Source organism: Pseudorca crassidens, chromosome 5 (assembly GCF_039906515.1).
Source record: "Pseudorca crassidens isolate mPseCra1 chromosome 5, mPseCra1.hap1, whole genome shotgun sequence".
NCBI lineage: Eukaryota > Metazoa > Chordata > Mammalia > Artiodactyla > Delphinidae > Pseudorca > Pseudorca crassidens.
In genome coordinates this window covers 30,025,019-30,169,197 of record NC_090300.1, presented here as the reverse complement: position 1 = coordinate 30,169,197, position 144,179 = coordinate 30,025,019, and the positions used below count along the sequence as shown (strand labels likewise).

At 44.8% G+C, this 144,179-nt stretch overlaps 1 protein-coding gene and 1 non-coding gene across 11 annotated transcripts; both read left to right on the top strand.

The window, feature by feature from the left end:
- The first annotated feature begins 40,408 nt into the window (after nt 1–40,408).
- ZBTB38 (zinc finger and BTB domain containing 38) lies at nt 40,409–116,592 on the top strand. Of its 10 annotated transcripts, none has more exons than XM_067737648.1 (6): nt 40,478–40,878; nt 42,080–42,151; nt 60,084–60,149; nt 60,768–61,098; nt 74,745–74,849; nt 110,013–116,592. In XM_067737648.1, exon 6 carries the CDS (start codon nt 110,013–110,015, stop codon nt 113,604–113,606), a length of 3,594 nt encoding a protein of 1,197 aa, XP_067593749.1. In that variant the 5' UTR covers nt 40,478–40,878; nt 42,080–42,151; nt 60,084–60,149; nt 60,768–61,098; nt 74,745–74,849; the 3' UTR covers nt 113,607–116,592. The 10 variants fall into 10 exon arrangements, 7 of the variants coding, with proteins under 7 accessions (XP_067593749.1, XP_067593748.1, XP_067593746.1 ...); XM_067737647.1 differs by having other exon boundaries at nt 60,738–61,098; XM_067737645.1 differs by lacking the exon at nt 60,768–61,098.
- On the top strand, nt 106,509–106,581 carry TRNAD-GUC (transfer RNA aspartic acid (anticodon GUC)). Its single transcript has one exon. It is a non-coding gene; the product is annotated as a tRNA-Asp (tRNA).
- Nucleotides 116,593–144,179: the final 27,587 nt, after the last annotated feature.

Below are 144,179 nucleotides of genomic sequence, written 5' to 3'. Positions count from 1 at the left end.
ATTTTAAGATAAATTCAAAACTCTGTAATGTAATAGCCATTTGTTCTGTCTATGCCCAATTCTCCAAAGCAAATTAAAACAATCAAGGACTTTATTTATGGATAAATGCAAGCCAATCATGGAGGTGAGAGAATTGACTGTAACTGGTCAGTATGGTATTTAGAAAAGGTCAACTAATCAGAAACTAATCAGAAAGGTCAACTAATTTAGAAAAGGTCAACTAATCAGAAACTAATGTGCACTAAATAAATTCACAAATATCTAGACTTCCTGCTGTTGAGAGGGATTAACCACTCAAAAGTATTTGCTTATGTGTCAAGGAAAAACATCTCAGTGCAGAAAAAGAAAAAGATTATGGAAATTAGCGGTTTTTTTAGTATCAGTCTTTCATTTATTTAAGATCATACAGGCTACAAAGTTCAGGTCCAGCAAAATAACTCTAAATGACACATACATGGCAAAAGAACACACCACCGTGATGGAGGTAGAAGGGGAATAATTAAGCTATATCGTTTTTATAAAATCAAGATCTCAAAAGGGATTGTTTCTTCAGCAATTCAGATAGTGACGTATATTAAAGTTCTCAATGTTAGGAAAAGTCACTATAATTTTATATCATTTTAATTTGGGGAAAATAAAATATAACATAGGAGAAAAATCTAAAAACATTTCCAAAACAAATTCAGAGAAACATCCATTCTGATACCAGTCTTGCAAAGATTGTATTAATGAGGCATGTAATTTGTTTTGAAGGATTTGCCAGAGTGATTTAGACTATTATGATCAGCGCAACTGTATTATAAAAGAAAACTGTTGGTAATGTAGGTAGATGATGACTGGTGACTGCCAAAGAAAAAGAAAAAAAAAAATGTACTATCTTAGCTGCTGTGGGGTGTTCCCAAAGTTATAATAAGATGATTCAGGCTTTTGTGTCAATAAATTTCACCTGTGAAACTGATTAGTGCAAGAGTTCAGTGGGTCCCAAACTTCAGTCAGTGATCATTTTTGTTCTGCTTTTTTGCCACTCATACCGCCATTTAACATGTTTTTTTCCTTTAAATTAAATTATTTTTTAACTTAAATATATTTAAAAAGAAACTTAGTGGATATTACCACCTAATGTCATCTGTGATAGGCATTCTTTGGAAAACTCTTCAATAACAAAATAATAATTATTATTAATAATAATTTAAGACTATTTCAAAACTAACTCTATGAAATAGAGACATACTGGGAGAGAAGAAATTAGAATCCTTAGAACTCATGGGAAAGAGTTTGGATAAATCATATGCTCAGATTACAGTTTGCTTTTTGTGGCTTTATTTAAGAAGCAAGTTAATGTTTATATGACACTGAACTTCAAAGTCCAGGCAATAAGGAGGAAAACAGAGAGAGAGAAAAAAACAGTTGGCTTGTCACTTCTTGTTTTTCCTTACCCTGTGGCAAGGCCCCGGGGGCAGCAGCACACAGACACTGGAGAGAAGCAAAGCAGGGGGATGGGGTCTTGTCTTACCAGAGTACAGTACTTTTCAATTAAGTTATAAAAATTTATTATGCTAAGATACAAGCGCTGTGTTTCCTGACTCACATGGCACTTATTCCTGTTGGAGTTTCACTATGTCTTTAAATAATAATCTTCTTTTCTACAGTCTTGTAAAATTCTTTACCTTACCTCCTTTGTACGATGCAATCTCTGACCATGTTGTGTATCTTTACTGTGATACTCTTGGTCTATAGATGTGAGTGCTGTTATTGTAACGAAGTAGGACTTTTTCTATAAATACAGTGAAACAGCATAATTCTTTTCAAGTACTTCCTTTCTGATTCTTCCCTCTTGTGGGGGATTTTCACTTATTCTAGCCTCGTACGTAGAAATGTCAAGTCCTAGAAAAGGTCCCTTTAAAGTTGGACTCCATAGTTGACAGGTCTGTGTGCTCCTAAAAGAGTATCTGAAAGACAGGAAAGGAAGCTGAAGAGATTTTCTTCAAATGAAATGCAGGATGAGATTTCAAGAGCTAACTGTCTCGTCCCTCAAAGACAGGGAACATAACTCTGCACTCCTTAAGTGTGGGCTGCACAGCATGACTTCCTTCCAAAGAGCACAGTATGGAAGCGGGCAGGGAGTGACTTTACAGTGGAGAGCCCTGACAGACACAACCTCAGCCAGGTGACCAAGGTCAGCAGTGATAACTCATGTCGATAGCGTGCACCTTGATGTGAGGTGATGAGAAGGGCACTTTGCCTCTGTGGTCGTCCTCTCCAAAACAAATGACCCCAGTCTAATAATGAGAAAAACATCAGACACACCCAAACTGAAGGAAATTCTATAAATATCTGACCAGTCCTCAAAACTGTCAAGGTCATTAAAAAAAAAAAAAAAAGTGTGAGAAACTATCACAGCCCAGACGAGCCCATGGAGACATGACAACTAAATGTAATATGGTATCCTGAATGCTTCCCTAGAACCAAAAAAGGAGATTACCTACAAACTAAGGAAATCTGAATGAAGTATGGACTTCCGTTAATAATAATGTATCAGTATTGGTTCATTTGTTATGACAAATGTACCTACCACACTAAGGTAAGGCGTTAACAGTAGGGGAAACTTGGGTGTTGGGTACATGGGAATTCTCTCTGCTATTGTATCGACTTTTCTCTAGACCTAAAACTATTCTAAAATAAAAAGTTTATTTAAAAAAATGCTAACTAACTGACAGAGAAACCACAGGTTGGAAAACTACTGAGACTCTTCCTGACTTCCAATATTTCCTGAAAATCCAAGAGAAACTTTGTAACCACATCAAGAATTAGGTGCTGCCTCTGGCGGCTGTTACCCCAAGATGAATGGGGACAGATTCTAGTTGTACAGTCTAGTGCTTGAAGTTACCTCAAGAGGGAGGAGCCAGGAAGAAAGGGATAAATCATTTAATATATACATTCATTCATTCACACACACACCCCTGTGATGAAACAGTGACACTCTCTTTCCTGGTCGACTCTCCCAGTCTCCATGGACTTCTCTGTGTCTATCCATCCTTACAGGTGGTGTTTCTCATACACTTTCATGTACCTACTGCCCTACATCTTTCTGTCCTCGGCTTCATCTACCACTTACTTGCCATAATTCTCTCACCTGCAAATAGATCCACCTGTCTAAAACGTCCCCACATGCACAGCACGCAGTGGTGCTCAGTGACCCTCAAAACTTGCTGAGCCTGTGCTCTTTTAATCCCTCTTTTTGTGAATGATGCCACCAACCCCTCAGGCACCCCGATCAGGAGCTCACCCTGTGCTGAGCTATCCCACAAAGCCCCTCAGCTACTGAATTGTGCAGATTCTACCTCCTAAATGTTTCTCAGAGCTGAGCCCTTCTCTCCAACCTCAGAGCCTTAGCTCGGCTTCTTACCATGTCTCATCCCAGAGACAGCCTCCGTCCCCTTGCCAGACTTCCACCTCCAGCCCATCTACCCCTCACCCTGCCCACACAGGGGTGTCTCTAACACACAGACCTGACCGCACCATTCCCCTGCAGACGCCCTCCAAGATTACCTGTCACCCCTGGAATAAAGGCCAGATTCGTCAGCCCGGCACACAAGTCCCTTTGTGAATGACAAGCCTCCTCTTGTCATTCTCCCCTCATCTCATGCCATGTTCCCAAACTCACCTTCTGCTTCTACCATATGACTGGGATTCTCTTGCCCAATTTCTTTCCATGCCCTCCTCCTACTTGGGCTTCAATATCCGACCCAAATTCTCTTTGGCAACGTTCTCTGAGACTTTAAGCCTGAGGCAGGCGCCTTAAGGTCTCCTCCTTAGTGTTCTAAGTGCCCCCCTACCAATCCAGTCCCTATTCCGCCCCCCACTCCACCCCCACTGTGCATAACTCAGGCATCGAGCTCAGTCATTAATTCAGTAATTGGCTAAAGACTAAAACTACAGCAGTGAACAGAACAGAAAACAAAACAAAAAACCCTGTCTTCCTGGAGTGTTCACTCTTTGCACACTGCCTCTGATTTTCCTTCTCCCTACGGAGATTTTGAAGGCGAGAACTGCTCTTATATGCATCTTAAATACTTAGCATAGTACGCAGCACATAATTGGTGCTCAAAAAACACAGATGAATAGTCCATGAATGGAGGCCCGTGATTTTGTTCCTCCCATCCTTCATGCCAACTCACGGATAGGAGTTAGAGGAATGCCTTCATCGTGCCACGGAAAAACAACTTGAATGCCTCACTCCATCCCTTCCCCAATCCTCCCAATTAGTTCATTTCATTTCCCTTAGAGCAGCAGCGGTTTAGTGGCGCGTCTGCTTGTTCTTCTCTGAGGGTGTCCACTTGCCTCTGGAAGGAACAATTCCTACACAATCAGAATATCATAAATGCAGGTTGTTTTTAATTTTAAGAATCAAGCTCTAGATGAAGCACAAACAATTCTATTTCTAGAAGAGAACAAAGACGTTTTAAACTTTGTTGCCATGGAGCCATGATAGTCAGGGGGCGGAGCTTAGGGATGGGGCGGAAGAGAGCAGAAGTGGAAGGACAGGCAAAGTGGGTTAGTTTCCTCGGCTACAAAAACGGAAGTGCGGAAGTGTCGTGAAGCTGCCTTGCACCGATGTGTCAAGAACTAGAAAATTATCCTTAAACCTCTGTTGCTTCTTTTTATTGGACAGCCTGTGGTACTGTTTGAGACTTTTTTTTTTAATTAGGTGCACGCTATTATATTTGTAAATTTAGAAAACTAGTTGGATTAGCAAACCAGTGAAGGAATGGCATGCATATTGTGGAAGGGGCATGTATACTGTGTGTGTGGCATGCACAGTCACCAGGAGGGTGGTTTGTGTTCCCTTCTCGCGGGGACGGGCGTTGGGAGGTGAACGAGCCCAGTGTTGACTGCAGCCGGTGACCTCAGGGAGCCTTGGCCTTCCCGTCAGTGCTGAGTCACTGGCTGAACTAAGACTGACATGCTGTCCTGACTTTAAGGCCACCATGGTGGCCTCCCCTCGGCCCCCAGAGCCTCAGGAACAGACTCCTAGGAATTCAGCAGAGGTGCTGGGAAGTCTAGCACAACCTTCCGGAAAGCCTTCCTCCACCCGATGGGGGATGTACGGTGCCGTCCTCCTTCCTCTTTGTCCTCTTTTCTGATGATGTCATTCTCGTCCATCCTGTGGAGCTGTTGGACAGAGCACAGCCTCTGCACCTGGAGGGCCAGGATGCGTGGGGGGACACGTACCGCCTTGTCCGGGAACCCTGTGCAGGATACTCAGCTCTATACCTCATTTCCCTCCCATCTTCCCCACATCTGTGGATTCTTGATTACGCAGAGGACACAGAGGCAGAGAGAGCTGGCCAGACCAAATGTTTTACCATCAAACTGTGCCTGGTGAGGGAGCATCTTAAACCGTCATCCGCAGGGACGTTTGTAGCATCAGGGCCCTTCCCTTAGGGCAGGCCGAGTGCAGCCTGCACCTTTCCAGGACCCGTTCATCACTGTTGCTCGTGTCTGCTCCAGGAATGCCTGTGTGTGCGTGTCACGTGTGGATGTTTCACTGTGATGACCTTGGAGAGGCTTCAACATAAGGCTGTTCTTCTCTGAATTCCTTTGGCTGTGTGTTGTAAGCTGAGGCTATACGCTGAGGCTGAGCTGGGAGAGAGTTTGGGGGTTCCCCATTCCTGGATTTGGGCAGAAGGAGGAAGGTCTGAGAAGCACAGATCTACTGGGAAACTGTTCTCACTGGCCGCTGCACAAGTGTCTGGAGATCATGTGTTCTTACTGGAGAGGATTCTTCTGGGAAGGTCTGTGAGTCAAGACCCCTGGAGTCCTCAGCTGGGTGACTTCACATGAGTCACCACGCTGCTTGATGTCTGGTGAATAAGTGGAGATAATGCATTTTGCCTTCACTGATCTCAAGGCGTGTGACTCTTTTGGGGGAGGGTCAGCAGTGGGAAATGTGTCATCGTTTCCCGTTGCTGACCGCTCTCTTTTCCTGCAGACCGTGTTAAACAGCACATCTGAGCAGCTCGACGTCTGATTCTTGCTCTTATCTTGTTTTTCTTTTTCCTAATGTTTTTTTTCTCCTAAGTTGAATCATTCACAGCTCTTCATGGCCTCTGAAGTGAGCTGAATTTTCCTGGCCTTTCATTCGAACTCTGCCTCCTTCCCATTTTCCCATTCCAAACGCCCTGTTCTCCAACCAAATTCATCAGCTAACCATTCCCTGGACACCTCACAGATATTTCCACCCTTGCCTGTGCCTCTTGTCTGGATGCACCCATCACTCCCACCCCTCAGATTTTACTTTCTCTTCTTATGTAAATACACAGAAACCCTGCCTAAGCCCCACCTGGTCTCTCCTCCCATCTCTGAGCCCGTAGCCCTAAGTGTACTTGTGACACCCTTGTACCGGGCCGGGCTGATGGCTGCTGACATCTTATCTGCCCTACCTCCCCTTTGTGCTGGGGACAGGTCTTTCACTTTGCTGTGTTTCCAGAGCATTTCCAGAGCTTGGGGCAGGCTATAGTATGTCTATAATACGTAACGGGTGCTCCTTGATGTTTGCCTGAGATAAGGATGAAACAAGCTGCCGCCCTGAGCACCGCACCTAATGTTTGTTCCCAGGGCCCTTGGGTTTTAGGGGAGCCTGCAGCTGAGAGTAGGGGAGGGGCTCAGACAGAAGGAACCCAGAGCTAACTAGGCTTATAGCTCTTCTGTACGGAAGTTTCAAGTAACATTAAAAAAAAAAAAATCTGTGCTGAAACTTTGAAAACCATTGCATCCCACTGTTATTATTTCCATGGCTTATGTGATAAACAGTGAGGAAAAAATTCATGCCCACCATTGAACAGTGCACCTGTAACACTGAGAAACCATCAGAAAAGGAATGGTTTGGCTCAAAGAGTGGGCATGTTACACAGAACCAGGAGAAAAAATCTGACTTGTAAGAAAGAGACAAATGAACTTGCTGAGACCATCTAAATTCTAGAAGTGTGCATTTTGGGTCACCAGAGGTCACAAGTGATGGAAGGTCTGACATGAATCATCCATGTGGCTATACCTGTCTCCTCCGTGCAGGCCTCTGAGGCCCCCAGGGGTTGGCGTGAAGCCAGGGCCGGCGAAGCCTTGGGTGGATGCGGGAGACAGAACGGAGAGCACCGGTCCAATGAGAGGGGCAGGCGGTGTGAGGCTCAGGGGAGGAAGGCTGGGACAGCCACCCACCCGCTCGGTTGCTCAGCTCAGCCTCCCTCAACCCCAACTTCTCTCTGCCGGCCTCTGCTTGTCAGCCCTTCCTTGTCCTCGAGGTGGCCACCAGCCCAGAGTCCTTGGGTCCTCCTGGCGCCAGAGCCTGCGGCCCTCTGACCCACTGCCCCGCAGGTCACGTTGTAAGAGGGAGACCCTGGGGCTGACTGGGTCCAGCCGGCGCTGAGTGGAGGCGAGGGGTCGCCAGGGGGTCAGGCTGGCCACAGGAGGCCCAACAGGGCAAGCGGCCAGCAGACCCTGCGCTGTAGTCTGCAGTGGTTCTGAGCCCACATGTCCATTGTGCGAGCACAGGGGTGTCGCAGGGGGGAATTGCACTGTCAGAATCCATCAACGACTGTGAGTCTCTTGCTTCCTCCGGAGGCTGCAGCCTCGTTTCCTCTCCCCCAGGGTGGACTTTGCAGCATGGGACAGGGTCTGGTTAACAAGCTTCTCAGCTTTGGCAGTAGAGGAAGTCAGAACACAGGAGGCCTTCCTACACAGTGCAGTATCTTACATACAGGGCAGGGTCTGAAGCCAGCCCGTGAGATGAAAATACATGTCATCAAAACGTCTCTGGAAAATCCTGTAAATCACCCATAAGGTATGGGACCCATACGTCTCTCAGCTCACCCGACACAGACGGTTTTTCCTTTAGCACCAGAGCAGACTGTGTTTTTTGGCTGACAACCAGGGGATGTGATTACTGTGCATTCAGAGAGCCATGTGTTATGAAAAAAAATCTCTAAATGTTAGATCCATTCTCAGCTAGAGAGCTCCATGGGCAAGTGCATGTTCTCTCTGAGGCATCTCCTCATAGGAATGTGGGGGGAATACCTCACAACCTAAGATCATCCCCTGTCCTTCCCTTCTCTTCCCCAACCTCCTCTCCCCGGCTGCCCCTCCCTCCCTCCCGTCTTTCTTTCTTCCTCCCTCCCTCCCTCCCCCACTCTCTTTCTCTCTTTCTTTCCTTCTTTCCCTCCCTTTCTCCCTCCCTCCCCTTGCCTCATTTCTTTCTTTCTTTCCTCCAAGGATATATTACGGTTACACTGACCTCAGTTATTTGTTCCTGGGATGGGATGTCGCTGTAAAAGTACAGTACCTCTATTTGTCCCCCATTTGGCGCTTGTTATCTTTTCTCCACACGGGGACAAGGTGCTTTCTGAGGCAGGAACAATATCTTGTAGTTTGCAGCATCTCCCCTGTACCTTCCCCAACCCAGGCACCAGCAACCCCGGCCATCTGCATGTACCTTGTCCTGCTTACACGTGCCTTGGTTAACTGGTTGATTCCACCCATGCTTAGTTCCTCTACCTGAGACGTGAACGTTAACTAGGAAAGGGAAAAGGTACCTTAACACAAAACACGTAGCAGATTTTGAACAATTAGCTAACAATGGAAGGCTCACCCTTCAGGTCATTTCCCTAAAAATGAACAGATGTGCTGGATCGGTGGTCTTCAACTTGGCCATCCGTAAGAATCACTGGAGAGAAAAGATTCTGATTCAGTAGCCTGGGCAGGTCAAGAATCTGCATTTCTGACACCACGGCCGCTGCTGCCATGTCCCCCAGCCCAGTGCTGATGCAGGACCACACCTCGCCGTCACGGAAGGGGCTGTGATGGGAGAAACAGCCCCACATCCTCACGCAGGAACTGAGGATAATACTCTTCCCCAGGGCCTGGTATATAGGTTTGTCATGAGGACAAAATGGCTTAACGTTCGTGAAGCACTCAGAGCAGTGCCTGACACAAAGTAAGCGCCATAGAAGTGTTTATCGGTAACAGTAACTTGGAAAATCCCACGCTAGTTGTCTGCCAGTACACTCTACCTCTACACCTCCTAAACAAATGAAATCAACTTCTCAGACGCGGGTGAAGTCCTGAGTGGAGACAGCTAGGAAACAGAATAAGAAGTGTGAATATTACTCATCATAATTTTCCTTGCCATGGAGCAGGTAAAGGTGTGGTCCACATCCGCTGTCCTAGGCGGCTGGGTTGGAAGAAAAGCCCCTACAGACACATGGCTGCCAAAGCCAGCACAGTTATTCTTCCCAGGGCCCAGCTCACCTCCTCAGACGGCCTCCCCACAGAGGTCTCTGCTGGCCTCTGTCATATGTTGACACCACCCCTAGTCTCTGTCAATCACATTACCCCTTGTTATTTCACCCTAACAGATATTTTAAATGATCTGATTTACGTATATCTGTTTAGTTATGATGTCTTCCCTGCTAGAACGTAAGGATAGCTGTCTCATTGTCTGCTATACCCTGCGCCTAGCGCAATGCTTGACACCTAGTAGATGCCCAACTAATATTTATGAATGCATGTACCACAACGGTGTCAGAGAGTAGGAATTGAAGGGGAAAATATAACACATTCGTTCTTTTTTACCTATCGTTATCTTTCTAGCTCTCATTACTGGGAGCTGGGAGCTGCTTCCCAAGGGCTGGGCATCTGAGGGCAGCCCGTCCTGTATGGGAACACTTAACCCCTGGAAAAGGACCCCTGCCAACTTTCCCTGGAAGGCTGTCAGCCCTGGCCTGACTGCAGACCGGTGGGACACTTGTCTTTAGGCCTCAGCTGAGTACAGCGGCGCTGGCTGGTGCCTTAGACAACCCTTATTCTCAGAAATATTCACGCGCTCTACATGGAGACGTAGAACCCGAGCCATGTGGGCTTCCCGGCCAGAGCCACTGGCGTACTTTTCAACTTCCTTCCCTAGCCTGTCAGGTATAACATTTACTGTTTTAGATATCCAGATGGATCATGGGCTGGGTATCTCGGTAGCTCAAATCAAAGACAGAAAATTCCTAATGGGGAGTCACAGATGAATTTATAAGCACAAGCAATCCAAGGTTTTGTAGTGTCTCTCACCAAGACCGCTGTCGGCATTTGGGCCGGGAGCCTACGCTGTGGTGTGGGACTTTCTCACCCACTAGGACATTTACTATCCCTCGTCCCTGGGGACCTAAATGACACTACCCTGGATGTCAAAAAAGTGCCACCAGCCATTGCCAGACACCCGCCGGGGGCAAGACTGACCCATCTGAGAACCGCGAGTTGGGGAAAGTAAATTGCTTCATTTGACCTTAAATGTGGTATTTTAGCATCAGCTTGTCTGGGAAGTTTTAAAAATTAATTTGTAATTACAGAAGTAATCGTCTCTTTGTAGAAATTTATTTTAGATAAAGCTGAAGTCTCCGTTGACACCTACTTCCAGTTTTAGTCGCCTGCCCACTTCTCTGTGAAAATGAGGGTAATGGTTTCTATCGGTTTCTATGTGCTTCCATACGTATATAGAAACCTGTATACAAGTCTAGTCGAGCGTTGCTGGTGTGTGTTTGTACACACGCATCTCACCTGCAACTTGAGATTTTCACTCGGCAACGTGTGTTGAAGGCCTTTGCACGTCAGCACGCTTAGAGATGCCTTCTCCATTGCAACGGCTCGCAGTATTTCACCGTGTCGGTGGGCCTCTCAGCAGACAGCAGCAAAGGAAACTGCTTGCTCTGGTCCTGTGACCGGACCACAGGACCAGATGAGACAAAGGCTGAGGTCGTTTTGAATCATTGTCCGCAGGACAAAGCAGTGCCTTGGCTTGAATTTGGAAGTAGTATCTCTAAGCCTGGCTACTCTGGCTAGTGGATAATCCCAGCTCTCTGAGTCTCCTGCACTGCAATGGATTCCTTTCCTTCCTCAGCCTCTAACGTACCATTTTCCATCCATAAGTTGTGGTTCTAAGAGAGCAGGTTTGATGATCAGCTTTGTCCCTGAATGAAGCAATGCATGAAGAAGGATGTTTATTTTTATGAGTAATTGTAGGTCTATGCAGTGAGTGCCTAATACCAGTTTCATCCCTTATCTCTAAGCACTTTCATCCCTTATCTCTAAGCTCCACAACATCCTTCACAATAGGTATCACTAGCCCATTTTTACAGATGAGAAAACTGAGACCTAGAGAAGTTAGACAACTGGCCCAAGCTGTTCAGTTGTCGAGTAGAGAGTTGGGGCACAAACCCAGGGCTTGCTCTCAGATGATAAACTGTGATACCAATGATTTACTTATTTAGTCAACAAATCTGTAATGTGCTGGAAATGGTACCCAGCACCAGGAATACAGCAGTGAACAAAGCAATAAACAAAGAGGAGATCTTTACTGTCATAGAGCTTACCTTCTAGTCGGGGAGACGATTAAGAAGTAAACACACAGATACTGTAACTTAGAGGACATTAAGTACTGTGAATGAATGCAAAGCAGAATAAGGGGACTGTGAGTTGCAAAATGGGCTTCTTTTCTTTTTAAGATTTTTTTTTTTGATGTGGACCATTTTTAAAGTCTTTATTGAATTTGTGACAATATTGCTTCTGTTTTGTTTTTTGGTTTTTTGGCCGCGAGGCATGTGGGATCTTAGCTCCCCAACCAGGGATGGAACCTGCACCCTCTGCACTGGAAGGCAAAGTCTGAACCACTGGACCGCCAGGGAAGTCCCAGAAGGGGCTTCTTTAGAAAGGGTGTTGGATAAGGCCTCCCTGAGGTGGTGACCTTCAAGCAGAGACCTGAACGAAGCGAGAGAGCGAGCCATGCTGCAATCTCAGGTGAACCAGGGAAACATCAGCAGGTGCAAAGGCCCTGAGGCGGAGCACGCTGAGTATGTCTAAGGAGCATAGGGAGGTCAGCAAGGCTGGACTGGAGGCAGCGAGGCAGGGACATGTGGAGGTCAGATCAGAGAGAAGACAGGCCCTGATCACTTGAGCTTTCTAGGCCATGGTCAGGACTTTGGACGGATTCCAAGTGTGATAGGAAGTCATTGGAGAGTTTGAACACGGGAGTGGTATGACGTGGCTTAAATTTTTAGAGAATCATCCAGGCAGGGTAGAGTAGATTCAAGGACATCAGTTAGAAGGCCACTGTAGGAATCCCGGGAAGACAAGATAGTGGCTTGGCCCAGAGTGGTAAGCTGGGGAGAGGGTAGGAGTGGGCTGATTAGGAGTATGTTTTGAAGGTAGAACCGATAAGGCTTTTTGATGAATTGGATAACTCTTAAGGGGGAAGAAGAGCACTTAAGAATGACTCCTGGGTTTTTGCCTGAGCACCTCATTGGAGATGGTACCATTTACTGAAATGAGAAAGCCTGGTATGGGGCAGGGAGTTAGGGAGCAAATCTGGGGAGGTGTGGAGAATCAAGAGTTCTATTTTTGACGCATCAGCATTGTGATGACTGTTAGACCTGAAGACAGAAGTGTTGAATCAGCAAATGGATACATCAGAAAGAATCCACGTTAGAGATACATTTGGGAGTCATTGATACATTTACAAGTGTGGCGCTTAATGAGTTTACTGGGAATTGAGTAGAACTATTCATCTAGCTGATTATCTACTATGTGTAGCTCACAGTGCTTTGTGCTTGGAATATAACAGCAAGCAAGACAGATGTGGTAATTACTCTAAGTGACTTGCTTTAAGCCCAGCATGCCACCAGGAATGGTCTTGACCTCTTTTATTGTTAAATTTGTTAAATGTTAGAGTAGAAGCCAGCTTAGGCATGACCAAGTTCAAGCTCCCAAACCGCTCTCCAATTTACAGAGGAGGAAACTGAGGCCTGGAGAGGTCAAGTGCTTTGTTAAAATCTATTGTTTAGAAACCACTTACATTTTAAGGGACTTCCCTGGAGGTCTAGTGGTTAGGACTCCGCGCTTCCACTGCAGGGGGCACGGGTTCGATCCCTGGTCGGGGAACTGAGATCCCACAAGCAGCACAGTGTGGCCAATAAAACAAAAACACAAAAACAAAACAACAACCCACCGCTTACATTTTAGATTTTTTCCAAAAATGCGTATGTCCAGTCCACATTGTTCATATTGTTCATTTTTATTTATATTTTCTTATACTCTAAGAAAGAAAATTGAAGTGGAGTGGAGAGTAAAAAAGATGGTGAAAGACTTTGCCTAAAAGACCTAAGAGGAATTCAATTGAATTCAATAAGGATTTATTAAATACCTACTGTGCTAGAGACTATGGGTGTAAAGATGATTAAGAAGCATCCAAAGACAGCCCACAGAATAGGGGAAAATATTTGCAAATTATATTTCTGAGAAGGGACTTGTATCTAGAATATGTAAGACAAATAACCCAATTAAAAAACTGGCAAAGGGGAAGAAACTGGCAAATCACAGCATCTAAGACCCCAGTAGTGGGGTGAGACTCCAGTGTAATCTTGTGACCTTCCTCAGAATTCCAGGGGGTCCCATCCAAGGAGCAGGGCAGCAGCATCATTGGGGAGCTTGGGGCTTGGTGTTAAGTCATAAAAGTCAGTGTGGCGGGAGCCTCAGGGAGCGGTCACAGGGCCCTTGGAGATTAGATGATGACATGAGGCCAAAACATAAGCTGACCAGGCCGCAAGGCTGGACAGCTCCCAGGAGTAGGGGAGGGAAGATGGTGGAGAAGGACTCTGAAAAGAGGGCCGAGCAGGTGGATGGCCTCTTCCTTGGTGGCCACATATGCTGGAAGATAGCACCTAAGACCACAGCATGCTTAGGCTTCTAGGCCACGCAGGATCTTCTGGTCCGTACCAGCAGAGGGTGGTATCCTAGGCCCCCTGCTGGTTGACGATTCCAGGGCAGAGCAGGTTGAAGATTCTGGGGCCACTGCAGAGAAAGAAATGGACTGACATCTTGAGCAAGCACAGTGGAGCCAGGGCCAGGCAGACTTCAAAGTATGATTCTCCTTCTGGGAAAAGCATATTCACAAACGGGCTGCCTCCAACGTGGTGTGACCTTGAGAAGGTTGCGTGGCTCAAATTCATGGCCGTTGTCTCCTTTGTCTGTATGCCCCGTGGCGTGCTCCATTGTGTGAATTCCATGAATGAGGCCAATGGATTCTCTTGTCAGTGATTCTCAAACATTTCCATCCAAGAACCTCTAACAGTAGAGGAGAGAAAATCTGGATCCTGGAAACTCTGGCAGATGTGGCTCTAAATAGTACGTCCAGAGCATAAAATCTGCTTCATGTGTTCCATTTACCTTAGGAACCTGGGTGTACCTTGTATTCTAGTAATAGCAGGACAGGAGACCTTAAACTGTGGTCATCTTTTGGCTACATTTCAGTCAGTTCTGTAATAGTTCTCCACGGTTGCTATAAAAATCACCACATACTTGGTGGCTTAAAATACATACTTATTGATAGAGGAGACAAGATGGCAGAGTAGAAGGACGTGAGCTCACCTCTTCTTACGGAAACACCCAAATCACAGCTAACTGCTGAACAATCATTGATAAAATACGTACTTATTATCTGACAGTTCTGCATGTCAGAAGTTTGACATGGGTCCCACTGGGCTAAAGTCAAGGTGTCAGCAGGGCTGTGTTTCTTTCTGGGGGCTCCAGGGGAGAACCCTTTTCCCCACCCTCCCCAGCTCTAGAAGCTGGCCCCCTTCCTTGGCTTGTGGCTCTCGTCCTCCATCTTCAAAACCAGGGATAGTGTGTCCGCATGGCCCTTCTTCCACAGTCACGCCCCCCTCTCACTGGCTCTCTGCTCTGAAGGACTCCTGTGATTACACTGTGCTCACCCAGATAATCTAGCATAATCTCCCCCTCTCAGGGTCCATGACCTTAATCACTTGTGCAAAGCCCCTTTTGCCATGTAAAGTGACATGTTCACAGGTTCTAGGGATTAGGACGTAGACATCTTCGGGGCGGGGAGCCACTGTTCTGCCTACCAGAGTTGGTAAGGCCAGAAGCCCTTCTGTCAATCCTAGGGCAGAAATAAAGTGATTTCCCATCTTCCCAAGAAGGTAGCTAGGCCTGGTATATATCTAGACACTTCTTGTCATCAAGGGTCTAGACTTCACTGAGTATTGCCAAGAGTTAGCAACTGCCTCCCCCTGCCCCAGATGGGCTTCTGACAACTTTTGCAAAAGAAAGTAGCTGGGTAAAACCGTATTTGGGTGCGTTGAAAGGACGAGGCACCCACTCTGGATAGATGTCTGGTCTGGGAAGAAGCTCTGGTGGTTTCTGTGGGAAAGGGAGATGCAGTGCTCCTAGGAAGGCAGAACATTAAAAATATATATATATATAGAGAGAGAGAGAAGGCTTTGAGAAGGCTGGTCAGAGTCAGTCCTGCGGACACAGGTGTGGTGTGACCACAGAGGTGCCCCCTGGGGATGGAAGGTCTGGGCCTGGACAGCTGGTATTGGACCACCTGTGCTGGGAAGAGGTAAACACTGGAGGTTGCAGGGATGTGAGCATTGAGGAAGGTGGAGTTCTGCTCCGGCTGCCGCTCTTCCGTCCCACAAGATCTAAAGCCAAGCAGACCTCACGGTGCGAGGATAGAGTTCTCTTTTCCCAGTCCCGTCTGCCTGCATGTGCGATCCACGGTGCTTCTGTTCATTCAACTTTGAGCTTCTTTCGTGTGAACTAATTCTCCTGCCTCATTGTGCAAGGAGAGTATTCTCCCATCTCCCCCTCGGGTTCCATCTCTGAGCTGGCATGCGTTGGCATATTACTTCTCCCTGAAGTCAGAAAATCTGTAGAAGGGTGTGGAGTGTGGGTGAGCATGCGTGCGTGCGTGCGTGTTGGGGGCCGGAGGCGTGGGATGCTGGGATCCCGCACCTCTCGCAAGTGCCCGTCCCCGTGCCCGACACGCAGTAGCTTTCCAACATTAGTTCCTTCCCCATCCCTCCCTTACTCACTCCAACCGCTTAGCTTCCTCCCCAAGCCCCAATCTTGGTGGCAACTGAAAACACCCCCGTGGAGTTCCCAAAGGCCTCTCAGGGGACGAGATCAGCCGCATGGAGAACTTGTGCTCAGAGCCCATGAGCAGAGGGCAGTGCCTGTCCTCCACAGGGGCTGGGGTGGCAGTTTCTGGCTTACTGAGGCCACTGTGTGGGAAGATATTTCCTGAAACAACCCCCGACCGGCAGCCAGTTCCCTAAATAGTGACTTGATTATTTTACCAGTGAGAGCAATCACCTCCCAAACTCCTGCCGTTCAGCCTTTGACCACGTTCTGCCCAAGGCAGGGGCTCACCTCGGAGGTTCTCAATCCTGTCTGCACGGCAGAATCACAGGGACCTTAAAGATACCGACACCTGGCTTCTCACCCCAGAGACTCTCACTTAACTGGCTTGGCTAAGGCTTCCTGGGATCAGCCGGCAGCACTAACCAGTTACCAGGAGACTTTCTTTGTGAATAACCTTGAGGCTGGGGTGCCGGCGAGGGTAGCAGCATTGAAATAAACGTTTCCCATTAGCTGGGAAGTTTCTTTGTTAGCTCCTCCCCTTTCATTTATTCTACGCTTTCTCCTTTTCTCCCTTCTACCCATTTTTATTATAATTACTTAGAATTCATTGTACAGTTGCCTTTTGTTCATCCAAGCTGTTGTTCCTTTGCAACAAAGGGGGAGGATGAAAAAAGGCAGCACAGTCTACAGCTTCTTAGCGTTTTTATTTCCTCTTGGCTTGAAAGTCTTGCTGAAGGAGCAGAGGGGAGTTGGGGTGAGACACTCAGACTCAGGGTAAATAGGAAATGAGTCAATGTCCAGTCTGGCCCAGCCTGGTCTGCTCCATGTAGCCAACCATCGACTTTCTAGAAAGCACAGGCCAAGGGCATGTCTCAAACTCTCGGGGTTTCCTTTATGGCGTAGTGCTCAGGTCTGAAGGAGACTAAGGCTCCAGGCTCCTACACATACCCGGTAGATTTCACAGTCTCTGAACGAAGGCACTGTCTACTGTGAATGTTTTATTTTGCTGTCTGCCAGGAGGAAATTAGTGTGGGAAAACATCCAGCTCAGCACTTCCACTACTAGCTTTTATAAAGGAAGAATCAAAGAATTATCCTTCATTTTTGTTGCAAAGCCTGGGTTTCAGAATATTATTCTTTCATAGTCTCATGACATTTACCGAAGAAGCTTTTTTAAAAAAATTTATTTATTTATTTATTTATTTTTGGCTGTGTTGGGTCTTTGTTGCTGAGCGTGGGATTTTTCTAGTTGCAGCGAGCAGGGGCCCCTCTTCATTGGGGTGCACGGGCTTCACAGTGCAGTGGCTTCTCTTGTTGCGGAGCATGGGCTGTAGGCACATGGGCTTCAGTAGTTGTGGCACGCAGGCTCAGTAGTTGTGGCTCACGGGTTCTAGAGTGCAGGCTCAGTAGTTGTGCACAGGCTTAGTTGCTCTGTGGCATGTGGGATCTTCCCGGACCAGGGATCGAGCCCGTGTCCCCTGCATTGACAGATGGATTCTTAACCATTGCGCCACCAGGGAAGCCCCAAGAATCTTAAACTTGGTGGTGCTGGTTTAGAAGTCATACGGTGTGTGCATTCTGTGTGGGTGGGCATTTATGCCATCATGGAAATTGTAGTTGTGCATCTTAGATTATATGCTCCTAGAATTAGGATTAGAGATAAAACGAGAGGAAAGAAATTGTTTCCATGTCCAAAGGCTGGTTGATATGTTTTCTGATTTAAAAAATAAAAGTGTCAATTAATTGGCAATAGTTATTATATTAGCAATAGTTTATGGCCCATTTGAACCTGATCTTAACCCATTAAGATAACTCTGGCTCGACTGGCCAAGACTATGGCTCCAATTTAATCTGAGTGCAAACAGAGCTGCAGAGATATACACATATATATTCATATTATACACAGACACATATATTTACCTAAAGAATGTCCATACTATGTATAATGCTATGTACATGTTGCTCGCGTCATGGGCCCATTGGTTTCAGATCCATTCCTTACCTTCCCTTGCTCTGCTCTGTGTCTCAGGGGGACTGGACACTGCGGCTTTTCCAGGCTGCCAGGTCACCTGTGTTCCAGCTGGGCTCAGCCAATGAGAAACACTGGGCCGGGGGAAGGGAAAGGCCAGGGTGTTTCTCTCCCAGGAAGCCTCTGGCCCTTCTATGACATTTCTGACAGTAGCTGTAGCAAGGCTCCAGCTCCGGCCAGGAGGGCTAGCTGTGCTTCCAGCCGACATCAGTGACCCCAGTCGCTGGGCTCTGGTAACAACACCTCCTCTGATTTTCCCTCTGGCCCAAGCTTGGCAGTGACTTCCACGGTCACTAATCTAAACTTCTCAGATTGTCCATCAACTGTGTAACCAATTACCTGCATTAAATTCCCTCTGTTATAAATATGTGTGGTAATTTCTGTTGTTCTGGGTAGACCCTGACTGATAACATATGTCATGGTTAAAAGGTATTTTTAACACAACATTGTAAATCAACTATACTTCAATTAAAAAAAAGTATTTTTCTTTAACATAAGTTAGCCACTAGCAAATTCTTTAATTAGGGTTGTGGTTACCAATGTATTATTATCTGTAATTATTTGTTTGAAGAGCAGTTCAGAATCTATTGAAGTTATTATTGCCAGTAATAAGCATTTGCCAGTAATAAGCATTTTAAAATGCTTAAGTAAATAAATGGTTGTGAATTCTACCATCTTGAGCTTCAAAGCAGTGGCCTAATTTTACTCAGTACATTCATAGGATAAATGTAATGGAAATAGTGCATCACGAGCCCACGAATGATTGTTTTTCAAAATAGAACTACCACTATTTTGTATTTTGCAAAAATAGCTCACATTCATTCTTGAGCTAATGTACATACTGACTTCCAGCAATAATATCACAGAGGAATGATCTGGTAGTAGTCACAGTAAAAGAAATACTCATAATAACTACATTGAAACTGGGAAGTAATTTATATCTCCCTCCCTAAGTGATTTACGTTTATCACTACTTGCAATATCTTTCCTGAACCTTTGCCTAAAACCCTCTCTGCTGCTGACTGCAAATTCAGATCGACTGTATCATTCCAGGAGGGGAACGCATTAGTAGACTACCTTCTAAGAGCCTTCAACTATAGCAAGTCACTTTGGCTACCACTTCCTGTCTTCCCTCCCTTCTGCCTCCTGCCCAAGTTTTTTTTGTTTGGTTGGTTTTTATAAATTTATTTATTTATTTATTTATATTCTATTTCTGGCTGTGTTGGGTCTTCATTGCTGTGCACAGGCTTTCTCTAGTTGCAGCAAGCAGGGGCTACTCTCCGTTGCAGTGCACGGGGCTTCTCGTTGCAGTGGCTTCTCTTGTTGCGGAGCACGGGCTCTAGGCGTGCGGGCTTCAGCAGTTATGGCATGCAGGCTCAGTAGCTGTGGCTCGCAGGCTCTAGAATGCAGGCCCAGTAGTTGTGGCGCACGGGCTTAGTTGCTCGGTGGCATGTGGGACCTTCCCGGACCAGAGCTTGAGCCCTTGTCCCCTGCATTGGCAGATGGATTCTTAACCACTGCGCCACCAGGGAAGTCCCTTGCCCAAGTTTAAAGGACCCTACAAGTGAAAGAAACGCATGTAAAAGAGCCAGGATTTCAAACACAGAAACTGGCACTGTATCTATCAAGAGCGAGTATGGATGTCTGATTAAAGATGGCAGATGAAGCATGCTTGATTTTATCCTCACCAAAACCCCCACTAAAATGATAATAATGACATTTAAAATAGTGATAAGTACTCAGTAATGGCAAAGGGACTCTCAGCAGGTAAGAGATTTCAAAGAATTTCTGGAGGGTAGATAGTTTATAGAGGAGTGATGGCAGAAGAAAGAGAATAGGGGAAGCTAAACTTATATTATGTGAGTGGGAATTTGAAGGCAGATAGAACAGAGAAGGAAATCTTTTGCAAGACAGAACCTGGGATACTAGGCAATTCTTAAACAGCAGCTGTAAGAGTGATGGGGCTGAAACTATGGTGACTGATAAAATGGCACAAAGGAGCAGTTGGCCTCTCACCCCACTTGGCAGCCAGATAGGCTGCCCCTGACATATCCCCCCTTCCAATAAAAAACAACAACCTTGTTCTTCTCTCTACAAAATGTAATGGCCCCAGAGATAAGACCCTGACATGCTGGGATTTAGGAGTTCCCTAGCTGGGTCTTTGCCAGGTAATTATAGTAAAAGTAATAGAAGCAGTAAATAATTATATAACAGTGTGATGAATACATTACATATTAATTCATTTAATGTTCACAACAACTCTAGGATAAACTGAAGAACAGAGTGGTTAGATAACTTGCCTAAGGTCGCACAGCAAGTAACTGGCAGAGCTAGATCACCACAATGCAAACGCGCAACTAATAAGCCCCATCCATGTGCAAAAAAAAAGTACCAATGAGCATCTTATTGCCTCATTCTGAAGTAAAGACAACTGAGGATGTTGTGAAGAGAGGTCACAACATGAAAGCTAGATGGAAATAAACACAGGAGTGATCCAGAGGAAAGAGTAAAGACACAAAACACAAAGGAAGAAAAAAACCTCTAATTAGTGTCCTCAGAGAAATCTGAAAAGATATTTCATCGTAAAAGAACAGAACACCATGAATGAAAAAGAAATAATCAGAGAAGTGTAAATAGCCCCTTCAAATTAAAAACCACATTTATATTAAAAAATTCAACAGAAGCATTAGAATATAAATTCAAAGAAATCTCCCAGAGAAAGGACAAAGGGATCGAAATCGTAAGAGAAAAAAGTCTTAGAGGCTAATCCAGGATGTCCTACATCTGACCTACAGAAATTACAGAAAGAAAAATTAGATGATGTGAAATATAAGATGTTTCCCAGAGGTGAAGGGCATGAGACTTCTAGACATATAATCATAAATTTTACACATCGAGGTTGTAGAAGAGGTCCTCTATGATGTTTATAATCTGTTCTGAGACCAAAACTAAGTCTTTCATGCTCTCTCAATAGTCTAGAAGTTGAAAATGAGTAACAGGGTCTACATTACTGTGACCGTGAAAATATTGTGTGCCATTGGGCTAGTAATCTCTCTGATTATATGTCTTTTCCTGTATAGCTTTTTGGTGTTTTCCCTCCCTGGAGTTTGTATTTGCCTTTGTGAGAATCTTTGCCATTATTTAATTCTCAAGTCTACCTAATCTCCTTACCTGATCAGGCATTCTTTCAAATCCCCTTCTTTGCTCCTGAGACACTCCTATTTGGACAGTTTGCTCTCCAGTCTCCTACACCAGAATCACTTGGTATCTTCCCTGGATTCAATTGCTTCCTGGACCCCACATCTTGTTCTTTATGGTCTTACTCCCTTGGTTTACTGAAGCAGGTCCTCAGGTAACTTCTTTAGAAAGGATGTGTAGGCAATCAATTTTCTTCCACCTTGTATTCAATTTTCACATTTAATTGATACCTTGGCTAGGAGGAGATTTTTACGTTGAAATATTTTTTCTGGGAATGTTGAAAAATTGCTCCAATGTCTTTTAGCATCCAGTGTTGCTAATGACAGGTCAGATATAATTCAAATTTTTGTTCTGTTGGTAAGCTCACTTCTCTCCTCTACTCTCACCCTCTTAAAATGGGTACATCATGCAATAGCAACACAAGCATATTGTTAAAAGATATGGAGATGTCTACCAGAAGAAATGTCTTGGAAGGTAAGAAGTGGTTGCCTCTGCAGAGTGGGACTGGGAAAGACAGAAAACCATGGCTTTTATTTTTTTCTTAACAATGTGCATGATTATTTGGACAAAGCTTTAAAAATTATAAGACATGGGTTGCAAAACTATAAAGAAAAGCAGGTGAAAGATGATCACACAAGTCAGAATTGTGTTACCTTTGGGTCAGGGAGAGAGCTGTGCCCAGGACTCAGGAAGGGGACGCTGGGGGTTCCTGCAGAGCTGACCTCACTGCCGTTTGACTTGGGGGGGGACGATTAACCAGTTGCTTGCCTTACACTTATCCTTTATAAGTATAAAGTCTTTGCTTTATATTTACACTTACATGTTTCATGAATTCTTCTGACAAATGAGTCACACTTTTTTAAAAAAAGGCATATGACATACTTTCATTCCAAAGGCCAATTTAAATACATAGTCCAAGTCCAATATACAAAACAAAACAATTAGAAAAAATTATAAATAACATCCATCTCCCCTTTTCGTTTCTCTCAGATTCAATATCATAAACTGAAAATATTAAGTATTAAGTGTAATCTTCATCTAACCATGTATTATCTTTATCTGAGTTAAGCTGATACTTTTTGAGGGTTTTCAAAATCTCCATGGAAAAGAAAGAGAAGATGCAGTTTGAGCCTCAGGTTGCTCAAGATTTCAACACAAAGTGAAAGCCTCGTTTTATGAGGTCATATTTCAAGAAGTAGACTTCTAATTCTTTAATTCAGTTCCACATTGACTGTGTACCTGAAACTACCAGGAATTCGTATACTCCTAGGCCTGAGGTACAGACGGGGTCCTTGCCCTCACAGAGCTTACATTCTAGGGGAGCAGGGAAGACAGATATTCAGCAATTTAATAAACCAATGTATAATATATCAGGTGATAAAGCGAAATAAAGCAGGAAAATGAGCTGGGGAGTGGGCAGGAGGGCTGCTTTTCGCCCATAAGACTGGAATGCAGTGAGGGAGGAGCCATGTGGTCGTCTTGGGGAAGGAGAATCATCCCAGCACCTTGCCTGCTTCTGGGGACACACAAACGTCTATATTTCTGTCCTCGAGGTGTGTATAGGCTATGAAAGAACCAGGTGATCTTTTGACCTCTCAGAATCCAAATTTCATGGAATCCTAGGATTCAAAGTATGTTGCAGAGTGAAGATATATAGATGAGGAGAAGGTCAGTGGAAGGGCTTCGAGTTGAAAGAAAGATGAGGAAGGAAACAAGTGGAAGAAACATTCATCAAGGGATGGCTGGCTAGACTGAGCAGAGGGAAGGGATAAAAAAAAATGGCAGAAACAACAGTATTGGTGTGTGAGGGGCCTGGGGAAGAACTTCAAGCCATGCTGTCGTCATAAAGGTCATATCTGTAATCATTACAGGCCCACAGGCCAATGGGCTCAGACATCAAACGTGCACAGAGAACGCTGAGGAAACTTGACCACATAATTGAAGCAGGAATACCCCCAAATAAGACTAAGCTGCCTTCAGTCTTAGTACTGATTTGCAGCCCCCCAAAAACCCCCCAAACAATGGAAAAACCTTCCTCCCCACCCAAGAGCCTTGAAAAGTAGCCCAGTGCAGGCCACGGTGGGAGCACAACACAGCATAACACAGCAAAGCTTCCTCCAGAGAGACAGCAGTCCCTTCCCCCACCCTTCTGCTCACTCACCAGGGCTACTCAGACGCTCTCTCTCTTCCTCTCCCCACCAAGCTCTCTGTCTCCATCACCCTCACTGTTTCTCTTCCTCCCTCCTTCCTCTCCCTCTTTTACCCAGCCCTAATCCTCTCTTCTTTCAGGGAGATCTGACCCTATTTCCCCAAGGGTGATTCCCCCTCTTCTCCAGCCTGTTCCATTTTGCATCCCTTACCTCAGCTCAGACAAACCAAAGACCCTTCCTCCAACCCACACCCCTTAGAAGGAACAGAGAAGGAAGGAATTCTAGAAACTTCTTATTGAATGTCTTCACTTATGTTACTAGACAGAAAGCAAGAGTTGACATTGGAACTCATGGAAGAAAACTGGGAACCAATCACCTACCAATACAAGAGCGATTTCAGTTTTCCAGTGGGTGGGGATGGTGAGGAAGGGAGAGGGGGAAGAAGGAAAGAGAGAACAGTGGCTCTGAGCTACCATCATTCCTGTGCATGTCTGTCTCATTCTTGGAGTCTGCACCTTCCATAGCGCCTTAGTGCATATGAATACCTGAATGAAGGAGTGCATTTGAGTGAATGAGTGAATGAGCAAGGTCACATGCAAAATCAGACAGTGCAGTGAGGTTGCTCCCAAGTGCCACTTACTCACCTTTAGCTGGCGTGGTTTCTCGGAAGCTGTGCTGGACTCCAGCAATTGTCTCCAGGGACACTCTCTTTATTCCTCCTTCAAGTGTGGTCTTGCAGAACAACATGGTCATCAGCCAACTTCCGCAGTTTCTCATGACCACCTTATGAAGTTAACACTGGGGCACTTGGTCTTAGGCTAGTCCTCAGGTTTCTCCAACCCAGACCCTCCTGATCGGACTTGTTGATTTCCTAAATCAACAATCCCTTTACTCTCCTTTACTAATAGTACGGATTAAGTCACATCAAGGAATAAACCTCTTTAGAAGTTCTATGCACAACACACACAATGCTTGCGTCTCAAAGTCAACTTTTTTTTTTTTTTGAATACCAGGGGCATCATTACAAAAAAATCGCTACTAACCCAGAGAACCTCTAACACTTGGCATCTCTCATGAGAGCTGCCTGCTAATCCACCTTAAACTCTGCTTTCATCATATAATTCTCGTGCTGGAAACTTAACCACCTCATGTCTGAACTCTGCTGCCCAGCATTGAAAGCCAACCACGATCTGGTCCCACCCTCCAGATCGAACTCCCGTGTTCCCCTGTTACTCCCAACATCACCGTCTATCCCACAACCAAGCAGTGAGCATTCTCACCTCTGTCCCTTTTTCAAGTCCCTGGAAGCTTCTCCTTCCCTTTCACCTCTCTCTTCCAGCCAACTGAAATCAGGAAACTGGATGGGACAAGGGTTTCCTCCCAGGACGCCTCCTCCAGGGAGACTTCCCTGACTCATCCAGTCTTTGTGGCTTCCCTGGGCTCCCTGTGTTTTACCTATCACCTCGGCCCCATTCTGCATTTCATGGCCCATAGTCTTATATCTCCAATGAGCTGGTGCTTTCTTCCTGGAAGGACCATATCTTTAACTTCTCTGTATCCGCAGAGTGCGTACCACTTTGCCTTTTTGTGCAGTGAGTGTTAATTTAAAACTCTGACTCAAAGGAACTAAATCCCTTTGTGTAGGGACTTGCAGTTCATCCAGTTGTCCCCAGCTGTACCTCCTGGGCAGTGGGAGAGTTACTAGTGTCATCAAGATCTAGGTCTAGGCTGGTGTCCCCAATTCCAGACCCCATTTTCATGATTCTTCTCACTCTCTTTTTATTTTTTTTGACCGCGCCGCGCAGCATGCGGGATTTTAGTTCCCGACCAGGGATAGAACCCAGGCCCCCTGCATTGGGAGCGTGGAGTCTTACCCAATGGACCACCAGGGAAGTCCCCTGCATGTTGTTTAGACAAGAGAGAATTTCTAAGAGGTGAAGATTATGATCAGAGGAAGGAGTTAAGGAAGCTCTGGTCAAAATGTAGGAGCCCCTCTCATTCCAAGGGGAAATTCCACAGATTACATTTTAGAGAGAAATGCAGGTGACAGGTAAGAATTGCTCCACCATATCCAGGTGCAAAGGATGCTACATTTTTCTATTTCTCTAAAATCAAATTCAACTTGGCTTCAAATTTCTTACTCACCAAGGTTGGGGAAGAGTCCAATATCATGGTTATTGGGTCTCCCTGTCCCTGGCTCCCAGACTCTCACAGGCCCGGGAAAGAGGGGATATCCTGATTCGTAGGCCATGGAGGGCGCCATGGTTACCACTGCTTCTTCTGCAACCCCATGTGCTGGCCTTTTCTGGCTTGGAGGACCATGGAGAGGCTTCTTGTTGCTATGTTCCTCTTGCCACTGGCTACAGGTATCCATGGAAACCCCCATCCAGGTTCTCAAAGCAGGAGTGTGTGGTGTCCAGCCCCCGCTGGCTTTCAGGTAGCCTCTCACCTGAGTTCCTACAGGGATGGTGGGACACAGACCCTCCTGCCACCCTGGAAACCTGCACCCACTACCTCTACACATGCACATGCGCGCGCGCGCACACACACACACACACACACACACACACACACTTCTCCATCTCAGGGAAGCCACCAATAAGCCTGGGCCAAATATCCCTCCTTTCAAAACAGCAACTGTTTCCGCCATCCTGAAAAATTCTTCTTAATATGACTGGTTTCCAACCGAAGATCTGAGTGAAGGACCTTCACCTGGGACCTAGAAATATCTCTATTTAAGACTCCGAAGCACAAAGGACTATTTCTTTTCCCCTGAGGAAGACAAGCCCAGAACTTAAAACCGAAGGCTGAGATGAAAATTACCTTATCATTCTTTTTCACTGATAAGGGCACAACAGTAAAAAGGATAAGACACCGATTGACTTCTCCGTCACTCTCTGTTTCATGGGTGAACACTGAGCCTGTGGGGGGGGGGTGTTTGTGTGTGTGCTGGGGGGAGCGGTGAAGTGGCTAAAAGCATTAACGCAGGACATTGGGACTCCTGATGAAATCTCAAAGGGCAGCTTAGCAGGAGCAGCCAGGAAAGAAACCCAAGCCAGTGTCTGCAGCATTAACTGTAGCAGGTGCCACTGTGTCCTGTGACCATTCGAAATGAGGAAACGGCAATTTGCAAAGATTTCCTGTGCAGCCGTTGGTCTAGGGCTGGTGTGAGGAAAAGGGCTGCTAGCATAGTGGCCCGGGGATCAGGAGGGCCTGAAGACCCCCTGTGCTCCACTCACAGAGCCCTGCAGCCTGGCAGGGGGCTGTGCCTGAGGGGACACCCTTTTCTAGCTCATCAAATGTGTTACAGGACTGATAGGGCCCTATTTAGGAAGGACAGTGGGATAAAGGAATATATCAGGCTCAGGAAAAGTCAGCGTACTGGGTGGACCGTAAAGATTATAAACCTCTTTACTGAGACCCAACCTTATATTAAAGCAGGGAAACCAACAGCAGGGAAATGAAAAGCATCCATACAACTGACCCTTGGTCAAGGGAAGCCAGGCAGAAGGAAATTGGGACACAGTAGCTACCCCATCCTCTCTTCCCTCTCTTCCCCGGTCCCTCCCCCACCCTTGCCCCTCCCCACAGAGTCAGTCAGTTGGTTATGCACCATATTAAGAAGAAGCCAGGTAATATGGCTAATATCAGTTCAGGCAAACAAAGGAGAATTTTAAAATTAAATTCTCACTTAAAGAAATAGAGTAGGGCTTTTCAAAACGATTAATCCTGCCAGGGTTCCTTATTCAGTATTGTAAGCAACCTGAAAATTATCTTTAAAAGTGTACTTAGGGGCTTCCCTGGTGGCGCAGCAGTTAAGAATCCGCCTGCCGATGCAGGAGACACGGGTTCGAGCCCTGGTCCAGGAAGATCCCACATGCCGCGGAGCAGCTAAACCCATGAGCCACAACTACTGAGCCTGCGCTCTAGAGCCTTCGAGCCACAGCTGCTGAAGCCCATGCTCCTAGAGCCCGTGCTCTGCAACAAGAGAAGCCACCGCAATGAGAAGCCCGTGCACCACAACGAAGAGTAGCCCCCCCTCGCCACAACTAGAGAAAGCCCGCACACAGCAACAGAGACCCAACGCAGAAAGAAAGAAAGAAAGGGAGAAAGGAAAAAGCGTACTCAGTATAAGCCTCTTAGAATGGGGAAATTGGGATAGGAAGGATTTGAGATTTCCTTCATTAACCATCAAGAATGGTTTTTTAAAAGTTGATTTGGGAATTATGAATGTAATACCTGTTCGTGGCGGAAAATAATTAGATCCTACGAAATTGCTCTTTAAAAATTATACATATTAGGGGCTTCCCTGGTGGCGCAGTGGTTGAGAGTCCGCCTGCCGATGCAGGGGACACGGGTTCGTGCCCCGGTCCGGGAAGATCCCACATGCCGTGGAGCGGCTGGGCCCGTGAGCCACGGCCGCTGAGCCTGCACATCCGGAGCCTGTGCTCCGCAACGGGAGAGGCCACAACGGTGAGAGGCCCGCGTACCACACACACACACACACAAAATATACATATTAAAATATATATGCAACACTACTATATGTTTGATCTTTTCCCCATATGCTTGACAGTTATGGATAGTCTCAGTCTTTTCCATGGTGGTCCATCTGACAAGCAAAAGACCTTCATTGCATTGTGTCCATTTCCCTGATGCTAACGATGTTGAGCATCTTTCACACACTGTCATTTCTGTTTTTTCTATGAATCACTTGTTCATATTCTTTGACCTTTTTAATGTGTTGTTTTTTAGTTAGTACTGATATTCATCTTTTAATTATTATAACTCTTGAAAATATCTTCTCAGAGTCTGTCATTTGTCCTTTAACTTTGTTTATGGTATATTTTGCCATCCTGAAGGCTTAGGTTTTTATGGAGAGAAATCCTTTCACTGACTTTTTTTTCCCCCATATTTATTTATTATTTATTTATTTTGACTGCGTCGGGTCTTAGATGCGGCATGCAGGATCTTCGTGGAGGCATGCCGGATCTTTCGTTGCGGCATGTGAGCTTCTCTCTAATTGTGGCCCGCAGGCTCCAGGGCACGTGGGCTCTGTAGTTGTGGCATGCGGGTTCCAGAGTGCGTGGGCTCTGTAGTTTGTGGCACGCCGGCTCTAGTTGAGGCACGCGAGCTCAGTAGTTGTGGCACACGGGCTTAGCTGCCCTGCAGCATGTGGGATCTTACTTCCCTGACCAGGGATCGAGCCCTTGTCCCCCACATTGTAAGGTGGATTCTTTACCGCTGGACCACCAGGGAAGCCCCCATCACTGACTTTCTTCATGGCACCTGGGATTTTGTGATTTATTTAGGAAGGTCTCCTCCACCATAGGATTATAAAAAATATTCTCTTTTATTTTTTTAAAGGCTTTTATAGTCTTTAAAAATGTGTGTATAATCAACCTAGCTTTTACTTATGTGGCATATAACACAGGGGTTCATTAACCACCAGACCATTCATTAACACAGACCATTCATTAAAAGCACCTAAGCCCATTTTTCCATGCATCCTGGAGAAAAAGGGAAACGAAGCTCTTTCATCCACCTGAGAGACAGTGGTGAACACTCTGCAAGGGAGGAAATGATACATAGCACTAGTCTATGTCTGACAGAGATGGTCCGCTCTCGTGGGAAGACTATTAAGGCAACCGCGTAACTTAAACTCTCTGAAATGGTCTTGATTTGCAATATTCTTTCTTCCTGACACATTGTTACCACCCAAATTTTGATTTGGAAACTGTGGAGCTAATACAGTCAATGAGGTTGTGTGTCCATAAGCCTGTAAGAGGGACAGATAAACATGAAGTATGTTGAATTCTGTGAATTCAGAGGAGCAAGGGACAATTCTGCCTGGGAAGATGAGGGAGAACATTTGAACTGGACCTTGAAGGCAAGTTAAATTTTGAGAGACCAAGGTGGTGGGAGAGGTTCTAGGCCTCTAGGCCAAGAGAACATAGCAGCAAAGGCAGAGAAGCAGAAAAGCATGGGTTGTATTTCTGGAACCACTCATGATCTGTTTGATTGTCTGCCTTATAGGGAAGTAGTGAAGGATTAAGTTAGATGGTAGTTTGAGGCTGGAGGATGGTAAGCCTTGAATACCAAGGTAATGAATTCATGCTTTATTCTCTAGGTAATGGATGACCACTGAAGGTTTTATTTTTTTAAATAGCTTTACTGAGATATAATTCATATACCATACACTTTACCCACTTAAAGTATACAGTTCAATGTTTTTTAGTGTATTCACAAATATGTACAACCATCATCATAGTCAATTTTAGAACATTTTCATCACCTCAGAAAGAAATCTTATACCCTTTGTCTGTCGCCCTCTAACCCTCCATTCCCATCCTAGACCTAAGAAACTACTAATCTATTTTCTGTCCCTATAGATTTCCCTGTTCTGGACATTTCATATGAAAGGAGTCATATAATATGGGGTCTTCTGTAACTAGCTTCTTTTGCTTGGTATAATATTACCAGTGATGGTGTAAGCAACAGAATTCTCCAATCAAAGTGGCTCTAGAGAGAATGTTCTAGATGCAGGATGGTAGAAGGGGGCTGGAAGGCCAAGGAGAGCCATTATGAGACCATAAAAGTAAGTAGCTGTTATGGGGTCATGTGAGTGCTCCGTAAGGAAGCTTTGGGCTGCAAGTAAGAAGACACTGAACTATAAATGGCTTAAGTAACAGGGACATATTATCTTACTCACAGGAAATCTGGAGATGGGAGTTTCTAGATTTGATCCATGGCTTACCAGTGTTGCCAAGGACCCACATTCTTCCATCTTTCTATCATCTTAGTGTAGTGGCTTTTGCGCTCTGACTTTTCTCCTCATTGTTGCAAGATGCCTTGTTGCTCTTTAAGGTGTCACCTCTTCATATAGTTGCTTATAAAATATGCATCTTTGTTTTATAAGAGAGCAAACTTTTTCCCTGTAGCCCACCCAAAAGACTTTCCCTCATGGACCACTGGTCAAGACCACAGCATATACCTGTGCCTTAGCTTAGGTAGGCCGAAGATGTGCCTATGTGACATTATCATCTTCTGTGATGGGTGGTGGTCTCTGCCAGCAAGAAGGAAGGGAGATGGAGGTGCTCTTGGGTAGGCAAACAATGATGTTTGCTATAAGGGCCAAAGAAGAGTCAGGATAGACCAGCATCTTTAGTCCAACAAAGGACAGTGGAGATGGGAGTGACCAGTAGGGTCAAATGCCACAGTGAGGACAAGAAGGATCAAACCAAGAAAAAGGTGATGGAATTGGTTAGTAGTTGGTTACTGGTAACCTTTAATTACTATCTTCCAGTAACAGGAAAGAGGAAGATAGTAAATTAGAGTTTTGAGAAGACAGGAGATAAATGGCAAAAAAGAATGGGACCTTTTAAAGAGAAAGCAGGAGAGAAATCGGGCAACACGATCAAATGAAAAGTGTTTTTAAAGATGGGAAGATTCCTGTGGATAACAAGATAACTTATTGAGACGCTAATTTGTGGTTTTTGTTCTCACTACCATAGGTCATGATCATGGAGATTTAAATAGTGGAGTAAAATAAATAATTAAAAATATATTTCCAAATTAGGAGTACATTTGTTTAACATCAAAAACAAAAGGGATCTTAGGCAAGAAATGAAACACAGAAGCCATAAAGGAAAGTGTTTGACTACATACAGATTTAAATGTGTTGTATATGTAAATATATACAACACACAAAGTCAAAAGACCAATGATAGGGCTTCCCTGGTGGCACAGTGGTTGAGAGTCCGCCTGCCGATGCAGGGGACACGGGTTCGTGCCCCAGTCCGGGAAGATCCCACATGCCGCGGAGCGGCTGGGCCCGTGAGCCATGGCCGCTGAGCCTGCGCGTCCAGAGCCTGTGCTCCGCAACGGGGAGGCCACAATAGTGAGAGGCCTGCGTACTGCAAAAAAAAAAAAAAAAAAAAGGACCAATGATAGAGAAAAGTGCATATTTGCAACACACAGCTAATATGTGCCTAAAGATACCTATATTAGGTATCAAAGAGCACCTACAAATTGATAAGAAAATGACAAACAAATCAACAGAAAAATAGGCAAAGCATATGGAAAGGCAATTCACAAAAGAGACATAAAAATGGTCAATAAACTTACTATAAGTTATTCAAACTCACCCATAATACTAACCCCTATACAGTGCTCATTATAAGCCAGACACTTTTCAGAGAGCTTTACATATATTTACTCACGTAATCCTCATAGCAACCCTGTAAGGGGGTACTTCGATTATCTCCATTTGACAGATGTGAAAAGTATCTTAAGACTCTTGATTAAGGGAATACAGCCATTAAGTGTCAATATTTGGGCTTCAGACTCTGCTTTTAACCACTATACTTAGAGTCAGGGAAATGCAAATTAAAACAAAAGCAAGATGCCAATTTTTACCCATCAGATTGGTAAAACTTAAAAAGAGTGATAATACACAGTGATGGCAAAGATGTGAGAGAATGTTCAGTCTCATATACTGCTGGTAGGAGTATGACTTGCTTCAGCTTTTTTGAAAACCATCTGGAAATATCTATAAAATTAAAAATACACACGAAAAAATTGAGTCAACAATCTCACTTTGGACAATCTATTCCGTAGGAATAAAATATGAAAGTATAAGTGCAAGGATATTTATTGCAGCGTTACTCTAATGGCAAAACAAACAAATGAACAAAAATATCTGGAAGAAAAACCTCTTTGTCTATCAGAATGAGTGAGCAACATATGATTGGCTATACCAAGAGTTAGATCACTGTTTCCCAAACTTGAAAGGAGTTATATTATCATATATATATATATATAGAGAGAGAGAGAGAGAGAGAGAGAGAGAGGCAGAGAGAGAGGCAGAGAGACACACAGAGAGAGAGAATTTATTATAAGGAATTGGTCACAGAATTATGGGGGCTGAGAAGTCCCATGTTCCACCATCTGCAAGGTGCAGCCCCAGGAAAGCCAGTGGTATAGTCCTGAGAACCAGGAAAGCCCACAGTATAGGTCTCAGTCCAAGGGCAGGAGAATATCGATGACCCAGCTCAAGCAGAAAGTCAGAGAGAGGCCAGATTCTCCCTGCCTCTGCCTTCGTGTACTATTCAGGCCCTCAACAGATTGTCTGATACTCACCCACACTGGGGAAGGCCATCTGCTTTACTCAGTCTACCAATTCAAATGCTAATGCTAATTTCATCCAGAAACGTTCTCACAGACACACCCAGAAATAATGTTTAGCCAGATATCTGGGCACCCTTCACCCTGTGATCCGGTGAAGCTGGCACATAAAATTGACCAGTACGTGGGAATTTGTTATGAAATGAAGTTTTTATAGCACCAGAGTCAATAGAAAACCAATATTACCTGCTGTAACTAGAAAGTATCTATAATAATTAATACGACAACAACAAAAGGATGTTATTCATTTCTAGTTAGATAGCATGGCCTACAGAAGATCTTAATGCTGAGCCCAGCTCTCTACAGAACAGTGAACTCTCAAGTGTCAGAGAGATAGTAAAGACACACACCACGTGACGCAGTGTCATTAAATGCCCTTTTATAGGCCATCTAATCTCCTTGGAGCCCACAGTAGCGAGCATCCCCACTTCTGGAAACATAGAGGAGATCCTTATCTGAAGGCTCTGAAGAGAGATTCACAATTTACTAAATTAAAAAAAAAAAGCAAGTTGTTGTCAATTCCAGCTTTTGTACAACGAGCAAAGTTAAAAGAACCCTCCGTATATGGATTGAAGTTTGTCGTGGTAAGCACATGGAGAAGTGGATGAATATCATTTTTTTAAATATGATTTTTTAAAAGAGCTTTTATTTATTTATTTATTTTGGCCTCTCAGCATGCGGGATCTTAGTTCCCTGACCAGGGATCGAACCTGTGCCCCCTGCAGTGCCCCCTGTGCCCCTGGAGGCATGGAGTCTTAACCACCGGACCGCCAGGGAAGTCCCATGAATATCTTAAGTATTACCACAGGACCTTGCCATTTTTGTAAGTCAAAAATGATCTAAAGCTGGCATTTTAATATAGTCCCACCTAATAAACCACTAAGGATGTTAACATTGATTATGTGCAGTGATGGAAAATCTTTTATTACATTTACTTTTAATGATAAGCGTGTATTGCTTTTGAATTTTTCTCAATTCTAATAAAAACGCTTTAAAAGGAATGAATGAGAACACTTAGCCTGAGCTGTCAAAAGCTGTGAATAAGCTGCAAGTCTTTGTTTATGTGTCAATTATATCTCAATACAGCTGGGGCGGGGCGGTGGGTGGGGGGAGGAAAAAATGCAAGTTCTTGGGAGGGTCACACCATTTCTCTAATCCACCTCAGCACTATTGACATTTGGGGCTGGATAATTCTTTATTGGGGGTATGGGGGAGCTGTCCTGCATATTGTAGGCGTTTAGCAGCATCCCTGGCTTCTACGTATCCCTGACAGTAACATCCCCCCAGCCCCAACCAAAAATCAGCCAAAAATGTCTACAGACGTTGCCAAATGTCCCTTGGGGGCAGAATGACCCTGGATGAGAATCACTGCTCTAGTCCTCAATTTCTCATCAGTGACGGGAGATCTTGAACCAAGTGCTCTCCACGCTCCCTTGAAGCACCAGCATTCCCTGATGGCATCAACATGGATGGAATCTAGAAATGTGCTTTCCAGAAGCTGTTTTCCTCCAGAGCCACTAGGGGGAGCACTCTGCAATACAAAGGCCAAAACAGAGCCTGGGGGAACTTGTTTGCCCCTCCTCCTTGGACTTCGCTGTCGGTTCCCAACGCCCCAGCCTTTAATAAATAGCCTTTGATGTTGAGAGTGATAACCCTTAACCACGAGGCATGAAGAGCTATTTGTCTTGTGATTTGAGCCATAAAAGTCGTTGTTTTAGATATGGTGGAAGAGTGCAAAATGTTCTTTACTTTTTCAACATTCTTTGTAAGGCAGTTAGATGAATCATACCACAAAAAAGAAGCTGTGCCTCTCCATGAGGAGAGTCTGTGGAACAACGAGGCTAAAAGGTGAAAGATCTAGTTCTCTTCCTGGTCCTGCCACTTCCAGGCTGTGTGATGTTGGCCAAGTCTCTTAACCTTTCTGGTTATATATAAGAGAGCTGAGGAGATAGGCTGAGAAGTTACTTACTTAAGGTTAAATACTGAGTTAAATGGTCAAGCATGGATTTGGATCTGACCTGTCGACTTCATGGAATAGTGGTGAGAATCAAATGAGATGGAGTAGGTGAAAGAGTTCTGAAAAATAGAAACCACCATGCACGTTCAGGGTGTGGATTTGCAGATACTGTGGGAGTGAGAAGAGGTGATAGCTAAGAGATAGCCTGGTGGGGGTGGAGGATGGGGGGAGGGAACTGGGTGAAGGTAGGTCCAAACAGGTTACAGAAGATATTCCTCCATCAAAGTGTTATAAATGACAGGAAAAGGCCTCAGTGTCCCCAAATCTTTTACTACTGACAGGACATAAGGTTTCAATCCCCATCAAAATGAACAGGCCACTTGGAGGGGTGTTACTTTACGCTCTTATGAGATATTTAAACACCTTAATGAAAGTGAAAAATCTATTCCAGGGGACTTCCCTGGTGGTGCAGTGGTTAAGAATCCGCCTGCCAATTCAGGGGACACGGGTTCGAGCCCTGGTCCGGGTAGATCCCACATGCCACGGAGCAACTAAGCCCACGTGCCACAACTACTGAAGCCCGCGCACCTAGAGCCCGTGCTCCACAGCAAGAGAAGCCACCACCATGAGAAGCCCACGCACCACAACAAAGAGTAGCCCTTGCTCCCTGCAACTAGGGAAAGCCCGCGCATAGCAACGAAGACCCAATGCAGCCAAAAATTACTTAATTAATTAATTAAAAAAGAAATCTACTCCAACACTGATTTTTAAACTTTGTAAAAACCCTGAACCACAGTAAGAAATAGGTTTCGCAGAGAGACCCAGCTCACACACGTTATAAAACTGAAACAGAAGTCTTACGTGTAATGCACTTGGAAATTTTCTATTCTGTTTTCTTTTATTCTGTCACTGGAAACCAATGCTCGTTTTGACACAATAGACAGTGGGTCTTGACTTCCAGTTTTAAAAGCATTGTACCAGAAGTTTTCATGGGAGAAGAGGAGGAAACATAGGGTCCTAGTGCTGGGTAAGGGAAGAAATAGAGATATGGCCCCCAAACATGACTCAGGGAGCCTCAAAGATGAACTTTTTACATTTTTCTAGGGCCTGATTCTTTGAGGAGGAAGAAAAAAGAGCAAAAATCCCAAATTCACCTAAATGAGTGAGGATGGGCCACTGAGCAGTAGCCTCCAGGCTTGATTCTCAGAGGTCCTGATCTAAACCCCATACCATTAACCTTTATTGAGCCCTTCTTATACATCAGACATTGCACTAAACACTTTATATAAGTGATGGGACAAAAATTAAGCTTGAGTTCTCCCTGATTTTCCTTTCTTCCTGCTCACTAAGAAGAGTTCTGGCTTTGCCTGTTCAGTTTGTTTTCCTGCCCCATCAGAAGAAGAACTGGACAGAAGTAGAGGGACTGGAAGAACACTGGTTAGGGCTGGAGAAAAAGCTTTGTAGGGAGCTTGGGAGAAAGAAGGGGAGGCTAATGCTGTGGGGTATAAAGGGCTTGGATATGAGGGGGAAAAGGCTGTTAAGAAGAATTGCAAGGGCCTCTGTATGATATTTGAGAAATGCAAGTATTGAATATAAGTTAACTTGAAATTACTTTTTGGTGACTGGGCTGGATTTCTCAGACTATAACATCATCCTGACACTGGCCCAGGTGGGTCATGGACTTAATAGGGTTACATAAGCACTATCTTATTTAATCTGCATTACAAACCCATGAGGTGGTGGTGTTTTTTGGTTTTGGGTTTTTTCTTTTTTTCAGACTAGAAAAGGAGGCTGGTATAGGCTAAGTAACATTAAACTCATATAGCTAATAAATTTGGGAATATACTCCCCAAGTTGATCTATAGGTAGAACACGATCTCCATCAAAATCCTAGCTGGATTTTTTTGCAGAAATTGAAAAGATAATCCTGAAAATCATATGGAAATGCAAGGGATCCAGAATAGCCAAAATAACTGTGAAAAAGAGTAAAGTTGGTAGACTCATACTTCTGAATTTCCAAACTTTTTATGAAGCTACAGTAATCAAAACAGTGTGGTGCTTGTGTAAGAACAGACATCTAGATCAGTGGAACAGAATTAAGTGTCCAGAAATAAACTAATATTTGTGGTCAGTTGAGATTTGACAAAGGGGTCAAGACAATTCGTTGGGGGAAAGAATAGACTATATTTAAATAACTTTTAAAATTCTAGATCTGTTTTAGATATACAGAATTCTTGTGAGAATAGTCTTTTCAACAAATGGTTCTGGAACAACTGGATATCCATGGGCAAAGAATGAATTTGGATCCCTACCTTACATAAAAATTAACTTCAAGTGAATCATAGACCTAAATGTAAGAACTAAAACTATAAAACTCTTAGAAAACTCAGGTGTAAATCTTTATGACCTTGGGTTAGACAACAGTTTCTCAGATGTGACACCAAAAGCACAAATGATAAAAGAGAGGATAGATAAGTTGGACTTCATCAAAGTTAAAATTTTTTTCTCCGTCAAAGACTACTATAAAGAAAATGAAATACCTAGAGACAGGGAGATGTATTTGTAAAACATATAACTGACAAAGGCTTTGTATCCAGAATATATAAAGAACCCCTACAAGTAAAAAATAAAAAGACAAATAATTTAATTAAAAAATTAATAAAGGATTTGAATTGTCTAATTCTCCAAGGAAGATATACAAATGGCCAATACGTTCATGGAAAGATACTCAACATCATTAGTCATTAGGGTAATGCAAATCGAAACCTAAATGAGATACTACATCACACCTAGTAGGATGGCTAGAATCTAAAACACAGACAATAAGATTGTTGGTGAGGATGTGAAGAAATCAGAGCTCTCACACATCACTGATGGGAATGTGAAATGGTACAGCTCTTTGGAAAACAGTTTGACAGTTTTTCAAAATGTTAAACATAGAGTTACCTTATGACCCAGCAATTCCACTCCTTGGTATCCACCCAAGAGACATGAAAGCATATGTCCACTTGTACTCAAATGGTCATGGAAACACTATTTGTAACAGCCAAAAATGAAAATAATGTGTTCATCAGCTGATGTATGGATAAACAAAATGTGGTTATAGCTACACAATGGAATATTATTTAGGCATAAAAAGGAATGAAGTACTGATATACTCTACAACATGGGCAAACCTTAAGAACATTATGCTGAATGAAAGAAGCCAGACACAAAAGGCCACATACTGCATGATTCCATTTATACGAAGTGTCCAGAAGAGGCAAATCTACAGAGACAGAGAGAAGATTAATGTTTGCCCAGGACTGCTGGGAGGTGTAGGCAAATGAGGAATGACTGCTGGTGAGCACAAGGGTTCTTTCTGGGGTGATAAAAATGTTCCAACATGAAGTTATGGATCACACACTTCTACAAATAGACTAAAATCCATTGACTTGTACACTGTAAGTAGGTTAACTTTAGGGCATATAAATTATACCATAATAATAAATTGTTTTTTAAAAAGTGATTGAGATGAGAAAAATTGGAGGCAGCAAGTACAGACAAGTCTTCTAAGTTTTTCTTGTTTTTTAACTTGCCAGTATATAACTGCATTTGTTGTACCAAAGAGGAGGGTTCTCCAGATGGCGTAGAGGTTAGGGGTGTCACTGTACTTACATCTCTGTGTCCTCAAATAGATGTTTTGCCCAGTTCTCTGATTTTATCCTCACTGTTAGAATCAACCCCAGAGCATACAGTGCAAGGAGCTGCATCTCACTTAAGCTTATTCGTCATTTCTCCTTTGCTTTATCTTTCTCCTCACATTATCCTGGTCCCACAAGGTAGACTGAAAAAGAATCAGACTCCGTTGGTCTAATGAGAGAAATAAATACCCGTGTATATGAAGCAAGCAAGGCCATGGAGCCTTTGGGGAAACAGCAGGGAGGTGCCCAGGGGCATTTTCTGCAGAGAGAAGAAAAGCATCAAAAAGCCTTTGCCAGAAATGCCTGGAACTTAAAGCGCTCTCCTCAGCCCAAGGTCAGGCTCTGTGCGGACATTGACAGTGACCCGGGTTGCTGCTGCCCTGATCCAAAGCACGTGGCTTTCTCTCTTCTGAAAGTCACCTCTGCTAATTCCTCCTGCCTGGGGAGTCAGACCCCACAGCACAAGTGTAAGTCCTCAGAGCGGCAACTGGCAGCAGTTCCAGGAACAAAGTAACGGCGTCCCCAACGATCAGAGGGATTGATTTCCTGAGCCCAGGAGAGGGATCCCGTGACCAGACACCCTGCCCCACAGCGGAAAGGAGAGCCGCGGAGTGGCATCATTGAGGAGGCCAGAACCTCTCTGCCCACTGCCACAAGGAGCTGGAAAGTCCTGGCTTTTATCTTCCTCTTGGAATCATGGAAAAGTACAAACCACAGAATCATGAACCACAGGGGGAGAAGGTACCTCCAAGGTCATTCTTATCCAGGGCCCAGATACCCCCATAAATGGATGTTCTCTTGCTGCCAGCCCTCCTCGCCTTGGCTTGAGTACAGCCACTGATGGGACTCTCACTCCGTCCCAGAAAGGCAGCTGATTCTTGGTAGGGCGGCGCTCAGGGCAGTGACTGCTGTTGTCAGGTCCAGCTCCGTTTCCTGTCACTTCCAGCCCCTCCTGGTGCTTTGAAACCACGTGGCAGTTCCAGCTCTTTCTCCAAGTCTCGGGGTCTTTGAGAACGCTCTCGTGTCTTTCTTCCCCGTTGTCTTCATGTCTGCCGCAGGCTTGTACCTTTAGCTGCACTCACCCTCCCACCCACACTCCTGAGGCCAGGGGGCAATAAAGACAAGTCTGGGCCTGGCTCCTCTGAGCTTCTCTGTCCACTGTGCTCTCAGACACTGCATCCACCACGCACCACCGGACCTCCCTAGCTTTGTCTTCTGGTTCTAGCTCCTGACCGCCGCTTGAACCCGACCAGACCTGCCCGCCCCCTGCCCCATCCCCCTGGCCACTCTGAGTTATCCAAGCTTCAGACATCGTATTGACCCATCAAAAGAGCTTGAGGCCTACTACCCTAAACAGATCATCCCTAATTGCTCCGCTATTTCCCCATAGGATTTGGTTTCAAGCCCCATCATTACCCTCATTTCCCCTCACCTGGACAGGCTACTTCTGGTCAATATTCATTCGTTCGCTCAGCCACTCAGCATCATGGTTGAGAACACAGGATTTGAGATCAGATGATGCAGACTCCGCCACTAACTAGCTATGAGACTTTAGAGAAGTGTCTTAATCTCTCTGAGCACCTCATCTGTAGAACTAGGAATAATAAAAGTACCTACTTCATAGCTTTGTCATGATAAAAATAAACGAAATAATCTCTAAAGCACTTAGCACAGAGGCTCTAACATTCACTGCAAGTATTCGATACATGTTCTTTACTATTTTATTTTAAAATGATCATTCACTTATACATCATGTGTTTACTGTGCCCCGTGGCAGGCACTGGGATATAAATACCCCTCTTAAAGAGAGGGCCCCCCCTTCAATCCAGGATGTACAAGCTCACACTGCTAGCCAGGGAGCAGAGCGCGGAGGCCCAGGGTCATTGTACGAAGGCAGAGAATAGACACTGAGCTCTGCTTGCTGCCCAGGGTGGGTGACAAGAGCACTTGCTACCTTTCCAGATCTCTCTGAGTACCACGGCAACTCCCTGCGTAAGGTGGTACCACAGGGAAGCGGGGTGGGGGGGGATGCTGGAGGGTGAGGTGAGAAATCCCCAGAGAAATACCCTCCCCTGCTTCTTCTTTGGCAGAGAGCGGCCATGCCTCTGCCATGCAGGAGGGCGATGTCCCCTGGGGAGGCCTTGCTGAATCTGCCTGGGATGGTTCCGGAAGTAGGAAGGGCGGCCGGGGGTGGGGAGGCGGCAGGAATGTTCTGGCCTGCTGCACGTCCAGGCGAGTGTCCCGAGAGGAGGGCCTCTGGACATCAAAGATTCCTTTTGTCCCCTTCCGAGTGGCAGGGCAAACCGGCCACTGGCGATGACTCAGGCCTGGCCCTGACGTCACCCACACCCGGCCACTGGCCTCCCTCTGCAGCCAGGAAACTGGCTGGGGAGTGGCACTCGCAGGCTGCAGCAAATCTCAAAATAAGGAGGCAACTGCCTCTCTCCTCCTCCTCTCCATCGCCCCACAGCACACCTTTCTTTTCTTTTCTGCTGCTGCTTTTTTTTTTTTTTTTTGAAGCCTCACGGAAGGTTTTACTTATAGATCAACTTTCAAAATGTAGGAAGTCAGAATGGGTGACATCATCAGAAAGATATGTGGAGCTGATCTCGACAAGAAGTGAAGAACCCAGAGCAAGAAGGCGGTTATAACTCCTGAGTCCAGGCAGTTGGCAGCGTCTGGGTTTCAGAGGAGCCAGCGCCTCCGAGTAAGTGAAGGCCACCCCCAGACCCCCTCACTCAGCACCCTTCACTGTGGGGCGCCATCTTGTTCCCTGACACCTGTGTCTGGCAGGCCCCAGCCCGGAGGGGGGGATGAGGGCTGCATCTGGGAGACCCTCCAAATACGGCACCAAAGGGATCTCTCTGATCTTTTTCTTCTCCACAGGACCAGACAAGAATGCGTTTCCTCTCAGAAGAAAAAAAAAAAATACATATATATATATATATACACACACACACACACATATATATATATCTGTGTGTGTGTGTATCTGTGTACACACACACACACACACACACACTAAGGCTGAATTCTGGGGAAAATGGCCCACGTCGTGCCTCCCACCCCGTCACTGCTCTTGTTTTGTTTCCTCTTCCTCCTTCTGCCCTAGTGCTCTGTTTTGGACAGCCAGAATGTTTGTTCAGTTCTGAACTATTTGCTTCCTGGATCTTATACCAAGTAATCCGACACAAAAATAAACCCTGTTCTAGGCAAATACGTGCCCTATGCCGTCAAATGGTATTTTCGCACCTAACCTGTTAAAAGATGGCAGCTCTGGTAAGAAAACGACCACAAGCAGCTGCCTTTACCCAGCGTGTTTCTGGTTGCCTGTGGTTGTTCTAGTGTGTACACCTCCACTGTCTCACTGCCCCGTTTACAGAGAGCTTATTTTCATTTCTACGTGTGCCATCGCATCTGGGATGATATTAAGCACAAAGACAGATTATATTGTATCTTTGGTGTCTGTTTTAATTTCACCTAAAGAAATCTTAAGTTTTTGCATAGCCTATAATTTTACAAGCTCTGGAAGTTTCTACCCAAGAGAGTTAAATTCCCGAGAGAAAAGTTTTAACGTGTACATAAGAACTGCAGAGCACACAGAGATAGAAATCATGCCCAGTTCTGGCTTCCAAAGTCATCTCCTGAGTCATTATCTAGTCTTTGTACAGCTTACTTAGCAGAGGAGAATTGTTCTTTATAAATTCAGTTTTATAATGATGGGGTGGGAGGGTATTTTAAAATGTATCTTATGTTATGAATGCAATAGGGAAGCTCGTTGCTTACTGAAAAAGAGTGGCAGATTCCTTTACAAACTGAAAACACTCTTTGGAAATGAACCACGGCACACCAATATATCTGTTTTGTAGGTCTTACATTTTACTTTTTGTTTTATTTTCGTATATCAGGTTGTCTTGAAGTGAGGCTCTGCTAAACCACTCTTCTGGCTGTAAGAGCTGAATGCTGTGACCATTAATTTGGTGAGTGTCATTTGTCCCTAATGGCTGCTTAGTTTACTAAATCTATTCTTTTGCTTTGCAGTAAGGTTTAAGGAAAGGGGAGAAGGCACAGGGACTTCTGCACACAGTGATAACAGCTGTATCAAAGAGGGTAATAGGAATAGTTAAGATAGGCTAATTGCTGTAATAGACCGAAAAATGTATAATGACTCAAACATAATAGTTTATTTCTTGGTCTTGTAACAGTAGAGGTTAGTGGGGCAACTCTCTTTCATGCATTCATTCAGAGACATGGGTTGAGAGAGGCTCCACCTTCTGCAGTATGTGGTTTCCAAGGTCACCTGGGACTGTTTCCACTTCCCAGTGGAGGAAGAAAAAAAGAGTGTGAAAAGGTGCACATGGAGACTTTCATGGCCCCTGCCTAGAAGTGGTGCACAACACTTCTACTCATACTCTATTGGCTAAAATGCCAGTCACATGACCACATCAGACTGCAAAGAGGTCTGGGAAATGTAGTCCCTGGGGTGGGGAGCAGCCCCTTGCCAGTGACAGCTCAGGAGAACTTCTGGAGAAAAGAGGTAGTCCTCTCTGGCAGAGCATAATAAGGAACTTAGAGATGCTCAAGGATAGGACAGCAGAATGAAGCAGTGGGAGAAATAAACAGTGATCAGGTATTTAGAATTCTCTAACAGACACTCTTAGGTAAAGAGTGGGCAAGGAGCAGTGGGTGAGATTTTTCAAGATGCCTCGGTCCATTCTGACCCTAAGCATTTACATGAGCACCATCAGGCCACCAGTGGCCAGTGAACCACGAAGGACATTCTTCCCCCCTTTTCCCCCCCACAAGGTCCTCTTAGTCTAGGACCATTCTGGCTCAGTTTCCTGGTCCTGGGTCTAGTCATGGTTGTTTGAATTGTCCAACAGAATTCTGTTCCACCAGTGGTCACTAGGAAAGCTCATGGTTTCTTTAACTCATGGTTCTGTCTGCTCTTGGGGGTGTTGGGAAGCTACCCTCCTCCAGATCTTGGCATGCTTTTTAATATTGGGAGGTAGTGGAGGGAATTCCTGACAAGATGGGATCTTCAACTCAAGTTATTAGAGAAACATGTAAAAGCAGAAATGGCTCTGGCTGGGGAGATTAATGCTCCCCAAAGGATTTGATATATAATTCTAGCTTTTTCTTTTCAGGAAAAGTTGCAAAACATTTACTGAAATAATGAGTGGTAAGGTTATAAGCCCTGTCTGAAGAGCCCTGAACTAATTTGATATTTTATGTAGCCTTTCACCACTGTTGGTCTTAGTGCAATATCCCCCTCACTGGTAAATATCAGAAACCATATGGTGGTGCCTTTATGATGTTCCCAAGGCATCATAAAGACCTCCAATAAAAATAGACTATATGAGCTCACTTCAACAGCACACACACTGTAAAAATGGACTCCAGTCCTTGCCTGAGCTGCCTGGTACCTACTTCTCTAGTTTTGTTGTCAATATCTGACTGGACAGTCCGGTTTCTGATTATATTTTACCCCTGGACTTGACATTTCTGGCACTCACACCCACACCCTGAAGAATATACATTGTCCATTGTGCGGGAAGACCAGCTACTGGCTGGTTTAACACAGCTCTCAGGCTCTCATGCAGCCTAACGTCTGGCCTCATCTCCTATTACTGCTGCCTCGCCTCCGCCCAGCCCCCTCACATCTGGAGCAGGCTAAGGAGGAGTGGAATAGAAAAACAAGTTACGTATTGCAAAAGTGCTTCAACCTTTGAAAGTCCATTTTCTTGGTTTGGTGGGTCCCAGAAGTGTCTACTGAGCAGAGAGAGCTGGCTGGGCTAGCGGAGTAAACTAAAGATAAGACCAGCTTGAACGGGAGAGTACAGTGCCTGTAACAAGGGAGCAGCCAGGAGGAGTAAGTTGAGAACAAGTACCAGGTTTCAAAAGCTGGAGCCAAGTGGGGACGATCTGTTGCTGCATGTACAAGCCTAAAGGAGTCTGCTAGGAAGGGCAGGGCCAAAGGCCATGGTCAAGGAGGAAAAGGAGTCGGGTCCATTCACTGGGGAGACTCTTTAGTCATCGCTTGTTAATTTCAACTGCCATGTGATAATGACTCCTCAAAGCACTAAGTATGCAGGAATTGACAAACAACCTGCTGATTTTTAATGTCTAGCTGCCTAGCATGGCAGAGAGAGGAGTGCGGCCGCCAAATCAAAATTTCACTGCCGCCAACACGAACCCTCCACAGGGAACTGGTACAGCACACTGGGTGACACCACGGACCCACCAGCAAGGCAGGGGTAACAAATACACACTTTGTAAATATTTTGATCTTTGACATTTTCAAAAAAGCGTCAAAGTAGACATTATGGGGAAAGTTAGACTTTCTTGAGCTTCCTTAACTTATAATTTTATATTTTATTTTATTAAAAAATATTTTTGTTGAAGTATAATTAATTTACAGTGTTGGGTTAGTTTCTGGTGTATAGAAAAGTGATTCAGTTTTATCTATATAAAAAATTTTTTTTTTCCGTTCTTAATTCCATAGGAGGGGTAGAATTCAAATCTGGGGTCATAGTCTTTTAGGAGCTTAGGTCATCCCTGTTGATTTGTCATACGCAGATGTGGTCTGGGCACAACTGGCTGACGTAGGCAGTGCCTGGACCAGTTGGTTATTTTTAACCCCAGAGGTTTTATACTTTTCATGGCACAGAAGTACAAGCTCCCCTCTTGCTCTGGGTCAGCATTATGAATGTCCTGTTACTCCCTTTGGAGGATTTTGCAATCAGGCCACGTCACAGACACCAAAGCGAAGAATTCACGGTAATGGGGCTTCGTAATTTCTCATGCTGAAATCCCCTGACTTCTTGTCAAGAACGCAGTTGGAAAACACCACACTGAAGACTTCAGGGTTTTGTTTTTAACTCAAGCCTCTGGTTTTCATCAGAACTTTACAGCTTCCTCCCGCTTCCGAAATGGTATTTTTAAAAAATGTAAAACTGAGATTCTGTCAGAATAAGTAAGGTAATATATGTGAAATGGTTTGGGCAACTTAGGAAAATGTGTGGCAAGTCAAGATGTTGATGAAAACAAGTACCATAGTATGGTCAGCATTGGCGTTTGGCTTTTGATATTGCTATTAATATTGTAAGTATCATCATTTTTATTTATTTCTTTTTTTGGTCTCTCTAAATTGACTTTCATCTGAAATCCTTAACACCACTTCCTTTATATATATATATATATATATATATATATATATATATATATATATATGTTATTTATTTATGTTTGGCTGTGTTGGGTCTTCGTTGCTGCACGCGGGCTTTCTCTAGTTGCGGTGAGCGGGGGCTACTCTTCGTTGCGGTGTGTGGGCTTCTCATTGCGGTGGCTTCTCTTGTTGCGGAGCACGGGCTCTAGGCGCGCGGGATTCAGTAGTTGTGGCACACGGGCTCAGCAACTGTGGCTCACAGGCTCTAGAGCGCAGTCTCAGTAATTGTGGCGCACGGGCTTAGTTGCTCCACGGCATGTGGGATCTTCCCAGACCAGGGACCAAACCCATGTCCCTGCACTGGCAGGCAGATTCGGATTCTTAACCACTGCACCACCAGGGAAGTCCCCGCACCACTTCCTAACTAGCCAAAGCATGTGGTGTAAAAATTTCAAGGACATTTGAAAAGCTTTGACTCTAGGCCAGAGGCCTAACCGTGAAGCTTCTAATCTTATTCAGAGACATTTGACCTGGGACTCACTAAGATCCATGAGGGAGGGTAGATTTGAGCCATCTCTCTGCCAAAAAAAAGATGCTTCCTGGCATTCGATGGGGCTCCCAGTGCATTGGCCAGAGGAGATTTTGAAAGCACTCCACAGAAGCACTGGCCCTGGGTGGCATCTCCCAAGCCGGAATAGAGCCCATCATCTGTCCAGAAGCCCCTAAGCAGAGTGCAGTCTCTCTGCTTGGTGTTCTGGGTAGGGGCCAGGGGGATTACACACAGAGGCAACAAGCATGAGGTCAACCCAAGAGCAGTAAAGATGTTGTGGAAACTGAATTCCCTTCCACATTCCAGTTCCTATAGTCTGTTATCTTCAAATGCAGCAGGAAAGTAGTATCTAGTGAAAAGGACTTTCTCATTGACCCAAATTCCTTGGCATCGACTATATCAAGGTACTTTGCAAAAGAGAATGTAGCTTAAAATTCACCCCAGCACCGGACTCAGTCTATCTGTCTTCCAAGTCCTCTTGCAGCAGCGAGGCCATGGCTGGGCTGGGCTCCCAAGAGGCCTCTCTTCCCTCTCTTTTCACTCTACATGAGGTAAATTCCTTTTCTTTACTTTTAAAAAATTTGTAAAAAGACCCATAACATAGTCACTATACAAAATCTAAATCTGGAAAATACAGAAAAATATCAAGAAGCAACCAACAATCTCTAGTAATCCAACAACCAAGCAACAATTCAATATTAACATGTCAATGTATTTCTTTTCAATTTTTCATATATATTCTTTTCTTCTTTTAAACATTTCTGAAATGGTATTTTATATGCTTTTTTTCACCCCACTTAATGTTATGTTGTAAACATTTTTTCAAGTCACTAAATGATTTTGAAAATTCGATTTTTTTTTTTTTTCGGTACACAGGCCTCTCACTGTTGTGGCCTCTCCTGTTGCGGAGCACAGGCTCCGGACGTGCAGGCTCAGAGGCCATGGCTCACGGGCCCAGCCGCTCCGCAGCATGTGGGATCTTCCCGGACTGGGGCACGAACCTGTGTCCCCTGCTTTGGCAGGCAGACTCTCAACCACTGCGCCACCAGGGAAGCCCGAAAATTTCATTTTTAATGGCTGTGTTTCCATTGCATGGATATATCTTAATTTATCCATTCTTTTTTTATGTACATTTTTATTGCCTCTAGTGTTCTGCTATTATAAACACAAAAACATTCTTGTAGATAAATCTTGGTGGACACCTTAGGCAAAATTCCGAGAATTGAATCAGCAGGTCAAATGACCTGTTTTTAAAGTTCCTAATGCATATTGATAAATTAGCCTCCAAAAAATTACCGAAGTCTATTTCAAAACCTAAGTCCCCTTCAGTTTCTCATATTAAAATGCATGCTCCTAGGCCCCAGTGGCATCAAAAGCTCCGAGGAGGCAGCCTAGGAATATGCATTTTAATATACCCTCCCAATCCTTATGCACATTAAGGCCTGAGAATTATTGTTAATGCTGCATTCAATTCAATAAACATTCATTTTCAGCAACACTTATTAGACAGAAAATAGATAACCCTACCTAAGCTAATATATCTAAACCAGAATTTAACTTAAAGGCTCTTTTTGGCTTCTGAATTTTAATTTCTCCTTAATCGTGGTTTGGTATAGTTGAAAGATTATCAGCTAGGGAGTTAGGAAACCTTACCGTAAATACGAGGTAACTGAGCCCCAGAATGGTTAATTTACTCACTTGTGGTTGTTACCCAAAGATTTAGTGGCAAAGGTAGAACTAGAACTTGAATAAACAAAGGGCCCGAATCCACCCAACCTCTGGGTAGTGTTACCAAGTCCAAGCTCAGTAGTAGTAGCAGTAGCTCGCCACACGACAGGCCAGTAAATCGAGAGACGAGGTGCTGGGGCAAAGGGATAGTGACTTTATTCAGAAAGCCAGCAGACTGAGAAGATGGTGGACTAGTGTCCCAAACAACCAGCCTACCAGAGTTAGAATTCAGGCATCTTTTGTACTAAAAGGGGAGGAGATGTGGCTAGTTGTTGCAAACTTCTTGGTGCCGCAATCCTTTGGTCCTGCAGCTGTCCACGTAGGTCTGGTCACAATGTTCCCATAAACCTCCAACAAGACAAATGTTATTCTCTGTTCTGCAACTTTTTATCTCTATGTGAATGGAGAAGTGTTATACCTTTAAAGGTCAGAGCCTTGAGAATGGGCTATCACATATATTTCAGGCTATCGGCAACATTGTTTTACAAAAGGTGCAGAGCCAGCATGACTAAGCACAGGCCACAGAGCACAAAGGTTAGAGCTAAAGGAATAGATCCACTATGGAGTCAGGTTTGTTATTCTCTGTTACAATAGTGGAGACAAGGCGCCGAGAGAAGACTGACTCCTGAAGTGAGCACCTGCTTCCACCAGGGAATTTTTATCTGCCTTCTGATAGGCAGGGCATACCTCCGGACATGTGTGGGCAGCCCAGACCCTGCAAGGGTCACCTCATGAGACCACTCTGGGCCCTGAACCCTGAGGTGGTAACACTTAGACCAAGGAGGACATAGGATAGCCACACGGATCCAGACCATGAGGGCTGAGTAGGAGGTCGGGTCCAGAATCAGAAGCCAAGAGAACAGAGCAGGGGCAGGCAAGGGCAAGACTCATACTGTGGCAAAAGTTAGGTCGCAGCAGCGTGAGTTGAAAAGACCAAGCCAGAGCTGGGGGGAGCTGCCGTGCGTTCAGCCTGGAGGATGGAGTCTCATTACCCAACTTCACAGTCAGGCAAGGTACTGCCCCAGTCTGCGCCTGCCTCATTATATCCGAAAGGTGCTGTGGGCTGGGCTGCCTTCTGACAGCATATAAGTAGGGGCACCTGGGTGAACGAGGACAATGGGCCACAGAAGAGGTACCCAAGAATGGAAACTTGGAAAATTCTCTGTTACACCAGAGAACATAGTGAACAAACAAAAACCAAATTTGAAAATTCTCACCACCTTCGGAGAGGAAGTGTGACTATCCACCCTGTCTGTATATCTCTGCTCAAAGCCATCAGACCATACCCACTGGTCACCTGATGGTATCTGGCTGCCCTTCCACTTGTTTTATCAATACTACGTCAAATTCTGGAGGGCCACTATCGTATCGTTTGACTTTTGGGTTCAGCCTCCACAGTCTGCTCAGCCCCCAACAGTCCCCAGTTCACGGGCAGGTTCTATATATCACCATTTAGGTTCTTCCATGCCCAAGTTCACGTCCACGTCCTGTGAATGCACCAGGTAAAGCACAGGAGACAAAAGCCAAAGGAGAACCTTCGTTCACTGCACCCACCCTGCACACAGAAGCATGAAGGAATTTGCCTAGGATCACAGAGCTTCCCTGCCTCTGTGCGTGATCTCCATGATCTCTTGGCTGTCCCCATGCAGGACCACTGCCCACCTGATTCTTGGCCTCCTGGTCCAAACCTGTGGAGCCTAGGTCATGACGGGTATGGATTCTGGGAAGGTCCACAGCCTCCCTTGAATCCGGGGTACAGCAGATGGAAGGTGACTTTCCAGACATGGCTGGGCCAACTCGAGTCATCACAATGACGTTGGCCCTTCACAAAGCCCATTTCCCTGGTGTCCTGAACAACTTCCCTGGCTGAGACACCTTCTGCTATGCACACAGAATTCTAATTGCTGGCAGGACCTGGATCCCTAGGCTAGGAAGATCCATGGGGTGGTGACAGCAGTGCCTGCAGATCTAACTCCCAGGAGGTGGAAGTCAGATTTCCATGACATCCAGACAAAGTGTCCACATGCTGCTGGAGAGTCTTGAGTGGTCAACAGAGTAGGAGGTCCAAGGGCAAGAAGTGTTCAGTGTGGCCTGTGACATCTGACAAGTGCCACTGGTGGTCCCATCCTTACCTGTCTGTGCTAACTCCATGTCCCCCCCGGCCAGCCGGAACAAACACACATGCTGCTAATAAGTTACCAACTTTAGGAATAAAAAGCACTTATACAGTCTCTGGCCAAAGCTGCAGGAGGACGCCAGCCCAGGCAAAGTCTGTCACTGCCCCTTGACTGTCATATCATGGCCTTATTACCCCATGGGAGCGAGTATCACTGATCTCAAGTCTGCCTGCTGGACCAAGAGGTACTGCCTCAAAGAAGCCCAGCATTCCCAGATGGCAATGTCCCACCACTGCCGTCAAGAGGAACCAGACAAACCTGAAACCTCACCCCATATCAAGAGCCCCATTTTCCATCATCGCAATGCCAGACAGTCCACATTGCTGGCATCGAAATGCCAGACAGCCCACCATCAAAAGGAGCCCCTGTGCCTCTGTCAGGATGGCTAACATAAAACATACTGATGTTACCAAATGCTGGCGAGGATGTAGAGAAACCGGATTGCACATACACTGCCGGTGGGAGTACAAATGGTTCAGCCACTCTGGAAAACAGTTTGATCGTTTTTAATAAAGTTACACATACACTTACCATACATTCCCACTCCTGGGTATTTACAGACGAGAAATGAAAGCTTAGGTTCACACAAAAACCCGTACATGAATATTCATAGCTGTTTTATCTGTTATAGCTTAAAACTGGACACCTATCAAGTGTCCTTCAGTGGACAACAAACTGTGGTACCTCCATACCATGGATTGCTATTCAGCAGTAAAAAGGCACATCCAACATGGATGGATCATAAGGGCATTCTGCTGGGTGAAAGCAAGCCAGTTCCAAAGGGTTACAGACTGCATGATTGCACTTACATAACATTCTTAAAGGGACCAAATTACAGTGTTGGAGAACAGATCAGTGCCAGGGGTTAGGGCTGGTGGAAGGTGTGACTATGGTGGGGTAGCACAGGGGTTTCTTTGTGGTGATGGAATATCTTGATTGTGTTGATGGCTTCCCTAATCTCCACATGTGATAAAATTTCATAGAGCTCTAGACACACAGACACACACACACACAGCATGCATGTAAAAACTGGTGAAATCTGAAGTAGTAATCTGTACCTGAGTTAACTGTGTCGTACCAATATTACTTTCTTGGTTTAGAGAATGTACTACAGCAGTATAAGATAATACCATTCTGGGAAGACAGATGACATCATACAGTTACTGTACTATTTTTGCAACTTCTTGTGAATCTTCAACTCTTTCCCCAAAAATTATTCAAAGCAACTTTTTAAAAGTTTTATTTTAGGTTTAAAAAAAGGGGGAGGTTGTTCCTCACCCCAAGGAAGGGGGATTCAGCCACTCCACTGGCTTCTCTTTCATGAGCAACTCCTATTGTTTACTTTGCCGCTTTCTAATTTATGGTTAGGCGTCTACGGTGGCATCCTGGTGGCTTTGGCCTCACCCTCTGCTTCTCAGAGTTAATCAGAGTCAGCCCATCTCAGACCCAATCACAGCTCGTCTTCCAGCACTGAGTGTGAATGTTCTCCCCTCCTCCACCCTGAGACTGTAACTTCAAAGACTCAGATCTAAGAAATGGTCTCACGGTGAAAAATCTAGGACAAATCATCATTCTCACCCTTGCACGGTAATTTCTTTTCTGGAATGGCTCTTTGTCTTCCCTGCTCTTCATACCGATTATTCTCTTCACCTTCACCAAATGGCCCCTCCTCTAATGGAAGGAGATTAACCCTTCTCTGCCCCCTCTCAATCTCATTCCGCTGAGGGCTTTCTCTCTCCGGGCCCCATGCCGCAGCTGAACGCTCCAATGTGAGACGGCTGCCTTCCCTTTGAAGCATTTAGGCCTCTGTCAAACACCTTTTTGCCAGACTTGGCCCTGGGAAGACAGTTTTGAAATTAAACTTATCGTGAGCCCCCTGGGTTTGCAGTATGGAATTGCACAAGGCCCTGGGCATTTAGGTCAAGGGGTACCCGCTGTGCTCGCTACCTTCAGGACCTCATCCTAGTGAAATTCTAGCATTATTTATTCCCTTGTTTTGTGGAGGGGTCCCTAGTACCACCTAAGATTGAGGCTGTGCATATGGGGCTGATGTCTATGCGGCATCCTGTCCGGATATGACAAGACACACACACACAAGCCACTGTCTCCCAGGACTGGCCTCAGTCCCTAATTTCCTGCCGTGCCTTATTCATTAGGGGCAGCCATCTCAAGAGACCATGGTGAGAGGGACATAGGTGTATGTGTCTTAGGCCTGGTTGTGAGCTGTCATCAGGTTGCTGCGCCAGAAAGGGGACTATTCGAATTGTTGATCTTCAGTGGGCGTTGGTGAATCTCCTAGTTTTGCGCCTTCTGGTTTCAAAACCATACTGAACAACAGAAAATGAAACCTGCAACTTATTTTTAGCTGCTTATGCTAACTCATGAGATTTTTCTTTGCAAACCAAATAGGATAAAAGCCTACTTCGGCCGGCTGAACTTAATCTGATTGACTTAATATAGCAATCAAGCCTATCACGTCTGATACTTCTCAAATAACACTTGGTCCCAGGTGATATGTTGCTTAATGTTTACTATTTTGCTAAAAATTATATTTTTAAAAAATTAAGTATTCTATAACATTTTCTTCTGAGAGGAACTGGGCAAGAAGTTATAAACCCTCTATACTGGAATCTATTCATTAGTTCACTTATTCTATAACCATTTGTCAGGCACCTATTTAGGTGAAAAGTGGATTTTTGTTTTTTAATTGAGCCAGTGTGTTGAATCCCAAAGAGCAGAATACTAGGAATTAAGGAATACGGATTTTATCCTGGTTGCTGAGGTCTTCAGATATCACACTCTCTTTGAATCTGATGTTCTCCTCCCTCAGAGAAAGGGTTCAGGGGCTTCCCTGGTGGCGCAGTGGTTAAGAATCCACCTGCCAACGCAGGGGACACGGGTTCGAGCACTGGTCCGGGAAGAAGATCCCACATGCCGTGGAGCAACTAAGCCCATGCGCCACAACTACTGAGCCTGTGCTCTAGAGCGTGCAAGCCACAACTACTGAAGCCCACGCGCCTAGAGCCCGTGCTCTGCAACAAGAGAAGCCACCGCAATGAGAAGCCCGCGCACCGCAACGAAGAGTAGCCCCCGCTCACCGCAACTAGAGGAAGCCTGCGCGCAGCAATGAAGACCCAACGCGGCCAAAAATAAATAAATAAATAAATGAAATTTATTTTTAAAAAGAAAAAGAAAGAAAGGGTTCAGATGGCATCATCTGAAGCGCCTTGCCTATCCTAAAATACTGTGAAATGGGCTATGCCATTGAGAGCCCGAGGAGACGTTGAGGCACATTTTGGAGGCAGTGGTGTGGTCGTCGAGCCACCCTTATTTCTGTGTCCCCTTTCCCTGTTCTAGGAGGGACAGATGTAAACAAAGCCTGTGGTCTGCTGGCCAGACAACTTGTCCCCCCACCCCACCCCCCGACTTGGTAAACAAGTGATTAAGAACTTGAAAGACTTCCACAGGTATTTTTAGTCTCCAGATCCGTTCCTTAACTCATGGAACAAGTTCTCTAATTTTAGGAAGTGGTTTCAAAGGACAAAGCTGAAGATTCCACTGGTAGTGGTGGGAGCAGAGAAAGGACCCCTAATCTGGCGTTGGTTAATCAAGATCCTACCCATATAAGCCCCTCCATTGCACCTGGCAATGCTCTAGGTGCTGTGGGAGATACAGAGATCTCACAGGATGCCAGCCAGAGACGTGAGTAAAGGCAGGTAATTCAACACGACAAAAACATATTGTGCTTTTGTCTTTAGTCCAAAGGAAGTGGAGATTCACTGAGGTTTGTTAGGCTGCTCTGGTGAGAAGAGGTTCATGGTTGTGACCTTTCCGAACTACAAATTCATTCATCCGAGAGAAGAGAAAGCAAATGAATTTGTTCCCAGGTTGTCTTGGAATATCTGCTGCCCAGGATGAAGAAAGATATGAGGAGAGGATTATGTTCTCACATGGGGTAGATTTTACCCATCTGTAAGAATTCTTCCTTCTCCACTTTCATTGACGTCACCACCTTCCCTCTTCAACCTAGTTGCCTGCTAATCTCTCTAGAAAGAAGAAACTCAGCCTTCTTGCTGAATGTCTTTTGCCAGTTCAGGATCTAGAAGACCCTGCTGTTTCATTTGCTCTCCATCTGGGGAGTGGCAAACAGTGATGGCTGCAAATGAACGTGTGACTAGAGATGCAGGAATGCTCTTGATCTCCGTGGGCACGCAAGGTCTTTATTAGTGCCATATTTCCAATGCACTGCAAAATGAAAGCAGGGGCTATTCTGCTGCTAAAGCTGAGGTAGTGACATCGAAAATGGTGGTGAGCCATGCTGAGGATGTTCCCATGGGAGAGTCTGAGCTGAATTAGCTTGGGGTGGGATGTTGTCTACCACAGTCTCCCGGGCAACCCTAAGTCACATACCACTTTTTCTCGGTTGAAAACCACATGGTTCACATTTCCCTTCTCCCTCCAACTCTTTCCTCGAGGGTAACCTCAGTTTGGTCCCCAAGGCTTGCTGCCTGGCCCTTGCCGTCAAGTGTGTACTGCTTGCCCTCATCTTACACAAGTGCTAATGGATGGAAGTGAGAAACCTCATGTCTAAGAATTGGAGCAGGCTTCCTGGAGCTCAAACTCCTCACCCATGATCATTCACCCAAGCCTTTGTTCTACTGCCTCAGGACCACCGAGAGAGATAATCCTCCTCTCATATTCTGAGCAGGGTGGAGCTGATGGAGTTGATTTGAAAGCCCCCTTTGCAAGCCATCTGGCTGGCATTTAAAATTACTGCCAATGAGCGAGACAGTCATCTGGTCACCTAGCCAGGAGGCAGGAGACTTGGAGTCCAGCTCTTGGCCTAACCAACCTAGAAAGCAAGCAAGTGGGGCTGGATTGTTTAGAATCACAAACCTTCAGAGCTGGAAGTGATCTTAAATGGGGGCAGAATGTACAGATGTTCACATAGAGAGGCAATCATTAAAATGATGCATTTGAAACACTAAGCTTGGAAAATCTCTTACTCAAAAGTTAGGCTTTTCAAAAGTCCATTTTTAAAATATGTTGGGGAAGGAACTCATCATATGGACTTAAGTTGTCTGTTCAGGACAGAAACACTATTTGTGAGTAGAAACCAGGTCAGTCTTTTTTTTTTTAATTTATTTTTTTAACATCTTTATTGGAGTATAATTGCTTTACAATGGTGTGTTAGTTTCTGCTTTATAACAAAGTGAATCAGCTATACATATACATATATCCCCATATCTCCTCCCTCATGCGTCTCCCTCCCACCCTCCCTATCCCACCCCTCTAGGTGGCCACAAAGCACCCAGCTGATCTCCCTGTGCCATGCGGCTGCTTCCCACTAGCTATCGATTTTACATTTGGTAGTGTATATATGTCCATGCCACTCTCTCACTTTGTCCCAGCTTACCCTTCCCCCTCCCCGTGTCCTCAAGTCCATTCTCTAGTAGGTCTGCGTCTTTATTCCCGTCCTGCCCCCAGTTTCTTCACAGCCATTTTTTTTTTTTAGATTCCATATATATGTTAGCATACAGTACTTGAAACCAGGTCAGTCTTGATTGTTATACTGAGTTTTCTTTGATTATTTATTTATTTATTTGTTTGTTTGTTTATTTATTTTTTGGCCGCACGGCATGTAGGATCTTAGTTCCCCGACCAGGTATCAAACCTGTGCCCCCTGAAATAGTAGCTCAGAGTCTTAACCACTGGACCACCAGGGAAATCCCTCTTTGATAATTTAGATTAGAATAATCTAACAACTGGATAACAAATTTATCCACAAATGCAGGCTTGTAGAAGAGTTTTAATACAGCAAATGGGTAAACTCACTAAGTGTGTGATCTTGGGCAAATATCTAGATCTCTCATGGTCTCAAGTTTCCTCATCTGTACCATGAAAAGACTGGACTTCATTAGGTGAAGTAGTTTGCTCAGATGGATGTGTAAGCTTTTCCACTTATTTCGCCTGATAAAACATTTCCAAATTATGACAAATCTCTGACCAAAACTGTTATCCTGTTTTCTATCCTTAACTTTCCAACATGGTCTAGTTAATTCCTCTTCTCTTATTCTTTTCCACCTGCTGGTCCAAACTGTCTCCAGTTGGTACCCACAATTCCCAGGGCTTGGAGAGTTGAGGCTGGTTCATCTAAATAGGGGTAGTCCTGGCTCCAGGGAGTAGGGGTCCCCTCTACCAGGAGTCTGCACAATCAGAAGATTCCTATCGATACATCAGGACAATGTGGATGGAGGAGGTTTTATCCTTTTAGGATTGGTGGAAATACCCAGACTTTGGAATCAATTGGACTGGGTTTGAATCCTAGCTCTGCTATGTGTGACTGGTAATCTCAGTTAGTTCCTCACTTAAAGTTGATGATAACTAATACCCACCTTGCAGGATTATTGGGTTAGAATTAAATAATATAGCTAAAATATTGAGTACATAGTAGGTTTTCAATAAATGGTAGCTACTATAGACTTAGCTCTGATCAAATTAGAAAGCAGAAGCCCCTGCCCTGATATCTAGGCAAAATGTAGATGTTCAAAGTAGCATTGGACTTTCCTAAAACTTTAGGCTAAAATATCATTCAGAGGCATTTTTAGTCATTGATAAATTAAGTCACCATATTGTTTCCATGAATATCCTGCAAACAAATGTAATAACCAACCTCATAAAAATGTTTAAACTTTTTAAATTCTAAGAACTTAAACAAAAATGTTACACCTGGTAAACATTTTATTTTTAAAAGTCGAGATAAGGAAAAAAAAAATCAAGATTATAGTAGCCGAACCTGATAACAAATTTTACCCACAAATGTTGAATATCTGTATTAGGTATAAACGGAAACCAGCTGTAGTTTTTAATGCAGTGAATGGAGCAAAGAAATGTGCAAACCAATCCAAATGTTTATAAACCAAGGACTCCTCGGGGACTCAGTGCCCTGACTTTATGTTTTTTTTAAACAGAGAGTCAAGCTTTGTTCATACTTGAATTATGTACTTTGCATAAGTCATGCAATTTAACTTTAACCCACGGACTGAAAAGAGAATGAGCTCAGACTGACTGCAGAAGGAGACTGTAAGCAAGTAAGGGCATTAATCAAAGTGAAAGAGGCAGCCCTTACTGCTAGCTCTGTCCTTCTCCAGGCTGCTCCTGCCGATTATTTTGGGTTCCTTGTGCTTGACTCATCAAAGAGGCAAAAACAGGTTAAAATTTTCATCACAGAAAAGGGATTTGTCTGTTAAATGCACGTTTGTGCCTATGCCCTGAGGAGGTTGATGAGCACACAATTTTTAAAAATCATAAGTGAGTGCATACCCTTGCCACTTGTAATCATGACAAAGCTTAAGTAATTCAGGCATGACCATGGTTTTTTTTTTTTTTTATGTGCAAAACAGGATTTACTAGTCGAGAATGTCTGTCTAAACAAGTTCATCCATGTAAATGCTTTCAGCTACAGCTCAAATTTGTTTAATACAAGCAGGTTCGGTAAACAAGCCACATTTGCTTGTTGAATGTTTTGGAACATCACAAAATAAACCGATAACGTGGCTTTTAGGCTCGATTTGACAGACGGTAGACAGAGAACCCCACTGGGAGGTTTGGAAACCACTTGCCCTGGCATCCGGCTTACAAGCACCAGTAAGGGACCTGACTGCATTCACCATCCTGCCCCTGCAAAGCGGACATAACACTCTTCACTCATTCTGTGGGAGCCTGATCTGGATTACTGTCCTTGTCACTGTCATTTATTATCTCAGGCAGAGGAGGCAGCGACTTCATTCTATGTGGTCAGAGTAGATTCCGTATCGTGTATATTTAGCTTGCATGATAATAATTTGTGAGTATTTTAATGTGAATGTCTAACTTTCAAGTGTTACTAATGAGGACTATCTGGACAGACACCAAGGGCATCAAATGTCTGTGTTCACCTCAACCTCCTCCAGCCCCGCTTTAAGGACCCTGCTTTATAGATGACCATATATTAAATTGGTACCTTGCAACTGAGCGTTATAGGCTCACTAATTCTCAACCTCCATGGTGAAGGAGGAATTAGCCTAGGGATACTCCATCCTAATTTTCCGTCGCTGTCAATGCTAACCAGAGCTCATAGAGCAATGATGGTGGGGGCGGGGAAGATGGGTCCACCATCGGGGTTAGACCAGGAGCTACTGTTTCCGTTAAAGCCACGTTTATTTCTGGAATAGTTGTGGGAGAGAGATGTGCTCCAAAGCGAAGAGGGCTCGGAGTGGTTCAGGTATGACCGACCATCTGGACAACCCAGCTCAGAGACTCTAAAGTGTATGGGATAGAGGTGGGCTGGATACTTTCCACACATTGAGCTAAAAAATCACTTGGGTTCGGTGGAAGGAGACAGAATGAGAGCTAGAAACAAAAGATCCGGCTGTGAAACCTAGTACTTAAGTTCAGATGTTCAAATACATTTTCTCCTTTAAAAATATTCTGGGCAACTTAAATGTTTTGCTAACCTGATTATTTGCAGCCAGTTCTTATAGAAGAGAGAGACAACCCCAGAAAAGATTAATTCATTTTTGCACGTGTTAAAATTAATTAACATTAGCATATTTAGTGATGCAATAGGCAATTAAAGACTTTTGGAGAAATAAGAAGAAGAAAAACGTACGTATTATATATTCAAAATCAGTCTCATAACATTTTCTAAAAATGTTGGCTTATGTCCAGGATCTAAGGCTGGGGGTGGGTATGGTTTCTTTGTAGCTGAAGAAAGAGTAGAAAAGAATCTGTTCCATTTCCTTAAAAATAAAAGACTTCATGTTTTATACAGCATGGTAAATGAAATGCTTTTCTGATTTTTACCTGCCAGCAGGATCTGGAGGAAATTTTGCTAGCAGGCTATTCTGTTTTCCTCTCTTTGGCAACATGGTGACACTGGTTTTGTAGCAAAACAGTCTTTGCTTATTAGGCATTTCTTCAAAATCCTGAATAAGCAGCTCTTTCCACATTTTTTTGTTCCACATGTTAAACATTTCATTGCAATTTGAGCTTCGTCTGTGTGTGTGTGTGCATGTGTGTGCGTATGTGTGTGTGTGTGTGTGTTGATAGGAAAGATTGAAAGGGGATGTATAAGAATTCTTGAAGGTTTTTTGTTTAAAAAATTAATTCCTACGATTATGTATTGGAGTCTCTACAGAAGGTGATTCCAATTTATTACATACAGCCAAAGTAAAGCCCATCAATCCTGAGCAGCGGCAGTAGGGAGGGGATATTGAAGAAGACATGAAATTCGGTGTTTGAGTAGATGAGATTTAATTTTCGGAAAACATTTCACTCATAAAACAGATAGCACCCCAGTGTCAGCCCTGACCTCCGTGATGTCAATGTCATCGTGGGAGCGTAGCTAAGCCTCAAAGTAAAACAAAGAAACATTGCATGTCAGCTCAACACCATTTCTTCCCTTACACTATGTACAATATATATACACAAAGCCTTTTGGTATTCCTGTTAACGGCTTGTTACTTTACGTTCTAGCTTTTGGAGGGGGAGGAAGGAGAAAAATCATTTTGCATTTCCTAGGTTCTGAGCAAGTACAGTATGCTGTTGCAAGACTTAACATTATTTAGGTCAGCGTCGTAAGGACAGCTTTTATTTTATCGTTCGTGATGGTCAGCTATACATCGAAAGGAACTCAGCATCAGTTTATTTTTCTGTAAGTGCTTTTATTCTGCTTTTAAGTTTAAGCAAATTCATTCACATTTTAATACCATTCTGACTGGGGAGGTATCTGCCATTCTGTACAGCAGATACATTTAGCAGAATACATTTACATGGCTTGTGGTTAGAGGTTATAGCACGGATACAGACAGCTGATCATGCATTCTTCTACAAGCCTGCCGGCACCATTTAGGATTCTGAAAAATAATCTAGAAATGCTACACCCTTTATAATATTATTCTTTACTTTGCAGTAGCTTAAAAGGTTTGTGTTTGTCATTGTTGCTAGCCATTCTATGAAATTAGCAGTCTATAAAATGCATCCCGAACCAGATACATACTGTATTGAAAGCTTTCTTCAAGAAGAAGATGTGACAGTATTCGTTCCAGCTTATTTTCTTCCTTAGCAAAAGGATTGTCTGATTCTTAGAAGCAGAAGGGCACATTCATTGTGCAGCAGCTCTGCTGAACTGTATGAAATGCCTTCTACTGTCTGGTTGCAGAATTTGGAGTTTGCTAAACAGTGTTTAGTGATTGGGCTCATCTTGCATCACCAGTTGATGACATTTTTCTTTGTTCCCTCCTACCCAGTTGAACCAAGACTCTGAGGCTGATATGCAATGTCACTTACAACATTAATCAGACACTGCATTTAAGGTGAGCTGTCCTTTGCCTCCTCCTTCCCCAGTGCTCGTGTGCTGCCTGCAGTGCGTATCTTGCTTCTGCGAGCCTAAGATGGCAGGCAGGATTAGCCGTGCTTGTGCTGTGTGTGTGCATGCTGTGTATAGAATTCATTACACGTTGCCTAGTATTTCAGATGTGAGTATGTAAATGCTCGGGATGCCATATCATCTGGTAGCGAAGACTTGTTTTTGCCTCATTACAGCCTTAGCTATTTCAGCATCACCTTTCAGCTCCGATTCATTTGCTTCCGGATGTTTGCTTTTCATCACATTCAAAATAGAATTTTACCTTTTTTTTTTTTTAACAAAGGCAAAAAAAAAAAAACCCACTAAAAACAAAAACAACAACAAAACTCTGCTACCAGATGGTGTCTCCCCTTTCTTCTTGCATTTGCTGTCTTTTAAATAATGTATGTTGTATTGTTAATTAATGTGAATATCAAATTAAACACTTGAAACTTACATGTTTATTATGCGGGTAGGAGGCAAGGTGGAATCTATTTTTAACTCTTATGCACTCCATGGTGTACAAACAACTTGGTTCTCAAATTTGTATTTTCAGTACTGGTATCAGTGGTTTGATTTTCAGCAGATGTGACAGTGGCCTTTGCAGTGGTCAGCTCCAGGCTTTGAACTCTCAGAGGAGGAAGGGAAAAAAATTCAACACGCTACTTCCTTGGTTGCAGCCTCAGAGAAACCTTGGATGAGAAACTTCTTTTTTCAAACCTGTTTTCCTGTTGATAAATTCAGTTCTCGTGATCACAGTACATTCAAGCTGTTCTGCGTATGGTTTTGTGTGTGTGTGACAATTGCATCTAAAACTTGAGAGCAAGAAGACGGAGAAATCAGTTGGTCTCCATCGCTTTACATAAAAATGGCTGAATGTCTTGTGATGCTAGCACTGCATTAAGTGATACATACAGGTAGGTTGAAATTTGCATGTTTTATAGATTTTTTTTTGAGCCATGTAGCAAGAACATTAAATAGATTAAAATATGACTTTTAAAACAAATTAAATAAGACAGTTGTAATTGGGAGGGGAGGGTATTCAGTTGGATGGCCTTTCCTATTCAGATACTATACAAATATATAGCTTTTATAAACTTGTAAAATGATTCTGCTATAAAAGTGAGATGATTCCTCCTAAAAAATCATATATATGATAGGTGTGGCGCCATTAGACCACAAAAGAATTTTTTGAAAAGTCTGTGGATTCAGCTCCATTTTAGCTTGAAACTAAAAATAAATGGGCTTCTGGAGATAATTTTGAACAGCGCAAGTAAGCTTAATAAGAAACATTTAAAATATTTAAATTTTAAGAAGCGGTCTTTAAACGTGTTATATGAGAGATGAAAATAAAAACTTAGAGGCTTCCAAAATCAATTTTAGATAATGTACAAGAATAAATGTATTATTTGTATATCTATTATTTGGGAAGATGAGGAATCACAATTTTAAAGGGGGAACTATTAAATATAGATGGCTCTGTTAGAAGAAAAATAGCCTCACTGAATGAAAGAGTCCCTAGAATGGTTCATTGCAAACCATACAGCTGTGGTTCTGTAAGCACCAAATTCTAGCACTTTTCAAAATAAATTCATGGGTTCTTTCCTTTGAGCTCAACTTCTCAAATAGATTTTAGTTTCAAATTAACACTGGGCCAGAACCTGTTTCTTTAGTAACCACATCTTATTTTAAAATGCAGTAACAGATATGCAAAAGATAGTCTTTAAAAAAAAATGTTTCATGAAAATTTTGCAGTTCTTTTTCCTCTTGTGTAGAGTCTGAACTGGTTTTAGACATTTATAAATGCGGTCTTCAAGCCTTAAAAATTAAGCCATATTTCTATACATAGAAACCTTGCACAGTAAGAGCTTTTTCTTTTCCCCTTTGTGCTCAGCACTTTCAAAATTCAGGTTTTCTTTGTCATGTGCTCCAGAATGCTGGTCAAGGCTTGTTGTGCAAAGGTGTAGTTTCATTATCACGAGTTCAGCAGCGCCACTGAAACAATAGATATCTCAGAAATTCTGAGAATCAGAAAATGCTTATGCTATTGTTTTTGCCTGATCCCTCCATTGGTAACCTCCGAGCTCTCAGTAGAGAAGGACCCAAACCCAAGCCCACCCCAGCCCCAACTATAAGTGCACATGGAGCCTCTGTGCAACCATCTTTGTAGGTGTGTTAGGAGGGAGATGCTGCCAAACCCAAAACCTCCCTGAGGTTTGCTCCAGTATGTAGAACATTGAGCTGCAGAACCATCTGTGTAAATAGTTGCTTTATCTTAGCAGTCTGTCTAATATTCCAAAGCACTGTCTATCAAATCAAACCTCTAATGGGCTAAAGATTTGTTGTTGTTGTTGTATTGTTGTTTTGAGGCCAACTTAAATATTTTGCTTGGAGTTTTTTCTCCGGTTCAATATATTAGAACATGATTCATCTCACAGTGATTTTGTTCTCTGGGCTTGCCATGAAATATCCTTCCTGCAATACCTTTTTTTTTTTTTTTTTTTGCTGTTTGGGAGCCATTTTCCTTCTTGCCTGTGACTTAAAAAGACTAAGTACATTTTGCATATAGCATCAATCAGAGGATCGTAAACTGAAGGGAAATGTCGGAACCCTGATTCAGCATTGCCTGTTTATTTCAGTATCAGTAGCATTAACAGTTGCAGTAGGATCAAGCTAATTGTCACTCGTTCTTGAGCAAATAATGAGCCCAGCATTTGTAATTAAAACACTGTTGCTGTTCGGAAAGATTACAACTCAATGTCTTCTATTTTGATAGGCCGGTACAAATTAATCATTTTGAACCCATTTGAATCTTAATCACAAGATTAGATGGATTCAATGGAATTGTTTTACCCTACAATTGAATGCCTGAGAGATTCAACAGTGTATTTCTTCTCTGTAAAATGTCGATCCTTTTGTTTTTAACTCAAGCGTGGTTGTGTTACCTTATAGGTTTTCATACCTCATGATTTTTTGTGGCATTATTCATTTATGTTGCTCTTGGCCTCTCCTAAAAGAATTTTAAACACAAGTCAAGGAGCTTGAAAGCCAAATAAGACTGTTGGGAAGTATACTGTACCACTGTCGTTGTAATTCATAGACCAGTGAAAGGAAGAAGAATTATCATTTATTACGTTGTTGTGTTTCGCCTTAATGCTTTGCCTTCATATTTCACCAGGCACAAAGCTTTTCTAAACTTACCCATTTACAATTATCATTGGATTTCCTGCCGGTTGTAGAGAATGGCACTTATCCCTTCTCATTGTTGGAAAGGCAGTGCTTGACCCATTTGTACTTTTTGGCTAAGGTGTTTACACTGGGCAGGCCAGAGCAGGTGCGACAGGAAGAACGTGCAAACAACTGCCTTGTTCCCACCAAAACAAAATGGGCAAATCTGTGGTTTTCTGCCTGAATGATTGGTAGTCTAAAATTCTCAACTCTTTTTTCGGAGAATAGGAATTGTTTTTCCGAGCCTTAACACAGTGAGATTACCAAGATGGCATCTCTTGCTACTAGAGGGATGTTGATCTACCTCAGTGATTTCCATGGATCCCCCATAGAGGAGATGGGTACCCAGACCACATCTTAGGGCTGGTTGATATGGGGAGATGGATCTAGAAAGACGATCTTCTCTTTAATACGCTAAGCCTTTGAGTTCCTTGGTACCATATGGTTCATTCTAGCAGCTCCCTTCCAAGGGAAATGCTGTTCTTAATGTCTTTCTTGGTAATTAAACATTCAACAAATATATTGAGTACGTACTACATACCAGGCATATTCCAGAGGCTAGAAATATAGTAATGAGCAGGAGAGACCAGGGCCTGCCTGTCATAGACCCACCCCTAGTGTGGTGGAGTGGTTAGGGGCCAGGGGCACAAAAATAAATATGTAAACAATTAATTGGAGAAGACAAGTGCAAAGGAGAAAGAGAAGATAAAATTTAAAATAACAAGGGTGTGTTGTTGGGAGGCGAAGAGCCACTTTATTTTATTTTATTTTTTTTGCGGTACGCGGGCCTCTCACCGCTGTGGCCTCTCCCGTTGCGGAGCACAGGCTCCGGACGCGCAGGCTCAGCGGCCATGGCTCACGGGCCCAGCCGCTCCGCGGCACGTGGGATCTTCGCGGACCGGGCACGAACCCGCGTCCCTTTTATCTGCAGGCGGACTCTCAACCACTGCGCCACCAGGGAAGCCCGAAGAGCAACTTTAGAATGGTTGGCCAGGGAACTCCCGGAGGAGTGGTATTTAGGTGGAGACCTGGATGGTGACATGGATGCAGACGGGGGAAGGGCTGATGGAGAGCGTTACCAGGAAGCGGGGTGCTCATGCTCAGACCACAAAACTCCTTTCTACGAGTAACTGCCGTTATATCGGAGCCAGCTCTGAGGACTTGGTGCGTTGAGCCTGACTTAGGTAAGCTGCCCCCGAAGCGAGACGGTGGGCCAGGCCCGCATGGCTGGTTTTAGTCAGATTCCCAGGACTCAGTGCCAGCAGAGTCATTGCCTTTGACCCAGACCCACCGCAACACGGCCTCAGAAGGTGCAGTGAAGTTCTGGACTTTGCAGTCCTAGGTGGTATTGAAATTTGGGCACAGATTCAGTGCTAGCCCAAGAAATCCACGGAAGAAAGGAATCCCGGAGCAAGGAAATTTCTGGGAAGCCTGTTGCTTTATTTTTCTTAAGAACTCCAGAACTTCAATTTGTGGCAAAACATTGAGAGAGCCACTTCCTTTAATTTTTGTTTTCAAAGGCAAGAGGTGGAAGGGTCTGTCCCACCTTGCCAGTAAATTGTCTTTGACCTCTGACACCTCCAACGCTTCAGTTTCTGCAGAACTCTGTTGGTGGCTTTCTAAAGACCTCACTGCTTGGAGTGTTCTTTCGCTATTTGAACAAATAATACTAAGGAAAGTCTTCGGAACCAGAACTCTTTCATGCCTTTTAGGTTCGTCTGCTCATGAAGCTCCAAGAACAAAGGGATAGGTTTGCTCTACACCTTAGAAACCATAAGACCCTTCAGAGTCTTCTCAATGTTTCAGAAGCACCTTCTAACCCTGATTCACAATTTAGTGGGCTTTGCTTATCACAAGTTAGAAGTGGCCTGGCTGACTCCCTACACTTTGTTTGGTTTTGACTAGCCATAAAACATTCCACTGCATGAAGAATGTTCTAGTTCTTTGTAGTAGAATATTGCCCATCAGTGGGGAGGGGCTTCAACTGTTCAGTTCACTTCTTCAAATATTTGTTGAGCATCTGCTGTGTGACAAGCACCACTACAACCCAGGCAGAATGGAAATGTGACACGAAATTCCCTGTGAAGCTCATGTCCACTTTCACAAGGCTAGGGACAGGTACAATTGTATATCCTCTCTGTTCCAGAAAAAGATGAATGGCATGCTGCTCTCTTCGTGGCCTTTTATACTGTTTCCTGAAGGCTAGCCTTCAGTTTGGGGGCATCTCAACCAATGGAAAAGATGGTTCTTCCCTGGGACTCTGTGTCTCATCCTCAATCACCTTCCCAAAATGTCCTGGTTCTAATAAGCCACCGTATGTCTGGCTGCCCTTCTCCAAGCTGGTCTGCCTGGCCTAGCAGGTGACCTCCATAACGGTTGCCACTCTTTCGCGTTCATGAGCAGATGTTAAGTTGAGAAGGCCTTGAATGCAAAAATGTGAATTCGTGATGCAGGCAAGACGCTTCTGCTTTTTCACCTTCCCTGACAGACAGTGGGGGTCTCCCTGCTGGCTGTTCTGCTTCTGTGGGAAGCAGGTAAATCAAAGACCAATTGCCAAAGCCCTTGTCTTTGTTAGGTGATCCCAGCATGGCACTGCCATGGCCCAAACATCTCATTGACCAGAAAATGGCTCTTTTGATCTTGTCATTCATTTTGCATCTTTTCCTTTAATGACTTTCTTGCTTCTGCAGCTATTCCTGTTCAGGGCTTGAGACTAGCATTTGGCTCTGCAGTCACTATATTTGGCCTGTGGAGGAAGTTTGTTTTCTGGTTCGGTTTTGTTTTTAAAATGCCAGTATAAATATTTTTTCTGCGTTCATAGAATGCTGTGAAGACTTTCATGATTTTTTTTTTATGTGATTAAACAAACCTCTTACTTTACCCCGTGGTTATTGCCGCCAAATAGATATTTTGAAATTCTTTTTTTTTTTTTTCCTGCTCAAATCTTCTACCCTGTCTGAGGCCTTACTCTAATTAAGGCCTCACAGTCCTGCCCATCTTCCCCAGCACTGAGCATGACGTAGAGTCCCTGCCCTGAGGGCCTTACAAGTCAGTGAGACGGGAAAACAAAAGCCACCAGCTGAGAATGTGGTTAAATCCCAGAAGGGCAGTGCCCTTGTAATGTTTTCCCCTTTTCTCTTGTTTCTTGAGCTGTGGAAGGGAAGCGGGGGGACCTTTAGTAGGGAAAGAGAGGGGCATCACTGAAAGATCAGAAAATGCAGGATATTCGGGAAACACTGTGGAAGGGCCATCTAGGAGGCAAAGTGGGGAGAGGGCAGCAAGGAGGCGGGGAGGGGTGTGTGGAAAATCAGAAGGAGGGAACAAAGCGGGCAGTCAGGAGGCAGGCTGCTGTGCTGCACCCTGAAGATGGGGGCGTGGGGTACATGGGAGGAGTGGGAGGGGTTGCAACGAGTAAAAGGAGGCTGGGAGAGCCCCCGAGATGCAGGCTGCGGGCCTGCTGTGTAGGGACTGGGTGCTCTCATGTTCTGTCTGGTTCGTCGGCAATGTTGGCCTTAGGGCTTAACTGTCCCACGTTGACTGTTATGAAAAGCCCGCAGATTGGCATCCTTAAGGGTGATTTATCCCAGAAGCTTATGAAGTTTCTATCCCAAGGCTCCTATTCTACATGCTGAGGATGCCAGAGACCACCCCCCAGCCCTGCTGCCGTCACTTGACCAGAGCTGGGTTAAACTTTAAATGAGCAGATTTTTACATGGGTTGTGACCAAATGCTTTTGGTTTTCCACAAAGCTCAGCCTGGAGATAGACCCCAAATACCCATTTTTAGCAGCAGACTTTAGAAACTCTTTTGCCCAAAGTCACGTTGCCCTCACAGGTGTGCTGCTCTGCTTTTGGAGCCCCCAAAGCCTGTCTTCCTTGCTCTTCACCCACCTTTCCAGGCCCTGGTCTGAGTGCCCGGTAAACCATAACCAGTGGATATTCTGATTGTTTGAATTCCTTGGTCTCCAGGAGCACCGCCCCTGCTGGCACACCAGCGCGTAATGCCGCCATCATCCGGTACTTCTTTTTTTTTTTACATCTTTATTGGAGTATAATTGCTTTACAATGGTGTGTTAGTTTCTGCTTTATAACAAAGTGAACCAGTTATACATATACATATGTTCCCATATCGCCTCCGTCTTGCATCTCCCTCACTCCCACCCTCCCTATCCCACCCCTCTGGTGGTCACAAAGCACCAAGCTGATCTCCCCATGCCAGGCGGCTGCTTCCCACTAGCTATCTATTTTACGTTTGGTAGTGTATATATGTCCATGCCACTCTCTCACTTTGTGCCAGCTGACCCTTCCCCCTGCCCGTATCCTCAAGTCCATTCTCTACTAGGTCTGTGTCTTTATTCCCGTCTTACCCCTAGGTTCTTCATGACCTTTTTCTTTTCTTTCTTAGATTCCATATATTTGTGTTAGCATACGGTGTTTGTTTTTCTCTTTCTGACTTACTTCACTCTGTATGACAGACTCTAGGTCCATCCACCTCACTACAAATAACTCAGTTTCGTTTCTTTTTATGGCTGAGTCACATATATACAATGGAATATTACTCAGCCGGTACTTCTTGCTTAGCTCTTACGGGAACGTGAAGCACAGACTTCAGTTGCTGTGTGAAACTTAGACTCACTTTATTCTGTCATTGAGGGAACTGTGGCCTGGAGAAGTTCTGATTTCTCCAGGTCACTCAGAGAGTTAAGTGGCCACGCCTAACTCCCAGTCCAGTGCACTTTCTGCTAAACCAAGGTGCTTTTAGGTCACGTGGGAAGCCCAGTTCTAAGCCAGAGGTTGGCAGGCTTTTTCCGTAAAGGGCCAGATAGTAAATATTTTAGGCTCTGTGGATCAAGGCAAAAGTGAGGATGATATGTAGGTATTTATATAACAACAAAGAAAATAAATTTCTATGAACTCTTTATTGATGAAATTAAAAACATACTAATATATAATATGAAGTATAATAATAATTATATATATTTTATATATATACACACATAGTGCCATAGATACAGAAATGATTGGCTGTGCCTGTGTCCCAGTAAAATTTCACTTATGGACAATGAAATTTGAATTTCATTTAATTTTCATGTCATGAAATATTATTTTACTATTGGTTTATTTTTTCAGTCATTTAAAGATGTCAAAACCATCCTCATCTTGAAGGTTGTACAAAAACAGGTGACAAGCAAAATTGGCCTGTAGGACGTAGTTTGCGGACCCATTTTCTAAGACAAAAGCTGCAAACTGGGGGCCCATTGGTCAGTCCAACCCATATATGTACTTTGTTTGACTTCTAACAAGAATTTTAATTGAATCCATTGCCAACTTTCTGTTTTCTATTTTTTGAATTGTATTTTTTACTTCTAATTATAAAAGTAATATATATCTACTTTGAATTAATTCGGAATGTTAACATTTTGGCGTGCATTCCTTCAGTCCTTTATCTATGCCTGGCGATTTTTTTAATAGTTGAGATAATATAGACAATTTTGTATCTTCTTTTTATTTACTTAATATCATATCATAAGCATTTTATATCATTTTAAAGTCTCTCATTAACATAATCTTTTAAAACTTTATCGTGAAAATCTTAAACACGCGTACAATATGAAAAAGCTAGTTTAATGAACCCCTGTACAGTCCTCGCCCAGCTTCAACAGTTCTCAATGGCTGGCCAATCTTGTTTCATGTAAATCCTCTCCTGTATTATTTTAAAGCAAATCCCAGATCCTATCGCTTTATTGCTAAATATTTTAGTATGATTCTCTAAAAGACAAGGATACTAAGAGAAGACGCTTTTTTTTTTTTGAGGAAATAAATGCTAAAGTATTTAGGTGTGGAAGAGAATGTTTGCAACTTACAAATGATTCAAGAATAAAAATAGCTAAAAAGATATGATTGGAGTGTATATAGTTTTTTGGTACTATTCTTGCAACTCTTCTATAACTTTGAAATAGTTCTAAATAAAAAGTTTTAAAAATATGGAATCCTAAAAAAAATATTGATTAGTAAGAAAGAAAAATAACCACATGATATTGCTTTACAAGAAACAGACTCACAGAGAACTTACAGTTACCAGGGAGGAAGGGTTGGGGTAGGGAGAGTTACGGAGTTTGGGATTGACATGTACACACTTGCTATATAAAAAAAAAAAAGGAAGAAAAAGAAAAAGAACCACAGCATCATTATCACACCAAAAAATAACAGTAATTCTTTAATAACTTCAAATATCATAGTCAGCATTCAGATTTGTCCAGTTAGGTCATTTAAAAAAAAAACAAACAAAAAAAACTTGTTCAAAGCACAATTCCAAATGAGGTCCATACAGTCCAATTAATGTTCCCTTAAATTTCACTTAATCTATAGGTTTCCTTCCCTCTCTTTCTTTCATCCTTGCTATTGTCATAAAAATTTTGTTGAAGAAACAATTTGACTCATAGAGTTTCCCGAAATCGGAAATTTCAGATTACATTCCTTGGTGCTGTTTTTTGTTGTTTTTAAATTTAATTTTATTTGTTTATTTTTTATACAGCAGGTGCTTATTAGTTATCTATTTTATACATATTAGTGTATATATGTCAATCCCAATCTCCCATTTCATCCCACCACCCGTCCCCCAACTGCTTTACATGTTCCTCTGTCTCAGAGACTTTCTGTAAAATGGTCGTTACAGCTAGAGACCTGATCAAGACACAGAATATATTTTATATAAAAATCCTGATTTGGGCTTCATTGGAAAATTCTGCAGATCTGGCATTACCACCTGGCAACAATTGGTCTGGGGCTGGGTAGTGACAACCCCATTCCCCATTTAGGTGGGACATGAATGATCCTGTAGGCCCCAGTTCCTACTACTTCCTGCCTGGCTCCCAGGGGCGGGAAGCTGCCACCTGCATTCTACACACTGCCTCTGCAAGGCGCTTGGTAGACTTCTCAACACGACATCACAGGACGCTTTTCAGGAATGTAGTGGAGATTAGAGAAGATGATTTGGACAGGGACTTTCTTAAAATGCTTAAAGGGAAAGAGAGAAGCAGCCATATAAGAGGGAGCCAAGCGACAGAACTTGGTGAGTACCCAGGATGAGGGGAAGAGAGAAGTAAAACAATAAATTAAATTAATAGTGCGTGAAGAATGGGAGGCAGAACGAGTTACAGATTCCTAACCCATGGTGGGAAACAAAGGAAGCAAGTGGGTTTCAAAGGGACACACTTCAGATTTTTTCCTATGTAATGATAACATTGAAACCTTAAAAAAGAGAAAGAAGTGGGGCAGTAAATAAATTGGCCAAGAGTCTTAAATCAGAAAGCTGAAACAGGCAGTTGTAACATAACAGAAATCATGTGGGGATTAAATGAAATGAGGTACAAATCAAGGACAGCTTCCTAGAAAAGGCCGCTAGAAAAGGATCAGGGGCCATGCTGTGGAGATGTTGAAGAACTAGTAGAAATTTAAGAGAGGAGAGAATCTTAAAAGTCTTAGGATATTTTTTTCTTATTTGCAAATGCATTGAAATGACAAATATTATAAGGATATAAAAATATATCACATTTAGTTGTTTTGAAAGGAATACATTTTTACAGAAAAGAATAAAATTATGACAAGTTGGGACGTTCTTGGAAATTTCCAGATAATTCCCCATACTAAGAAGAATGATTAAGAGAGAGAATCTGTGACCGGTTATGAGGAAGGGTGGAAAATTTTGAAGGACAGTCTGATTATGTAAGTTTTAGGCTGTGGTGTTTAAAACTGTTGCCGTGATATTTTAGTTATTAATAACAATTTAGGGGAAATCTACTCACTTTTGGAGAAACATTTGGCCCTAGTGAGAAAGAAATGCCACTGTTTATGAATTCCAAAGTGGATGTAAGGAGCCATTCACTTGCTAAGCCTCTTAGGAAAGCCAGAGCCGATTTCACCCTTAGCAAGCTGTTGACAGCATCTGATCAAGGTATCAGCTGAAACATGTTAGCAGCACAGAAAGTGAAGTCAGACCTATATTTAAAATCCCTTTATGTCACTCCCCATGTGACCCTGGCAGCCTACCCATGGAAAATTTCCATGGTATAAAAGTTGCTTTACATATGGGAACTACGATTCTTACTGGTTGGATGGTAGGAACTTTGAATACTTGACCTCAAGCACCGACAGCCGTATGCAGATGCTTCACGCGTGTTATCCCATTTAACTGTCAAAAAGCCCTATGAGGTAAGCGTAATATGAAAATCAGCCCCATTTTACAGATGAGCAAGCCAAGGCTCAGGGAGGTTAAATAATTTGCCTAAAGTCACACAGTGAGTAGCTTTGTAATTGACAAAGCTGGGCTTTAAACCCAGGCAGGCAGAATCCAAAGGCCAAATTGCCTCACTCTTCCACCTCCCACCTTCCAACCGCTGGGCAGCACAGAGAACAGCACCTCATACTGGCACTTCCCAACTAGAAGTTCCTAATCCCTATGCCTTAGTTTTCCCAAAAGCCTCAGTGGAAACACATCAACTTGCAATCAGACCACAGAGTTCCTTAGTTTGGAATCCATGATTAACAACGTGTTCGCTCAGGTTTTGTAGCTGATTGGCAATTACGTATACAAAAACATTGCAGGATTGTTGGGTTTTTTTAAGTGCGAAGATGAATCCTCAGTTAATAAATGCAGTTTAGTGGAATAGCTCTTTCTGAACGTGACCCACGGAGAAAGAATAAAGGGCACTGGATTTGAGGAGGTTGCGACCTGCTAGTGTACGTGTGTGTGCAGGTTGCCCAGTCTATCAACCTTCAAAACCCTGTCTTTATTTTTAAATTACATGATGCTTTAATTTGACTTTAAGTCAGTATATTTCTCTGTGATTATTAAAATGTTTTAACCGCTTTGTATGCAATATTGGAATCTCCTTTATTCATCAGAATGATCACAATCTTAAAACGTGATCAGGAACTAGGATGCAGAATTGTGTACGCTGTATTCCAAGCTAAAAACAGGATGTAAGGCGTGCAAAGAACCTACTTCTTATCCTTGATAAATTGTAACCTGGGAATGAATCTTTTCAAAAGAAACTTTTAAAATAAGACTCATACTACCAAAAGGCAGGGAACATGGATGGTTTTGTAGAAAACAAACAAAACCTGTACATTAGAGCACTAGGCTGTTAGCTCCTCCGCAGGGCGAGTTTGTGGCAGGCCTCAGTAAATACTTTCTCAATGAGCAGTCCCTGAATCTTGGACGAGAGATCCTAGCAGGCAGTCAGTGCGCTTTATTTCAGGCAGAGGCCCGGGTCTTTTGCGTGAACTAGCTTTTATAGCACGTTAGGAAAATCAATCTAGGCCTCTCCTGTCAGCCGTGGGAAAGCGCAGGTGACACTCGATTCCTGAGAATTTAAATTAAAACTGCAGTTGACTTCTCTGAAGCCTGACTCTTAAATGTGCAAAGGTTAGATGTTCTCTGGAATCTGGTTGCAGAACCCAGGGACCCCTCTGCGGACCCAGGCCTGGTTCTGATGGTGACTAGGCTCTGTGGCCGTAAAGCCCCTAACTCGGCTGCCCTCGCGGCAGGTTCTGAATTGTGTTCTCCCCCATGAGAGGGAGGCGGAGGCCGCTGCTCCCTTCCTGGCGTTTGGGGCCGTCGTGGGTTCCCCCCACCCCGCCCCGGCCTGAGGCCTCGCGGGGTCGTAGTACGTCCCGAGGCCGGGTCCTGGGCGCGTTGACGCTCCGACATCCGGCCCGCGGCTAAGGCCGGGGAGCCCTCTTCCCGGCCAGGCTGCGTCCCCAACCCCACGCCGGGGGCGGGCCGGGCCGGCCGAGCCGAGCCGCCGGCGTCCATTTTCTGGGCGGTGCTGCGAGACGCCGCGGCCTGACTCGCGGGTCCGGAAGCGCCATGGACCCCCGGGGAACGCGCTCGCGGGGCAGCGGCCGAGCCCTGTAAGTGCCACCGCAGGGGCCGTATGCGGGGCGGGTGGGCGAGACGCGGCCGGCCCGCCCCCTCTTCTCTCAGGAGGGAGCCTCGAAACCCGGCAGGGGAACGCTGGCGCAGGGCTGGGAGCTCCGCGGACGTCGGAGAGCCGAGCTGCTACGGCGACCCGGCGCCCGCAGGTGCCGGGACGCCCGGGCCCGCGCCCTGGGGGAGGGGGTCTAGCCGCAGGGTCGGGCACGTTACGCCGCAGCGAGTGGCCCATCTGCGCGGCTGTGCTGGAAGGCGGGGGGCCGGGGACAAATGCGCACCCAAGGGCTGGGGACGTGACGGGCGCCAGTCCAGCAGGCTTGGGAACTGCGCTAACAGCCGCATCTCCCCTCTCCGGGACTGCGACTCGGACCCCGGTCCTGACCCATCGGGAACCTGAGCATTTCCTTGGTCGAACACCAGAGCCCCTGGAATTGAAGGGGACGTGCAAAGGCAGGGCCCTGCCCCCAGGGGCTTGCAATCTCAGCCTTCTACTTCGGCAGTAGTTAAGTCTCTTCTATTGGTACAACATGACCGCCCGCTGTTAGCCACTTCTTTGCAGGGTATATTATAAATCACCTGAGATTTTAGTCTGTCCGCGGTGCCACTTTATAACTCCTCTGCTATAGGTAAGTGACTAATTCCATTCTGGACTTTGGCCCAAATTGAATATCTCTTCTCAGGATCCATTATGGATGATACGTATTACGGTGCTTTATACATATTTTAAAGGTTAAAGAGTTTTCTCCTAATTATCAAGCTCAACTGCTCGGTCAGGTTCTCATGGTTAAAAAGCGTAGGATTAAGTCCGCGGTTTCAGAGAAACTTCTGGTGAGGTACTATCTCTGAGTGTAGTGTTTTTCCAACAAGAGTAGAGACCCATTAGAAGATTGTGAAATCAGTTTAGTGGGTTACTACCGGATTTTTTTGAAGATATAGAATATATAATGCAATATAAAAAATAATAGAGTAGACTAGAAAATATCAGAGTGCATTGCACATAATAAGAGTAAGCATTGTTTTTTAGGCTTTGGGGTTTCATTTTATATAATATGATTTTTAAAAATGGTGGGTCACTGTCAAAGTTTCTAAACCCTGACTAACAGGTTAATAACCCAGGGTTTGGAATCAGTTGAACCTGCATTTAAGTCCCAGGTCTAACATAAACTAGCTCTGTGACCTTGAATAGATTCCGTGACCTTTCAGAGCCTCTTTATGTAGCTGTAAAAATGGGGGAATGTCTCCTGTGAGGACTATATGAAGTCGCATGTGTCAATCACTTTGCCCAGTGCTTTACTTACAGTAGGTGTTCAGTGCACAGGCTAATTGCAATCACTTTTGTTGCTGACATATTCAGTCCTGGCACCCAGTTATGGGACACTGCTTTTTTTCTTCTTTTTAGATCTCGATGCGGTGGAGATGGAAGACTCAGAACCAAGGATTTCCAAGTGATTTCTTCCAAAGCACGAGAAACTAACTCTGTTAAGCCTGCTCTGTTCTAACTGAGGTAACTGAATTTACATCTCTCCGTACTCTACGTGAAATAGGAAATGTTTTTTCTGAGGGACTGAACCACTCCCAAGGAGCTTATGATTTGCTGCCAGCGATCCACCAGGTTTGGGGATTACAAAGTGACAATGACATTTAGGCGAGCTGTTGTTAAGGAGACATGAAGGGGGAACTAAGGGCTTCTCATTCCAGTTCTGTCAGTGACTGTCGTGGGAGGTTCTGTAGGTCTCTTCTTCAGGCCGGAAGGACCCACAGACGTCACTGAGGCCCAGAGAGGTTAAATGACTTTTCAGAGAGACCCAGTGGGCTGGGTGGGGAAAGGCCTGGGGCTCGCATCTCGATCGCTCAGTCATACAGTCAGCTTCTGGGCCTGCTGCAGGGTGACCACCGTGCTAGGCGCTGAGGATACAAGCGTGAAGAGCCCGTCCCCAGGACACACACTGTTTGCATAGATGAGTATTGACAGCCCAGAACACTAAACTTCACCTTTGAGGCATAGACAGGGCCCCAGATAGTGATAATAACAACTATCATTTATCAAGCACTTTTGTGTGTGAGTGCAAGGCAGTGTGTTAAGGGCTTTAAGTGCTGTGTTTTTACTCACTCCTCACAATAACCCTGTGAAGTAAGGAAGAAGAGATGTGAAGGCTTGAAATGTGAAAATGCAGGCAGGTCGTAGAGGGCTTTGCATCTCAGACCACACTTAGGATGCACATTCGGTATGTAAAGCACAATGCTAGCGCCGTGAAGTTCAAGGGAAAGTGCTTGCCCTCTAGGACCTTATAACCTTAACTCCAGAGAGGTGGAGTCAGGTGGGCAATGCCTGACATTAGCTTCTCCCCGCTTCACCTGCTTCCCCGGCAGTCAGTTGGAGCGGATCCGGAAGAGACCAGAGTAGTTGATACATCATACTTCTGGCCCTTCAATGCAAGTTTTCATTTTATTCAAATGTAACATACCTTTCCATCCACTTGTGAATACATACGCTTTTAATTTATAAACAATAGTAAGGGCTTCTCTGAATTCATTTGTTTATTTGTTCATGCAACAAATGTTTATTGAGCTCCTACAAGGCACTTACTTGGGTATTCAAGACCAAACATATGACTGTGTTTTTACAGTCATGATAACGGTCATGCGCATTCTCTTAGCAAGGAATTATCGTTCAACTATTAGAATTTTCCTGTTAACATGCTAGAATATTGGCTGCAAGGATGTTGGAGATTAACCCATAAATAGGATTCCAACTGGATAAGTAGGAAAATCTTTTTTAAAATCTTAAAATCTTCAGAAAGGAATTTCTTTTAATTTTTTGATTCTGCTGTTACTGTCACCTTTACATAGAGGCCTTTTCTTTGTCCACTTAACCTATCGGCAGAGGAAAAAGCAGTTTGGCGAGGGGGCTTTCCTTGACTTGAAATGCTCTCTTCTTTTAGCTTGTAGGCCGCACAAGACACTGAATGTTCAGAAGTAAAGCAATTTAAGAGCTACTTTAATTTACAAGGTACAAAGTTAGAGGTAGCTCCAGTGATTGCATTAAGTAACAGAAATCAGGCTGTAAGCCTTGAATGCTACTTGTAATAAACTTAAGCTTCAAGTGGAAAACGTTTGAAACTCCAAAAGGAGATGTTGAGTATGAATGTGCTTTGCAAACTTCTAGGAGTTCTATAAATGTTACAGCGAATACTTATCGAGTACCTACTATGAGATCGGAAGGAAAGGCAGAAACCAGAGACAGGGAGACCAGTTAAGACAAGGACCACAGTCCACCATGGAAAAGGCAGGGTTGGGGGGAACTCAGGGAAGACCGGAAATGGGTGATAGCCGTGAAACAGGAAAGGAACAGACACGAAGGGAAAAATTGACACAATCTGTTATCTGATTTCCAGTCTACTCAATTGGAAATCTTGAGTAGAGAAGAAATAGTTAAAGTTGACACTGAGATATCCAAAGCAGCGGCACCCATGAAGATACTTGGAGGGAGGTGAGGGGCTGCATTTTAGGGGGGCTGAGTTTGAAGTGTTGAGGTATGATGTCCCCCAGACGATCAGCGACTTTGTACCCCGGAGGAAGGCCAGGGCTAGTTTGGGAGACACTGGGTTGTGAGAAAAAGTCGAGAGGTGAGAGAGGAGATTTTTCCGGTGGGAGACTCTAGGGAAGCAAAGCTTGAGGGTGGAGCCTTATGAGAAAAGAAGGACCCAGGGAGGACCTAGAGAAAAGTCAGGCAAGAGAGTGAGGAAGAAGGGCTTCCCTGGTGGCGCAGTGGTTGAGAGTCCGCCTGCCGATGCAGGGGACACCGTTTCGTGCCCCGATCCGGGAAGATCCCACCTGCCGCGGAGCGGCTGGGCCCGTGAGCCGTGGCCGCTGAGCCTGCGCGTCCGGAGCCTGTGCTCCGCCACGGGAGAGGCCACAGCAGTGAGAGGCCCGCATACCGCAAAAAAAAAGAGAGTGAGGAAGAACAAGAGAACAGGGCTCCAGAAGCCAGAGCAGGGTGTTTCCCAGAGGAGGGAGCCTGGAGTATTAGACGCAGGAGGAGGAGGGTTGAGGCCCAGGAGGGCCATTGGTTTGACAAGCGCTAGATCACATGTTTGTTGGTGTTCTCCTTTCCTTTGTTGGTGTTTTCCTTGCAGAATGAATATCAAGTGGTTTCATTTGCAAAAAATTCGTAGTTTGCGCAAATGAAGAGTCACTGTTAAATTTGATCCTCGCAAGCCCCAAAACACATTTCTGATTACGAAAATTCAGGCTGTTAAATGTGGTTTTAATGGTAGTCATCCACTTTATTCTGTTATCAACAGATTGACCAAAGACGATCCGTTGATAGAAAGCTTTTTAAAAACTACATTTCTGTTGACGCAAAGGTTTCTAACAGTAATTAAATTTGTATTTTGCCTTTTACCATATGGCTGTTGTATGACATGAGAGAGAGAGAGAGAGAGAGAGAGAGAGAGAGAGTGTGTGTGTGTGTGTGTGTGTGTGTAAGTGAGAGTGTGTGTGTGTTTTCATGGGCATATGAGCTTAGTACAATGGAATGAGAAGGCTGGGGTCAGATAAATCTAGTTTCACAACCTAGCTGGGCCATTTTCCAGGGTTGTGACTTCAGAAAAGTTACTCTCTAAGCCTAACTTTTTCCATCCATAACTCAAATAGGATTATTTTGAAGATTGAGTAATATATAATTTGCTCAGGATCTATACTATAGTAGGCAATTAATAAATGCTGATTCCCTTCCCCTTAAAACTTTTTTTAGGTATATATATTTTTGCATAATATTCATCTATACACAAAGCCTTAGTTTTGTCATGGAAAGAGCATACCTCCCACGATAGCTAACCTATCCTCTGAGAGTTCAAGTGACCAGTAGTTTAGTACGGATAAGAATCCACTTGGGGAATTTATTAAAATGTAGGTTCCCAGGTCCCTAGCACAGAGATTCGAATTCAGTAAATTTCAGGTGGGACCCCTGAGAATCTTCATTTTAAACAAGCACTGCTGTGATGAAGGTTAACAAATGCCAGTTTCTAGGAAGCAGAGGAAGGGTGTAAACCTGAGACTTGATAGGCTGATTTCAATTCCATGAAGATATGCCTGTGCTCGAAATTCTTACATTTGTGTTATTCATGTTTACGGATTATATTTGCAATGAGATAAAAACACATGGATCCCAGATGTGAAGGAACGGTGGTCTTATCGCACCTCACTATCGCCATCCACGGTATATCCACGGCAGTACTGGGTGACATACAGCCCCCAAATCATCTTCTTTTCCCTGCAGAGTAAGTGGTGACACCCTGTCGCTATGCCCAGAGTTTGCAAAACCAGCGTAACTTTAAATGTTGTTACCAATAATATATTTAATGGCAGTAACGGTGCACAATCACGCCATTAAAATATTTTGATGCATTTGTCTATCTGACTCTGTGTCTTCTGGTTGATAAACATCTGTGTCATTATATATCCTTTGTTCTCCGCATCTTGGAATCATATAATTTTTAGTTCACATTGTTCCCGACCTCATTTTATAGATGAGAGAAAAATTTATCCTTTTTTCCCCCTCCTAGTCCCAGCTCTCTTCTTTGCTTATTCACAGGAAAGGATTGAGACATATAAACATGCTTGGTGTTAAGCTATGTATGGAGAATATAAAACACATTTGACTTGTGTATATTAAATTGCACTTTACGTTCCTTGTACGTAATTTACAAATCAGATGACTCAGTGGGGATATGTTTATTAAAAAAACAATACTGAGTCATTTTATAACTGTTGTTGGCATTCCATTGATGGTTTGCTTCTTTTGGAACAGGATGCCAATGTCCTGGAGCCTTGCCTAGAATCAGGGTTTCTCCGTCTATACCCATAGCCCTTGAGGAGAGAAGAGAGAACGGAATTTCATGAAGTCCATTCTATACCTTACGTGCATTATCTCAGCCATCTTATTAGAATCTCCACATAACCCGGTGTGGTAGAAATTGAGGCAAAGAGGTTCAGTAATGCGGCAGATGTTGTAGAGATGAGATTTTCGCGCCCTGGGCTCTTATCTGGCTCCAAAGTCCAGCCTCCTCTCTCCACACCCCGCGTAGTTTCCCCAGCCACATAGTGAGACTATGAAATAGATCATTGTTCCTGATTGTGGCTTAGAGACCCTTGTCCCTGGTATTACAGTAACCTCAGAATTTTTGACAAGAAGCAAATGGACGAAGGTAATGTGCAAACTTGAGTTAGTTCAACAAATATAAACTATGTGCCAGGTACCAGATCAGGACTCCACCCTCGTGGGCCCTATCTTTGTCACCTATTCTTATCTACCATCCAAGTGCTGCTGCAGGCTTTTCTTTTAGAGTGAAAACACCAATGGATTTCTGCACTGATAAGATCAAGATTTGTGTCTTGCTATAGCTGTGCCGGTCCTTGTGTGGGGCTAAGTGTTCCCAGAGTCGCTCTGTCACTTCGAAAGTTTAAAACAGTTCCTTAGGGGATTGCCCGGAGGTGCACAATAAGTGTTGTTGATTACCCTCTGAGACCCTGAGGAAGTCTACAGGGGGCCAGGGAAGGAGCCTAGAGCCCTGCAGAGGGGGTCTGGGGAGAGGTCAAAAGACCACCGTGTATGAGACAGGACTGGAGGCTTGGCAGTTCTTCCCGTGACCCACTGTGCAACCTTGGGAAAGAAAGTCACATAACTTTGCAGGCTTGATTTCCTCAGCTGTAACTGGAGAAGGTTTGGCTCAGTGATGGCAAAGGCCCCTAAACAGAGGTGCTGAAGCGAGCATATGGCAACTTCACGTCTGAGGCATGCCAGGGGTCCCGGATTGCAGAGCTTCCTCCAACTGTCCACGAAGGGATACTAGTACTGGCCAGACCTCAGGTTCTGCCTTTACCCCATACGCTTTTGAGGAAAGTGCATGAATTTAAGAGTGAGAGAGATTGTCTGCTTTGGAGGAAATAAGGATTTTTACTGGCTGGCAATCAATCAAAAGGTGACAAAATGGGAGGTAGGGAATCACGGTTTGAAATTTTATGGCTAGGAAGAACCTTAGAAACTAGCCCAACCTCTTTGCATTCCAGATAAGGGAACGGAAGTGCAGGGAAGTCATAGGATTTGCTCAGGGTCACACCGCTAGTGGCAAACTGGGAACAGAAGCCAGTGTCCCTTGCCCGTCCAGTACGCTGTCTGCAGAAACAGGTAGGTCCTGTCCTAAGGCAGATTATCAGGAGAGCAGGAGGTGGCAGTCAGTAAGCAAAGCCTAAGGAGGCACTGGCACTCCACAACTATTCTGTTGGGGAGAGCAGCCTATCATGCCTGCTGGGCTTCTCACAGACATTGCTAAAAGGACACTACGGTGCACACTTTCTGACCCATCGAAGCCCTGGGCTTCTTGTCAACTAAGATAATGAAGAACATTTCTTTTTAATCTGGGAGAGGCAGAAGGCTGTCTCCTGTTTTTTAAAGCACTTTCCCTCTCTTACGTAAATGAAAATTACTAAGGTCTACAATAATGTAGTTTCAAGAGGAATGAAACATTTTCTCAGGGAGTATGAAGAGGAAGACCCAGCTCACACACCCCACGTTGCTGGCCACGCCTATGTGCGTGTTCATCACAGGGTGCCCCGTTGTCACGAGAAATCCAGTGGCTGTACAAATGCTACAGGGACATCCTGGGGTTATTTCAGTAACCCCTGAAGGCCGGCTTTGTGCCAGGTGAGATAGATAGGAGCTGCCACTTCCTGCTTTGTGAGTTGGATGTTGTTTCTAGGTCCTGTTTTGTTTGTGTTAGTTTTCCTGTTCGTGTGTTAGAACAACTTCTGACTATTTGCAGAGTTGATTACCACTAGATAATAAGACCAGCGATTCAGTAAAAACAAAGCTGAATTTATTATCTTCCCAGACAAGAGAGACTGGCGTTCAGAGTCAGTCTCCCCAAACGTATAAGCGTTTTTCATGCAAGCATGGAGATTTCTGATTAGTTCTGATGGAATGCTGATTCGCTTCTAGACCAAAGTGAGGATTTTCTGTTTCCAAAACCTACTCGGCATTCTGGTCTGTCCCTGCGTAGGCCTATTTATTCTGGTCTTGTGGTCCTTGACCCGAACTCGGAGAGCAGGGGTGCTGGGGTCTCGGGTGGCCCTTGGTGCTCATGGGGGTAGGCAGTAGCCAGTCGTAGCAGCTGCGTCCCGGGTGCCTGCTGCCGATTCCTCCTGTTGTGTGTTCTGCCCTTTCCTTTGCACTAATGCACGTTCCACCTTTGCTTTAAAACGGGAAGGGGTGGGAGGACCACTTTGAGGAAGCAGAAGGCGCTGGGATACATGGAAAAAGGGATGACGTGGCAGTGAAATGAAGCCCCGAATGGGGTTTTTCTCAGATGTTAGAGAACTGGCCTACCCCGGGTGCTGTGCTAAATCAGGTTTAAAAAAAAAAAAAAAAGAAAAAGCCTGACCTTTAAAGTTTTTCCTGTCAAGGTCTAGCAATTCTGGAGTTCCTTTAGCCCCTGTACCCTGCAAGTTGACTTTTTGCACAGAAAAAGAGTGAAATGTTCTCTCAGAAATTGCCTGGGAGAACGTGTTTTTCTCTAAATGAATATGCACTGCGAAGTGAGTTCTTACCTTGTTTTGTTGTCTATTTAATATTCTTAATGTTCATCTTTGTTTTTTGACGTTTTTTCAGGAAACCACTCAGGAGCTTTGTACCATGTTCGAATGATCTGTGTTAAGACTTTCTTTTCTATTTAATGATAGGCATTTCCAATATGATTTGCGCGTCTCTCTATTTTAGGAAATACTTTTCGAGGCCTTTAATTGTTTCTCTTTTATGAATCTTAAACGGGAGTCTTACATCCAATCCTAGCAGCTACCTTCCATTAAACATGACCTATTTTTCCCCCCATGAGGTTTCCTGACTCAGGGAGGAAAATAAAAGTCGGGTGATTAGTCATTGTGGCGTTCAGCAAACAAATACTTTGGAGGCCATGATTTATGTTGCTGGTCGGAAAAAGAGGCTATATCTGCCTTTAGACAATGACTCTTGTGAAAGGTAAGTGCCCTGTGTTCCCAGAAGGTCCCCAGAGTGCCCCTGTTTGTTGCGTTCAGGTTTCTAAAACCCGGTGGCCATTTTCTGTGAGTTTGAATCCCTGTGTTAAACTCCTCCCCCTGTGGAGTCTATGAGCATTTGTTTTCTAAAATGAAAGCACAGGCAGAAACTCGAGCTGTTCTACAGAACAGCCTGTTCTTTAGATGTTTTTTTTTTTTTAGATCAGTGTATCTAAAGCATAATTTTTCTAAACAGTCTATTGTGGGTTTTTATCTACAGTGGGTTTGTGTTTGTTCGGGGAATTTTACTTTTTTTTAAATGCAGACAACATATTTATTGATGTAATTGCTCCCTGTTCCCCTCACCCCCAGATAATTTCACTCTGAAACAGGTGAGCAGGGGAACTATTTGGATATCTACTGCCAGAAACCTTCATTTAGTTTTAATCAAATTTCTTTGGGGGTAAAATTGGCAAAAGTCAACTGGAACTTAGTTCCTTTCGTACTCTTCCCTGCCCCCCCCCCCGCCCCCCATCCCCGCCCAGCAGTTTTCCCCAGTCAGTTTCTTTTGTCTAAACCATCGTGCATCCATTTGTGTGTCTGGCCAGAGTTTTTGTAGCATTTCCGCAGTACAGAAAAGCTTCTTTGCCTCTGATTGTACGTCAGACTGGCCGGTGGGCTTGCCTGACGGCCCTGCCGGTCACCTGCATCTCCTGAATCCTAGTTTGCGGTGACTTTCACAATCCCATGCTGCCTCAGAGATCTGTGCTGTCATGGCTGGCCTCTTTCCAGAGATTGCGGTATTGCCAGCAGTGGCTTCAAACTGGAAAAGTGGGAGGTGGAAGAGAAGTGATGGAAAACATGGGAGGAAGGATTGTGGAAAACAGAAGAGAAGGAAATGTGTGTGCAAGGAAAGTATGTACATGGACTCAACTAAATATCTGGGAGCCCAGGTCTATAAAAGTGGTCTCTGTGCCTTGGCATTTTGTGTCTGGATCCAGGTGGGGAACCACTGTGAATGTGGGGCTGTCCGTTGATGGTGGGGAAGAGGCATGGCAGAGCTGGGCAAGAACACCAGAGGCTCGGGACCTCCCTGGCGGTCCAGTGGTTAAGACTCCTTGCTTCCACTGCAGGGGGCGTGGGTGGGATCCCTGGTCTGGGAACTGAAATCCTGCATGCCGCGTGGCGTGGCCAAGAAGGAAATAAAATAAAAGAATAAAGTATAGCTTTAAAAAAAAAAGCATCAGCAGCTCTTCTCCAGGAGGTCCCCCCAGCATGACAGATGCTTAGACCGCTCCCCAGACCAAGTGGGTCGGCTCTGCACCAGCCCCCTCGACGTCCCTAGAGCGGAGTTTGCTTCCTGGGCGTGACCGCCATTGTCCCATGGAATGCTTCTCTGAGATTCCCCGAGGACACTTGTGATCTTGCTGGGTATGCTCTATTGTGTTGACCCCATTATTTGACCTCCAGGCTCCATTTCTGTGATCTAGTTTCTAGACTTCTTGTTGTCTCTGTGACGCTGTGATGGGGCATGATATCAATTCAGAATACCCTGACCCGCTAAGCCGCTATGCATTCTCAGCAGTTATTGCTTCCCTTATTACATCACCTGCGTACGATGACTATGGAACCGAACGCTCTATTAAAATGGAGAGCTGGGTGCCTCTGAGAGTGAGAGTCTGATTCTGTGGAGGGCTGATTAGGAGTTATCATCTCCTTCTCGAAGCCTGAGCAGACTGTATCATTAAAATGATTTTAGGGAATTCCCTGGCGGTCCAGTGGTTAGGACTCGGTGCTTTTACTGCCAGGGCCCAGGTTCAATCCCTGGTCAGGAACTAAGATCCTGCAAGCCGTGCGGCACAGCCAAAAAAATAAATAAATATTTTTTTAAAATTTGACTTCGAAGCAAAGTGGAGAGTTTGATACCTGCCCCTTTGTCCCCCAGGACGCAGTAGGAAATTTCCCACATGGGAATGAACAAACTGGAGGGATCCTGAAGAAATATTATGTGACCCAAATGTATTCCGTGTTAAGGCTTCTCACCACCCCTTCTTCATGAAGATGGAGTACTTTGGTAGTTTTGAAAGCTTGAATACTGATATCTCACCATTTAAATTTTAGGAGGGCTGGGAATCACTGTATGGAGGTTGATATATTAGGCTTAAGTGATCTATCCTTATGTTATAGTTTAGGGTCTAAAATTCAGATACATCCAGGGACAGGAGGGTAATATAAATGTTCGACGTGGGCTGGGTATAGGAAGATAAGAATGGTTAGATCATGGCAAACTGGAGGGCATTAAAACATTTTAAAATACTCTGGGGTTGAATGAAACGGGTCTGCAGGCCGAGTTCAGCTTCTGGACTGCTGCTCTGCACGGCAGTTATAGAGCTACACCATCTGACTCCATCCACCAGGCTGGGTTTCCTCAATGGCAGCTTGCCCAGTCTTCCTGCAGAGCATTGGGCGTGGAGCTCTCCGAGACCCAGCCCAAGAAAAATTCATGGCTGTTGAACCTTCTCCACGTCACAGCAAATAAAGGAGCTACTCTGGATATGAAGTGTGTCCATGTCATACAGGCAAAGTGATTTGCAGCAGCAGAACACAGCTTGTATGTCGGAGGACATCTGGAGAGGCATCAGACAGAGCAGCCTTGACTAAGCTGCCCAGCGCTCAGTGTGCCCATTTCAGGACGGAACAGAAAGGACCCACCAGTGGAAGCCCCGCCTTACCCGGCCATGTCACTCCCAGGGCAGCTGAATGGAGCCAGGCCTGCAGAGGCTAACCTGGATGGCACTGGGCCATGGGGTGACAGCAGAGGACAGCGGGCATATCTTGATATACCTGGTCTCTGATATTGACCTCTTGGCCCAAGGATGCTTTCTGAAATATCAGGCAGTTAGCAACTTCCTAACTCGTCCTGGGCTGGGACAATGTGAGAATTGTCCTCTCTCTCTGTTGACACTCTGTTGACCTTCCGCACATCCTGGAATTTATAACGTCTTCCCTTTTTTTTTAACAGCTTTTAATCACTCTCGTTTTCGTCAGCTCTCTTGGCGCTAAGTGAGTCATAATGCCTGCAAAGCACTTAGCACAGGGCCTGGCATGTAGAAAGTGCTCAGTAAACATTAGCTTTTATTGTCACTGGCATCATCTCCGCCATTATAACTCTTGTCATTTCCCCAGTGGATACGGAAACTTGGTTTCCTTAAACCTTAGACTTGGTTGTGTACCTCTGCCACCAGCACCCTGACATAAAGGAAGATGGACCACACATACATAACCCACTGTGTCAGAAAATGCACTTCCCATGATCCCCAGCTCACTCCTGTGCACTGATGTTTGGGGAGCACTGCTCTAGACACCGTGGTGAAGTACAGACGCAGGCTTGCATAGAGATTGGTCCCTGTGGACTTGCTAACTAGGCGGTACTTTGGGACAGTCTTAGGGGTGGACGCTGGGGAGGGATGTGCCTTTGACATTATACAGTAGGGATGTATGACGGGGTGGTTTTGACCACACTAAGAATCTGATTCTGAAGGCTTCAGTCCCCTGGCTGTGACCTTAACCTCAACAAAGTACCTGATTCCTCCCCCAACCCTGTTGACCTTCTGGCCATGCAAACCCTGTTGCCAAGAAGGGAAATTCCTATATTAGAGGACAGACAACCTTTGTGCATCAGGGAGCCGACACAAATAGAAAAATGTAGAACTTTAAAGGTAGAACATATATTGGTGTAAAAATGAGGGGCAAGCCAGTCTCAGTGAAGATTTTGGGACCCTGGTAGGTGATGAGAAGGGAGGTATAGCTGAACGTTTTTTTGTTTGTTTGTTTGTTTTTTTGCGGTACGCGGGCCTCTCACTGTTGTGGCCTCTCCCGTTGCGGAGCACAGGCTCCGGATGCGCAGGCTCAGCGGCCATGGCTCACGGGCCCAGCCGCTCCGCGGCATGTGGGATCTTCCCGGACGGGGGCACGAACCTGTGTCCCCTGCATCGGCAGGCGGACTCTCAACCACTGCGCCGCCAGGGAAGCCCACTGAACGTTTTTTAATGTTGGTGGCCGAGAGTATTGCCTGCTTCTAAGAAATATTTTGAAAAGTAGAAATAACCGATCCCATGCTGCCATGGTGGCATATTGTTTGGACCGGAAACTACTAAGGTGGTGAGGAGAAAATGGCCACAGTACCTTAGAGATGAAATCCTAGCTTCATATCAAATTCATTTAGTTTAGGAAGTGAATTAACTAAAAGCCTTTTCAGCCCCTCAAAGCTCTCGCCTGTATTTTGAGGGTAATGTGGTCTAGTATTTTGTTAATTTATGATTGTGGTGATTTTTTTCCTTTCTGTACTGTACTTTCAGATGGCCTGAGGCACTGGACACTTAGTGGCCTGGGCTCCTTAGGGCTACATGAGACTCGGAAGTGGAACTGTATACTTAGCAGTTCCTGAAATGGCTCTCTCTTTCTTTCTTCCACCTCTTCCTGCCACTGTTGGGGAACTTAGCTTGGAGATCTGGCCCCCAGTCCGCTCTCCCATCCACCCAGATGAGTTATTGCTGTGGCGTCTGGTAGCCTCCCAGAAGCTATGTCTAAATCCCCAAAGCTACGTCTAAATACCCAAAGCTACATCTAAATCCCCAAAGCTGTGAATGTGACCTTTTTTGGAATAAAAGGTGGAAATTTTTTAAGGCTCTTGAGATGAGTTCATCCTGGGTTATCAGGTGGGCCCTGAATCCAATGACAAGTGTCCTTATAAGAGACACAGAAGAGGGACACATAAAGAGGAGAGGGCCATGTGAAGATGAAGGTAGAGATTGGAGTTATGCAGCCACAAGCCAAGGAACCCTGGAACCATCATAAGCTGGAAGAGTCAAGGAAGGACTCTCCTCCCTGGAGCCTTCAGAGAGAGCTCAGCCCTGCCAACACCTTGATTTTGGACCTCTGGCCTCCAGAACTGTGAGAGAATAAATTTCTCTTGTGTTAAGTCCCCAGGTTTGTGGTAGTTTGTTACGGCAGTGTTTGGAAATGGATACAGTGTCAAGCCTAGCCTTGATTCAGAAGTGCCTGGGAACTTGTGAAAAATCAGTTCCTCGGGTCTTACCCTATGGCTGTTCCGATGCAGTCAGTCTGGGGTGGCACCAGGAAACTGAATTTTTAGTAAGATCCTCCAGGTGATCTGATAGATCCATTTACCCTCTCAGTATTGGTAGTTCTTGAGTTCCTCCTTTTGCCCTATTTCCCTTTTACCCGCTTTCCTTGGGCATTGTCCATGCTTGTGTGTGCAGCCACCTCCTGTGTGTCAGTGCACTGCACAGCTGAACCTTCAGCCCAGCTTCCTTTCATCATCAAAGTCCGTCATGGAGGCCCGTTGTTGGAGAGTGCCAGCTGCGTCTTCCACAGGCTCCTCAGAGGGAACACAGACCTCATCCTCTTTCCAAACCAGCTCTTTGGTCTGGTTCCTTACCTGTTAATGGCACGTGTAGGCAACAGAACCGGTGTGTCAACCTTCATTCTTCCCTCTTTCTTTCTCCTCCAAGGTCCAACTAGTTGATGCTTCCATCCAAATAGCTTTCACTTCTTTCTCTCCTTGTCATCCCCACCTGTCTCCTTACCTTCTTTCTAGATCCCCTCCAGGCATCCTTCTCATCAAACTCTTCCCAGAATGACGTGTCTGCAAATGTGTCAAATGATTCTTGCTTCACATCTCGTAAATGACTCACCGTTGTGCAGGCTGCACGTTAGAATCACCTGGAGAGTTGTTTGTTTCTCTTTTTAATCCCAATACCTAGCATCCAGCCAAGACCAAACAAACCAGAATCTCGAGTTGGAGCCCAACTGTTGGTATGTTTTCAGGTTCCCATAGGTGATTCCAATGTGCAGGTAAGGGTTGAGACCTACTGGGCTAGAGGATCAGGTCCAAAGTCAATGCTTTCTTCACGACTGGGTCCCTGCCAGTCTCTCGCCCTCCATCTCCCACCCAGCCCTGCCCACACACCCCATGCCACAGACATCCCACCTCCTTGCCCTTCCCCAGATGCGTCATTCCATTTCCTGTTTCTTTGCCGTTGCTTGACCTTTCCCTAGAATAGAATGCCTTTTTCCCTCTTGGATTCCAAAAAAATGCTCCATATCTCTCAAGACTCAGTTCCACTTCACCCTCCCTGACTCGCCTTCCGCAAACCCAGCCTAAGGCTGCCTGCTCCAGAACCCTGGGTGTGCTCACTAGAGCACTGCCATCATCATGGAGGAGCTGTTGGTCTGCATGTCTTGTCTCCTCCATTGGACTGTGGGCTCCAGGAGGCTGCTGAAAAGGGAAAGAAAGAAAGGATTAAACAAGGCCGAGGAGACAAAATCATTTTTCTGTTTCTCTGAATCATTGTATCCACGCTGCCTTCTGGTTCATCAGGCACTTTTTAGAAAACAAAACTACTTGGTTTTAATGAACATAATGAAGTTGTAGCAGTAGTGGTGGTGGTAGTAGTATGTAATACCATTAAGTGAACACTTGCTAGCCGAGGTCTCTGTAGTCATTGCCTCGTTTAACTCTCATGGTAATCATCTCAGGTATCATTCCCACTTTACAGAATGAATTAAACAAGATGCTGTGTGGTCAGGTAATGCAGAATGGCAGAGAATATGAAGGGGAAGGTGTAGATGACCACTTGGTCAGCAGTATGTCTGGTATATCGACTGATCAGGAAAAACTGGTTTTATTGGCAAAAATAGCTAATGTGTAGTTTTTTGAGTGGCAAGTACACATTCGATGCTGAATTTGGCATAGAAAAGACACAACCACTAAACGTATCAATCATAAATGAGATGGTGGTTTATGTTTACTAACATTTGGAATCGCATAAATATAGTCTTCCTTTTAAGTGTGCTGGAAGGAAGTTGTGACCCAGAGTCACAAGATCAGGGTTGAAAACCCAGCCTTGCCAGTTACAGGCCATGTGGTGTTGGGATTTTGGCTTAATTTTTCTGAGCATTAGCATCTTCATCTTTGAAATGGAAATATTTCACAGCCCACAGGGGTGTTATGAGAAAGGAGAGGAGATGGTGTGTATGAAAGTGATTTGTAAATGATACAGGGCTAAACAGGACTAAGGGGAGGAGTTCTTGTCTCTGTGCTGCGTTTGGGTCCAGAAAGTTGGCGTTTGGGAACAATCAGGACAGGGAAGGCGGTGTTTTTCTGGGTGAGCGGATATGGGCACTGGAACAGCTGCGGGCTGGCTGAATTCCCCGGTGTGGCAGGGTCTGAGGATGCTGGGATGGGTAAAAACAAGTGGCCCAGGCTAGTTAGGGAGAATGTGGAAGGAGAAGGATGGTTGGAAATTAGAGTCTTGCTGTGCTTATTGATACAATGGAGCTGAGAGAATGTAATGGTCAGGGTTTTGCGTTGGGTCACCTGTAACCAAGGACCAACCCAGAGACCACAGATCAGCTCCAGGGGCTTGATGTCTTGTTCTTTTACTCGTAGGTTATTCCCAGCAATTTCAACCCCAGCAGCTCTGAGGTTTTCTGGGTCTCAGAGCAAAAGCTCACCTACCCTGAGGTCCTAGCATCTCCATTCCAAACATATTAATGTATTAAGACGCCGGAGTTTCTCTTCACAGGGTCAAGGTGACTTCATGACTGTGTGGCTTCAACCTCCTTCCTCTTTAAAGATGAAGCCGCGGCTTTATCTCTTTTATTCTAATAGACTGAAGAATATTTTCTAAGTCGTCATCGGTATAACAGTTCTGAACTTGAATCCCATTCTGCCACTCTCCAGAGGAGAGCATAGCAAACAGCTTTTTTGTCACAGACGTCACCACCCTAAACTTATCTGAAAGTTCCTGGAGCGGGAGTCAGCATATCATTTTTCAGGAATCAGTAGGTATATTTTAAGATGGAACTGTTCTAAAATATTCCAACAGATTAGAGATAATGGACCAAGTGAACACCATTAAATTTGACCCGAATAAGTGAGTTTTTGGGAATCAGTTAAAAAAATTCAGTCCTGGAAGTTGGCAAGCCAAAGAGGAAGAACACGAGGACAGAAAGAAGAACTCCATGCCCAAAAAAATTCTGTATATTATAAATAAAATCAGTTATCGCGCACGTACCATTTGCTGTTCACTTGCACTGACTGGGTGTTCCTATACTCGTTGAATCCCCCCAGCACCCCAGGAGGTGTGTATGATTTGCTCCATTTTATATGTGAAGAGACTGAGGCTTAGGGAGGTCAGGTGCTTTGTAAAGTCCTGCTGTCAGTGAGCGGGTCCCAGCAGCTGCCAGTTGAGGAGTATGGTGCATTTTAAGGCGTGCGGAGCCAGAAGTGTGGAAACCTGTTTTGGTCACACCAGGAGACCTTAGGCAAGTCATTCTACCTCTCCGTCCCTCCATTTTCTCACATCTAAAATAGGAGCGTTGGACTAAACAATCTAAAGTTCCTCATCTTATAAAATTCTCTTTGCTAGGGCATAGTTGAAGGAATGGGAGATGCTTAGCCCAGGAAAGGGACATGCAAACCTTCCAAGGGCTGTCGCGTGGCAGAGTTGACAGCTGAGGGCTCCCCGTGAGGACTGCTCCCCTAAGGAGGAAATTCCCACACTGGGTGGAGTGGTCCTTACCCCTGGTCTGCAGAATCTCTAGAATCCATCTGTGGCAAATTAGGAAGGAGTTGGAAGGCACGCTCCACTAAGAAGCTTGCTCCCTTTGCTTTTTGTTATCCAGAACACCCAAGGTCTGTTTATTTTGAAGGGAGGCTCCCTCATCTGACATTTTGAGAAAGGTTTGGGGGACTAGATTCCCAGTTACTCAAGACCCAAGAGCATCTCTTTGTGTGGACTCAGCACCATCTTGTGGACATGGTTCTGTGAACTGGGAATGGACTCTGGTCATCAAATGTAAAGGAACGTCAGGACACAGTCCTGAAAGAGTTGCTGCCTGGGAAAGGCTCTGTCTAGGGATCATGTTTTGAACAGGGGCTGCCTGCTTTCAGAGGTAGGATCTGCCTTGGGGAATTTACTTTTATGACTCTAACCCTATTATTATGCCCATGACACCTGGGAGAGCAGAGTGGACAGGCTCAGTGACACAGTAAGCCGGACCTTCCCAGAGTTGTGGTACAGTACAGCCAGGGTCCTGTTTCCGGGGCGGGGGATAGAGGGCATCAGTACAGAGGTCTCCTCAAGAGGGAGCCCCGAGCCGCTTCCCCTCTGACCTCCTTCCCCCTGTATCCTGCATCCGGCCTCATCTCTCAGGTCTAGGACTCTGCCCTGCCCCCTCTCCTTCTTGCTGGTACTGATTGCCACTCAGAGCATAACTTACCTTATGGTGCTTAAAGGCCCCCTTCCCCAAGAGGTGAGCATGGAGCAGATTGAAGGTGTGAAGGGAACAGAGCTCTCGGGCTGAAAAATGCTTTGCCTTCCCCCACCCTGTCTCCTAATGCTGGTGAGGCTAGCCACATCCATGTTCTTGCTATTTCTGTGTGGGAAGAAACTGAGTAATAATCTCATCCAGGGCTAAGATGACGGTCGAGGGCAGCCTTGCTCAGTGCCTTTACCAGACCGGAAAGAGCAACCTGTGGCCCTAGAGAGGCCGCTCGAGGGTAGAAGCTCTCTCTGGATGTTCAGAACCCCAGCCTCTTCTTTTCTGCTTATCCTTCACAGTGGGGTTGGTAGGGGGTTGGGGGAATATGTGTAAAGGCATGCAGGGCTCCCCCAAATAATAAGAGTCCCCGATTTTGCATTTGTTAACGCACAGTTTTTGGCTCTGTTGATACTGTTACATCATGATGCATGTACCTGTTCTTTAAAAGTGAGGTATTTGTTCTTTCAATTACATTTCTGTACCCATATTAACATATTCTCCCAAGACCTTAGTACAGGAATGCTTAATGAATTACCCACAGTCCCTTATTTTGCTAAATATTTGTTTTTGCAGTTACCTTCCACAATTATGTTCTTCTAACTTCCCTCCTTTTGGGGTCAGCCTGGCCTGAGCCCCATAGCTCCTAACCGTCCAGCCTGCCCAGAGCTAAGTTGCCCGGGCTCCGTGGAAGCCCTGGAAGCCCTGGAAGCCGGGGACTCTCCAGGCCACTCATCTCTCCACTTCAGCCCCAGGGAAATCCCCACTTACAAAATGATCCCTGCTTCCAACACCCTTTCAACCAACAAGCGTTAAATTGGTTGCTATTATCATAATGAGGTGGGCCAGAGAAAAGGGTTGTAGGAATTGTTTTGTTTTCTGGAATTTTCATGGGAAATTATCAGGGCGAAAAAGAGCAATAGAATGAGATACTACATTTTATCTGGACTGTCTCTTCTAATCCTATTAAGAATTAAGTTGCACTATTATATCCATTTTATAGATTTAAAAAAAACAAGTCTTGAGATGCTAATTAACTTGTTAAAATTCATACAGCTACTAAGTGGCAGAACTGGAGTTTGAACCCAGGAGTATGTAAGCAGGGGCCCTGCTCTACCCTCTGAGGATAAAGATGTCTCTATATCTTTAGGGGGAGAAAGGATGGCCCCCGGGAACAGGAAGGGGAAAGCTCGGAACAATTGACTACCTCTGACAGTTGTCAAAAATTTTCATCAGGGACTTCAGTGGAAGCTTGAACCAGAATCCAAAATCAGCACATAAATGTGCAAAACCCCAGACTGAACCCAAATTAAAAACATTTTTTTTTACTGAATCAGCCACAACCTAATGAATCCATTAAACTGAGACATAAACTAAAAAGACTTTTAAATCAAAAAACTGAAACATCAGAATGTTCTCTAAAATAAATCATAACCAAACTGACCTATCATTAGGTTCCTAGTTTAAAAGAAGAGAGAGGAGGTCTCAAGACTTCATCCCCACAAAACCTTGGTGTGAGGGCAAAGGAGCAAATGTGGTCTGCCAGGAGTCTAAAGAGACAGGAGAGGTGACGAAGCAGATCCCAGGGGAGGCTTTCTTGTGAAATAAAAGAATATCGCCATCGAAAATAGGAACGTGACCCCACAAGCAGCCAGCGCCTGGCCGTGTTTATACAGCCAGATTTGAGTGACCTTCTGACCTGAAAGGACAAGTGCACAGACTGGAAATGTATAGATGATTTAAGTATTTGTGTTAAACATTATTTTAGTTTCCTTTCTATCAAGCTTTTTACTGGAATTGCTAATAAGTTGCCAATAGCCAACATGAATCATTTCTATTTAAAATTTTAATGCCTTCTTCCATAGGCTTAGAAGAAGTGCTAACAGATGATGCAACTGAAAAAAGCAAATCATTTCAATGATACTTGTAACTAAGTGCCCACATATGAGCTAAGGCTCAGATGTAATAACTGCTCTCTGCATTAAAGAAGAATGATAAGTTAATGAGCCCCTCTGGGGTATTAAACATTAGGGTGGGGACTGGGGAACCCTGGGTGCACAGTGAAATAGAATACTTGTCCCTGCCATTGAGGAATTTCATGTGCCCTAGATTTGGGGCCTGGGGGCCAAGACTTGGTAGTATTTGCTCCGGCTGACATTTACCGCTAATAATAATTAATTGGTAATGGTAATACTAATAATAGCTAATGTTTATTAAGCTTGATTTCGTGTCAGACATAAAGCCAAGCACTTTATAGGTATTATCATTTAATCCTCACGTTAACCTGGTAGATTCTATTATTAGCTCCATTTTGCAGATGAAGAAGCTGAGGTGCAGAGTTTAAGAAACTTGCCCAAGGTCACAGCCAGAATGTGATGAGAGCCACTTGACACCAGAGTTCAGGCTCTTAGCCGTGGTGCCAGACTGGACATGGGCTGCCTTGTCCCAGATTATCCTTCGGGGGAGCCCTGTTTCAGGAGTGGACTAATACAGTGCTCTGGGGTCCCTCAGCTCTCTTAGTTCAGTAGCTTTAATCTCCCCCCTCTGCCCCTTCTGTGCCCACTTTTCGTGGTAGCCCCTATGTTACACTCAATAACTGGTGGGTGGTAAGGCATTCGATAAATATTACCTTCAAATGGAAGTGGATCAAAATGATAATATTTATGAGTGCCAGCTATTACTTTGAAGTTTACTTTTCTTGAGAAAATAAAAGTAGAAATTTATGGAAAATTCTGAGTTTCCCTGAAGTGTTCACCCCAGGGCCATCTGGTGGTCCATATGGAGTCTTTGTGCATATCGGGGAAATGGCTTCTCCTGGCAGGGGGATGCAGCCCTCACCCAGGTTACATGCCTGGCCAAGCAGAGCGCGGACTGGCTCTCAGCCCCGCCCTTTACCCTCACAATGTACCACAGGACATGACCTGTCCCCCTGCACATGGCAGCCCTGCTCAAGTCCAGGCTACCGATTGCCAAAGCACTCACACACCGGTAGGTAGGCTGGGGTCGTGAGCATAGGAGCCTTTGATACCGAGAAAGAGCTGGAAAAGCTAAGTGTTTTCTTTCTTGGTGCTCCTGAATCTGCAGTGAAGAGTGTGGTTTGGGGGGCATCCTGCCCGGATTTTAATCCCAACTCTACCACTCACTGGCTAAATAACCTTGGTCGAGTTACAAGGTCTCTCTGAGTCTCCGTTTTCTCATCTGCAAAATAAGGTTGCTGTGAGGTTTCATCGGGATGGTGCATACGGAGTGTGTAGAGCAGTGCCGGGCACAGGGATGCGCTCGTCTGGTGTTGGGGGCATGGCACGTGGCTGGCGTATTTAGGTGAACTTCTTCCTTCACAGAATGAGTCGAGTTGGGGATGTTGGCTCATTTGTGGCGGGATGTCGATGTCACTTTAAAGCAGCCCTCAGGAAGGCTGCCCAGAGGGGCTCCAACACAAGCAGGGACACAGTGACCTGATTCTTCAAAATGTAATTAGAAGTCGTGGACCAGCTCGTGTGCATAACATACCTGGGTAATTTTCAGCAGGATGCAACAAGCCTGCCTGCCCAGACCCTGTTCCCGAAACTGATTCAGTGTCAACAGTGTCACCTGGCACGTATTCTTCTTGAGGTTCCACAGGTGAGCCTGAGGTGCGGCTCCACCGAGACCCACCATTATAAGCTCACATTACGATGCCTTTTCCATCTTACTGTTGGTTGCCTGATGGGGGAAGAGGGCTTGTGTATGCCTTTGGAGTGGGTCACAGACTGGTGTACCAGGAAGCACAAGCATCCACAGTTTGGGGACCCAGAAGCAGGCCACAAGCCCAGCTGTGCTTCCCTTAGCCCAGAACCTTCTCCAGATCAGCTTCTCATGAGAGGAAGCTGAGTGAGGGAAACATCGGAAGGAACTGAAAAGTGGTTACAGAGAGTGGACACCTCTGGGAGTGCTTGAAGGGAGGACAGATACAGAAACAGGGTCCTTACAAACACCCAGCACCAGGGCCTTATGCTATACCCACATATTGACAACTTTAAATTTTTAGTATTTAAAAAAACAGTTAACTTTTTAAAGGTTTGTTGCTAATTCCGTCCAAGCACTCAGTAGACAAAAGGCCAAATCCCTGGAGCTTAAAGGCAAAAGAACAAAATTCAACGGAGTACATTTTAAAGATCTTACTGGCTTTATATTTAGTGATTCATGAGTCAGGCAGCAGGCAGTCTAGCAGATAGAATGGAGCTCCAAAGAGCTGTACAAGGTGAGAGATTTTACTGGAGGAAGGGAACAGAACAAGGAAATTATACTAGGCAAAAAGGTGGGTTGGTTATGGCAAGGTTCCTTTCCTTATAGGCGATGACAGGGGTTGTCAGGCAGATTACCTAACTAGTACTGATCAGTCTATTCCTGATTTAAGCTGACACCTAGTTTAGGGTTGTTTTGCCGGAAGAGCCAAAACTTTAAGTTTCCGTTTGGTGACATGGGGCTTAGCGTAAGCAACTCCATTTTGGGCCTGTTGTTTTGTCTTTAACAGAACAAAGCATATCATTAGAGCTTAAAGGAGTGTTCTTTTCCTGTCTTTGAGCCAAAGTAATAATAGTAAGCAGTTTCAGTGTTTCAAAGCTATGTTTCATTGTTTTAACTTGTGTGAGCAGTAAATACTTTGTGGCAGTGGATGGCCCTGGCTTGTCTTATCCAGCCCAGCTTTAGGCCAGCAGGGTTGATATGTGTGTGTGTGTGGTTTTTTTTCTTTTTTCCTTTTACAATGTCAGAACAGACTTTTCGATTTTTTTAATGTTCAACAAAGGTGTTTCTCCCTTTTAGCATAGGTGACAAATAGTAGGGAAGTTCGCGTTGACCTAATGCTGGATCCAGAAAGCTTGGTAATAGTGCCAGGTGTGGTGGGCTCTAGAGAGCTTACTGTTTGGGTGGTTTGCTGTTTTTGCATTTATTTCATAAAGGTTTATCAGCACTGTTATGTGCCAAGTGTGGTGCTAGGAGCTAGGGGGGAGACTGTGGTAAACAGCCTCACAGCCCTCACAGAATTTATACTCTTGCGGTAAAGCACACATTTGTCAAATGATACTTAATTACAATAGTAGTAAGGACTGTGAAAGAAGAGTATGCTGAGAGTCTAGGACAGATGAACCTGATTGAGGGGGAAGGGATTGTTGGATAGAGATCAGGATAGGCTGCTGCCTAGGCTGCAGAGGCATTCTAGGCTTCAGAAGCAGCATGTGCAAACGCCCTGAGGTGGGAAGATCCTCACACATTTAAGGAACAGAAGGGAGGCCGGTGTGGGTTGGAGTGGCAGGAAGTGAGGTCAAATCACAGAGGACCTTCTGTGCCTCAGTAAAGATACTGGAATTTGGGCTTAGGGTTTTAATGAGCCTCACTGGCCATGTCTCAGCTCCGTGTCGGCCAGGAGACTCTTTTCTCTGTCATGGAGAAGGCTCGCTCCCAAAGCTGGCCCCACCCTGGAGATTTTCTTCCTCTAGAGCTGCCCTGATGCTTCATACCCACTGGTCTCATGCTTTATCCTGCCTGACAAGTCCCCAGCATGAGCCTTATGATCCCTGAGACCGTATCATCCCCAGGCCCATAATGAAAGGATTAAATCTAAGTACTCGCGGTGGGTGAGTACCCAAATGAAATGAAAGTGAAAGCTCATCTTCCTGATGCATTCGCTTCAGATTAGTAAATCCTGGCAGTGCACATCCTTGGCTTTTGTCTCTCGAGTGCTTGGACTGAATTGGCAACAAACTTTTAAAAATCATATTTTTTTTAATACTACAGATTTTAAGTTGGCAACGTGTGAGTATAGCGTAAAGGCCTTGGCGTTGGGTGTTTAGCACATTCTGGGCTGTGGGGCAAACACCACAGCTGACTCCGTGTTCGTCTGGCACCTTGAAAACGCCTTTTTCCCCGTCACTGTACACCCGGCCGGCCGTGATGGGCCCCAAGCCCCTGGCGCGTCATCTGCCTATGCTCAGGTTGCCCCGGGAACCTGCCGCCCATGGCCAGGAGTCTGATTGCCTGAACTCTGATCCTCAGCTGCCCTTTTTGGGGACCCCTCTGGCAGATTCTGCTTCATGTCAGGCAACATTTCCCAGTGGCTTCTCGGCACGGAACCCAGGCAGGCTGCCCCCGATGGCCTTAGCTCTTAAATCTCACCTGGGCCTGTTCCCGGCCACGGGCTTCTGCAGTGGTGATCCTGTACCACCGGCCTGCAGCCTGAACTTGGGGCAGAGCCATTGTGTGCTGGAGACAGCGAGTCAGCTGTTCTGACTTCCCTCCTGCTATGTGTGTGCGCACGCTCCTGACGCAGCAGAGTGCAGGAGGCCGGGCACGGTGCCGCCCTCAGAAATTACAACTCTGCTGTAAGCGAGGCACTCCTCCGGGTTCAGTTTCCACATCTATACCGTGGGCATGAGAGTAACAGCTTCCATATGGTGAGCCCTGACTCTGTTAATTCATTTAACCCTGTGAGTTCGTCGTAGTGTCTCCATTTTCTGCGCCTTCCTCGCAGGATTATGGAGGGGATTAAGTTAACGTGAAGTGCTTTGCAACGTGAAATGTATCAGATGAAAGTAATTTTATTCAAAATGGATTGGGGCAGTTCACACAGATGAAAATTGTAATTCGCAGTACTCACAGTGCCTGTCCGTCTATAGTGCTGATTCACAAACGTGTATCTGTTTCTAGTACAGGTCGTTCATTTAGTACATGAATATGTACTGAGGGCCTGCGATGTATCAGGCACTGTTCTAGGTGCTTAATATACGTCAGTACAGAAAATCAAAGATTGCTGCCCTCGTGATGCTTAAGTTCTAGCAGGCAGATGGATAATGAATAATGAGCACATTGTGTAGTATATGGGGATGTTATGAGTGCTGTGCACGAGAAACAGGCAGAACAGATAAGGGGGGCCAGGAGTGCAGGTCGCTTTTCTCATCAGGGTGAGTCTCTCTGCTTTCAAATATTTCCCGAGTGCCTGCCGTGCCCTGTGGCCTGGAGACACAGCAGTGAATGGGACGAATAAGGTCCTTTCCGTCCTGGAGTTTACTTTCTGGCAGGTACAGTGGACAGTTAACAAGCAGACAAGTACATGTGATAATTGCAGGTTGAGGTGTGTGACATGAAGGAAATAAACCAGGTGATGCGAGAGCAAGTAAAGCCGGGAGCAAATAGAGAGATGGGGTGGGCCTCTGAGTTGACATTTGAGCTGGGCCTGAAGTATGAGTGAGCCAGCCCCGGGGCGGGACCGGAACCAGGGCCAGGAGAGACTCGGAAGGTGGAGTCAGCCCAGGGAGGCCTGAGTGTGAGCACAGAGAGCGGGGCAGAAGGACCGGTGAGTATGGGGAGAGTGGCTGGGACCCGTGGGCAGTGCAGGGCCTCGCAGGCCACAGCGAAGGGTCTGGATTCTACCCTAACATCTGGGGATGGCCACTGAAGGGCTCTAAGTAGGGCCTGACTTGGATCTCCTTTGTGCTGTTAAAAGGCCGCCCTGCGCACTGTGTGCCTAAGCAGTCCTCCCCGTAGTCACACGTGAGGAGGACACAGTCAGTTCTCACGCTGATTCCCGCCCACATTCATCAAACCCCTGCTGTGTGCCAAGCATTGTGTGTGGTGCTTTTCATGGGCATTTCTTGGTTCACTCCTCTCTGCCCAATTTCTGATTTGTCCAGAAAGAGTCCATGCAAACTGTGATTCATTGTCTTGCAGGAGTCCCCCAAAAGCTGGGGTGCAGGGGGACCCTGGGGTGGAGAACAAGGGTGTAATGGCAGGTGGATTTAGGTGGTTTAACACCAAAGCAGCAGTTGGTCTCTGTCCTTTTTTAGGATAACCCATCCTGTGACCCGCAGGAGGTTCATTGTTGTTCAGAAGCCAGAATGTACAACAGTTCTTCCCTCCACCCTCCCTGACAGGTAGAGGTCAACTGAGAGGAACAGGCCCATTCAGTCAGCTGGCCCTTTAAGAAAATGGTATTTGGCTTTTGAAACCAACTCTAGATGATAAGCTCACCCCTAAAATGAGAAGTTCCAGGGGATAAGACCCCTGTCCCGGTCGTTCTGGTAACTCAGTTCGCACAGCATTCCAATTTAAAATGCCTTTTCACATTAGCATCTCTAAATGTCAGTGGAATTTGGTGGAGACAAGAAATGGACGCAGCACTTCAGGGCCTCAGAGATAGACTCTCTAAGCCCATTTGCCAGCTTCCTTAAGCAAGCAGGTGTCCAGGCAAGGTTGATGGTGAGATGACCCCAAGGGCTACCCTAAACATTGCTGTGTTTCAAAAAGAAAAAAAGAAAGCACCTTTTCCCCCTTTCACCTTCCAAACTAGCAACTGGAAATATTTAACTGGGCACATTGCATCACCTGCGAATCTGATAATACTCGTTCTCACAGTCTGTGTGCACGCAACGGCAAGTCTGGAGACCAAACATTTACCTATTCAAAATAAGGTATTCAGTAAAGGTGTTTCAAGTCAATCCCCCTCTCTGTTGGATGGACTCTAGTAGCTTCCTGAAGTTAGTCTTTCCAACCACCTGAATTTCAGATGAAAAACAAACCTCCTTTGTTATACTACACCTTCTTGAATCTGATAGCTTAAATGCATGAAAGTCTGATAAATGCAGCTCTTCTCTTCTCCTTTTGGGCTGCATTTAGAAGGCAAATCAAGAGGATTTTCCTTTTCTTAGACGTAGCTGAACTCTATAAAGGGCTTCTGTTTTGTAATCTGTTTTCGAGATCTGATGCGTGTGTTTCTAACACCCCATCACGTGAGGAGGTCTGACGTAGCCACCCAACATGACTATGAGAAAATGCACTGCAAAGATGTGTGTGGGATGGTGGAGCCAGATCACTGAAGCAGTGTCCTTTGTCAGAACACTTTCTGCAGAGAATAGCAGATCCATGCAGTAGATTCCACTTCAGTATGGGGCCTGCGCTGGCCCAAAATGGACTGTGAGTTTGACTTTTGCAGGATTCCAGGTCAGTATCCTAATATAGCGTGTTTTTTTTTAGTTGGGTTTTATTTCTAAGTGTCTTTTTATAGAAGACTTGTAGTAGAAAGAGGAGAAAGTTGCTCTGTTGATTTAGTTTCGTTATTATGTACGTTAGGAATTGAGCGGCCAAGGTGCTGCAAGAGGGCTCTTGGCTTTTTCTCTGATCAGAAGATACAGAAAAGTGGGAATCAGTCTGGCCCTGGAGAGTGGCCTTGAATAAGTGACTTCGAATTCTCACTAAGAATGCAGACTGGACAGGGTTACTTCACTTTCCATCTGTCATGTCTTGAAGATTTGCTAATAAAAGTACACCAGATTTCATTAACAAGGTCTATAAAGTTCTATATAATAGTTACACTGGTTAAACAACTTGAGGTTTATCAATTTTTTTTTTTTTGGTTGACATTGTGAGAGTTAAAATTTTTATGGAAACTATCATTTTTAAGTTTTTTGACTTCTCTGTATTTCAGTAAAATTGCCTTGTCAAATTTGGGGAGAGAAGATTTAATTAAGGTGGAAATACTGGAATTTGTTGGTTGGATCATTGTCAGGAATTGTTTCCTTTGATTTCAAGTTCAAAACCAGGAAGAGTATCCAGGATATAATGGGGAGGGGCTCATTTAGTAGATGAATGGATAGAATTGTAAGGGCAAACGGAATGCTGTGACCAAGCTAACCTTTGAGATTTGGAAGGCAAGGATTCAAGCAATGATAGATTGTGCAAACAGAATCTAGGCAGCAGCCCTGCGTACCAAGGAACAATTTTCACCTGAGTGTGTAGTGGGGAAGGCCCACACTAGGCAAATTGGTCCACCTGTTTTTCAGCCCTGTTCAAACTCAAGTGATAGATAGCAATCGCTTCACGCTTGGAAAATTAAAGACAGCTGTAGAGGGTGTGTATCTGTGTGACTGTAGGTGTGTCTGTTTCTCTATCCCTTGGATTTTCCTTCTGTCTCCTGGGCGTTTCTGCTTTGTATTTCAACACACTTTCATTTATTTTGTCTTTAGTTCCTTTAGGCTTATAGATGATTCATTTTATTGAGTAAAATAATTTCTAAATAGTTTCTTTAAAAATGATTTTGAGCATTGTCTTATAGGTTAGAGAAGTGGTTCTCAAACTTTTTATTCCCAGGACCCCCTTACACTCTTATAAATCTTTAAGGACCCAAAGAGCTTTTGTTTATCTGAATTATATCTATCAATATTTATCATATTCAAAAATTTAAATGAGAATTTTAAAACTATTAACTTACGAAAATTAACTGTGATAAACCCAGTTACATGATAAAATGATGTATTTTAAAATATGTATTTTAAAATGTATTTTAAAAATAACTATTTTCTAAAGCAAAAAATATAGTGAGAGACTTCCCTGGCGGTCCAGTGGTTAAGACTTCACCTTCCAGTGCAGGGGGTGTGGGTTTGATCCCTGGTCAGGGAACTAAGATCCCACATGCCTCTTGGCCAAAAAACCAAAACATAAAAAACAGAAGCGATATTGTAACAAATTCAATAAAGACTTCAAAAATGGTCCACATGAAAAATATCTTATATATATATATCTGTATATAGTGAGAAGAATGGTATTGTTTTATGTTTTTGCAAATACAGTTGACGCTTGAACAGCACAGGGGTTAGGGGCGCAGACCTTCCATGTGGTCGAAAATTCGCACAGTCTCCCTTCCTTCATATCCACAGTTCTGCATCTGTGGATTCAGCCAATCGCGGATCGTGTAGTACTATAGTACGTACTTAGTGAAATCCATTAGCATATAAGTGGATCTGAGTGGTTCAAACCTGTATTGTTCAAGGGTACACTGTATCTTTAATATCTGACTTCAGAGAAAGACGGTTGGATTTTCACATCTGCTTCTGGATTCAGCTGCAACGTGTTGTTTTAGTTGAGTTATGCGAAGAAAATCCAGCCTCACCCAGCTAGGTAATTGGAAAAGGGAGAAGTTTTTTAATAATCTTTTCAGTTAATGGTGGATATTCTTTGATACTACACCAGAACTTACCAGTGGGAATTTCTTAAAGGTTAATTGCAACATGGAATCCATATCAATGAACTTTCTATACTTTGTTACATTTAAATCCACTGCTCTCTCTCACACCTTTTAGCCCCTGCATGATTTTTTTGGTAATATGCATTGGTCATTTGGAAAATGTCGGTTCACTGAGCCATGCATAGTATCCAGAAACCACTTTCATTACATCACCACCAACATCATCAGAAAAATCATTATGTACTGAGGAGTGTTGAGCTCATTGTGGTAGATGCAGGTTTTCCAAAATTCTGTTTCTGCTTCAGAGTCTTTTGTTACTGGCAACAAAATGGCTACTTGAAATGACAGACTCACTTAGTTCATTTTCAAGGAAGTGTTTGCCCAAATACCCGTATTTGAATAGCCATGGTTTGTCTTATCATTTTTTTCAAGTAAAAATGGTGTTCCATGAAAAAAAAAAAATTGGCTAGTTCAACTCAGAACTCAAAGAAACACCCAAGTACTTTTTCTCAAGGCAGTGTGTACCTCCCATTTTATCACACAACAGTAAGAAGACGTACAGTCAAGGGTCAAGATTTAATAAAATGAATAATTTTTACTCCTTAATCCAAGTGTTACTGGCTTGATGTTTGTTAAGTTGCCGGAAGTTTTCCCCATCTTTGCTTTTGCACCATTAATGCACATGTCAGCATGATAAAAAAGATGAATGACATCTTAGTGTTGTCATGAAAATAGTTTTTTTTTTTAATGTCTTTATTGGAGTATAATTGCTCTACAGTGGTGTGTTAGTTTCTGCTTTATAACAGAGCGAATCAGCTATACATATACACATATCTCCATATCTCCTCCCTCTTGCATCTCCCTCCCTCCCACCCTCCCTATCCCACCCCTCTAGGTGGTCACAAAGCACCAAGCTGATCTCCCTGTGCTATGCGGCTGCTTCCCACTAGCTATCGATTTTACGTTTGGTAGTGTATATATGTCCATGCCACTCTCTCACTTGGTCCCAGCTTACCCTTCCCCCTCCCCGTGTCCACAAGTCCATTCTATACATCTGCGTCTTTATTCCTGTCCTGCCCCTATGAAAACAGTTTTGACCTCAAGAGCTTGCCGATAGGGTCTTGGGAGACCCAGAGGTCCATGAAACATACTTTGAGAACCGCCAGGTTAGAAGGAAGCTGGGGGGGTGGGGGGAAGAACAGGAATTTATTTTTATTTTCCTGGTAATTTTGCTTTCTCTAGAGTAGCATTTGGGTTCACCTAGGTCTAATTTTTAAAGCTTTAAACCAGAAAGCTTTCTAAGCACAGTATGTTATTTAAGGCATTTGCTGCCCGGGGTCTGAGGAGCCACTGCATTTCTGCTCACTGTCGACATCAACAGTGTGTTGTACCCACCCTGCGGGCGCAGAGGGTACCAAGATGAGCTCGGTTGTCCCTGCGCTCAAGGAGCAAACAGGGAAAGATAGAGATGTGGACAGACGCACAGCATTACATGCGACTATGAAGGTAGGAACCCCAAATTAGGAATCCGTGAGGAAGGAGGCTGACCAGAGGAGGTGTCATCTGAGATGAGTGAATGATAGGAATTGCCCGTCAGCGGAGCTAGGGGCGAGGATAGAAGAAGAACCTCAAGAAGAAATACAGTTTTTCTTCTAAAGCTTCATACAGAGCGTAGAAATCCTCCCGAGTGATGAGGAAAGGACCCGTATAGGGAGTCCCTGTGCTGCCTGTGCTGTGGGTGTACTGAGGAGGCTGGCGTGGGGAGGGGGCCTTCTGCCTTGTACCTTAATCCACCTCTCTACTGTTGGCATATTTTACCATCAGCATAGATTTATTTTACTTTTCTAAAACGTTAATTCTACAAGTAAGTGAAGAAAAGTCATTTTAGTCATCAAAAGCATCTTATTTAAGTGCCCACCTTTGCATGAGATGAATGTGTATTGTATAAGGCTGGAATATGGCAGGAGACAAAAGCAGCAGCAGATTCTAAATATGCTAATTAAGTAGAATTTCCCAGTGGCATTTATATGAAGTATAATTATAAAGTATGTTTATCATATATGTATAAAATTCTTAAAAGCATTTACATATTTATAAAGTATACTTTATGTAAATGTACATATATGTAATTATAACTTTAGAATTTTATATTTAATCTATATAGAGATACATATTTTGTTTATATATTTATGTATATGAAAACAGGATGATCATTCATCCTCACTTCCCAGGGCACAGTCCCAATGTATACCTGTTGCCCTGGCATGGTTATTAGTTGCACCCCCTTTCTCTCGCAAGTATCCGGTTTTTTATTTTTTCTTCTTTTAAATTTATTTATTTTATTTTTGGCTGCATTGGGTCTTCGTTGCTGCACACGGGCTTTCTCAAGTTGCGGCGAGCGGGGGCTCCTCTTCGTTGCGGTGCACAGGCTTCTCATTGCGGTGGCTTCTCTTGCTGTGGAGCACGGGCTCTAGGCGCGCAGGCTTCAGTAGTTGTGGCACGCGGGCTCAGTAGTTGTGGCGCACAGGCTTAGTTGCTCCTCAACATGTGGGATCTTCCCAGGCCAGGGCTCGAACCTGTGTCCCCTGCGTTGGCAGGCGGATTCTTAACCACTGCGCCACCAGGGAAGTCCAAGTATCCTGTTTTTTAGATGCTGAATTAAAAGTTCATCCTGTTTGATGTGCTTATAAAATATATTTACATACAGCATATGTTCATATAGTTATATAGTCATAGATTTATTGGTATGTGCACATGGATATATATGTATGTGTATTTATGTGTTTAGAAGGTGTATGTTAAAAGCTATTACAGCTAAAATACCAACTCAGGGAAATAGTAACATAAGTCAGATGACCACAGTTACCTAATTACAAATTAGTTTATTTTTTTTAAATATTGGCTTACCAAAATGTTTGCATCTACATCATTTTTGTTAGCCTTTTTCGTGCTTATTTATTCCATCTCAGCAGTACTACTGAAAATAATAAATATACTGCACGAAACTTGCTTTTTTGAACACATTTTAGAAAATTACGTGTAAATTGAATTTCATCTGCTTTCCAACTTCTGTTTCTTTTTCTGAAGTCTGTTGTGGGCTTTCCATTGGCAGGAACTCCTGAGACTTCTGTTTTCATTTACTCTCAATGAAGAAATAGAGAAGATCACTTTAATTTTTCTTAAGTCAAAGAATACTATTTTTGGTGAGAATGACTGCCTCCCCCCACGAGCTCATTTATGTCTTAATTCTAATTTTAGGGATATCATTAAGTATGTCTGTTCAGAACTGTGGGTGCAAAGTGATTCTGCTTAATGTTCTTATCAGTTGCACAAACCAAACTGCCTGAAGGGGCCAGGCTGGGCTTTTTACTGAGAGAAGCCGCTTGGCGGTAAGTACTTGGACAGGTAGCACGTGCGTGCAGGTGACAGTGACACAGGTACACAGCCACGCGGTTGCCAGGCAGCCAACACCCCCTTCGCTGTCCAGTCTTCCTGTTTTTCAAGAAAAGATATGTTGATTTTTACGTTAAATCTTACTGGTTTTCAACGTGAGCTCAGTTTTTCAAAACCATGGTTCCAAAAACCATGGGAGTCAAACATAGCGTGTGGGGACCAGGTGTGCTTGTGGCCTACGATGGGTCCCCTCTGGCCTACAGACTTCTAACTTATTTCTTTGTTGCATGTTGGACAGGCAGAATATGGCTTGGAATTGCATCTTCAACAACTTTCACCGCTTTTTCACTTCGCATTTGCGGATTTGGATTCTTTGTCCTAAACTGTTACACTGGGAATTCCCTGGTGGTCCAGTGGTTAGGACTCCACGCTGTCACTGCTGAGGGCCCAGGTTCAATACCTGGTCGGGGAGCTAAGATCCCGCAAGCCGCATGGTGTGGCAAACAACAAAAAGCAAACAACAGCAACAACAAAATAAAAATAAAGTGTTACACCGACTCCTAGATCACAAGCTTCTTGAGGGCGTAAAACTCTCGACTGTGCCTTTTTCTGACTGAAATTCCTTTTCCTCAGCTTTGTCCATATCTGCAAGGTTTTGCTGGGCTCACACCCGTTCCCAAGCCCCTCTCCCCCCGACCCCTGAAACCTTCTCAAGGCGCTCTTGACCCTTCACCTTCCCTGGGAATCTGTGTTTTACGGCTTTTCATGAGCACATCTTATTTTCCCTGCTGTACCACAGACCTTTGGGGGCAGTATTTTTGTTCCTCTAGCGGCCCTGGCTTTTAGTGTCAGCCCCCAGGCCTGCTTCTGCCTGGTTGATATAAAACCACCTGAAGAGCCTCTGAGACAATGTGGGAAGGAGGCTTGTCAGTGTTTACTCGGTGTGCCTTTCCAACTTGTTATCATATGAATGTATTACTTATTCACGAAATAAGGTACAAAAGTACATACGGATTCCGGGGTCTCACCCCAGCTGTTCCAAACCAGAATCTCTGCAGGGGCGGAGTAGGGGGAATCTGTAAACCTGTACTGTTTTAAAGCTTCCCAGCTGATTTTGATGCCTAGCCAGGTTTGGGAACTACTGTCCCAAAGCATGAAGTAGGTATTCAGTAAACATCTGTTCAACGGAGAGATGAACTATTATCTTCCTGTAGCACTTAGCCTGATGCCTTGTACTTAGCAGTTGCTCAATAAATATTGGTCGAGGGAATTAAAAGTAAATTTTGAGTTCAGATACTAACTCCCCCGGCCTCACTTTCTTAGGTGTGGGTGGAGCCATCACTCCTTCCCAGGTTCCCGCTCTGTCTGGGGTGGATGGATTAATTCTTACCTGGACCACTAGGACGGCCTCGCTAGCTGGTTTGCAACCAGCTGGCCTCCCTCGGATCCTTTCCGCACACTGCAGCCTAAGTGGTCCTGAGTGATTTTTTTTTTTTAACTCAAATCTGATGATAACTTTTAATGATAACTAGTACTGGCAATACAAAACTTGCTGTGGGGAGTCCTCTAGAGCCCATTATGGTCTGGTCTGACCCTTCCAAACAGGAGAAGGTACGAGTCAGGAGAGAAAGTAGATCCTACGGGGGCCCGGAACAGAGAGACCTCAAGGAAGGCCAAACAAGCACCAGCCAAGTATGTTATTGATCTGTAAGCCAGTGAAGGGTAGACTGCTGCTATCCATTCAGGGTGAACCTTTCTCCCTTCAGGGCACAGAGGAAGCCATAAAGATCCCCTTTTTTTTAAGTTTATATTCTTTATTTTTTTGGCTGCATTGGGTCTTAGTTGTGGTATGCGACATCTTCATTGCGGCACTCGGGCTTCTCTCTAGTTGTGGCGTGCAGGCTTCTCTCAAGTTGTGGCATGCGGGTTTTCTCTTCTCTAGTTATGGCATGCAGGCTCCAGGGTGGGTGGGCTCTGTAGTTGTGGCACGTGGACTCCAGAGCACGGGGGCTCTGTACTCTAATTGAGACGTGTGAGCTCAGTATTTGTGGCGCTCGGGCTTAGTTGCTCCGTGGCATGTGGAATCTTAGTTCCCCGACCAGGGATCGAACCCGAGTCCCCTACATTGGAAGTTGGATTCTTTGCCCCTGGACCACCGGGGAAGTCCCAGAGATCCCTTTTCATTTAATTTTATTTAAAGATTTAATCCCCCACATCCCTAGAAAAGATTCATGGAAGGTTCCACTTAAAGGCAGGGAAAACAAGAGTAAAAGAGCTCTCACTAAATCAAGAAAGTGAGACAGTAGTCACATCAGAAACCCAGGCTCACAGTGGCTACAACAGTCAATGGTAAACGTTAGTTCTAAGCATCCTCGTCTCGAGAATTAAGAGAGAATAAACGTGGTGAGTACATTGTTCTCATTATCTGAATAATGAAGAATTTGTTAGTAGAAATGCTCTTTTTCCAATGGCTGAATGAGATAAAAAGAAGTTATCGAATGGATTCTTGTATAAAGGACTGTCTAAACAACATAATGGGCAGAGCTTATAATCCTTACAAAAAGGTGAAAAGAGATCCTTTATGTGGCCATCTGGTCTTTTCCAATTGAATAAATGCCGTGGGCTAAACATTATACTCCAGTGCTAGGAATACATTGCCACTGGGAGTTAAAGAAATAGCAGCAAGGTACATGGCTTTCTGGACATCATGTGATTAGAGGTGGACTTGATGAATAGCTGGGTAGTATATCCTTTAGACCAAAGCGGGTATTTGGGGGGGGGTACAGATTAAGTGCAGGAGTGATCCATTAGTGTGTAGTGGAATTAGTTTGGTGAGTTGCTGTTAGCATTTTTTAAGTGAAAGAGAATAGGACAGAACAGACTGCATCACACATAGTAAGGGTAAGTTTTAGTTTCATTTCTGTCTTAAGTCACTGTGTACCATGTATTTTTTACTGTGGGTAACTATGAAAGCCACTGCTTTGGATTGTCCCTCACTAGAATATTAGTGGGTTGGCTCTGGCCATTCTAGGCTCATTATAGAACATAGAGGATAACAAGACCTGAGCTCTGGGAACAATGGAGGTAGCATCCTCAGACCAGAACAAGAGCCATAGTGCCTTTAAATTGTGCTAATTTAGGAACCTGTGACTAGGCACGGTATTGTAAACTCAGAAATATACTTTACTTGTTTTGTTTTGTTTCCTTTTTGATTGAACACCCCAGTCTACTTTGGCTGTGATAAAAGCGAAATCAGAAGGAACGGGATGGGTCCCCACAAGGAAGGGCCAGAGGGCAGAGTGCCCCTAGTGGTCAGACTTGGTCATGCAGACTGAGACTACACTGAGAAACCTTTCGGAGCCACAAATCAGGAATGGCTCCTCCAGTTCTTGCTTCTTTCCCGAGCAGCCAATGCCTTTACTCACAGGTACTGCTTACTTAGGGAAAACTTTTAAAAAATCATTTTCCTGCTTCATGAATTACGTTTGGATCAGATCATCAGGGCCATCTTCTGAAATAGATAAGGAGGCTTGTGGTAGGACCATGGCATTGCCCGACTCTAAGAGTTCAGTGCAGCAGCCCTGCGTGATGATGAGACCTTTAACATTTGGCCGGGGAACCTTTCTCCAAGCTACAACTTTGGAGAAAGAAGGAGAAAAAGTTCTGGAAGGATTTCCAACTATAACAACTATTAGCAGTGGTATGAGGAACAGGCTGGGGCAAGATAAAGATTAAACTTCTAAGGTTGACTGCAAGTCTTGGGAGCAGCAACAGAATGAGATTTTAAAAAAAAAAACAATTATTTTCATACAAAAAACGTTTTTCAAAGAAATTGAAAACGGCCTACAAATAAAGGAGCTCCTTGTGGCAGCGTCTCTGACCATTTCTCTCCTCTTGTTTCAGATGACAGTCATGTCCCTTTCCAGGGACCTCAAGGACGACTTTCACAGCGACACAGTGCTCTCAATCTTGAATGAGCAGCGCATTCGGGGCATTTTATGTGATGTCACTATCATTGTGGAAGACACCAAATTTAAAGCCCACAGCAATGTCCTGGCTGCTTCAAGCCTTTATTTCAAAAATATCTTTTGGAGTCACACCATCTGTATTTCCAGCCACGTCCTGGAGCTGGATGATCTCAAAGCCGAAGTGTTTACAGAAATCCTTAATTATATCTACAGCTCCACAGTCGTCGTCAAGAGACAAGAAACAGTCACTGATCTTGCAGCTGCAGGAAAAAAGCTGGGAATATCCTTCTTGGAAGATCTTACCGATCGCAACTTTTCAAATTCCCCAGGTCCTTATGTATTCTGCATTACCGAAAAGGGAGTGGTTAAAGAAGAAAAAAATGAAAAAAGGCATGAAGAACCAGCCATCACTAATGGGCCAAGGATCACAAATGCATTTTCCATCATCGAAACGGAAAATAGTAATAACATGTTTTCTCCACTGGACTTGAGGGCAAGTTTCAAAAAGGTCTCCGACTCCATGAGAACCACCAGCCTTTGCCTGGAGAGGACTGACGTCTGCCACGAGGTGGAGCCCGTGCACACCCTCGCCGAGCACTCCTACGCCGTGTCTTCCGTGACTGAGGCTTACAGAAGTCTGCCTGTACGGGAACGGGACAGCAGTTCACCTGGGAAAACAGGTAAAGAAAACTGCGAAGCGGTTGCAGCAAAACCGAAAACATGCCGAAAGCCAAAGACAATCTCCGCACCCCAGGATTCGGATTCACCTCCAGAAAATATACCCCCCCCTCCAGCAACCAACTTGGAAATGAATCAAGAAGGAAGTCCACAGCCAGCTGCAATTCTTTCCCTTTCAAAATCTCCCAGCAACAACGAAGGAGAGGTCCATTTTCCCAGGGCAGAGGAAAATAAATCCTCCGATGCCCCCACACTGCCAGCCACCGAGGTGCCGCCTCTCATTTACAATTGTAGCTGTTGTTCCAAATCCTTCGACAGCAGCACTTTGCTCAGCGCCCACATGCAGCTTCACAAGCCAACCCAGGAGCCCTTGGTGTGCAAGCATTGCAACAAACAGTTCAGCACCCTCAACAGACTGGATCGGCACGAGCAGATCTGCATGAGGTCAAGCCACATGCCCGTTCCTGGAGGGAATCAGCGCTTCTTAGAAAACTATCCCACCATTGGGCAGAATGGAGGTGCGTTCACAGGTCCAGAGCCTTTATTATCTGAGAATAGGATTGGTGAATTTTCCAGTCCCGGAAGTACCTTGCCAGAAACAGAACACATGGTTAAATTTGTTAACGGGCAAATGCTCTACAGCTGCGTAGTATGCAAACGTAGTTATGTGACTTTATCCAGCCTCCGAAGACATGCCAATGTTCACTCGTGGAGAAGAACGTATCCTTGCCATTACTGCAACAAAGTATTTGCATTGGCTGAGTATAGGACAAGACATGAGATTTGGCACACGGGAGAAAGGCGGTATCAGTGCATTTTCTGCCTGGAAACGTTCATGACCTACTATATACTCAAAAACCACCAGAAGTCTTTCCATGCCATCGATCATAGACTTTCCATCAGTAAAAAAACAGCAAACGGGGGCTTGAAGCCTAGTGTCTATCCATATAAGCTTTATAGGCTCCTGCCCATGAAATGCAAGAGGGCTCCTTACAAGAGCTACCGACATTCTTCCTATGAAAATACTCGAGAAAACAGTCAGATGAACGAGTCTGCACCTGGTCCCTATGTTATTCAGAATCCACACGGCTCTGAATTGCCTACTCTGAATTTCCAAAACAGTGTAAACACCTTGACCAGCAGTCCAGCCATCCCACTGGAAACACCAGCACGTCAGGATGTACCCACTTCCACCAGTGCACAAAACGCAGAGGGTACCAAATGGGGAGAGAGGGGAGAGTTGAAAGTTGATCTGGACAGTAACTTTTATTCAACAGAGGTGTCAGTTTCTTCTGCTGAAAATGCCGTCAGTTCGGGCCTCCGGGCGGGGGACGCGCCCGTTTTGTCTGTGAGTAACGGCAGTGAGAACTCCACCTCTGTGATCAGCTACAGTGGCTCAGCCCCCTCGGTCATCGTGCACAGCAGCCAGTTTTCATCGGTGATAATGCACAGCAATGCCGTTGCTGCCACAAGCAGCCACAACCCCGCAGCCCCTTCAGACCTGGCTGGCAGTCAGAGCCCGAAAGACGATGGCAAACCCGAGCCAGACAAAGTGGGGAGGGTTGTCAGCAGACCCAAGAGCATGAAGGAGAAAAAGAAAACCATCCTGTGTAACAGGGGAGAAGTACCAGAGGAGTCCAGATACATTGCTGATCCTGGAGGGTCATTGAGCAAAACCACAAATATCATTAAAGAAACTAGTAAAATTGAAACTTACATCGCAAAGCCTGCTCTCCCGGGAACCTCCACAAACAGCAACGTCGCGCCCCTTTGCCAGATAACGGTGAAAATCGGGAACGAAGCCATCGTGAAAAGGCACATCCTAGGATCTAAATTGTTCTATAAAAGAGGGAGGAGGCCCAAGTACCAAATGCAGGAGGAGACTCCGCCACGAGAGAGTGAACAGGAAACCAACAGAGACAGCCCGATCGGGCTCTGCCAGTCCGAGTGCGTGGAGATGAGTGAGATGTTTGACGATGCCAGTGACCAGGATTCCACGGATAAACCGTGGCGCCCTTACTACAACTACAAACCCAAAAAGAAATCCAGACAGTTGAGAAAAATGAGGAAAGCCAACTGGAGGAAGGAGCATGAAAACAGGAGCCCGAGCAGCAAATGTAAATACCCGGCCGAACTGGACTGCGCAGTGGGGAAGGCTCCCCAGGAGAAGGCCTTCGAGGAAGAAGAAAATAAAGAGATGCCCAAGTTGCAGTGTGAACTCTGTGACGGAGACAAAGCCTCGGGGGCCGGGAATCAAGGGAGGCCCCACCGGCATCTCACGGCCAGGCCTTATGCGTGTGAGCTCTGCTCCAAGCAGTTCCAGAGCCCCTCCACCCTGAAGATGCACATGAGGTGTCACACGGGAGAGAAGCCGTACCAGTGCAAGACCTGCGGACGGTGCTTCTCGGTGCAAGGCAACCTACAGAAACACGAGCGCATCCACCTGGGCGTGAAGGAGTTCGTCTGTCAGTATTGCAACAAGGCCTTCACGTTGAATGAGACCCTCAAAATCCACGAAAGAATCCACACTGGCGAAAAGCGATACCACTGTCAGTTCTGCTTTCAGAGTTTTTTGTATCTCTCCACGAAAAGGAATCATGAGCAGAGGCATATCCGAGAGCATAATGGGAAGGGCTATGCCTGCTTCCAGTGCCCCAAAATTTGCAAAACAGCTGCTGCCCTTGGAATGCACCAGAAGAAACACTTATTCAAAAGCCCAAGTCAGCGGGAGAAAACAGAAGGTGACACGGGCCACGAGAACTCAAATCCCCTGGAGAATCCACATTTCATTGATTCAGAAGACAGTGACCAAAAGGATAATGGACAAACCGTTGTTGATAATGTCCTTTGAATGGTGATACTTGGAAAAATCTTCGAAACTATAAGTTGGTGGGTTTGGGTTTTTCGGGGGTTTTTTTGTTTTTTTTTTTTTAAGTTAGCCGTTTTCTTTTGTTTCTGTTTAATTTTGTTCACATAACAGTCATGAAGGAGTGAAATGTAACAAAGAAAATCTCATTTGTGAAAATTCCAGGAAAAGGATCCTAATATCTGCTTTGGGTTTTAGCATTAACTTCATGCAAAGTACACAAAAACAAAGTACCTGAATCTTCCAGTATCCCAAGCGACCTGTGAAAGTTTGTGAAGTTCTCAGCTATGATATTTCTGCCAGTCGGGGGAAAGAAAAGAGTTTAATTTTAGCGTAATTTAAAACTTTCTAATAAGTGCTAATAGGAACTGGCTGCTGAACTGTCTTTAGTCACTGGAGAAAATAAGGGTCAGATGTCATGAAAATGTCATCTTCATAACTAAGTTCAAAGGTAAATGAGCTATGACAGTCATTATTCCCAACCAGCTTCTATTAAAATTGTTTAAATTAATGGATACCTACGAAATAATATAGTTGAAAATACGTGTGAAATGAGTAACCCGAGTAGGACATTCATACGTTATCTAGAAGTACTTTTCTGCAACACAAACCTTGTAAAATACATATATAAATCACTCTAACTTTTAACTGTCCATGTCCCCTGTAGTGAATTATAATGATGAGCAATAGATCTGCAAATAATGAGGACTGATGTAAAAATCAGTAGAAAGCATTTTGAATATTACTTAAGAGCATGTGTATGCTTTTAGATGGAATGCTGTTCTCTTGAAGTTATGGCTGAGCTGTTATTAGAACTGGTCTACTCAAGTCACAGAAAACATAGGTCATGCCTTATCCATGGGGGAGAGCCTTCCCAGAAGTTACCTGTGGTTACCTGTGCTGTGCTGTATATTACTTTTTAGTGGCCTCACTTCAGAAAATGAAGAAAGGTCAGATTCTTCTGAAACTCCCTGCAGTCTTCCATCCATCACAAGGCCATGGACATGGAGGTCTTTCCAGGTAGATTTAACCAGTCTCAAGGGTTCAAGTGAAACCTGATGCCTTCCGTGCCACTGAAGGAGTGTCCAGGAAATGTAGCGCAAAGCATGTGTACGGTGGTGAATTCCCAGGTGCTTGAAAGTGACAGAAAGCCCAGTCCCTACAATTGTTAGCCTTCTTGGAGATCATGCAGCCCACAAGCACATACTATTTAAAAAAAAAAAAAAGGACAAGAGAAACACATACCCCCGCCCCACCCATTAATGACTTGAGGGGGCAGAGGGAGTGATGATCTTCCTTGCCTCGAACAGAGCTTTGTCTTTGGGGGGTGGGGAGATAGAATGTGGAGTGACAAGGTTCCGTCACTTACTGATATGACTCAGAAATACATCCACAAACCAGATGCCTTGTCTTAATGTTTGCAGACATCTAGCCCGCTTGCTAAAAACCACTTCCGTTTTTAATGTTCTTTTATGCTGACCCACACCATCAGCACTGCCCTCAAAATCTAACTGCCCTATAGGCTATTCCGTCATGTGGACTAGGTTCCTGGGAGGCTGGAAGTCATGAGTCTTACTTTTTAAACTGCCAGAATAGGAGAGAGAGAGAGAAAACGTTCTTACCCTTTGATGACCAGTATGAGCAGAATCTGGGACCCGGTTCAAGGATGACCTGCGGCCATTCATGTTCACGGGATGTGATAGCTGGAAACCCAAGATGACCCAAGGTTGCAAGGTTACCATTGTGAAGAAGTAGCTCAAAGGACTCCAGATCCTCTCTCCAAGCGTTGTGATACCTCCATGAAGAAGACTTAATAAGGATTGGGGTGGGCAAGAAAGCATTTAAACACCCAGAAAAGGACATGATCAAAGCTGACCTTTTTATACTGTAGTACTTTGCTGTTAAATAACCCCAGTATTGTATTTGCATTTATCTTTTGTTCATCTGCTTTCACTTACAAACAGTATTATGTAATAGAGGAAAATGGAAAAATGCAAACGAGTCCAACTTTATTTTATACATTGTATATATGTATACCTGCACTATTCATTTGGGTTTTGTTAAAAAGATAGTTGCAAAGGGCCTAAGAAATTTTGAATTGATGATTAGAAAATTGAATAAGCAATCCTGTGATCTACTAATTTGTTTTATCTCAATTAGGCTTATGGATCAAGGAGAATTACTGTGTGTTTCAGTCACTTTGATTTGAGGTAACTCCAAATACAAAATGATTACATGTACTGATGTCTCCCAGCCCTTCCATGTGGATACTTTTTAAGTGGACTTGTATGCTGATAATTCTAGACCAAAGTAAATATGGCAGAATATTTATACATGAAAAAAATAATTTTGCAAATATTTTCTATAATTGTATTATTCGTTGAAAATGTTGATAGCTTGTGTTAGTTTCAGGGAGGGGTGTATATTTTGATAAAAAAAATACTTGACTTTGTAATCCTGTATATTCTATACAATTTATAGCAGAGCCGTTTTAAGACAGCCTTGTCGCATTTTTTGTTAATTGTGAAAATTTTATTCTAAGTGATGTTTATGCATTGAGTACATAACGACCAACTAGAATTAAAGTAAGTGTGAACAGTGAACATACTGTATGCTGTACAAGATATATTGTAATTTGCTGTTTTAGCATCTGTATTTTGGTTAGAAGATATTATTAAATACAGATGTTAAGGGTTGGAAAAGTCTAATTTTATTTTTAGAACTAATTGATATAAATTTGTTTTTGCTTGATTAAAATAGCTTATTCCTATGTTGTCTCTTCTTAAACGTTTTAGTGTTAATTATTTTGTGCAGCCAAGCAGCTATTTCATCTGTGTGAGTCACAGCATTGTTTCACATATGAGTCATTCAATATATTTCTGTTTCCTTTCTTGTTTACATTCCATGGTACCTGCTTACATGCTTAGGACTCAAATGGAATATGACATTAAAAAAAGCAGAATAAAAGAGACTGAACTCTTGTTATCATTTAGTGCTTTGGATAGGCCGATCTTACGATAAATCAGAGCGTTGGAAGTATTCTGCTCTGGACATCCACAGAAAACAAAGTACACTTATTAACTGTCAGGTATTCGGCAGCGTTCTTTCCGTGGGCTACTTCATTCAGTCCTTTCCCGACAACCTTAGGAAGTAGACCTCATTATCTGCACTTTATAGTGACATTGAGCAGATCCCACAGCCAGACAGTGCCAGGATCGCAACCCAGGGCTGCCTGACTCCAGAGCCCATGTTTTTGTTCCTTCTCAGCATCTTAGAGGGAAATGCTTAACGTAAACTCAACGGAGAGTGAGGAAAAGAGCTTGTGATGCAGCTTGTGATGGTAGTTGTCACAATGACAGCTGTAAAGAGGCTCAGCCTCCCTGGACTCAACTCTCATTTGCTCACTGAGGCCTCAGTACTTCGGGCGTTTGGTTTCTCTGATATTTGAGGATATTGCCCTATGAACTCAGTTTGTAAGAGTTTGTCCACTTTTTTTTTTTGAATACAGGGTGAAATTATAATGCTATTATAAACTAGTCATTTTTCACATAAAGAAAAAATCTGTCCCGTCATCACTTGCAACCTTAGCTAATTATCTGCAAATACAGGCAGTCACAATGGGTGATGTGACAGGAGGGCCAGTGGCTCAGGCAGCACAACCCATCAGCAGCACAGGGAAAATAACTCAAATTTCCAGCCCTAATGGCTGGCCCATAGCATCAATTTTGTATTTGAAGAGCAACCCAAACTGAATTCTCCAAAAATTCTCTTTAACTCCTCTCTGCTAAAAGGAACTTAATTATCTATCAAAACAACAGAATTAATATTGAAAGAATTCGTAACAGTTGGGAAACAACTGGATTAAAAGCATAAAAACATCACGCAAAGCGGTTCTATTTGTACATATTCTTTGAATGATTTCAGGTCTTCTCGTTCCTATCGCTCACCTTCCTCTTTCTTCATCCCCTATTGACTGATTTGGTTCCACTTCCTGTCTCTTATCAGTTCCTTTTTGCAGGGGCAGCTCTTCTTCCATTTCAAGTTCCTCCTTACCTAAGAACTCACCTCCCACCCCCCATCCTGGACATCTGTTAATCAAGCTCCTTTGACCCCTCCCTCCCTCCCCAGTTTGCATCCTTTGACCCTGATTCTTGCAGCAAGATGGTCAAGGGAGCAGGCAGGTTGACTCGGTGTGCAATTTTTAAAACCTTAAAACTCAGCACTCCAAATTTAGACAACTAAAGAAGAACCGTTTATAACAGAAACGTGATTACATTTTTATTATTTCATTCTTGACATCTGAGATATCAAGTAATTCTATTTAGAATATTATACTGAGAAGTCAGAAGCATGTTTTTCAATCATCTTTGATGACTTCTGTGTAATGATGAGTATTTTGTTCCTGTTCCAAGAAACTTTGGTACGTATATTTAAAAGATGTAACATGCTAACTTACAAAGAATTTTATTCATTTACTCAAAATGTGCTGAATTTTAAGTGTCGGGCATTTTGTCAAGCCTACAGAGATAGAAGAGGTAGCCTGTGACTTCAAGGAACTTGAGTCCGGGGAAGGAGGCAATAGATGATTACAAGATAAGCCCTGAGCTCCTAGGGGCTCAGAACCAAAGCTCCTAGCTGGGGCTGATGGAACCTGGGCTTCCCAGTCAGGACAGGTCCAGGTAGCTGTGACTAAAACAAAGAAACCACAAGTGAGTGTAGACCCCGCAAGCCTGGGGTGTGGGGTGGTGAGACAGGAGAGGCGTGTTAAGGACACATCACCAGGGCCTCGGGGGCGTGCTCTCTAGCCTGAGAATAGAAGGACCATAGCAGGGGTTGGGGGGAGAGCATGAGGGGCTGAGTGCCAGGAGATGAGGTCAGAGAGGTGTGCCACAGGTCCAAGCAAGATGAGCCATTGTAGGGCTTAAGCAGAGAGGAAACCATCTGATGTGTTTAAAGAATCTCGCTCACTGCAGTGTAGAGACCACAGGACGAGGCAAGGGTGGGTGGGGAGATCAGATGGGAGGCTGGGACCGTACAGGTGAGAGATGACAGTGGTTTGGTTAAGAGTGGGTGTAACGAAAGCGATAAGACTAGGTCACGTTCTGGATAGATGATTTTTAAGTCTTTAAAGAAATTCAAACATGCAAAAGTAGAATAGTACGATGGACCCCAGTGAACCCGTCATCCAACTTCAACAATCAACCATTCACAGCCAATTTTGTTTTATCTGTACCCTCACCTGCTTCCTCTGTACTGTGTTATTTTGAAGTAGATCTCAGACATCATACCGTTTCGTCTGTAAATACGTTCATATTTCAGAATGTACCTTTGTTAAAAAGTAAGCGTTTTCGGGCTTCCCTGGTGGCGCAGTGGTTGAGAGTCCGCCTGCCGATGCAGGGGACGCGGGTTCGTGCCCCGGTCCGGGAAGATCCCACATGCCGCGGTGCGGCTGGGCCCGTGAGCCACGGCCGCTGAGCCTTCGCGTCCGGAGCCTGTGCTCCGCAATGAGAGAGGCCACAACAGTGAGAGGCCCGCGTACCGCAAAAAAAAAAAAAGCTAAATAATTAACAACTGCAATAGACGCTGTGAAGAGTTACATGGTGCTATAAGAACATCTAATGGGGGGACCTAACCGAGTCTGGGAGTCCAAGGGACATCCTTGAGGCAGTAACTTCTGAGCTGAGAGCTAAGGGATGAATGAGAGTTGAAAGGGGAGAGGGTTTCCAGGTGGAGGGAATAGCATGTACAAAAAGTCTGCTTCTAGAGGGAATACAGTGCCCTGGAATCAGTGGTGCAAGAGAGATAGGTCTGAGATGAGACTGGAGGATAGGAGCCAGGCTATGCCGGCCTCCCAGGTCATGCTAAGGACTTGGATCTTATACTGAGAGCAACAGAAAGCCACTGAATTGTTTCAAGCAGATTAGGACACAAAGAGGTATTTTCATCAGTTTTGTATTGTGAAAAATCACTGTTGCTGAAATGTAGAGAATGAACTGGAGGACGGTAGTAGCCGGGAGTAGAGCAGTTAGGAAGCTCCTGCAGGCTGGAGATGATGGTGGTGTGGACTGCATACAGGCAGTGAATATAGAGAGAAGGGGGAGGATTTGAGAGCTATTTAAAAAATCAGCAGGACTTGATGTTGGATTGACATGGGAAGGAGGGCTAGGAAAGGTCCAGGATGACCTTTTGGTTTCAGAATTGTTGAAACTATGGGAATGTAAGATGTCCTCTACGAAGCTTGTATAGGAAAAGAAGACAGAATCCCGGAAAACACCAATTTTTGAAAGATGAGTTAAATGAAAGCCTTTAAAGGCTGAGGCAGAGAAGGGGCCGAGAGGTCAGAGGAAAATGGGGGGCGTGGCAGCCTAGGAAGCCAGAGATGAAGAACCTCTAAGAGAGGAGAGAATGATCAGTTGTGTCGAGCGGAGATACAGCCAAGTAAGGAAAGTCTGGGAAACGCCCTTTCGCCCTCAGCAGCTGGAAGGTGACTGGTAGTGAGGTGCTGGTAAATGGTTAACCCCAGCTCTGTAGGGGGAGAAAGCCTTATTTATAGTGTGTGCCAGTGTCTGTGATGTGAATACTCCCACCCTGGATGATTTTAAGCCACCAACATGGTGTCAGTAAACAGGAAGTTGGGAAGAGAGGCATCCAGTGGGCTCGTGAGAGCCGGTAGGAGCCTGCTCTAGTGACTCAACTGGTGACCTTGGCACGAGTGGCTCCAGGTGATGGTGCAGGTGGGAACTGAGGGGTGGGTGTGAGAGTGGAGGTGGAGATAGTGAGGGAGACTCTTCTTTCAAGAAGCTTAGCTCTGAAGGGGAGAAGAAAGACAGACAAAGGCAACCAGGGTTTGAAGGTTGGGATTCCACCTGGTGGAACAGGGCGGAACAGAGGATGAGGCGGCAAGGGAGTTGAGAGTACTAGCGAGAGACGGGTTGTAGCCAAGAATTGTGGAGCCTGGGTTTAATTTAAGGAAGTGCAGACCTCAATCTCCGACAGACACAAATGGAGGGTCAGACATGAGGTGTCTCAGGAAAGGCTAAAGAATCTATGTTCCACATAGTGAAGGCTTACATTGCCGCGGTTTCCAGGTTCTAGTATTTATCTAGGTGTTTCTTCACTGCTGTGTCTCCAGTGCTTAGAACATGGTCTTAAAAGTTCTCATCACAAGAAAAAAGAAATTATAACTGTGTATGGTGGTGGATTGTAACTAGATTTATCGTGGTGATCATTTTGCAATATACACTGCTGGGCTCAGGACAGGCCATCCCAAAATATGCCACAATGGCATATTGATTATTTCGAATTAAAGTTACTTAAGAAGTGACCAGTGCAACCTGTTCTTATATGGCCTCCCATGCAGTTGTAGTCAGATGCTGGTGGGGTGGAGTCAACTAAGGGCTTGACTGCACTGGGCATCAAAGTAGTCACAGCCAGCCCAGATCCAAGAGGGGTGAGGAATGGAGTCCACTTCTCGATAGGGGAGTGGCGGGCACATACGGGGAGGGAAGGGGTTGATGGCAGGCATCTTTTTTTTTAACATCTATTTATTTATTTGGCCGCACTGGGTTTTACCTGCGGCATGAGGGATCTTCGTTGCGGCGTGAGGGATCTTTAGTTGCGGCATGCGTGCGGGATCTAGTTCCCTGACCCGGGATCGAACCCGGGCCCCCTGCATTGGGAGCGCAGAGTTTTAACCACTGAACCACCAGGGAAGTCCCATGACAGGCATCTTTAGAGACAAGCTACTGCAAGGGATAATTCCCTTGAGAAAACCATGGCACAGAGAAGTTAGATAACTGACCCAAGGTCCTACAGCTTCGCCACTGTGGAGTTAATCCCAGGCATCTGAGTTCCAGAGCCTGATAGGAGAGGCAAAAGGGTCCTAGAGCCCAAGAGCACAGCACAACCTCTCATAGCAAAGTTGTGGTGGTTAAGAGAACAGCATTATCCATAGTAGAACCAGAGAGTTCCTGGGGTTCTATCAGGAGTTTGGGAGAGAGGAAGAAATTCTAAAAATACTATGAATGGAAAGAAATGAGGAGAGTACAAATTGGACCAAATTTCAAGGATGATCTAAACAAGGCTCTTTTTATGTTGGGGGTGAAAATACGGCCTTGTGTGCCCCAAGGCAAATGGAAGACTTCTTACTTTTGCTTGTCTCTCTCCAATCAGGAAATGGAATTGTGTGTGTGTGCGTGTGCGTGTGTGTGTGTGTGCGCACGTGTGTGTATGTTGTTTTTCCTATAAGTAATTAAAATCTAACACTTTTAGACATCTGCTCAAAAGGGTCAGACATGGGGGGAGCCTATAGCTGGACCAGAAGAGGTCGAACTGAGGTGTAGAGCAGCCTCAGAGAGGTTTTTCAAGCTCCTTCAGCGCCCCCTGCTGTACAATGTCATAGCCCTGAAAGTCTGGGTCGTCGCTTCCTTTAGGCAGGTCCTGGCCCTCTACGGAAGGACAAGGAAAGGACGTCTCTACTTCAAAAAGCTTACTCACTTCACTGGAGCAATGGGGTGTTGCCAGAGAGAAGCTGACTCGTTCCCAAGTGGCCTGCTTCCCTCACCCTGACAACCTGAGAGAGTATATAGTTTAGGTCCTGTTAATTTCTAGCTTCTCAGTTTTACTGGGTCAAAAGGCCAGGTCCCGCACATTGACTTGGATGTGCCCAGCTCCTGTGTACATGTGGTGAATGGGAAGAGTGGCGGGCCATTTCCCACGTGTTTCCCCTCCTAAAGAGCAAAGGTGAAAATTCGGGGCCACGCTTTGTGTCGTCTCTCATCACAGTGAGAACCAGCCTCCTGTTCTGCTATTGCTCGTGCTGATATGACAACGTTCCAGCCACTGGGAACAGCTCACCACTCAGCATCATTCTGACACCAAGTGAGAGGGCCCTGCCCTGGCCTCCTCCAGAGGTCCCCTCCCCTCGGGACAAAGAGTCTGCAGGGCCAGCAGGGATGGGCCCACCCAGAATCTGCGTCATTCCCCAGACCGCAGTCAGAGTACCCAGGACCTGAGAATTCCCTGTCTGCTTCCAGGGCCTGCTCAGGCCTCTTCTCTGCCAGTGTCACTCTGCCAGGTCCCAGGGATGGCAAGGGGCAGCTGTTTGAAGGGGATTCGGACAGAGTTTGGGATATAGTTTCCGGGTCCACATGAGGGCCCTGGCAACGTGGGGAGGAGCAGAGCTGAGGGTAGGAAGGTATGGGAGGTAGACCAGGGGCCAGCCCTTCCTGTGCTGCCTCATTCCAGCCCAGAGCACCAAAGAGATGGGAATTCCACATTCAAACCTGGCCTTTCAGATCATTATGAAAGTATGTTTGTCAAGGGAGGAGAGTAGAGCGTTTTTGTTTTTTTGTTTTTTTGGTTTTTTTGCAGTATGCAGGCCTCTCACTGTTGTGGCCTCTCCCGTTGCAGAGCACAGGCTCCGGACGCGCAGGCTCAGCGGTCATGGCTCACGGGCCCAGCCGCTCCGCGGCATGTGGGATCTTCCCGGACCGGGGCACAAACCCGTGTCCCCTGCATCGGCAGGCGGACTCTCAACCACTGCGCCACCAGGGAAGCCCGAGAGTAGAGCGTATTTAATTAAGAACTTGTTAGCCTGATTTATAACTTTTAAATATTTTGATATATATACGCCTCCATCTATGTGCTTTTGCCCTCAACCCTGCAAATGTTTGGGCACTGTTCCTCAAAATGCCTGGCTTTCCGTCACACTGTCTGTGTACAAGCTCTGGGCCATATTGAAATATCCATCCCCACCACCGCCACCCCCCTTATCCACAGGCATAATCATTTCTCAATATCTAGGTCAAAAACCCCAGCCCCTCAGACCTCTGCTGGCCTTCGCCTCAGTCCCACGCAGCAATCTGAGGTCACTTGTTTTCAATTCCAGCCCTGCTATCGGACAACCTGCCCCTCCAGGCTGAGCGCAGAGCTTGCTCATTTAGCTCTACGTTTCCAGCATCAGAACGTTGCTCTCAAAATGAGGAGCGCCAGGTCCCCATTCTAGGGTGACCAGCCATCCCGGTGCACCCAGGAAGGAGGGTTTTCCCGAGACACAGGACTCGAAGTGCTCAACCAAGACAGTCTTGGGAAAAGCGGGATGATTGGTGACCCTCATGGGGAAGAAGCTGTTCAGAAAGAAACAGGGCATCAGCGGCCAGGACACGAGTGGAACAAAGTGGCAATTTCAGTTTGAAACAATTAATGGGACTGTTGACTTTCCACCGTCCACCCCTCAGCCGTGAGGAAACTTCTAGACCACACGGAAATCTAGCCAGGCTGTGCAGGTCTGGGCTGGGAGAATGGAGGCCCAAGCATGGTTAAAGATTCTTTCATCTTTATTCATTGGAAGAACCTGGAAAGAAGGTGTTGTTTTTCACCGTTTAATACTTAAATTATTCATTTAAATGATTTAATTTAAAGAATTAAAGGATTTTAGTAGGGACAACTCCTACTAACTTTAAGTTTCTAGTCTAGTCTCGTTTCTCTGAAGAAACTTCTGGGGAACCCAGCTCATCACACAGCTTCCAGATGCCCACACAAGGCATTTCGTGGAGCCCACTCTAAGGGTAAGTGATGGCCTGTCTCAGTCTTCCCAGCCCTCTCCCCCTCCGCCTCCCACCCCACCCCAAGTCCCCCATCTGTCCTTCCAAGTGGGGTGGATGGGTTTTCCTGCTGAGTCCCTTTCTTTGTTTTTCTTTTTCTTTTTTTTTTTTTTTGCGGTACGCGGGCCTCTCACTGTTGTGGCCTCTCCCGTTGCGGAGCACAGGCTCCGGACGCGCAGGCTCAGCGGCCGTGGCTCACGGGCCCAGCCGCTCCGCGGCATGTGGGACCTTCCCGGACCGGGGCACGAACCCGTGTCCCCTGCATCGGCAGGCGGACTCTCAACCACTGCGCCACCAGGGAAGCCCCCCTTTCTATTTTTATCGTTAAAGCACCTGAACTTCCTTTAGAAACCACCCTTCAATCCCGTATTCCTCAACCCTACCTTCAGACCATGTGGGGGGAGCAGCGGGGGCTGGGTGGGTGGGAAATACAAGACTTAGTTTCTAGTACATTGTATGTCTACGTCTCAACACAAGAACAAAGAAACTGAGTCAGGATCTTCTCAATTACCATAGAGAGAATAGTAGGCTTTAAGCAAAACTGGATCCAAGGGCTCAGGCAAAGTTATATTCTCTCTCTCTCTCTCTCTCTCTCTCTCTCTCTCTCTCTCTCTCTCTCTCTCTCTCTCTCTCTCTCTCTCTCTCTCTCTCTCTCCTCTCTCTCTCTCTCTCTCTCTCTCTCTCTCTCTCTCTCTCTCTCTCTCTCTCTCTCTTTCTCTCTCCCTTTTCTCTCTGCTCTACTTTCCTCTGGCTTCAGTCTCAGGCTGGTTCTCTGCAATTGATGGTAAAGATGTCCATGCTGAATGGAATAAAGTTTTCCTCCCGCCCAAAAAGTCTTCAAAAAGAGCAAAGACATTTCTAATAATAACCTCTCCCAACCATCAGAGTCTGGATTCAAACCTAGGACATCCAACATCATGGTTGACACTCATAATCTCTACTAGTAGGACACTTTGATGTAAAGTCAGTCATAAGCACCGCAAAACAAACAGCATTCAGCTAAAACTGAGCTAGGCACTGTGTCAGATGCTTTCGTCTCTATTCCTCAGAAGAACCTGAAAAGAAAGTACTGTTTTCACCGTTTAATGGATGCCAAGGTCCAAGTCCAAGGCCTTCACCACTCTGAGCAATGAGAATCGACATAGGAAATGAGAACCCAGTTTCCCGGCAGTTCCTGGACCTCGGATGAAAATTGGAATCAGGAAGCAGAAGCCTTCTGTCTCTCCCCGTCACCTCATCTCTGTGTCCCCTTTGTGTTCACATTTACTCAGTTCTCTCTGTGCTGGCTGGCCTTCTCTGCCTCTCCCTGCCCACAATGGAAGACGCTGGCCATCTCTACAGGACAGGCAAAGTCTCTATCAGAGACTGACTGCCATGCCTGTGTCCTAATTGCCAATTTCTGGAAAAGAAAATCTGATTCCCACCCTCCCCAACTCCCCACTGAAGGGATTGGTTCCCCTCAGTCACTTTACTCCTGGTCCAATGAACTCTGGTTAAAGGGACAGAGCCCTGTTAGAAGATGGCTGCAGAGACCCGACCTTGAGGGCAAACGATGATCCATAATCAGAGGTGGCAGGTGGGCTGGGAGAGGCCCTCAAGTGCCCATCACGTGGTCCCATGGGGACAAGAGCTGCTTAGTCAGTAACTGCATCAGTGTGACCCTGAAAACCTGTCATGGTGGCCTCGACTTTGCTGCCCAGCTCTCTACCCCAGTCTCCCACTGCAGTTGTATCCAGGCAGTTATAAAAAAGTCTCCTGGGACTTCCCGGGTGGCGCAGTGGTTAAGAATCTGCCTGCCAATGCAGGGGACATGGGTTCGAGCCCTGGTCCGGGAAGATTCCAAGTGCAGCGGAGCAACTAAGCCCGTGCACCACAACTACTGAGCCTGCGCTCTAGAGCCTGCGAGCCACAACTACTGAGCCTGTGTGCCACAACTACTGAGGCTGCGCTCTAGAGCCCACGAGCCCCAACTACTGAGCCCGTGCGCCTAGACCCCATGCTCCGCAGCAAAAGAAGCCACCGCAATGAGAAGCCCGCGCACCGCAACAAAGAGCAGCCGCCGCTCGCCTAACTAGAGAAAGCCCGCACATAACAACAGAGACCCAACGCAGCCAAAAAAAAAAAAACAAAAAAAGTCTCCTGGCATGGAGGTGGGCTCAGGCCTTACCAACAGCAGCGTTTCACAGGTCTCTGTGGGTGAGAGGGCGCATGATCATGTGAAGTGTGGGGTTTGGTAGAGGTATTTGTAAAGGACGCCTCATCCTTTACAGAAAAAAGTGAACTTATTTTGACAGAGTGTCTTCACCTCACTTTGTCAAACTGCAAACATGTTATTCTTAAGAAATTTTATACACTGGTTTATGTGAAACCTGTGTTTTTAATGTGTTCTTTTTGAGAAAAGTATTCCTTAAAAAAGAAAGAAAACGTGTTTATATCTGGAAAATGAGTCTTGTAAGCAAGCCATTCACATTTGAGAGAAAGCCAATGGAGGCAGGTTAGTATCCATGCTTAAACTCCTGACTGCTGTGACCGCCAACCCCCTGGTAAAAGTTTTAGCATGAAAACCCAGTCTGCCCTACCCTCTCCGAGATCAATCTTGTGACATCTCTCTGAATACTGAACCAGACACACAGACCTGAAGGAGACTCTAACCCTGTGTGGACTAGAGAGGAAAATCCTGCCAGCAGAGGTCACTGATGCTCCAGCTGGGACCCAGCAGGACAGCCCGTTCCAGTGATGTGCCTGCCCCTCTTCCCTTTCTAGTAACTTGCTCCCCGTTTCACTTATTGAAGGAAATACATGTCGTTGTTGCGCTGACCCAGGGCGTGCATGCTATCAGCCACTTTCTCAGTAGTACCTACATTTTGATATCCCGAACTTCAGGGTTTTTAGATTAACACTAATACTCAGGACAGACAATAACAGGATGTCAGGTTCTGCTTCAGACTTGGGTTGTACCTGACCACCATTCCAGAAACTAGTTACACTTGCTTCTTACCTGGATGACTGGGAGGTGACCCCACTGCTCATACACACACGCGCGCACACACACACACGGCTGAGGGTATGTGCAAATACCCCTAGAGTAAGGCTGGGTGCCATGGTACGGCGTGGCGTGGTACACCCAGAAGGGTGAAAAGAGAAGGTGCTTGCAGAGAATTAGGAGTATCTATGAGCCCCCTGTGGGCCAAAGAGTAGCCATGGACAATAGCTGCAGACCATGGACCAACTTGCCAGCGCTCTCAAGTGGCCACCAATACAGCAAAGAGATGCCACCACGGGCCATCTACCCATTAAGGGTGGAAAGGAAGAAACTACATTTGTAGGATTGGGGAGGGCATAATAAAGTACCTGAAAGCCACTGAATTGCCAAATGGTAGCACCCGTCTCATATATTGGCCAAGGCTAGGTTGCTGCCAGTCTCAGAGGCCAGGTGAGAAGACCACCTTTGTAAGCCATTAGGATATGTGGACTGTTCCCCACGCAGGCAGCCAGGTAATTGCACCTCACAGCCACTGGCCAATCGACGTGTGATGGTCCCATGAAAGCAGAAGGAAATACAGAGGCATTGTGGCAGCAGGAAACCATCTGGGAAGGGGAGGTAGCTGTCCATTTGGGAAGAGTTCTAAGGAAGAAGCATGTGATCTAGGCCTAGGCTAATCAATGCATTGCATTTCCATGGTCACAGTGATTGGCTCAGCAGTGTGCATGTGACCCACTCAGAGCCAATGAGACTTAGCGACTCCTGGAAATGCTGTAAGAGAGAAGGCATGATTCTCTCCTGACTGGACTTGGAGCTAGGGAGATACACAGTCTGGAGATTCTGCTTCCTCCTTGCCTGGAGCTGAGTGGGGCCACTTTGGACGTCCTGAGATCATGACTATCTCAGTGGAAGAACCTCAAGACAGAGGGAAATTGAGTCCTGATGACACCGAGCCCTGAATCCAGCCACACCTGAAGTCAATGTTACTCCTGGGTTTCCAGCAAGGAAATGGACTCCCCTTGTGCCCATTAGAACTGCACTCCTGTGTCTCCTGAGGTGGGAAAGACGAGGCAGGTGTTCTCTGAGCAGGTTCTGCATCTGATACCCTTAGGATTCCTGATGTGCCGGCAGATCTGAGATAAAGCCGGTCAGCCGGGGCAAGGTGCTCAGGCTCAAAAGGTCACCAGAGGTTGTTCTCTTACAAACATCCAGACCGTCCTGAATCTTGGGGACCATTCCTCACCCCAGAGTGGGAGCCAACAGCTCCAAGGTATGAATTCGAACCCTAAGAGCTACACCAAGAGACCAGCGTTTCTACCGCACATCACCTGTAGAAAACAACACACACTGAGAAGCGTCTCCTTGAAATTAAAGTTGAAACTTCAACTTAAGTTTTAGAAGGGCTTCCAGCTGGAGAAGGATGATCAATTAATTGGCTTATTCCCATGATTACTAATTTAAATAGGTAAAGTATCATTGATTTTCCTATATTCAAAGTTCTGCCTTTATTTCTTTGTGTGTGCATGTGTGTGTGGTGGTAAAAAAAAATATCTAGGGTCATTTTGTTCTTTTCTGCTTTTCTCTCTTTTCTTTTTGAAAGTCTCACGTGTGCAGCTTGATGGATTTAACGTTTGTAGACCAAGTGACTCATCTTCTCTGGGTGTGTGTTCTCATCCGTCAAGTAAGTGAGGCAGCATTTCTAAACTCTCTCCTCAGAGACCTCTTCCAAGCCAGTGACACCCATTCTGCATGTTTTTTTAATAAAGTTTTTTTAAAATTTTTATTTTATTTTATGGCCGCTCTGCATGTGGGATCTTAGTTTCCCAACCAGGGATCGAACCTGTGCCCCCTGCATTGGAAGCGTGGAGTCTTAACCACTGGACCATCAGGGAAGTCCCCGTTTTACATGTTTTGATGTAATAGCACCTGTATCACGATTGCAGTATGACTTTTACCCCACACCTGACACAGGGGCCCTGCATGATCGAAACGGGATAAATCTTTGTTAGGCTGAGCTCCCCCAAGGGCCGCCTTGACACTGCCTCCAGAAGAGCCCAGCTTTGGGAGCAGGACGCTGTTAACCAAAAAGCCCATGGCCTACAGGACTGCCACACTCGTCACAGTGCACGCAGCCCGTGGCTAAGGGAAACCGGGGGACCCCATCATAGCCACACTGACAAATGCTCACACAAAGGGAATTTAATAGATATTTACTGGATGGATGGATGGATGGATGGGTGGATGGGTGGATCTCTGTTCCAAATCCTTCAGGGAGAGAAAAAGGACTAAACAAAGAAGAAAGCCAGTTCTGAGGTAAGCAGGCTGTTGTCTTGACAGGAAAGGGGATTCCCTGGCCATCCAACCTGATGCTTATTGTTCAAATCAATTTCCAGTTCCTCTGCCGTGTAACTGCACAATCAAACTCCCTGGAAATCCTCTGGAGTCCAGCATCTTGCTTTAAGCCATAATGAAACCAGAGTATTTATAAATTGTTTGCTGAAGGGTTATGCCTAATGGTGTTAGAGCCCCTGGTGGGGGGGAAGGCATATGTATCTGTTAAGAGGCTTTGGGTTGCAATCCACAGAAAAAAAAACCAACAAGAAGTCTCAAAGTAGGCACTTCTGAAGTTCAGTTGTGTCAACAAGGACTCAGGCTTTTATTTACATCTGTCAGTGCTGTCCATAATATCTACCCTCACAGACAGAAGATGGCCAAAGTCAATCCAAGCATCAGACTCTTACACAAGTCCAAGAGCAAAAAGAAAGGGCAGCGTGGCAGGGCTTTTCTCCCTTCCTCGAAGGTCCTCAGCGACCCACAATTTAGACTAATCCTTGGTAAAGAGGAAACAGGTGTTCGCAATAAGTGTTATCCCCTAAACTGGGCTCATGGTCACCAAATGGCTGCATAAAACCTGAGCTCTTGAGCACAGCAGGAGAAGAGATGAGTTATGAGTGAGCACCCAACATGGTTGTCATAGCACGGCCACAAGGGCAGACACTGGCGATCATCCAGGTGAATCCAAATGGAACTAAATAAATTATTTTTTAAGTTTAAATAATCCACTTCCATAGTAAAAGTGGGTGACAGCTGTGGACCAGGCAACCAAGGGCTCTGTGTGAAAAGCTCTGGTGGCTTCTGGAAGCTCTCGGTGACAATGAGGGCCTTCTTGCTCTATCACAGCTCCTCTGAGGCAAATGCAGAGACTTGATAAGTGTGCTTGGCCTCTTCCTGGGTAAAGGTCACGGCTCTCGGAGAAAGTGGCTCATTGTATGGCCTTGCAGAACAGTCATCATTTGTTCCTTCTCAGTGAAACTCAGCAGCCTGGGAACAGAACTGAGCTCCCTTCAACTTCCCTGGCCAGTTCTGACTCAAGAGCACACCCACGGGAGCCTGGATAAATGGCCCCGTGAGGGAGGCATTGGGGGGCGGGGTGGGCAATGACCCTGGGAGGGCCAGAGGTTGAGGGCAAGGGGTGATTTCCCAGGAAGTACCAAAAATGCCACCTAAGAGGCTCATGTACTAACAATTCGCCTTTTATTTCCACCCTTTCTCAGCAGTTATGGAGGCTGGACCAAGGCTACCCTTGGCGCAGGGTGCGTGCGTGCGTGTGTGTGTGTGTGTGTGTGTGTGTGTGTGTGTTAGAGAGAGACCAGGAGCTGGGTATGTGTGTGAATGGGAGGGAAGTGGGCAGGGCCAGAGGGCCAGAGATCCAGTGGCACCTGCTGTAATTAACCCACCCCCCGGGGGTACACTGGGTAGAGTGCCACTCCTTTTTCCTCCCCCACAGGTTTGGGAGGAGTCCATGAGACAAAGTGGGTAGAAGAATAGGTATATGTCGTGTCCTCTCTGGGCCTCTCTTCTACCTTCATCCATGCTTGGCTTCTACTCGCATCCTTTCCCCTTGTCTGCAGACATGACTGCGGGAGTCAAGAGCCCACTGTCCCAAGAACAGGCTATGTATGTGTGCCACTAGAGGCACCCAAGATTACTTCAGGATAGATGAACATTTTCTAGTTTAATAGATACGCATTTGTTTACTTTTCATTACCAAAAAAAATTGTAAGTTGTATGGTGGTCGTGAGAATTCCACTGGTTCTTGAGCTCTTCCTTCAGGGAAAGAATGTTGAACTCCCCCTAGTGCTGGAGGAAAGCAAGACCCAGATGGAGGGAATTTGAACAAATGGCATCTCGGAGCGTAAAAACAGTGATTTCAGTATTAAAAAACCAAGACATATATTTACTTCTGGTAAATATATGTCTCATCTGGAGCACTTTCTATTTTTACATTAACGAAACTCTTGTAAATTACTCAATGGAAATAGCTGCTTTCTAGGGGATCATATAGGAAGCTGGTAATTTCTGGATTGTACCCTGATTTCTAATTCCACTTTCAGCTAAGTCTTTTAATAAATCCCTAAATGTCTGTCTTTTTATTTCCTCATCCAGGAATTTGCAGAACATTACTGAGATTTCAATGAGTTTTTCTTTGTTCGTTTGTTTTTTGTGGTACGCGGGCCTCTCACTGTTGCGGCCTCTCCCGTTGCGGAGCACAGGCTCCGGACGCGCAGGCTCAGCGGCCATGGCTCACGGGCCCAGCCGCTCCACGGCATATGGGATCTTCCCGGACCAGGGCATGAACCTGTGTCCCCTGCATTGGCAGGCGGACCCTCAACCACTGCGCCACCAGGGAAGCCCTCAATGAGTTTTTAGTTAAGAATTTTAAAGGTAATAACCATAGCCTTTCAAAGAAAGTTTCATTGAAATTAAATTTCAGTACCCCAGGGACTTCCCTGTTGGTCCAGTGGTTAAGACTCCACGCTTACACTGCAGTGGGCACGGGTTTGAGCCCTTGACGGGGAACTAAGATCCCGCATGCCACGTGGCCAAAAAAAAAAAAAAATTCAGTACCCCAAATAAAAAGCTACATCATATACAAGATTAGAAAGCTCACATTTCTGTACCAATCTTTTAAATAAATTCTTCTTTTCTCATTACAGATTCAAGGTAACTGAGATATCTAGTGTCCAGTCCTAAGAAAAACAAATTTCTACTGACTTTGGGTTTAAAGAATTCACCAAATCCGTTTTATGATAACTGTGAGTAAAACTATTATTCCGCCCCCTGCCCCCAATCGTGGAAAACCTCTTCATGGTGCTTCCTGGACTTAATACTTTTCCAGGTAAAAAATATTTTCATATCACAGAAGCTCAAGAAATGTTTCCCACATTTAGTGTTCTTGTTATAACAAGTATTGCCATCCCCTCAGGACCATCCCATCCTCTTCCAACTTTTTTTTTTTTTTTTTTTTTTTTTTTGCGGTACGTGGGCCTCTCACTGCTGTGGCCTCTCCCGTTGCGGAGCACAGGCTCCGGACGCGCAGGCTCAGCGGCCATGGCTCACGGGCCCAGCCGCTCCGCGGCATATGGGATCCTCCCGGACCGGGGCATGAAGCCGCGTCCCCTGCATCGACAGGCGGACTCTCAACCACTGCGCCACCAGGGAAGCCCTCAGCATCCTTTAAGTCAATATGCATTTCTCCTAAAACGGACAAATAGGCCAAGGTGTGCATATGTGTTTGACATACAATGTTTGAAAATATATGTGTCCCTGTAAAGTATAAGTAGTAACATCTTTGGCCAGGATTCCATTAACTGCTATGTTTGCGCGGTTCCAGTGTAATTAACAGGTGTTTACAATAATGACTGAGGAACTGCCTGTTCTTGAAGTTCCCTTTCGATAATCTTTTATTGTGCTGTCACACCATGGCTATAGAATGTATTTCTAGCACAGATATCTGTGTCTTCAAGTCACTCATGCATACACGGCACATAAGGTAATTCTAGACATTGTCCCACTCCCTGACTCCTTTTGTTTAACAGAAATTTTACTACAATTTAATATAGAAGATTCTTTTATCTGAAACATGGAGAATGGAATTAAAGCTACTATTTAATAGAGAAAGAGTAAGAAAACGGTACATTTTGGTGAGGAAATGAAGTCAAATTTTCATTTTATTATTATTAATTTTTTAAATAGATCTTTATTGGAGTATACTTGCTTCACAATACCGTGTTAGTTTCAGTGGCACAACAAAGCGAATCAGCCATATGCATACACATTTCCCCATATCCCCTCCCTCTATTTATTTTTATTTTATCTTTTGGCCTTGCCGCAGGGCATGCAGGGTATTAGTTCCCCCACCAGGGATCAAACCCGTGCCCCCTGTAGTGAAAGCGGAGCTTAACCACTGGACCGCCAGGGAAGTCCCGAAGCCAAAGTTTTAAAATGTAAAAAGTTTCAAATGCCAGAGAAGATCCTCAGTCGGCAAAAACTAGATCGGACTACAACGTGTGTATTTGTAAACAGATATGCGATTGAGCAAAAAGCTGGATTTTCTTTTTTCTCCAACAGGTGGCGCTACACTAGCACCCTGCCTCATAAACACAGGCAGGGGAAAGGCCACGGGGAGCCACGAAGCCCACTTCCTGTAGCAGTGATCATGGGATCTATTATTTATGTTTGATTGTGGCCCTCGGGGACCTCCCTCCACAAGACGTAACCTAGCACAGGCCCACACACAGAGAAGCAGTCGGTGAAGTGTGTTTAAGGAGGATGACTCCAGTCATTCTTCCTAAATTCCTTTATTCGTTCACTCATTTACGCAGTCAGTAAATATTTATTGAGTGCCTATCAAATATCGGGTGGGCCCCATGCTTGGGGCTGGAGATAGAATCGTGAAGAAAATACATGGACCCTGTCCCTGTGGTTTAGTGGAGGAAACAGACATTACTGAAATGCTCACGTTAATGAAATAATCGCAAAGTGTGGTAAGTGATCTAAAGGAAACGTACAAGCCATATAACAGTACAGACACCGGGATGCGATGAATCAAGGCAGAAAGGTGGCATAAATATGGACGAACTTCTGTACAGAATGAAAGAGGAATTGTCTAAAATGTTAAAGTCTACCCTGTGACTGCGTATTAAGTTATTAGGAATATATATAGCGCTCTTTAAAATCACCCACCACCCTTGCCATGGTCACCAATAGACACAATAACCAACAGACACAGAAAAAGTGCCCCATTCCTCTCCCACTAAAGATTACACTTCAGCCAAAGTCTGGGATGGTTCCATATTTTCTCTCCTAAATGGCTTTCCTTCCTCTAGCCTCCCTCCCTCAAAATGTAGTAATTCCATCAGAGGCTGCACATAAACTACAACTTAAATTTCCCCAACATGGTTTTCTTCGTGTCAGTTCCCTTCTCATGAAAGAGTCAGAAGGTCTGACTCTCTCAAAGCTGACATTCCAGTTTCTCACCCTGTTACTGAAGGATCTCCATGACATGCTCTAACTTCCTTTCAGTCTGCTTCCCATAGGCCCCTATACAAATCCTGTAGGCATTTCTTAGTATACCTACCACCCTAGAATAGACATTGCCCCTATCTCCCTTCCCTGCCTCTGTTCCATGCCTTTGCTCCATGCCATTCCAGTCATCTGTGTAGCTTTCTTTCTTACCAATAATGATGCCTTCCTTAAAACAAAACCACCAGCTTTTCAGGTGTTAAAGTCCTTTTTAAAAAAATATATTGATGATAGGAATAGGGGTTTCTTTCAAACATACTTGCTTGGCGAAATAAAAAATTGATAACTCACATGTGGAATCTAAAATATGACACATACCACACAAAAAAGAATATAATACGACATAAATGAACATATCTAAGAAACAGACAGACACACAGACTTACAGAACAGACTTGTGGTTGCCAAGAGGGGGCGAGGGGAGGGATGGACAGGGAGTTTGGGATTAGCAGATGCAAACTATTATGTACAGAATGGATAAACAACAAGGTCCTACTGTATAGCACAGGGAACTATATTCAATATCCTGGGATAAACCATAATGGAAAAGAATATGAAAAAGAATGTGTATATATGTATAACTGAATCACTTTGCTGTACGGTAGAAATTAACCCAACATAGTAAATCAACTATACTGCAAGAAAATAATTTTTCTTTTAAATTGATAACCCTATGTTAATCTTCCCGTTAAAAACATTTTATTACATTGATCTTTTGAACTGTAGAATCAGGGAAGCACAGTGCTACAAAGAAGTCTCTCTTGCAGGCTCTGGCCTGACTTCATTTGGGAGAGAAAATTAGCCCACACCTGGGAGGGCTGTCCTAGTCCTGAGGCTCTGTGATTCCAGGTCAAGAGACCTCAAGGATGGTAAACAGTTCTCCCGTCTGCTAAGATTTGCCCTCAGTGTTCTGGTTTGCTGTCTGAGCACCTGCATCTTCTTCCAGCCATTCGCTGGACAGAGGCAGTCTGCCCACAGGCTGCGGTCTTGGCCTTGCAGGCCTCTATGGAACTACCACGTTAGAACATGACATGGATAGAAAAAATGATCAATGTGTATAATGGTGGTAATTTCATTGTGAAATACCCAAACATGCTGCTTTCTTTTTTATTTCCCTGCACTGCCCTTCCCCCTGCCTCGTATTTCCAGCGGTTTCCACTTGCTTCAGGGAGGGTTAGTGTTGTTACAGAGGGACACAAAGAAAAAGAAAAAGAAATTTAAGTATCAGCTTCCAAATAGGATTTTAGTATCTTTCTGCCGGATGATCTTAAAAGCTAGGTTTCATAAGGGAGAGAAAAGATGTTCTAGATTCCTTTATTTCTCTTGTTGGCATATCAAAAGTCAGTTTCATCATAGAGTTTACACAGGGAAGTAGACAAGGAAAAGAAAGAATGCCCACCCCATCCCTGCCGCCCCACTAGTCCTAGGTTGTCAGAGGTGATGCTAATCTCCCTTCTCCTGATTCCACCCAAAGTGGGCAGGTTTGTTAAGTAGGTGGGGGACAGGTTGAGGGCTTCTGAAGCCTTCATCTTTGGGACTCTGGGAGGGGCTTACCTTGCAGGTCAGCTGGCACCCCCCAGGAGTGCCTACATCCCGATTTAACTCAATAGCACAGCACGATTCTGCAGAGAGAGAGGCAGAATCTGATTTCCTGGGCTGCCCCTAGAACCAGCCTGGAATAAATTGGATGAAGGAGTTTCCACCTGGTCCATAGAAGAGGCCTGGAAAGAGGCTGAGTTGAGAGCCAAGAGACGGCCACACCTCAGCCATCGTGAGGGAAAGGTGAGTCGGCAGCAAGATGCAGGGTGAGCGTTCTAGGCAAGAGCCAGATGGAGGATAAGGGGTCTGCAGCAGCAGCCAGAGGAGTGACAGAGTCATCCATGAGCTTCCAAGCCAGGAGGAGCCAGACCCCGGGTACCGTAAATATAGCCTCCACGGCAGGTCCTCACTGAGCTCCCAGGGATGGGTTAGCTACAACCCAGGAGTGCCCAGACCGCTCCCACAGCAGAAAGCAGCAAGGAAGCAGAAGAGGCTGCATGCCTCTCAGGGTTCCATCTCGTGCTCTCTGTCTCTCCAGGGTTTGTTAACCCCAGCAGTTGCCTGAGACACGTAGCATTTTTTTTACCTAAAGAGATGGACCATTTACCTAGAATGTCTATTTAAATGGTGCCGGAATAGTTCTCCTTCTATTTAGTGGTTGGAAGCTGGTAAGAAAGATGAGAACAATTTTGGAGAAATGAAATGCTACATCTTCTTTGCACATTTGTGAGTAGGGTGAAAAAATCTGCAACTCTTCACACATGTGAGTGTCGCCAGCTTTCCTCACCCTCCTCCCCGCTGCTAAATTTGGTGCTGCTGGAGTTGCCCAGTTCCTCCCATCCACCCACACGCAACTGGGGAGAAGAGCTTGGAAGGTCCAGATCGGATCTTTGGAGAATCAGGGGAAAGGAAGAGAGAGAGAGTTGGTGTAAGCCGCACGGGTAGATTCTAAGGGAAAAAAGGGAGAGTAGGGGGCATGAATGTTGTTCAGAAGCATCATGTGGGAGTGTGGGAGGAGGCCACAGAGAGATGTAGGGAGAGAATGGGTGGGTGACAGCTGCTATCCTGGGGAAAGAGGGTGAGAAATGGATGGTTGGATATTAGAGAAAAGGAAAGGTATTTTGATAAGAGCTGCTCTAGATTACATACTGACCCTTATTTATATTCCTTGAGATGAAGAGTAGAAATCCTATCAGGACTTTGCTTCTTTGAACCCCACCCCCTCAGGGACTGGACCACGTGGATCTCAGGTTTGACAGGTCTCTGACTTACACGCACAATGACCCTGCTACTATATAAGAGATGTGTTAATGTAGAGCAGGGGGTGATTTTGCCTCCCAAAGGACATTTGGCAATGTCCGCAGACATTTTTGATTGTCACAACAGGGAAGATGCTAGTGGCATCTAGTGGGTAGAGGCCGGAATGCTGCTAAACATCCTACAATGTGCAGGACAGACCCTATAGCAAAGAATTATCTCAGCCAAAATGTCAATAAGGCCACAGTTGAAAAACTCATACAGAAAAATGGAGGAAACGGGCTGTTGTTTCCTTACATCTTCTCTTCCCAAAGACCAAATGAAAGACAGCATTTTTTTCCATTTTAAACATTTCAAGTTTGTGATATTAATTCTTAAACAGCACTACATACATACAGTAATATCAGCCAAATCATAGAATTCAGGTTCCTGAAAACATTTAAGGTAGGAGAATTTCTATTGAAGAATTCCACACCCTGTGAAAAACTAGAGTTGAATATGAAGGTTTCCAGAAAATTCATGAAAAGCCCTTATACATATTTTTATTCTTAATATAAAAATATAAACCTAGCACACCAAATTAAATAACTATCACATTTAAGACATGATCGTATACCCAGAGAAAACCATAATTCAAAAAAACACATGCACCCCAATGTTCATTGCAGCACTATTTACAATAGCCAGGACATGGAAGCAACCTAAATGTCCATCAACAGAGGAGTGGATAAAGAAGATGTGGTACATATATACAACGGAATATTACTCAGCTATAAAAAGGAATGAAACTGGGTCATTTGTAGAGATGTGGATAGACCTAGAGAGTGTCATACAGAATGAAGTAAGTCAGAAAGAGAAAAACAAATATCGTATAATAACGCATACATGTGGAATCTTGAAAAATGGTACAGATGATCTTATTTGCAAAGCAGAAATAGAGACATAGACGTAGAGAACAAATGTACGGATACCAAGGGGGAAAGGGGTGGGGAGGGAGGAATTGGGAGACTGGGACTGACACGTATACATTATTGGTACGATGTATAACATAGACAACTGATGGGAACATACCGTGTAGCACAGGGGACTCTACCTAATGCACTGTGGGGACCTAAATGGGAGGGAAGTTCAAAAGGGAAGGGATATCTGTATGTGTATGGCTGATTCATTTTGTTGTGCAGTGGAGGCTAACACAACATTGTAAAGCAACCATACTCCAATAAAAATTATTTAAAAATCAAAAGATGTGATAAATATGACCAGTCATGGTTACTCTCCATCTTTTGCTCACTACTAGAGAATCCTCAGAATCTAGCTCTCCTCCCATCCCACCGCTCAGCACACTTTCACTGAGATCCTAATAAATTTCTTTTGTGTTGCTCCAGATAAGACATCTAGGAAAATGGATTACTGGGAGTAAGGATGTAGCCACAAGCTGATAAAGCTCCCTGGAGATCTGACCATAGTAACAAGTATGAAAACAACTTGCAACTTTGAAATCAATTTTCCAGCTTCTACAACAACCCACAAAAAAATGGAAGATGGTTAGATCTAGCCCACTACTAGACAACAGTTCATGACCCAGGAGATTCTGCTCTCCTCAGCTACCTCTGCCAAAAATGAGCTGCTTGTGGCATACACAGCCCCAGCCCAGGGGAAGGATTGCAAACCCCAGACCCTGCCTCCTTCCCTTCCACCTTCCTCATCTGACTTCTGAGACGTTGCCTTTTCTTTGCATCTAAGCTTTCTGCAAAGCTCAGGCTCAGCCCAGCATGGTTATGTGGTCTGTTCTGGTTTCCCTTGTGGGTTTTAAATTCAGAATTCTGAGCTCATTTATTAGCAGCTTCTCTGAACAGACCATCTCATTCATTTGCTCATTCATTCATTCATTTATTCATTCAGCAATCATTTAATAAGTGCCTTCTATGTTCTTCCATGTATTCTATGCACAAGAGAGGCAAAGACAAATAAAATATTGTCCAGTTGTAATAGGGAAAAACAAATCTGACTCCATATTGGACAGTTTCTTTTACTTTAAACTTTGTATTCTGTTGCTTTTGCTACAAGTTAAGAATGTTGCCTATAGTCCGAAATATACAGGATAGCCCATTCTCAAGGCTCTGACCTTTAAAGGTATAATACTTTTCCATTCATATAGAGATAAAAAGTTGCAGAACAGAGAATAATATTTGTGTTGTTGGAAGTTTACAGGAACATTGTGACCTAATCTACCTGGACAGCTGCAGGAACAAAGGATTCTGACACCAAGGAGTTTGCAACAACTAGCCACACCCCCTCCCCTTTTAGTATAAAATAAGCCTGAATTCAAATTTGGGTAAGATGTTTCTTTGGGACACTAGTCCACCATCTTCTTTGTCTGCTGGCTTTCTGAATAAAGTCACTATTCCTTGCCCCAATGACTCGGCTCTCGATTTATTGGTCTGTTGTGCAGCGAGCAGTATGAGCTTGGACTTGGTAACACAGTCTTTGAGAATCTTACATAGAGGTGAACAAATGGAAAGGTAAATGTGCTTTGGGCATTACAGTGAATGTACACACAGGGTACTCTAGTGACGCCGAGAAAGAAGAGGCCAGTTCTACAGAGCAGACCAGATGAATCTCCGGTGTTAGGCGTTATTGAAATATTTTCAGTTGAACTTATTATTGAAAGATGTGTTGGTGTGGGGTACAGAATTGGCTGTCTACTCTGAGGCTATTGCTCCCCTTTCTTTCTCACAGCATTAGTTTAGTTCAGGTCTCAGGCAGAAAAGCACTTTGGGAAGGAGAGTCCATCTCCAGATTCAGGGGTATTGATGTTGATCAGGCTAAGACAATTATACCTTCATCATGATTGCAAATGTGATGTTAAGGAGAAGACACCTGGTCTGGGTTGGAGGGAGTGTAATGGTGGGGGTGACTTCCAGAAAAACTGTCTGGGAAGGGTTTTCCCCTCTAATAAAAAAAAGAGAAGGAGAGATACTTTAGGAGAAAATGCTCATTCCTCTCATTGGATGTTGAGATGTTTAGAGCTGCAGCAGTCATCTTGTGCTCATGAGGTCAAAGCCAGGAGAATGGCAAAGAAGCTAACTCAGAAGCTTGATATTGTTGAGTTGAATTAATCATCCTGGGGCTGTGTACCTAAGGACTCCCCCCCAGAAAAAAAATTTTAGGTTAAAGGTTCTGGGTAACTAAAAAATTAAAGGTTCTGGGCAACTAAGAATCTCAAAGAGTCAAGTGGAAAGCTTTTCATCTAAGAACAATACCCAAGTCATACATCTGGTCAACACGCGCAGGCACTGTGGTTTGCACAGGATACAGTAACACAGGCCTCTACTTTTACTGCCTGAGGTCTTTCTGCTCTGCCTTCACCAACAATGTCCTCTCCTTCCTCATATTTCTCTCCTCTGAATTAAAGTCTCTCATGGCTAAAGCTCCCTAGGGGAAACTGAGTCACGTGCATGCGTCCCAGATTCAAGAGAGACTTTGACCTTGAGAAGATGGGACACAATGTTCTGAGGCTCATTCAAATTCAGTAGGAAAGAGTGCTGCGATTGAGTAACAGTGTGTGCCATGGGTATGAGAAAGGGAAATGCGGGAGCGTGTTATGGCCTGAACATCTGCGTTTCCCTGAAATTCATGTTGAAGCCCTAAAATATGTATTGTGGAGTGTGGCTGTGTTTAGAGATGGGGTCTTTTAGGAAGTAATTAAGGTCAAATGAGGTCATAAGAGAGGGGCCCTGATCCAATAGGATTAGTGTCTCCTTACAAGGAGAGCTGCCAGATAGCTCATTCTCTTTCTCCATGTGCAGGCATCAAAGAAAGCCAGGAAGAGAGCGCTTACCAGAAACAGAATGGACCACAACCTTGATTTTGGACTTTCTGGCCTCCAGAACTGTGAGAAAAGAAATTTGTGTTGTTAAAGCCACACAGTCTGTGGTATTTTGTTATGGTACAGAGTTGTAGTACATGTGTCGTATGGTTCCCATCACTGCCTGAAAACCTCCAGTTTGCAACTACTTCATTAAAGATTTTTAAGTAGGAAAATGCAGATTGGCATTTTTGAAAGACAGCTCTGGTGACAAAAGTGGGTAGGGTGGGGAGAGGGTTAGGCAGGAAGTAGAGAGCCTACTTAGGGGTGTCTCAGTAACTCAAGGGAAAGATGATGAGAAGCTGAGCTAAGCAGTGGTAGTAGAAATGGGGAAGAAGACCAGTTTGAAAGGCATTAAAGGGGCAGAATCTATAGGATTTGGTTATTGAACACAAAAGACAAGGAAGAAGAAACAGTGATGACTGCCTAGTTTCTAGCTTAGGCAGTTGGCCAAGTAAAGATGTAATTCATCCAAGCAGAATATGGAAGGAGGAACATGTATGGGGAGACAAAGAAATTCGCTTTTATTAAATATCCAGTATCAGCCCACGAGATACTTGTTCGTGACATGGGAACACAGTGACCTACAGGGCAAATCTGGCAGACACCATCTTAACTAAGAGATCAAAGTTAACATTATCAGTAGTGGGATAGATGGTCACCAGGAGCTTCCTGAAAAGATGTACTGAGAAGAACTCGGCATTGCTTACGTAGTATTCCTACCAAAAATGCACAGCACACACTGGGGGATAGTCTGCAAAATAACTGGCCTGTACTGATCAAAAATGTCAAGCTTGTGAAAGATAAGGAAAAACTGAAGAACTGTCCCAGATCAAAGATGTATAACAGCTGAATGCAACTCATGATCCGGGACTTTCTTTTTCTGTAAAGATCGTTATTGGGACAGTTGGTGAAATTTGGGTAAAGCCTGTAGATTACCTACTATATCGTATCACTGTTCATTTCCTGATTTTGATCATCGCACTAGGTCACATAAGAGAACTCTTTTTTCTTTAGGGTATACATGGAAGTATTTATGGGTAGAGGTACCACATACTCTGGAATGGTTTCAGGAATGGGTGGAGGGAGGGAGAGAGAGAGAGAGAGAGAGAGAGAGAATAAATGGCAAGACCGCAAAGTAAATATTTTAAAATGTTAACATTTAGAGAATTAGGTAAAGGGTATATATAAGCTTAAAATGATATCTGAAGAAAAAGTGTTTTGAAAGAATAGATTTTTTTACTTGACAAGTTAGATATAGGTGCTTGTAGTTATCAAGGTTCAGTGCTTTTTGTGACTGAGTACCATTCCTCCTCCAGTCCTGGAGAGTGAGCCCTCGGCAAATTCATCTCCTGGGTTCAGGTCATCTAACCCTTCACTCTCCCTTCATGCACCTTGTAGGCCTCTCCAGTCTCCCTGGAAGATATACACTAGCAGGCCATCGCTCTACTTTCCCCAGGAGCAGCCAGTCATTCAGATTCTGAGACTCTATGTGCCCTGGGGCTGAGAGTCCCCTGGACCTAGGGCCTCCTGAAGGGAGCATCCTTCCCCCGCTGTCTGCAGTTTGCAGGAGCAGTCTGGGGTATGATGCCTTCCTGGGTCAGTCTCAGGGTTCCAGTGCCGTCAAGCCCATCATCGCTTGCGCCTCACCCTTTCGGACTATCCTCCTCTCTCCAAGTCAGAGAGGGTCTCTGGACCACTCCCTCCCAATAGCTGGGAGCCCTTCCCCAGCCGGTCTCCTTTAAGGTCCATCATTTTCCTCTGTGGTCTGGGTGTGATGAGTGGCGTGATTAGCCTCTCCCGTCTCACTTTCCTGGTGTGACAGGACAGTGCTCACAGCCTAATATGAGAGGCCAGACCTCCTATGCAGGATCTGCAAGCGTCTGGGGGAGCCATTCCATGGGCCGGCTTTAGCCATCTTTCACTCTGGTCTATAACAGGAAGAGGGTGGAAAAGTCTTCCAGAAAGAGTTGTTACTGTGCTATGGCCCTTCTCCATGCCCCTCTTGTGGGCAAAGGCAAAGAGGGTGTTTCTTATCAAGACAAGTGAAAGTGACCTCCAAGGGACTCCTCATTGCACCTGGGGGTGTCCCTGGAGTGTGACAGACCTGAGAAATCTAAAGGCAAGAAGCTGAGGCTACTGCCCTGAGGTAGCAGAAGAGCAGAGCAAAAGTGAGAGAGAAGGACGGAGCAGGAACAAGGTAGAGTGGGAGGGAGCTTCCCGTCCACTGAGAGGGCGCACGATTCCCAGGAGGGACTGACTGGAGACATCACTTAAGGACCTTCATCCAAAGTGGAAGGTGCCAGACGGATTGATCTAGCAGAGGGGTGGGCTGAGGAAATCTAGGGGCCAAATGTTTGGAGTTATCAGCTGCTGGCTGGAGGTGACATGGCTAGAGTTGAGATTCAGAACAGAGAATCTCCAGGAAACCCACCTAAGTGGTCCATGAAAGAAAGGCAGCTGTGAGCATCGTCAGACTCAGAGCGCAGCAATGCCCCATCACGCCGGGAAGGCCGTCTAAGGCGGTGTCATTCCCCATGCCCTCTTCCCCTGGACCCTGCCTATCCCCAAGGTGTCAGCAACCTCACTGAGTGCAGAAGGAGCCCAGAAAAAAGGCAAGAAGTCAACGTCATCATGCCCTCCTCCTGTAAACCCTCCAGCCTGGGACAGGTCTAAATCTGGACAGAGGAGAAGGCTTAACTTTGAAGCTTTGATTATTAGTCTGAACTAGACAGTTATATTACTCTCATGAGACATTTTTGGTAACTAAAAGTGACGGGACAAGCAGCGTAACCTGTATGAGACTTCACCGAGGGCTGGGACAGAAGTAGTCGCAGAGCAGGGAGAAAAGGACATGGAGCCAGAAATAAAACCGTTTTGTACCCACAGAATCCTACTTATGTAACCAAATGGCGAGCGCAGGAATTGCTGCCTCCGACCCC

Coding starts and splice junctions, on each gene's coding strand:
- ZBTB38 (XM_067737649.1), top strand. CDS start 110,013: ATGACAGTCATGTCCCTTTCCAGGGACCTCAAGGACGACTTTCACAGC.